Genomic DNA, 144,179 nt, shown 5'->3' on the forward strand with positions numbered 1-144,179 from the left:
AAGACTTAAAATCGATTTTGGATTGTAACTTGTTATGTTGTATCGTATTTGAGGAGTGTTTTTCTCCTCATAAATTGCTAAATAATTAATGTTATGTTTTAGTTAGTTTTGAATGTATTAGTAATTTTTTGACATACTTGATAGTGTATAAATTTGTATTGTTTAATCATGTTATGTCCAAATACACCAAAAGAGTGGCTTTGTGCGGAAGGTAAATGATATGTCCTTAATTTCTAGTCATTTTGTTGTGATATGAATTAAATATTTGTGTGCTTTGATCTACTGTCTTTCTTGGAGGCTACTTGGTTTTTCTAGTTAAGAATTTGGGTAGTTGCTTGTGTAAGGGAATTGCAAAGATTCTCTTATTAATGCTTGTTTTTTTATTATTATTTACTTTATGATGAATAATTGTTGAATTATGCAAATCCTATAGTCGGATATTGTTGAATTCCTTGGTAGAAGGAAAGAGAAATTGTAGAAAGAACATTATTATTCGAATTTACAAAGCAATAGTAAATGTTATTAACATTATTTTTGTTTGTTTGTGGCGGGGCATTCCACCAGTCTTTATTATATTGTATTGTAGCAAAGCCAGGAATGGTGTATGTGTGGGGGTTTGAGCATTGTTGATGGGTGATGATTGATGAATTTTGGCTTTGGAACTTTGCCATCTTTATCTTATTCTGTGCTGTGTAAACATATGGCAAAATTTTATTACTTGTAAAAGTTGAAACTTTCTCATGTTTTGAGCAAGAAGATGTTGGAAGATTGAATTCAGACTAATGAGAGCAATAAGAAATTATTTCTTGAATTATTTTTGATTAAACTTTTTAGTTAGTTGCTGGCAACAATTTATTTTATTACTAAATAATAAAGTTATTTTTTGTATTTGCATTATCATGATCAGATATATTCTCTGTTCGTGTCAAATTTGCCCAATGCAGGGGAGGGAGGAGGCAGCCCCATTTTTTCACAAATCATACCCACAAGGTTGGCAACATTGATGATGTCATTCCCCAATCTAATTCCAGATAAACTTAAAACATTTGTTAAATGTATTATTTGACTTAACTCAATCTTCCAAGAGGTGGTACTGGTAAGTAATGCTGCTGCACTACAAAATCTGTCATATCCTCATTCCATATGAACAAATTAAGAGATGAACAATTTAGAGACTCCACAACTATCACCCAAAATAGACACTGATTAGGACACAAGAACTATCAATAACAATCTCTGATCATAAAACTATGGCAAATATCAAAGGTATATGACCAAGCAACCTAACCATTGTCAACCAAACAGAACAAGACACCAAAAAGGCCAAAAAATAAGTTAAATTACATTCAACTACCATAGGAGGATCCGAGTTTTCTGATTCAATGCTTTCCTCATAACCAAAAGACCAAGTCAATATATACAACCACAGGGCTGTCTAACAAAAGAACATGGAACTCGACACGTTCTCTTGCATTGGAGGCAACTGCAAAACTGGGACAGGCCCAACAGATGTGCCACCATGGCTTGACAATGTCTTAGACCCTTCGTCAAACAAACTTCATAAATTGTCCCACCTGAGTTGCTGCCAAGTGGGCGTAGCATACTGGTGCAACTGCAAACAGAAGCGAAAGAGTAGAAGAGCGTGTTAAAGAAGTTTCAAGGTTTCATATAACAAATTGCATGAAGTTGTGCACCAAAACATAGGAGCATTTTTCTTTCTAACCTACTGGATCATAATGAGACTTTAGTCTCATACTAAACTCCCTTTACAATAAATTTTTTTGTGAAAAACCAATGGCATCTCTAAGTTAGAAGGCAAAATGGATTTGAATGGGAAGACCAGCTCACCTACATAAATTGCAGTGGTGCTTCTCTGATACCTAAAACAAAATAAAAACAACATTTAGAAGTATCTACAGTGTTTACAACTCTGCCCACACAAGCAACTAAAAGGAGGCTACTCATTTATGCCCGTACATTGTGCATTTACACATGGGATTGCGAATGAACTACTTCCTGTAGATCATCTGCTGAAAAACCATCCTCATCATATAGAACATGGTAATAGGTCAGCCTTGTTGTGCCCTAATAGAAAACACATATCAAAAGAGTAATATTTTCTCACAAATTGTGTGCAGATTAAAGAGTTACTTATCGATGTTCAGAACTTGGTTGAACTGCGATTCACTTACTCCATCCCTGGAAAGATTCAGAACATATTTATGACAGCACACAAGCAAATCAAAATGGATCCAAAACTGAAAAGGGTCAAATGTAGTGGAAATACAGCAAATACAAAAATGACCACAACTTGATTCTGTAGTTTAAAGGCAAAATTGTCTTCCAATAAACCAACAGATCAATTAAACATGTCAGAACAACAACTTGAGTGTGATAGGTATATGAGTGTTCAACAGAGCAACTTCTCACAAGACTATCTTACTGAAATTTGGAGCGTATAAAACCTACACCAATAGTCTACCTCATAAAACAATCTCTTATGGGGATAAGCATTAAGTATACTCAAATGTGCCATCAATTGACCCAAACAATCTCTTATGGCAAATAATATACAAAACTGCTGGCATATCATCTCTCAGGACGTATTTTATCCATTAGTTGTATGTTGACTATTTGCATATCGATACTGGGCTTGCTACTTTCACATCAATAGCCCACCGCTCTATTTTGTTTGGGTCCACTAGTTTCTACACCATAAAACAAAGAAGGTTTCGTGAACCACAGCGCCTAAGAATGAGATATTTTAGAAAATGAAAGGGAAACCTTGCAGATAGGAGATATAAAGATCACCTTATTATTAAAATTCCACCTGCCATTGCGTGGAAAGATGTCTTCTCCATTTCCCACTTTCAACTGGAACAGTCAAAACTACAGTTAGCCTAAACATTAAAGTAGCTAATTGTAATTATACGGGGAAAAAACAGATTAAAAACAAAGATTACGATTAACGCAAAAAACATCGGATACCCTTGTAGCTGGAAGAACGCGCCCTTCAGCCTGTGTGAAGTTACTTCCAATTGAAATACCACGGGACCGTAGCATAGGCTCAGAATCATACTTGTTAATTTTTAGAGCTTGCAAAACAAAACAATTTAGCACTTACAGAAAAATGACTTGAATCAAGTGTCCACAAAAGACACATACATCACTTAATACTCTCATCCATTTTTGAGGCTTTTGTCTTGATTTCTCAACCAATGATGATCGTTGAAAAGTAGATCTAAACTTAAAGTTTTGGCCAAACCCATAGCGCGTATATACGCACTGTCACTCGCCACCGGCCACCGTGACCGGTCCTTTCCGGCGATCAGAGGCAACCACCCGACACCCCTATAGCGAGTATATACGTATATATCACTTTAAAAGACTTACCTCCTTCTCCATCGGGGCCAATGGAGACGTGTGACGGACGGGAGAGAGAGAGAGAGACGGTCGGAGCTGTTGCAATGGAGGAGACGAAGAAACTGCAATGGAAGAGATGAACGAGACGCATGGGCGGGAAAGAGAGGAACGAGAGGAAGGGAGAGAGAGAGAGAGAGACGACCGAAAAGGGAAGAAGGAAAGCGAGCGCGAGAGAGAGACAAGGGAATGAGAGGAAGGGTCGCGCGGGAGATAGCGAGAGAGAGAGAGAGAGAGAGAGAGAGAGAGAGAGAGAGAGAGAGAGAGGAAGGGTGAATTGAGGGTATGTTAGTAATTGGCTCAATGGGTAAATTTGTAATTTAACTAAGAATGGCTTTGAGGGTGGCTCTGAAGGGTGGCCGAATAGCATTACTCCATTTATGTACCCCACACCCACCCATACCCTTCCTCTGAGATCCTTCTATGTCAGTCAACATTGGCAAAACTTCTTCATCCACGTCGTGTCGTCGTGTATCTCAAAAACATGACCGTACCGGCTCAGCCCCAGTCCAATCAACCAGTTCCTCCTCACCATGTTATCACGGATTATGCTACATGTCCCGGAACTCCTACAGGGAGTTTTACAAGAAAACTTTTTAATTTTTTTTAATTTTTAATTTTTGTTTCTCGACATCAACGCCCCCTACCCCCCCTCCCCCACCCTACCCCACCCACATTTCTCCCGCTTGGAAATTTCCCCCCTCTCTCTCCCCGCGACCCCTTGCCTCCCATCTCCGCCGTTCATATCGCCGTCGTCACCCCCCTCCCCTCTCCCTCTCCCTCCCCCGTGACCCGTTGTCGATGCCCTTCCCCCCCTGTGACTCGTCACCCCGTTCTCGACCCAGCCCCGCCGTTAATGCCTCATTCTGTTGTCGTCGCTACCCCCTCGATTTTTCGGTCGTCGTTGCCTTCCCCATTTTCGCCGTTCGCCTTCACTATTCAGAAGAGAGATTCCAGTTCGACAGCCGAGATCGTTGCTGGAGGTAAATTTCATAATCTGAAAAAGAAAAAAAAAAAAAAAACCCTAAGTTTGATTTGCTTACATTTGAGCCTTCTTCCCTGCTAATCTAAGTTACTTTTACTACCTTTCTTTTGTGGGTTCTGCCTCGCCAGAGCGCGTACTTAAATCTGCGTAGTAGCGCAGTCCAAGTTACTAGTATGCTTTTGTTGAAAAGTTATGTGTTTGCTGATACATACCCAACAAAACTGTGTTTATACTCCTAAATTGTTTGATTGTTACTTTGTATTAGCTAAGTAGAGGAAATTATAAATATTTCTAAGTCTAAAGTCATATAAATTCTTGCTGGCGGAAGTCTATGCTATTGTGTATAATTTGAGGGTGGTTGTCCTGCTTTTTGTTTTGTATAGGCAAAAGCTTCTTAATTTTCCTTTTGCAATTGGTGGCAACCATATGGTACCTGATGTAACATTTAATTCTTGTGATGTATTTATTTTTTAACTTCTTATTTCTTATTGTAAGGAAAGTCTCGGTCACCCGTTTCATATTGCAAGGAAAGACTCACTCATCCGTTTCTTTGAAAACATAAAATATAGGTATGATTCTCTTGTAATTCTGATCAAATTTTGCTATTTGGGTGTGTAAATTTAGTATTTGAAAAGTTAAAATTCATGTAATGTAATTATTTTCATATTGGGGGGAAAAAGTTAATATGTTTTTTTTATGTATGTAAGTTTAGGTGCCAATTCTATTGGGTTTGACTAATTATAGCATTGTTGATAGCAAAGTCATCACTTACAATATACAGTGTCTCAATAGCCATGACAGATAAAGGTAATAATGTTGGTTATTTTACATCCCATGATCTTTCTTTTTTCATAGCCAATTAATTTCAAAGAAATGTTTATCAGATTAACACATAGATGCACTATATAAGAATTGTTTGTAAAATTATTTTATATTATCTAATCCAGGAAACTTACTTCTAATGAAGAAGATGAATGTTATGAAGTCCCTGACGAATTGCTTGTCACAGAAAATCTTGATGTACACAATGATGAAACCTTAGTACAAGATAGTCAGATTATCCCGGAAGTTGGGATGAAGTTTAATGATGTCAATGAATTATTTGAATTTTACAAAAGTTATGCTTATAGCGTAGGCTTTCCAGTTAGAAAAAGAAATTCGAAGAAAGGTGATGATGGCGCTTTGAGATATGTGACATTTGAATGTAGTCGGGGGGGGGGGTAATAGAGTTGGTAGCACAAGCACTTCCTTGAAGCCCCAACCAACAATCCATATAGGCTGTAAAGCCAAGATAACAGCTAGTACAAATTTGAATGGTGTTTGGTGTATTAATAAAGTATATCTTGAACACAATCATAAAATAAGTCCGTCCAAATCAAGGCTTTACCGATGCAATCGTGAAGTTAGTGCACATATTAAACAGAGGCTTGAAGTTAATGATTTAGCTGGGATTCCCTTACATAAAGGTTTTAACTCAGCTATTGTCGAAGCTGGTGGATACGACCAGTTGACATGCATAGAAAAGGATTGTCGAAACTACATTGAAAAAGTAAGGCGACTACGACTTGGAGAAGGAGATGCTAGAGCATTACAAGCTTACTTTTCGAAAATGTAAATCAGTTGTCCCGGTTTTTATTTTAGTATAGATTTGGATGAGGAATGTCGATTGAAGAATGTATTTTGGGCCGACAATAGGTGCAAGCAAGCGTATAAAGAGTTCGGAGATGTTGTAACATTTGATACGACGTACTTAACTAATAAGTACGAGATGCCTTTTGCCCCTTTTGTCGGTGTGAACCACCATGGACAGTTAACCTTACTTGGTTGCGGTCTATTATCGAATGAGGATACGACAACCTTTGTTTGGCTTTTTAGGACGTGGCTTGAATGTATGCATGGTCAGTCTCCTAATGGAATAATTACCGATCAGGACAGGGCCATGCAAGCAACAATTGAGATTGTTTTTCCTAATACGAAGCATAAATGGTGTTTATGGCATATACTAAAGAAGTTACCATAAAAGTTTGGGAGTCATCCGTGTAAGGGATTGATACTTTCGGCAGTACATGGTCTAGTGTATGACTCGCAACATCAAGAAGAATTTGAGCATGGTTGGACTGCGATGGTTGATCAGTTTGATTTGCATGAGAACGATTGGTTGTCTGGATTATTCAAAAACAGAAATCGTTGGGTTCCATGCTTCTTGAAAACTACTTTCTGGGCAGGGATGTCAACAACTCAATGTAGTGAGAGTATTAACACATTTTTTGATGGGTATGTTCATTCCAAAACTTCCCTCAAGCAATTTGTTGAACAATATGAGCGGGCACTTAGGTGTAAGGTTAAAAAAGAGTTTCAAGCAGATTTTAAGTCATTCTCGCAAATGGTCCCATGTGTCACTAAATATGCAATTGAAAAGCAATTTCAGGAAGTGTACACAATATCAAAATTTAGGGAATTTCAAGAGGAATTTACTGGGAAGGTTTACTGTGAAGTTGTATCTTCTGATATGGGTTGTCCAGTGCCAAGGTATGATGTACAAGAAGATGTAATGCTTGATGGGGGAGTTAGGAAAAAAATGTTCATAGTATTATTTCAAAGAGAAACTATTGAATTTGTTTGCAGCTGTCATCTATTCGAGTTCAGGGGAATAGTGTGCAGGCATGCGATATCAGTTTTGCTCCATAATGATGTCACAGTAGTTCCCGAGAGGCATATTCTCAAGAGGTGGAGGCGAGATGTAAGTAGACGACACACGAGAGTAGCAGTTAATTACGATGGTTGGATAAACACTCCAACTCAAATAAGATTTGACAAAATGTGCAATGCCTTTACTAATGTAGCGGACTTGGCAGCTGATGATGAAAACCAAGTTTGTGGGATCATGGAGTGGATTGAATCTAAAACAGCTCAACTTTCCATGTCTCAACCCATACATGGCAGTGAAAGTAATTTGCATTCCCAAGTAAATGTACAAGTGGCCCTTAATTCTCTATCAACAGAACTTGTTGGAAGTGCAAACACGTTGGATCCAATATGCTCGAGAACTAGAGGAGCTCCGAAGAAACTGCGGAAAAAAGGTCAATTGGAGAAGAGTTATAAGAAATCCAAGGTATGCAAACCAACCAAGTAAATTCTTAGTCATTATCAATATTTTAACCTAAACATTAGATTGCAACCAAATCCATTAATATGAAGTTATGAACTGTAAAAGCAAATGAAAATGCACACTTTTGTTCAATTTTTATTTATTTATTTTTTTTTATGTTTAAGTTGTAGGGGCAATCTCAAGGGTATATAAGAAGTAATATCCAAACATTTGGAGCACCTTACATACATCAGCATGTACAATATGTTCAACAGCTATCACCATCCCCTCTAAGGCCTGCTTTATTCCCCAATATTGTATTCGATACTTCAGGTATATCTACATTATTTTAAAAAAATATGTTGTTGGTTCAATATTATGGGAAGTTGTCATTAATTGTTTTTCCTTATATACAGGTAACGTGGTACAATATTTTAATCAATATTTGCAATGAGGGCCAGGAGCGTGAGATTTCAGTCACATTGAAGACTTCATAATTGTATTTTTAATTTTGGAAGATGTAAACTCTTAATTTTAGTAGTAATTTGAACTGGGATATCATTGGTATTTGTTTTTTAAAGATCTTCCCCCAAGCAATTTTTTGGCAAGTAAAATTCTGGGATGTATTTACAGGAAAAAAGAAGGAATTATGGGATGTAAGTGGTGTTGTTGGTGGTTGGATGTTATAAGCCCCTTTTGTTTGACATGAAATTTGGTTCATATTTCTGAACAACATGTCGTCTCTTCCTGGTATGAAAATTAATTGCATTCATATTGACTTCAAATTAGTGATTTAGTTAGCATGTTATGTTGGGAGGATTCTAGTAATTCAACTGCTTGATAAATGACATCTTGTTGCTGATAAGGAACAAATCTCTTACATGGTTATGGCACAAAAGTATTGAAAGTTAAGAGTTTATTGAGTTTCTACTCTACTAGTTATTTGGTGGGAAATTTCACAATAAGTGAATTGAGTTTTTGGATTGCAAGATGCTTTGTAATAACTTGGGTAGTGGTTGTGGTCTTTAGGCAACTTATTTGTTTGGAGAGTTCAAAAGCATAATACTTCTTTGGGGTGTGGTCTTTCAAGTTAATTTAGTCTCAGCTTCGGATATTAATATTTTAATATTTGATAATCTTCCTTAATACACATATTGAGATGTCAATAATAAGCTATGGGATGAGAGTGGCAATAGTAACCTGGGACGCTGCTTGTTTGAAAATTTATATCATAAGTCTTTTGATGAAAGAAAAAAAAATTTAAAATCCAATTTAAAAAAATTTAAAATCCAATTTATATCACAAGGGGTCGGGGGGGGGGGGGGGGGGGGGGGAGAGAGAAACAGAGGGGGAAGGGGGGAAATTTCTAGGCGGGAGAAATTAGGGGGGGGGGGGGGGGTGTTGACGTCGATAAACAAAAATTAAAAATAAAAAATAAATTAAAAAGTTTTCCTGTAAAACTAAAACTCCCTGTAGGAGTTCCGGGACGTGTAGCATAATCCCATTATCACTGCCAAAATTCCTATCTCCACTGGTAGCCCACTTCCGATCCCGCGAATCGTCCCTGCTCACTGAAACCCTAGCCCTAGCCGTTCTTCGATACCCATGCCAGAAATCGAGCGCAACATTGTCAATAGATTGAATCGGACTCTGTTTCTTCATCGGACTCTCTGTATTCTGACGAATCGTACAAAAAAAAGTACATAAAATGGAGGATTATAGTGGGAAAAAAGGAAGCAAGCTTACCTAGGTCCGACATTGTCGCCGGCGGCAAGAGATTCCTTCCACCTTTTTTTGAGATCTGGATCTTGTCCCAGTGACGGGTGGCGGGCGGTGGTGGCGAGTTGTGGCTGTCGGCGAGGAGGAAGAAATGTGGGCCGGTGGTGGAGGGTTGTGGCTGTCGGCGAGGAGGAAGAAAGGTGGGCCGGCGAGGTGGCGGCGGGTTGTGGCTGTCGGCGAGGAGGAAGAAACGCAGGTTAGGTTAGACTTCGAGAGAAAGCAATGGAGGCTCCGATTTCTTCAGACTCTGGGCGCTGTGCAAAATTTGGTGCTCGTCTTTCATCGCTCAATTTCAATTTATCGCGATATTTTTATTATCGAAATATCGCGATAAATTAGTTTCGGTAAGGCTGTCGGTAAAGGCGTCTGGCTAAGTAGCAAAACTCAAATTTATTCGCAAGTAAGTTCCCCTCTTCTCTCTCTCTCTCTCTCTCTCTCTAACGGTTGAAAATCCTCTCGATCTCCTCTCGATCCCAATTTGTTCAAATTGACGTAGACAATAATGAGCTTCAACTCCACTCGCTCTGCCAACTTTGGGTAACGGCAACAATAAGAAGAAGATGAAGGCTATTCAGATCGAAGCGACCCTTCGAGTAACGGCAACAATAAGAAGAAGATGAAGGCTACTCAGAAAACCCTAGGCATGGCTTGGGGTTCCAATTCTCGTTCTTCCTCCCGCTCCTCCTTTCGCAATTCGCCGTTCTCCGATTTCGGCACGTCTCTCTCTCTCTCTCTGTACTTTGATTGCTTTTGTTGATGATTTTCGCATGCTGGTATAGTCAAATTAGTCACATATCCGAGTACAGACGGAATAAGTAGGATCAAATTTAGGAAAATAAATAAATAATTGAATTAGGAAATTAATAATTTCTGTTGCAAATTTACGAATAGTTCAAAAGTGTCCCGCTGTATTTGATGGTTTTTTGGTTTTGAAAGTTGAATTCTGGTTCCAGATGCAAGCGAAGCTTCAATTCGCTGTATTCAAACCCTTCGAGTAACAGCAACAATAAGAAGAACTCAGAAAACCCTAGGCATGGCTTGGGGTCCCAAATCTCATTCTTCCTCCCGCTCCTCCTTTTGCAATTCGCCTTTCTCCGATTTCGGCAGGTCCTCTCTCTCTCTGTGTGTGTTTGTGTGTGTGTGTACTTTGATTGCTTTTGTTGATGGTTTTCGCATGCTGGTATAGCCAAATTAGGCATATATCGAGTACCGACTGGAATAACTAGAAAAAATTTAGGAAAATAAATAAATAATTGAATTAGATAATAAATAGTTTCTGTTGTAAATTTATGAGTAGTTCAAAAGTTTCCCACTGTATTTCAAAGTTTTTGGTTTCGAAAGTTGAATTCTGAAACTTACCAATGCCAAAATAGAAGAGCGTAATATGTGTACACCATGTAAAATTGTATATTTTTACTTGTGTGATATTTTTACTTGAGAGGAAGAAGATTTTACTTTGAATAGTGTGTTGTCTCAAGGATTCTGCATTCTGGTTGCAACAAGCTCTATGGTTGTGACCAATTTCACTTTGTCATCTTAGTTATTACCATGACCCTTGAACATTGATTTTATGCAAATGTTTGGACTAGCACCATCCTTACTTTATAAGTTTTTGTGGCATGTTAATTTTGTTATGCGTTCTGTTTTGTTATTTTCTTAAACCTGGCAAAATTGATGGAATGAGCATTTTGGACTGAGGTAATGCTGCACTTTTTTTCATTTTTGGTTCCCTATTTTTTACATATATGTAATTTGCCTTTTGGTTCTGTAGGATGGGATTTCAATTATGAATTCTTATTTTGTATTGTATTATGCAATTACAAAGGTTTTTCGCTAGTTGAGGTATGTAATTCACTTTTTTTCCTCGGGTTTGATTTGCACACCTTTTTTTTTTTTTGGTGAGAAGGTAATGCAAGGACCTTGTTAATCTTGTACCGTGGAGCTTAATTACATTAGAGATTGCATTTCTTCAAGACTTTAATCTCTTAGTATCACCTCTTGCATTTATTAAATTTTAATTTTTTTGTTGGTTTTTTGTTTGTATATTGAATGCTGTGTTATGGAATTTGTTTTCTCCACATATATGCATGTTTATTTTCTATCTATCTATGGTGTGATAATCATGGTTTTTGACACTCTTGCTCTTCCTCGTTCCCTACATTTCATCTTCGTCTTTCTCATCATTATCTTCCTGCTACTCCACGTAATAATTGGTCACTGCTTAACAAAGTTTGAACATAAGTCAGTCGAAACTTATGGAATAAGAAATATTATTCATCCTCTTTTTGTTTGCTTTTTGATCCTTAATTCTATTGAAAGTTGGTGACCTTTGTACGTTACTTGACCATTCTTGGTGGATTACAGTTACAAAGTTGACACTGTAAATTTTTTGGTATTCCATAACCACATAGGAATTTTTAATGTACATTTTCTGCATCTAGTTTTCAATCCAAACCTATCCCCAAGTTCACCATGAAAACCTCTACATTACCCTTGTGTTGCATGGGTACATCCCTTTGTGTTTGGGTTGTGTATAAAAACGTTTTAGATAAAATAACACAGTGTAGCTAATATTGGGCACTTACATCAACTGTGGCCCAGTTTTAGTTGACCATAGTTATCCAGAATGCTTGCTAAATTATCTGCTATCTTCAATCGACTGTGGCTTCATCTCCAGTAAACTGAAGTCTTCCAGTAGCCTATTTCCTAGTGTTTTACATGGTTCCTTCCACTTTAATTTATTAACTTTGCCAAAGTTAATAATCAATCACAAAAAATGCAATTTCACTTCTATTACAATATTCTCTATAACACCATGTAATATGGGGTATTACACTTCCAGCTCCCAAACCCACATCATTGCAACACCTTAGATTTTCCTAATACATGCTAAGTTAAGAAAAAGTTGAAAAGCTAAAATAATTATGATTACCCTGCTCCCTCCACTCACTCTCTCTCTCTTACCCATTTTATATGTCTTCTTTTACAGGTTGTATAACACTAAAAAATGATTTCTTAAATGACCAAATTGGCATCTAAATGGTCTCTTACACATCCAACACTTGGTAAAGTTTTCCACCTAAATCACCCATGCACTCTAATTGCTTTTGTCCCCCTGCTTTGATCACCCAAATCTCAATAGAAATTCATACCAGCTATCATTTTTGAACCTTTACATTCTTAGTTATTAACATGCTAAAAATTGGTATAAAGATCCATTCAAAGATTGAGCACGCGTTGAGGATTTTTTGTCTTTGAGAGGGGCCTAAGTATGGCCTAATATTCAATTTGCTAAATCCAAACCAAAATACACAAATCTTGGTATATCCAGATCTCCTTATTTCAAACTACTAGCATACTGGGAATTTGCATCGTAATTCATTAGGGTCTAAAAAATCAGCTTATTGTCAAACACTAAAACACTATCAACTAGTAGAGAATGGATCTCATAGTATGTCCACTTTCATAAGCTCAATCAGTGCCCACTCTTGATTGGGCAATAGTTGATCCTCTATATAGTCTATTTTCTACAATTTACCTTATCGTACAGTTTTACTTGGCTGTCAGCTCCTCTTAGGCTTATTCGATCCTAAATTCTACTTTCCACTAAATAGACAATCGTATTTGCATTCTGTTTTCACGATTGACCTTATAGTAAAATTCTAGTTTGATGTCAGCTCCTTTTGGCTTTAGTCATTCATAAACTCAACTTCTCACATGGCTGTTAGCCCATGTTCGTTTTACCTCATCTCTACTAGTTCATACAAACATTTCATAATATCATGCAAGGCCAACCACCAAAGTCACTAACATTTACCTTCACATGACATGACAAAACTTAGCATAGCCCAAATCCATGTCTTTGCTACGAAGCTAAAAAGGACTCTCTTACTTGAGTGTGATGCATAATTCCTAGTTATCTTACCTCTTAGATCATCTTAAATTTGAATTTCAAGTGGTTGTGAACCGAACTCTTTTAGTGCGGGATTATACATCCCAAGGGTCTAAAGTTCATTTGTCACTATTGACAATTTGGTTTTTCTCAGCACTATTGTCGATAGTTTGGGTTGTGGGCTTTGGTTCCTTTGCTTTCCCAACAAACATTCAAGAAATGGTAGGGAGGATTCAACTACTAAGTAGGTTATGCATCTAGTTCTAGCGAGTTTTCTTTCATTTGTAGACAATTTGCTCAAGTTGGTTATTGACTGCTGATTGTTTTGGTCTCATGATCGATCATTATGCTCCAACTCTTGATTTTTTCTGTTCTTTACATTTTGATTGTAAACTGTTGACCCATGTCCATCTTTCAATGGTTTAGTTGATTTTTTTGCAACTACTAAGACTTGGTATTGCTAAGGTATGACATCTAACTCCCCATTCCTTTCATTAATTTGCATCCTCAAATTTATCCTTCCAACATCTTACTAATACTAGGTACACCAAGAGAGACAACCTTTAAGCACCAAATACCAATCAAGAGGGATTCTACAATTGTTTTTCTTAGGAGCAATCAACCAACAACCATTTTGTAATTGCATGCATCATTCTTTCAAAAGAGACAATATAAGTTTTCAATATATACACATGCAACTTGACTTGGCTCATCATCAACTACACCTTATCCTAATGAAGTTTGGGTGGTGGAACAACATTCGTAATGTCAATTGAGCTCTAAAATTCACGTTGACAATTTCTTTTTATCTAGTAACATCCTTTTATTTAGTAAAATCCTTTTATTTAGTATTATAGATTCTAAAAATAGTTGCATTGCCTTCCTTGTATAAGTTATATTTAATATATTACTAGAACTAATATACTTTCATGCTCCTTAGCCAAAATGATAATAGAAAAAAATTGATTGTTTGTCCATATAAGTATTTCCTGCATCATTGCATGCCACCTAGAATACTAACAATTTGCACACATTCGTCTATTAATATGAAAAAAAGTTCTGAAAAATAGGTGTGGGTTAAGGTTGGTGAAAAAATAAATTGTTATGAAAGTGAATTTTGTGGTTTTTAAACATTTTAATTACATCAATTATTTAATATTGTTGTTGGATCATCTCTATCCGCCGTGTAATATGTGTAAACCCTGGCTTTTTGAAACTTATTATTTGTGGAGAATTTTGAATTTGAGTGTTTTGGTTTATCACTGCCAATTTCTTTTTATCTCGACGCTTCAATTTATCTAGTATTGTCCATCATCTCTCTTGGACTTGTGTAAATCATCATTTTCTGAAACACAATATCAGTGGGGGAATTCTGAACCTGAATGTGGGGTTTATCTTTTGTCAATTATTTTTTGTATAGTTTCCTCAGTTTATTTATTTAGTATTATTCATTTTAAAAATAGTTGCACTGACTTCCTCTGTAAATTATTTAAAATATTATTAGGCAACATTCCTTTCATTTTCCTTGGCCACTGTAATAATAGATATAAATTGGTAGTTGTCCATAACTAATTCATGTATCATTGCATTCCACCTGGAATGCTAATTTGCACATATTTTTCTATTAATAAGAAAAAAAGTGCTGAAAAACAGGTGTAGATTGAAGTTGGAGAAAAAATAAATTATTAAGAAAGTGAATTTTGTGGTTTATCAATAATCTAATTGCATCAATTATTTAAAGTATTATTGTTAGATCATTCTCTCACTTGTAATATGTGTAAACTGTGGCTTTTTGACACTTATTGTTTGTGGAAAATTCTGTATTCGAATGTTGTGGTTTATCATTGTCTATTTTTTTTTAGCTAATCACTTTATTTTATCTAGTATTGTTCTTGGATCATATCTCTTGGTCTTGTGTAAATCATCACTTTTTAAAAATTACTCTCTGTTTGGTAATCCTGAACCTGAAAGTTGTGGTTAAGTTATATTTAAAATATTACTAGAACTAATATCCTTTCATGCTCCTTGGCCAAAATGATAATTGAAAAAATTTGATTGTTTATGCATATAACTAATTCGACCTAGAATGCTAACTTTCACAAATTCTTTTATTCATATGAAAAAAATTGCTGAAAAACACGAGTGGATTAAAGTTTGTGAAAAAATAAATTGTTATGAAAGTGAATTTTGTGGTTTTTAATGAATTTAATTACAAGAATTATATAGTATTGTTGTGGATCATCTCTCTTTGCCCTATAATATGTGTAAAGCATGGTTTTTTAAACTTAATGTTTGTGTAGATTTCTGAATTTTGAATCTTGTGGTTTATCATTGCCTATTTCTTTATAGCTAATAACTTCAATTTATCTTGTATTTGTTTTGGATCAGCTCTGTTGGTCGTGCGTAAATCATCACTTTCTGAAATTTAATGTCTGTTGGGGAATCTTGAACTTGAATGTTGTGGTTTATCGTTGTCAATTTTTTTTATCTAGTTACATCCATTAATTTAGTATTTTTCATTCTAAAACTGGTTGCATTGCCTTCCCTGCATAAGTTATATTTAAAATTTTATTAAAATTGATTGTTGATCCATAATTAATTCCTGCATCATTTAATTCCACTTGAAAAGCTAATTTGCACACATTCTTTTGTTAATATGAAAAAAAAGTTCTGAAAAACAGACGTGGATTAAATTTGGTGAAAAAATAAATTGTTGCGAAAGTGAATTTTCGTTTTATCAACAATCTAATTACATCAATTATTTAGTATTGTTGTTGGATCATCTATGCCTACCCTATAATATGCGTAAACCGTTGTTTTTTGGTACTAGATGTTTGTGGAGAATTCTAAATTCGAATGTTTTGGTTTTTCTCTGCTTATATCTTTTTAGCTAATCACTTTAATTTACTTAATATTGTTCTCGGATCAAATCTCTTGGTCTTCTGTAAATCATCACTTTTTGAAACTTAATGTTTTAGCTTTTCAATGACAATTTCTATTTATCTAGTTACATCCTTTTATTTAGGTTTATTCATCCTAAAAATTATTGCATTGCGTTTCCTCCTTAAGTTATATTCAAAATATTACTGGAACCACATGCTCCTTGGCCGAAGTAATAATAGATAAAAATTGATTGTTGGTCCATAACACTAATTTTTGCATCATTGCATTCCACCTAGAATGCTAATTTGCACACATTATTCTCTTAGTATGAAAAGAAGTGCTGAAAAATTAGTTTGGATTAAAGTTGATGAAAAAATAAATTGTAGTAAAGTGAATTTTGTGGTTTATCAACAATCTGATTGCATCAATTATTTAGTATTGTTGTTGGATCATCTCTCTTTGCCCTGTAAAATGTGTAAACTACGACTTTTTGAAACTTATTGTCTATGGTGAATTTTGAATTTGAGTGTTCCGCTTTATTACTGCCACTTTCTTTTTAGCTCATCGTTTCAATTTATCTAGTATTGTTGTTGGATCATCTCTGTTGGTCTTGCATAAATCATCACTTTCTGAAACTTAATGTCTGTGGGAGAATTCTGAACTCGAATGTTGTGGTTTATCATTATCAATTTCTTTCTATTGAGTTACATTCGTTTATTTTGTGTTATTCATTCTAAAAATGTTTGCATTGCCATCCCTGCGTAAGTTATATGTAAAATATTATTAGAACACAATTCTTTCATTCTCTTTGACCAAAATAATATCAGATAAAAATTAATTGTTGATCCATAACTAATTCCTACATCATTGCGTTCCACTTGGAATGCTAATTTGCACACAATCTTCTATTAATATGAAAAACGTTTTGGAAAACAGGCGTGGATTAAAATTGGAGAAAAACTAAATTGTTATAAAAGTGATTTTTATGGTTTATCAACAATCTAATTATATTAATTATTTAGTGTTGTTGTTGGATCATCTCTCTCTGCCTTGCAATATTTGTAAACCATGGCTTTTTGAGACTTAATATTTGAAAAGAATTTTGAATTCAAATGTTGTCATTTATCACTGTCTATTTCTTTTTAGCTAATACACTTCATTTTATCTAGTATTGTTCTTGGATCACATCTTTTGGTCTTGTGTAAATCATCTCTTTGCTCCTTGACCAAAATGATAAACGAAAAAAATTGATTGCTGGTCCATAAAAAACTAATTCCTACATTCCACTTAGAATGCCAATTTTCACACATTCATTGATTAGTATAAAAAAAATTGCTAGATGACTGGCGTGGATTAAAGTTGGTGAAAAAAAATAAATTGTTATGAAAGGAAATTTTGTGATTTATCAACAATCTAGTTACATAAATTTTAGTATTGTTGTTGGATCACCTCTCTGCTATGTAATATGTGTAAACTGTGGCCTTTTGAGACGTAATGTTTGTGGAGAATTCTGAATTCGATTATTGTGGTTTATCATAGCCTATTTCACTTCAATATATCTAGTATTGTTCTTGGATCACATCTCTTGGTCTTGTGTAAATCATTAATTTCAGAACCTTAATATCTGCTCGGTAATCCTAAACTTGAATGTTGTGGATTATCAATGTCAATTTCTATTTATCAAGTTACATCCATTTATTTAGTATTATTCATTTTAAAAATGGTTGCATTGTCTTCTCTGCTTAAGTTATATTAAAAATGTTACCAGAACTAATATCTCCTCAGCCAAAATGATAATAGAAAAAACTTGATTGTTTGTCCATATAACTAATTACTGTATCATTGCATTCCATCTAGAATCCTAATATTCACACATTCTTCTATTAATATGAAAAAAATGCTGAAAAACAAGTGTGAATTAAAGTTGGTGAAAATATAACTTGTTATGAAAGTGAATTTTGTGGTTTTTAAACAATTTAATTACATCAATTGTTTAGTTTTGTTGTTGGATTATCTCTCTTTGCCCTGAAAAACAGGTGTGGTCCTTTTAAAATTTAATGTTTGTGGAGATTTCTGAATTTTTAATATTGTGGTTTATCACTGTCTATTTCTTTATAGTTAATAACTTCAATTTATTTAGTATTGTTCTTGGATCAGCTCTGTTGGTCTTGTGTAAATCATTACGTTATGAAACTTAATGTTTGCTGGGGAATCTTGAACATGAATGTTGTGGGTTATCATTGTCAATTTTCTTTATCTAGTTATATCCATTTATTTAGTATTATTTATTTTAAAAGTGGTTGCATTGTCTTCCCTTCACAAGTTATATTTAAAATATTATAAGAACAGTATCCTTTCATACTCCTTGACCAAAATGATAATAGATTTAAATTGATTGCTGGTCCATATGTAGTCTTGCATCATTGAATTCCACCTAGAAATCTATTTTGCACACATTATTCTATTAATATGACAAAGTTATGAAAAACAGGTCTGGATTAAAGTTGGCAAAAAAATAAATTGTTGTGAAAGTGACTTTTGTGCCCTTTACTATCGGCAAACCATGGTTTCTTGAGGCTTGATGTTTGTGGTGAATTCTAAATTCGAATGTTTTGGTTCGTCACTGATTGTTTTTTTTAGCTAATCTCTTCAATTTATCTAATATTTGTTATCAGACCAAACCTCTTCGTCTTTTGTAAATCATCACTTCAATTTATCTAATATTTGTTGGGGGAGTCCTAAACCTGATTGTTGTGGCTTTTCAATGACAATTTCTATTTATCTAATTACATCCATTTATTTAGTTTTTTTTCATCATAAAAATGGTTGCATTTCCTTCCCTAATTAAGTTATTTTTAAAATATAATTAGAACCACAATACTTTCAGGATCACTGGCCAAAGTAATAACAGAATAAAATTGATTGTTGGTCCATAGGATTAATTCTTGCATCATTGCATTCAACCTAAAATTCTTGCATTCCACCTTGAAATTGATTGTTGGTCCATAGGACTAATTCTTGCATCATTGCATTCCACCTTGAATGCTAGTTTGCAGACATTTTTCTATTAATATGAAAAAAAGTGCTGAAAAATAGGGTGTGAGTTAATGTTGGTGAAAAAATAAATTGTTATGAAAGTGAATTTTATGGCTTTTAAACAATTTAATTACATAAATTATTTAGTATTGTTGTTGGATCATCTCTCTCTGCCCTGTAACTTAGTGTTTGGGTAGATTTCTGAATTTTGAATCTTGTGGTTTATCATTGCTTGCTTATATTTCTTTATAGTTAATAACTTCAATTTATCTTATATTTGTTTTGGATCAGCTCTATTGGTCTTGTGTAAATCATCACTTTCTGAAACTTAATGTCTATTGGGGAATTTTGAACTTAAATGTTGTGGTATAACATTGTCAATTTCTTTTTATCTAATTACATCTATTTATTTAGTATTATTCATTCTAAAATTGGTTACATTGCCTTCCCTGCATAAGTTATATTTAAAATATTATTAAAGTTGATTGTTGGTCCATAACTAATTTGTACATCATTGAATTCCACTTGGAAAGCTAATTTGCACACATTCTTCTGTTAATATGAAAAAGAACTTCTGAAAAATAGGTGTGGATTAAATTTGGTGAAAAAATAAATTGTTGCGAAAATGAATTTTTGTTTTATCAACAATCTAATTACATCAATTGATTGTTGGTCCATAACACTAATTTGTGCATCATTGCATTCCACCTAGAATGCTAATTTGCACACATTATTCTCTTAGTATGAAAAGAAGTGCTGAAAAATTAGTGTGGATTAAAGTTGGTAAAACATAAATTGTAGTAAAGTGAATTTTGTGGTTTATCAACAATCTAATTCTATCAATTATTTAGTATTAGTTGGATCATCTTTCTTTGCCCTGTAATATGTGTAAACTATGACTTTTTGAAACTTATTGTCTGTGATGAATTTTTAATTTGAGTGTTCCGGTTTGTTACTGCCAATTTCTTTTTAGCTCGTTGTTTCAATTTATTTAGTATTGTTGTTGGATCATCTCTCTTGGTCTTGTGTAATTCATCACTTTCTGAAACTTAATGTCTGTGGGGGAATTTTGAACTTGAATGTTGTGGTTTAGCATTGTCAATTTCTTTCTATTGAGTTACATCCATTTATTTTGTGTTATTCATTCTAAAAATGGTTGCATTGCCATCCTTGCGTAAGTTATATGTAAAATATGGATTAGTCCTGCATCCAATTTTTCTTTTATAAAGTGTCAATCTATCTCATTGTGTGTTGTCCTGTCATGCTGAATAGGATTGTGTGCAATACTTAGAGCAGATTTGTTATCACAAGATAACCTAGTTGCTCTCTAAACTTTTATCTTCAAATCTAGGATAATTTTGAGCCATAACAACTCACGTATTCCAATATCCCTTGATTCTGATTTTGCACTTGATTTAGCCACGATACTTTGCTTCTTACTCCTTCAAGACACTAGATTCCCACCTAAGAATACACAATACCCTGTGATTGATCTTCTATCAGTGATAGATTCTGCATAATTAGCATCAGTAAAGCTTTTAACATCTAATTCCCTTCCTCTTCTAAACAATAGACCCCTATTTGGATTAGTCTTGAGATAGCGCAGTATTTTCCTTACAGCTTGCATGTGCTCCTCAGTTGGGTTATGCATGAATTGGCTCACAAGACTAACAACAAAGGTAATATCAGGTCTAGTATGAGAAAAGTATATCAATCGACCCACTAACCTTTGATATCTCCCTTTGTCAATTGGTTGACTATTAGGATTTTGCTATAGTTTTTCATTAGGTTCCACTGGGACACTAGAATCCTTGCCTCCAGTAAGCACTGTTTCAGCAACTAGATCCAAAATATATTTACGTTGAGATAGGAATATACCATCCTTAGAGTAGGCCACTTCAATGCCCAAGAAATATTCGAGGATTCCAAGATCCTTGATTTCAAACTCTTTTGCTAGATTCCCTTTTAGCAGCATTTGTTCCTCCTCATCATCTCCAGTCATGATTATGTCATCCACATATACTAGCAAGCTTGTAATTTTTCCATCCTTTGAGTGTTTCATGAAGAGTGTATGATCACCCCGGCTTTGACTGTATCTCATAGTCTTCATGGCTTTAGAGAACCTGCCAAACCAGGCCCTTGGGGACTGTTTGAGCTCATAAGAGGGCTTTCTTGAGCCTGCATACTTTTTCTTTTTCTTTTTCTTCTTCCATGAAAACTTCCTCTTCTAGGTCTCCATGCAAAAAAACGTTCTTAACATCAACTTGTTGCAATGTCCATCCAAAAAATGCTGCCAAAGAGATTAGAATTTTCACTGTTGCCATCTTTGCCACTAGAGTAAATGTTTCAAAATAGTCTATGCCATAGGATTGGGTACATCCTTTGGCTACTAATCTGGCCTTGTACCTTTCCAATGTTTCATTAGCCTTGTATTTTACATTGAATGCCCATTTGCAGCCTACTGGCAAAACCCCTCTTGGCTGTGACACAATTTCCCAAGTTTGATTTTTCTTTAAGGTTCTTATCTCTTCCATCATGGTTTGCTTCCAATTCTGATCTCTTAGGGCCTCTTCTACTGAGTTAGGAATGACAATTGAATCCAAAGATGCTAGGAATCCTTTGTGTTTTTGGGACAGCCGGTGGTAGGACAAGAAATTAGTTAAGGGATGCTGGGTACAATTTCTGACCCCCTTCTTAACAACAAGAAGATCCAAATCATCATAACTTGGGTTAGAAGGATTAGAATAGTCTGAAACAGAAAGTTGGGAGTCATTTTTTGCGATAGAAGGTTGTATAAATTCCTTACCTTGACTAGGATCAGATGGTGGTGCTTGCTGTGGATCCAGAATAGGTTGTCTTCTTTTGGAAATATAGGGAGATCCCTTGAAATGACCTGGAGGCTGTTGGCTAGATTGCAAGTTGTGAGATTCAGGAACAATCTGCTCACTACTGCTGTTTGGCTAAGATGAGAGAGGCCTGGAATTGGATGGAGGACAAGAAGAGACTTGAGAGTTAGGAAGTTGTACTTGAGGGATATCAGTCAGTTGAAAAATATCCCCAACTGCCTAGTCACCATCCAAATACTCCCCCTGGCAACCAGTTTGAGGTGAAGGAAAAAAAGGTTGGGATTCAGCAAATGTAACATCCTTGGAAATATAAAATTTCTTTGTAGTTGAATGATAGCATTTGTACCCCTTTTGGGTAGGAGAATAGCCTAGGAAAACACACTTTAGGGCCCTAGGATCACGTTTGTCTCTATTTTGCTTGGGAATATGAACAAAAGAAACACACCCAAAGACAAAGACCTTTAATGGAAGAGGAGAATTCTGACTTGAATCTGGGTAATGAGTAGATAGGAGCTGAAATGGGGTTTGATGGTTTAGGATTTTTGGGTCTTCCGTTCCGCCACTCTATTTTGTTGTAGAGTGTGGACACAAGAAGACTCATGAACTATCCCTTCTTGTTGGTAGAATTGGTGCAAATGATTATTAACATAATCCTTTGTATTATCAGTTCAAAATTTTTGAATTGAGCAATTGAATTGAGTGGAAATTAGCTTACAGAAATATGGCAAAATGGTGCTAATTGCAGCCTTATCTTTAAATAAGAAACCCCAAGTCATTCAAGTACAATCATCAATAAATGAAATAAACCGTCGGGTCCCCGAACAATTTGGTGTTTTAGAGGGTCCCCAAAGATTGGAATGAACCAAAGAGAAAGGTTTAGATGACCTCTTATTACTAGGTGGATAGGACACTCAGTGATGCTTGGAAATAACACATACATCACACTGAAATTCACTAAGATCTAGGGACTGAAACAAGGAAGCAAACATGGTTTTAGAAGAGGAAACAGAAGGTGGCCAAGCCTGTAATGCTGCAGTCAAACATGTGCAGTGGGATTAGATGTAAATTGAGAGAATCCAACAGCCTTAAAAGATCGATTTCCAGCCGAAGGATAGCCTCCATTTTTCTCCAAAAAAATATGGCCCATGCTGTTCCCTTACTGCACCAATCGTCTTCCTGGTCTTCAAGGCCTGAAATTCACACACATTAGGAGAGAAATTGGCGTGGCAGTTTAGATCAATATTAAGCCGATGGATAGACACAAGATTGGTGGATAGGTTTGGCACATGTAGGACCTTTTTAAGGGTAATATTTGGGCTGAGGATAACTATTCCTTGACCTTTAATGGAACCAATGGTAATCTGTTTAGAGGTTACAATGTGCTCATAAGTGTCAAAAACCAATGGATCAGGGATCATATAGTCAGTGGCTCCTGAATCTAGGATTCAAATGTCATTCTTATCAGTTTTAGAGGCATTAAGAGAGACCGAATGTAAACAATTACCTTGTTGGGTGAAAACATAGTTTCCATCGTTGATGGTCTTAAATAAAGCCTTAAGTTTGTTAATTTCCTCACTATCAAGTTGAGCAAGATTAGTACCTGGGGCTGATTCTGCCTTACTAGTTGTCCCTCATTCCTCGTGCTCCTTGGCTGATATGTAGGCCTGCTTTTGTGCTTCCATATTTTTAAAACCTCCCATCTTCTTTAACACAACCTCCTTGCCATGAAGTTTGAAGCAAAGATCCCGGGTAGGGTTGTTGCAGAAACTACACCAAAGCCCTTCATGATTTTTGGTCTCTGTTTTTCCCATAGTTCTGAAAGGCGCGAGGCGCAGCGAGGCGCAAAAGGTCCTGGAGCCTGAGGCGCGAGGCGCACGAGGCGAGGCGCGCCTTTGCGAAGCGAGGCGCACCTTTTAGGAAAAAAACTCAAAATCTTGTAAAATCATAAATAACTATCAAATTATCAATAATAACACATTCATATCATTCATGATTCATTAGCTTCAACTTGAAGAGCTCAAGAGCAGATGAGAAGAGGCGAGGAAGAGAGGAGAAGACCGTGGCGTGGGCAGACTCAGTAGAGGAGAATAGAAGAAAGGGTGCGGCTGGAGACTGGAGAGGAAGATCGAGCAAGCAGCGAGCTGGAGAGGAGAGGAAGAGAGGAGGCAGGCGTGGCAGAGAGGAAGAGGAGGATCGGGCTGGGGCTGGAGAGAAAGAGAGGAGGGGGTCGCAGCTGGAGAGGAGAGGAAGAAGAAGATCGGGCGAGGGCGAGCTGGAGAGAAGAGGAAGAGAGGAGGCAGGCGCGGTCGCGCGGCTAGGGCTAGAGAGGAAGAGGAAGAATGGAAGATCAGGCGAGGGCGAGCGAGCAGCGAGGGCCAGCGAGCAGCGAGTTGGGAGGAGAGGCAAGCACGGTAGATGCTATAGTCGGGAGGAGTGAGGAGCGAGCAGCGAGCTGGAGAGGAGAGGCAAGCGCGGCTGGATGCAGTCGGGAGGAGAGGCAAGCGCGATTGGGCTGCAAGATTTAAGTAGAAAACCTCAGTTTCATGAGGCACGCCTAGGCGCGCCTCACGCCCCAGCGCCTAGGCGCGCAAGGCGAGGGCCTCGCCAAAACCGCCTCGCCTTGGCCAAGGCGAGGCGCCAAACTGGCGCCTTAAGGTGCCTCGCGCCTAGGCGCGCCTTTGATAACTATGGTTTTTCCCATTCTGAATCTTGCCCCATCCTTTTTTGCAGCGACTGTGGCTAATCCTTTTGTTCCAATGTCATTAAACATGACTCCCCTTCGATTTTCTTCACTCCTTACCATAGCAAAAACTTCATTCAAGGAGGGTAGCTTCTCCCTACCAAAAATCTGAATCCTCACTTGATCAAACTCAGCATTTAATTCAGCTAGAAATTCCACAATCCCAATAATCCGGCTAAGAGTGGCAACATTAGTACTGCATACCATCTTGATCTCTTGATATTGATCTAGCTCCAATCAAAGCCGATTCTTCTTGTTAAAATACTCGGTAACAATTAGAGATGCTTGTCGAGTACCATTAATCTTTGTTTTGATATCAAAGATTACCGAAGCATCCTGTACCTTGGAATAGGTCTGCCTACTAGTGTCCCAAATAGCCTTAGAAGAATATAAAAATATATAGTTTTTACTGACCTCAGGTTGCATGGTATTCCACAGCCATGACATGATGAGTGAGTCCTCGATATCCCTTGTTGGAAAAGCTGGATCAATAGTCTTTGGAGGTGAAGCAGTGAGGTGTCCTAGCTTCCCTCGTCCTTTGAGGAAGGTTCGAACAAGCTGTTCTTATTGGAGGTAATTTTTACCATCAAATCTATAGGAAACATGCATTCCAAGCAGTTCTTCACTGCCAGATCCGGAGCCAGTGCTGGCACTTCCATTTGTACCAGTAATCAAATTTGGTTCCGACTCACCTGTGGTTAGGCAGGGATTAACCTTTGAGATCTCTGACATCCTTAGTAATGAAGGAACCTAGAGAAGACAATAAAGGCCTAGGAGAGGAAACAAAGAACAAGAGAAAAGAGTGCAATGAAGGCACGGTCAGGATCTAATAGCAGAATGAAGGTTCTAATACCATGTTGAAAACTGTAAAGAACAACAAGAACACGACTTGGATGGGGAAATTTCGGAAGAAACTTGTACTTCCATATATTTTCATTGAATACTCTATGAGGAGTTTAAATAAACAAAGGTTCCTAGAATCTAGGAATTTAAAATACAAACAAAATTATTTAAAATACAAATACAATAGCAGATTTAAGATATAACCAATCTCCTAAATTTTAGAGGTAGATAAGATCCTATCTCCTCCTAGAATTTAGGGAAGCTGGAGCTTTATCTTAATCATAAATTGGGGCATTATCATGACCATGATATCACTGTATTTCAACACAATTACATCAATTTTAGTATTGTTGTTGGATTATCTCTCTTTGCTATGTAATATGTGTAAATTGTGACCATTTGAAACGTAATGTTTGTGGAGAATTCTGAACTTGAATGTTGCAATTTATCACTACTTATTTCTTTTTAGCTAATCACTGCAATTTATCTAGCATTGTTTTTGGATCATCTCTCTTGGTCTTTTTTATTCATCACCTTTTGAAACATAATGTCGGTGGGAAAATTCTGAACCTGAATGTTATGATTTATCAATGTTAAATTTTTGTATCTAGTTACTTCTATTTATTTAGTATTATTCGTTATAAAAATGGTTGCATTGCCTTCCCTATATAAGTTATATTTAAAGTATTCCTAGAACCACAATCCTTTCATGCTCTTTGGCCAAAATAGTAATAGATAAAAAATTGATTCTTGGTCCATATAACTAATTCTTGTATTATTGTATTTCACCTACAATAATACAAGTGAATTTTGTGGTTTATTAACAATCTAATTACATCAATTATTTAGTATTGCTATCGCTGCCCTGTATTATGTGTATTCTATGGCTTTTTGAAGCTTAATATCTGTTGGGAATTCTTAATTTAAATGTTGTGGTTTAACACTGCCTATTTCCTTTTTTCTTTTTGCTAATCACTTCAAGTTATCTAGTATTATTCTTAGATCATCTCTCTCGGTCTTGTGTAAATCATCACTTTCTTAAGCTTAATGTCCTTGGCAGAATTCTGAACTTGAATGTTGTGATTTATCAGTGTCAATTTCTTTTTATCTAGTTACATCTTATTTATTTAGCATTATTCAATCTAAAAATGTTTGCATTGCCTTCCTTTCATGTTCATTTGCCAGAGTCATAGGAGATAAAAAATTGATTGTGGGTCCATATAATTATTTGCTGCATTATTGCCTTTCACTTAGATCACTAATTTGCACAAATTCTTCTATTAATATGAGAAGAAGTGCGTAAAAATTGGTGTGGATTAAAGTTGGTGAAAAAAAATTATTATGAAAGTGAATTTTGTGGTTTATTAACAATCTAATTAATTCAATTGTTTAGTATTGTTGTTGGATCATCCCTCTCAGCCCTGGAATGTGTGTAAACCATTGCCTTTTTGAAACTCAATGTCAGAGGAGAATTCTGAATTTGAAAGTTACGGTTTATCACTATCTATTTCTTATTAGCTAATCACTTGAATTTATCTAGCATTATTCATGCATCACTCTCTTGGCCTTGTGTAAATCATCACTTTTTGAAGATTTATGTCCATGGGGAATTTTGAACCTGAATGTTATGATTTATCAATGTCAATTTCCTTTTAATGTAGTTACATCCATTTATTTAGTATTATTCATTCTAAAAATGGTTGCATTGCTTTTCCTGCGTAAGTTATATTTAAAATATTAGTAGAACCACAATCATTTCATACTCCTTGGCCAAATTAATAATAGATAAAAATTGATTGTTGGTCTATGTAAGTAATTCCGCCATCATTACATTCCACCTTTAATGCTAATTTGCCCATTTTATTCTATTAATATGAAAAAAAGGTGCTGAAAAACAAGTGTGGATTAAAGTTGGTGAAAAAATAAATTGTTATAAAAATGAGTTTTTTGTTTTATTAGCAATTTAATTACATCAGTTATTTAGTATTGTTGTTGGATCATCTCTATCTGCCCTGTAATATGTGTAAACCATGACTTTTTGAAACGTAATGTTCGTGGAAATTTTTGAATTTTGAATGTTGTGATTTATCATTGCCTATTTCTTTTTTGCAAATAATACCAATTTTTCTGGTATTATTCTTGGATCAGCTTTATTGGGCTTATGTAAATCATCACTTTCTGAAATTTAATGTTCCTTGGGGAATACACTTGAACGTTGTTGTTTATTAATGTCAATTTTTTTTTTATTTAGTTACTTTCATTTATTTAGTATTATTCTTTCTAAAAATGGTTGCATTGCCTTCCCAGCGTAAGTTATATTTAAAATATTTTTAGAACACAATCCTTTCATGCTCCATGGCCAAAATAGTAAAAGATAAAAATTGATTGTTGGTCCATAACTAATTCCTGCATCATTGCATTCCACTTGGAATGTTAATTTGCACACATTTTTCTATTAATAAGAAAAAAGTGCTGAAAACAGGTGTAAATTAAAGTTAAAGAAAAAATAAATCGTTATGAAAGTGAATTTTGTGATTTATTAACAATCTAATTCCATAAATTATTTATTATTGTTGTTAGATCATATATCTCTCCCCTGTAATATGTGTAAACCTTGCCGTTTTGAGACTTAATGTTTGTGAAAAATTCTAAATTTGAATGCTATGGTTTATCATTGCATATTTCTTTTTAGCTAATCACTTCATTTTATCTAGTATTGTTCTTGAATCACATCTCTTGGCCTTGTTAAATCATCACTTTTTGAAATTTAATGTCCATTCACTAATCGTGAACCTGAATGTTATGGTTTATCAATGTCAATTTCTATTTATCTAGTTACATCCATTTCTTTAGAATTTTCATTCTAAAAATGGTTACATTGCTTTCAGTGCTTAAGTTATATTTAGAATATTACTAGAACCAATATCCTTTCATGCTCCTCGGCCAAAATGGTAATAGAAAAAATTTCATTGTTTATCCATATAACTAATTCCTGCATCATTGCATTCCCCCTAGAATGCTAATTTTCACACATTCTTCTATTAATATGAAAAAAATGCTGAAAAACAGGTGTGGATTAAAGTTGGTGAAAGAAATAAATTTTTATGAAAGTAAATTTTGTGGTTTGTTAACAATCCAATTACATCAATTTTAGTATTGTTGTTAGATCATCTATCTTTGCCGTGTAATATGTGCAAACCGTCGCCTTTTGAAACTTAATGTTTGTGGAGAATTTTGAACTTGAATTTTGTGGTTTATCACTGCCTATTTCTTTTTAATTAGTCACTTCAATTTATCTAGCCTTGTTGTTGGATCATCTCTTCTGTTCTTGTATAAATCATCACTTTCTGAAACTTAATGTCTATGGCAAAATTCTGAACCAAAATGTTGTGACTTATTAATGTCGTTTTCTTAGACAGTTACATCCATTTATTTAGTATTTCTTTGTTATAAAAATGGTTGTGTTGCCTTCTTTACATAAGTTATATTTAAAATATTACTAGAACCGCAATCCTTTCATGCTCTTTGGCCAAATTAATAATAGATAAAAATTGATTGTTGGTTTATAACTAATTCCTATATCATTGCATTCCACCTGGAATGCTATTTTGCACACATTTTTCAATTAATAAGGACGAAAGTGCAGAAAAATAGGTGTGGATTAAAGTTGAAAAAATAAATTGCTATGGTTGGAAGATATCGAGATCCACAAGTTGTCATTACAGATATGGTGGATTCTTTCCAACTGTTAAGATGTGATTATGTTTCTTAAATCATTGTTGTATATATAGTTTCCTTGTATGTTATGTAGAATATTTCTTTTTCCTTTCTTAAGACTTTTCTATAAGTGTATTCTCTTCTCTATTAATAGGGCATGTAATCTATGGATTAATATATGATTTTAGATTGAGAATTTCTCCTGCTTGGTTTCATTGATTTCCACAATGAAATAGAATTTTGTGGTTTATCAACAATCTAATTACATTAATTATTTAGTATTGTTGTTGGATCATCTCTCTTTGCCTTTTAATATGTGTAAACTGTGGCTTTTTTAGACTTAATGTTTGTGGGCAATTCTTAATTCGAACTTGTGGTTTATCATTGCCTATTTCTTTTTAGGTACTCACTTCAATTTATCTAGTATTGTTCTTGGATCACCTGTCTTGGTCTTGCGTAAATAATCACTTAAACATAATGTCCGTTCGGTAATCTTGATCCTGAATGTTGTAGTTTATTAATGTCAATTTCTATTTATCTAGTTACATCTAATTATTTAGTTTTATTCATTCTAAAAATGGTTGCATTGTCTTCCTGCTTACGTTATATTTAATATTTTACTAGAACCAATATGCTTTCATGGTCCTCGGCCAAAATGATAATAGAAAAAATTTGATTGTTTGTCCCTATAAGTAATTCCTGCATCATTGCATTCCACCTTGAATTCTAATTTTCTCAATCTTCTATTAATATTAAAAAAAAATGTTGAAAAACCGGTATGGATTAAAATTGATGAAAGAAATAAATTGTTGTGAAAGTGAATTTTGTGGTTTGTCAATAATCTAATTATATCAATTTTAGTATTGTTGTCCAATCTCCTTTGGCGTTGTGATATGTGTAAATCGTCACTTTTTGAAACTTAATGTTTTGGGGAATTCTAAACTTGAATGTTGCGGTTTATCAGTAATCTTGAACCTGAATGTTGTTTATCAATGTCAATTTCTATTTATCTAGTTATATCCAATTATTTAGTTTTATTCATTTGAAAAATGATTGCATTGACTTCCTTGTGTATGTTATATTTAATATAGTTTTAGAACGGAATCCTTTGATTCTCTTTGGCCAAAATAATAATAGATAAAAATTGATTGTTGGTCCATAATTAATTTCTGTATCATTGCATTTCACCTAAATTGCTAATTTGCACACATTTTTCTATTAATAATAAAAAAGGTGCTGAGAAATAGGTGTAGATTAAAGTCAGATAAAAAAAAAATTGTTATGAAAGTAAATTTTATAGTTTATCAACAATCTAATTGCATCAATTATTTAGTATTGTTTTTGAATCATCTTTCTCTACCTTGTAATATGTGTAAACCGTGGCTTTTTGAGACTTAATGCTTGTGGACAATTCTTAATTCAAACGTTGTGGTTTATTAAAGGCTTTTTCTTTTTAGTTAATCACTTCAATTTATCCAGTATTGTTCTTGGATGACATCCCTTGATCTTGTGTAAATCATCAATTCCAGAACCTTAAAGTCCGTTCGGTTATCGTGAACCAAAATGTTGTGAATTATCAATTTCTATTTCTATTTATCAAGTTACATGCATTAATTTAGTATTATTAATTCTAAAAATGGTTGCATTGCCTTCCTTGCTTAAATTATTTTTAAAATATTTCTAGAACCAAAATCTGCTCGGCCAAAATGATAATATAAAAAAATTGATTGTTTGTTTGTATAACTAATCCCTGTATCATTGCATTCCCTCTAGAATGCTAATTTTCACACAATTTTCTATTAATATAAAAAAATGCTGAAAAACAGATGTGGATTGAAGTTGGTGAAAATATAACTTGTTATGAAACTAAATTTTGTGGTTTTGAAAAAATTAATTTCATCAATTATTTTGCATTATTGTTGTTGGTCTTTTCTAAATTTAATGTTTGTGGAGATATCTGAATTTTTAATATTATGATTTATCACTACCTATATCTTTATAGCTAATAACTTCAATTTATCTAGTATTGTTCTTGGATCAGCTCTATTGGTCTTGTGTAAATCATCATGTTCTCAAACTTAATGTCTGTTGGGAATCTTGAACTTGAATGTTGTGTGTTATCATTGTCAATTTTTTTTTATCTAGTTATATCCATTTATTTAGTATTATTTATTCTAAAACTAGTTGCATTGTCTTTCCTACTAAGTTATATTTAAAATATTATTAGAACACTATCCTCTCATGCTCCTTGTCCAAAATAATAATAGATTAAAATTGATTATTGGTCCAGAACTAATTCCTACATCATTGAATTCCAACCAGAAAGTTAATTTGCACACATTATAAAATTAGTATGACAAAAAGTTTGTAAAAACAGGTTTGGATTATATTTGGCAAAAAAATAAATTGTTGTGAAAGTGACTTTTGTGGCCTTTACTATTGGTAAACCATGGCTTCTTGAGACTTGTTGTTTGTGGTGAATTCTAAATTCGAATGTTTTGGTTTGTCGTTGCCTATTTCTTTTTAGCTAATCACTTTAATTTATCTGGTATTGTTCTCAAATCAAATCTCTTGGTCTTTCGTAAATCATTAGTTTTTGAAACTTAATGTCCATTAAGGAGTCCTAAACTTGATTGTTCGCCTATTCAAACAATCAAAGTAATTACAATTCACTCAGCTATATCAACTGTAATCTCGTGATAGTGTTGTTGGCAGTGTTTTAAAATGCGCTAAGCGCTAGTCGGGCATCAAACTAGGGCCTAGCGCCTAGGACGCCTAGGCGGGGCCTAGGCAGACTACTTTTTTTTTTTTAAAGTTTTTGATCTAATTTCATGTTATTTTTAGATAAATCAAAGTTAAACACAAATGAAACTTATATATATATGTTTATATATATATAAAATAAACAATATATTTATATATATGTATATATATAAACAGTGCCTAGGCGTTGTTTTGTGCTTTGACCGCCTGGGCCGCCTTCGGGCCCGATGCCTAGGATGTCGACTTGCATGTATTCATATCGGCAATGGTTCGCCTAATGCCTAGGCGGTTGCTTAGGCCGCGTTTTAGAACACTAGTTGTTGGCAACTATAGTGACAATATTCTCTTGTCATGATCCTAGGGTTTGCTTAGGGTCTTAATAGGAAATTGGAAGAATTTAAGAGAATTAGAACAAAAAGTAAGGTGGGGAAATCAGAAGAAGTGAGGGAGATGTCAGAAGAATAGGGGAAGATATTTAGATAGAACAATAAAAGAGGGAGAGATTACAGATAAATCAGAGGTAGATCGAGTGAGAATTGATGAGAGAGATAGAATAAATTCTATTGATCATTCAACTATACGTCGTTCTCTACCTATTCTACCCTACTTATATGCTACAAGCCTACAACAACAAAGTACAATCACTACAACAACAAAGTATAACAACAATGCACGACCTACAACAACACATATAATACATAATTACTATTATATCCTTGGGGATCTTGGGGTCTTGACAATTCCCCTCTCTTTGTGTAAATCACTTTTTGCCTACTTTTGTTTTGGCAATGGAACATGAATTGTAGTGGCTAGTCATTGTAAGTTCTTTAGGGACAATAAATAAAAATTGATTCTTGGTGGATATAACTAATTCCTAAATCATTGCATTCCACGTAGAATGGTAATCTGCACACATTCCTCTATTAATATGAAAACAAGTGCTGGAAAACAGGTGTGGATTGAAGTTGGTGAAAAAATAAATTATTATGAATGTGAATTTTGTAGGTTATCCAATTACGTCAATTATTTAGTGTTATTGTTGGATCATCTCTTTGCCTAGTAATATCTGTAAACCATGGCTTTTTGAAACTTTATATTTGTGGAGAATTCTAAATTTGAATGTTGTGGTTTATAATTTTCGATTTTTTTTTAGTTAAGCACTTCAATTTATCCAGTATTGTTCTTGGATGACATCTCTTGGTCTTGTGTAAATCATCAATTTCAGAACCATAATATTCGTTTGGTAATCCTGAATCTTAATGTTGTGGATTATCAATGTCAATTTCTATTTGTCAAGTTATATCAATTTATTTAGTATTATTCATTCTAAAAATAGTTGCATTGCCTTCCCTGCTTAAGTTATATTTAAAATGTTACTGGAATCACAATTCTTTCATGCTTCTTGGCCAAAATAATAATAGATAAAAATTGATTATTAATCCTTAAAACTAATTCCTGCACATTACATTCCCCCCTAGAATGTTCATTTGTACACATTCTTCTATTAATATGAAAACAAACTACTGAAATACAAGTGTGGATTAAGGTTTGTGAAAAAATGAATGGTTATGATTGTGAATTTTGCGTTTTTTCAGCAATTTATTTTCTTCAATTATATGGTATTTTAGCTGTTTTTTGCGATGTCTACACGGTGCACATGGATGTAGAAAATCACTAATCAAGTTGGGGGGGTTAAACGGTTTGATTGCAAACCATAGCCTTTGTCTATTCGACATACACTTTTTCTTTTTCCTGTGCCCTCTGTGTACAGTTTTCTCAGTCAAGTAGAAGCACTGGTTACCCTTGGTCAGGTGTTGTGCCTGCTATTACCTACAGCTTTTTCCATCTAAGGTCGAGGAAAACCTGCTTTCTTACCTGTTAGAAGAAATAAAGGAGGAGCCTGTCATCCCGCTTATTGATGGTCTGTTTGGCAGCAAATATAGTGTCATAGAAACATATGATGTGGTAGAAGAAAAAGGTAATGAATTATTACGTTAATTACTGTCACCAGACAACTCAAACATGGAGGTCAGTGATTCCAGAAACCTTAAGGTTTGGTTTATATTTTCACTTAACCTTAGTGGAGAGGGTGACCATTCCCATGGTGAGTCTAACTCTAGTAGTTCACTAAAATTTTCTGTGATATATGAAATTGCAAGTGTAATTTGATTGGTAGAAGGTATACAATTTTTTTTACGCTTGCTGCATATATTGTAAGAGGCTATACCTTGAGATTGCTTACAAGTAAATGTTCCCTTTTAGTCTCTTCTAATTGATGCCTAATGTTCTTGTGTGTGTGTGCATGGAAGTGAACCTAATTTGAGCAGGAGGTCCTAAGGAATGATTTTTATGTCTCTCCAATATTTCTAAATGCAAGCCATTGTATAATGCTTCCTGTTTAATTTTACTTTCACCGTCTTGTCTCTACCAGAGGTTCAAAGTTTTTCCTCCATTTTACAAACAACTTGACCAAACTAGAAAATTGATCAGGTCACTGTTGTCTTGTCTGCAGTTACATTAAAATTTACAATGTAGATAATCATGTCCACCAATCTCATCTTTGGGTTGATACATATTCAGGGAAGCACCCATCTTCTACTACATGACAGCAAAAGAAAATTAGAAAGTGGAAAACAATAGATGTTCATTGATTAGTAAAGCTTGCTTTCTGGTTTTCTGTTACTAGTTTCACGCCAGCTGCATTTGTTTGAAACAAATTCTTGATGCATGAACTTTATTTGTTATTTGATTTGATCTTTACTTATCCAAAAAGTAAATAGAAGGAGTGGATGCATTTATTACAATATATTGTGTTAGGGAGCCCTGTAACACGTTGGGCATCTTTGGCTTTTGGTGCTGGAGTGGGTATTGGGTCAGCATACACAGTGCTCATACAAGTTTGATGGATCTCCTGCAAAGCTATCCACCCCTACAATTTCAGATACTCCAGCTTCTCTGGTAAGTTTCTTCTCTGCTTTATGACTTGCTCGAGTGATGTATGTTTTGTCACTTTCCTTTCATTTTTAGTTTTTTGTTGCTCACTCAATAGAACTTTTCCATTTCATTGCCTTACGCAAAAAATTTGGATCATATATTAGTGAATATTTTTGGGATTATCTAGATCTTCTCAGTCAATTTGTCCTAACATGTTTTCTGCTTGGGAACAATGACACAATTGATGTGTCCTATGTGTCTGTTTTCTTTTACCCCCTGAGCACTTATACCCAGAGTTTTGGCTAAATCCCTTAACATGTTGCATTAACAAGTTTTTAGATGAAGAAAAAATAAAGCAATTATTTTAAAAACTTTAAACATGATTCCTTCTCTCTGTGTGTGTATGTGTGTTTGAAACTTAATGTTTGTGGAGATTTCTGAATTTTGCATGTTGGAGTTCATCACTACCTATTTTTTTTAGCTAATAATTTTAATTTATCTGGTATTGTTCTTGGATCAGCTTTATTGCTTTTGTGGCAATCATCACTTTTTAAAACTTAATGTTCGCTGTGGAATCCTGAACCTAAATGTTGTGGTTTATCAATGCCAATTTCCTTTTATCTAGTTACATCCATTTTTTTAGTATTATTCATTCTAAAAATGGTTGCATTGTCTTCCTTGCGTAAGTTATGTTTAAAATATTATTAGAACACAATCTTTTCACACTCCTTTGTCAAAACTAATTCTTGCATCATTTCATTCCATCGGGAAAGCTAATTTGCACACATTCTTCTATTAATATGAAAAAAAGTGCCGAACAAGTGTGGTTTGAAATTTGTGAAAAAAAAAAAATTATTGTTAAAGTGAATTTTTTGGTTTATCAGCAATCTAATTACATCAATTCTTTAGTATTGTTGTTGGATCATCTCTGTCTGCCTTGTAATATATGTAAAGCTTAGCTTTTTGAGACTTAATGTTTTTAGAGAATTCTAAATTTGAATGTTGAGATTCATTAGTGCCTAATCACTTCCTAAAATTTATCTAGGATTATTATTGGATCATCTCTCTCGATCTTGTGTAAATAATTACTTTCTAAAATTTTAATGTGCATGGGGGAATTCTAAACCTTAATGTTGTGATTTATTAATGTCAATTTCTTTTTATGTAGTTTCTTTCATTATTCATTCTAAAAATAGTTGCATTGCCTTCCCCGCATAAGTTATATTTGAAATATTACTAGAACTACAATCCTTTCTTGCTCCTTTGCAAAAATAATATTAGATAAAAAATTAATTGTTAGGCCATATAACTAATTTCTGCATCATTGCATTCCACCTAGAATGCTAATTTGCCCATATTCTTCGATTAGTATGAAAAAAAGTGCTGAAAAATTGGTGTGGACTAAAGTTGGTGAAAATATTAATTATTATGAGTATTTTGTGATTTATCAACAATCTAGTTACATCAATTTTTTAGTATTGTTGTTAGATCATCTCTCTTTGTCCTGTAATATGTGTAAATCATGACTTTTTAAAACTTAATATTTGTGAGAATTTTGAATTTGAATGTTGTGTTTTATTACTGTGTATTTGTATAATCACTTCAATTAAACATTGTTCTTGGATCATCTCTTTTGGTCCCGTGTTAATAATCCATTTTTGAAATTTAATGTTCATTGTGAAATTCTGAACTTGATTGTTGTGATTTATCTTAGTTAATTTCTTTTTATCTAGTTACATCTATTTATTTAATATTATTCGTTCTAAAAATGGTTGCATTGCCTTCTTTGGGTAAGTTATATTTAAAATATTATTAGAACCACAATCCTTTCATACTTTTTCACCAAAATAATAATAGATAAAAAATTGATTGTTGGTCTATATAACTAATTCATTCATCATTACATTCCAACTAGAATGCTAATTTGCACACATTATTTTGATAAGATGAAAAAACGTTTTGAGAAATAGGTGTTGATTAAAGTTGGTGAAAAAATAAATTGTTATGAAAGTCAATTTTGTGGTTTTTCAATAATCTAATTACATCAATTATTTAGTATTGTTGTTGGATCATCTGTCTCTGTCTTGTAATATGTGTAATCCATGGCTTTTGAAACCTAATGTTGTTAGGGAATTTTGAATTTGAATGTTGCGGTTTATCTTTGCATGTTTCTTTTTAGCCACTCACTTCAATTTATCTAGTTTTGAACCTGAATGTTGGGGTTTATCAATGTCAAATTTTTTTTATCTAGTTATCTCCATATATTTAGTATTATTCATTTGAAAAATGGTTGCATCAACTTCCCTGCGTATGTTATATTTAAAATAGTTTTAGAACGCAATCCTTTCATTCTCTTTCGCCAAAATAGTAATAGATAAAAATTGATTGTTGGTCCATAACTAATTTTTGTATCATTCCATTCCGCCTAGATTGCTAATTTGCACATATTTTTCTATTAATAATAAAAAAGGTGCTGAGAAACAAGTGTAGATTAAAGTCGGATAAAATATAAATTGTTATGAAAGTATATTTTGTAGTTTATCAACAATCTAATCACATCAATTATTTAGTATTGTTATTGGATCATCTATCTCTGCCTTTTAATATGTGTAAACCGTGGCTTTTTGAGACTTAATGTTTGTGGACAATTCTAGTGCACAGTTCTTAATTCGAACGTTGTGGTTTATCATAGCCTATTTCCTTTTAGTTAATCACTTCAATATATCTAGTATTGTTTTTGGTTGACATCTCTTGGTCTTTTGTAAATCATCAATTTCAAAACTTTAATGTCCGTTCGGTTATCTTATCCAGTATTGTTTTTGGATGACATCTCTTGGTCTTTTGTAAATCATCAATTTCAAAACTTTAATGTCTGATCGGTTATCTTGAACCAGAATGTTGTGAATTATCAATGTCAATTTCTATTTATCAAGTTACATCCATTAATTTAGTATTATTAATTCTAGAAATGGTTGCGTTGCCTTCCCTGCTTAAGTTATATTTAAAATATTACTAGAACCAATATCTACTTGGCCAAAATAATAATATACAAAATTTGATTGTTTGTCCATATAACTAATTCCTGTATCATTGCATTCCAACTAGAATGCTAATTTTCACACATTTTTCTATTAATATGAAAAAAATGCTGAAAACCAGATGTGGATTAAAGTTTGTGAAAATATAATTTGTTATGAAACTAAATTTTGTGGTTTTGAAAAAAATTAATTACATCAATTATTGTTGTTGGTCTTTTTTAAATTTAATGTTTGTGGAAATTTCTGAACTTTTAATATTGTGGTTTATCACTGCCTATTTTTTTTATAGCTAATAACTTCAATTTATTTAGTATTGTTCTTTGATCAGCTCTATTGGTCTTGTTTAAATCATCATGTTCTGAAACTTAATGTCTGTTGGAGAATCCTGGACTTGAATGTTGTGGGTTATCATTGTCATTTTTTTTATCTAGTTATATCCATTTATTTAGTGTTATTCATTCTAAAACTAGTTGCATTGTCTTCCCTACATAGGTTATATTTAAAATATTATTAGAACACTATCCTTTCTTGCTCCTTGACCAAAATAATAATAGATTAAAATTGATTGTTGGTCTAGAACTAATTCCTGCATCATTGAATTCCTATCGGAAAGCTAATTTGCACACATTATTCTATTAGTATGACAAAAAGTTCTAAAAATAGGTCTGGATTAAAGTTGGAGAAAAAATAAATTGTTGTGAAAGTGACTTTTGTGCCTTTTACTATTGGTAAACCATGGCTTCTTGACACTTGATGTTTGTGGTGAATTTTGAATTCGAATGTTTTGGTTCGTCACTTCTTATTTTTTTTAGCTAATTACTTCAATTTATCTAATATTTGTTCTCAGACCAAATCTGTTCGTCTTTTGTAAATCATCACTTCTTGAAAGTTAATGTCTGTTGGGGAGTCCTAAACTTGATTGTTGTGGTTTTTCAATGACAATTTCTTTTTATGTAGTTACATCCATTTATTTAGTTTTGTTCATCATAAAAATGATTGCATTGCCTTCCCTGCTTAAATTATATTTAAAATATTACTAGAACCACAATACTTTTATGCCCCTTGGCCATAGTAATAACAGATAAAAAATGATTGTTGGTCCATAGGACTAATTCTTGCATCATTGCATTCCACCCAAAACGCTAATTTGCACGCATTATTCTATTAGTGTGAAAAAAGTGTTGAAAGATTGGTGTGGATTAAAGTTAGTGAAAAAATAAATTGTCGTAAAATGAATTTTGTGGTTTATCAACAATCTGATTCCATCAATTATTTAGTATTGTTGTTGGATCATCTCTCTCCGCCCCATAATGTGTAAACTATGGCCTTTTGAAACTTATTGTTTGTGGAGAATTTTGAATTTGAGTGAGTTTATCACTGACAATTTCTTTTTAGTCATTGCTTCAATTTATCTGGTATTATCTTTTGATCATCTCTCTTGATCCTATATAAATTATCACTTTCTGAAACTTAATTTCTGTGAGGGAATTCTGAACTTGAATGTTGTGGATAACATTGTCAATTTCTTTCTATCGAGTTACGTGCATTTATTAAGTATTATTCATACTAAAAACAGTTGCATTGCCATCCTAGTGTATATTATATTTAAAATATTATTAGATCACCATCCTTTCATTCTCCTTGGGCAATATAATAATGGATAAATATTGATTGTTGGTCCAAAACTAATTCCTACATCATTGCGTTCCACCTGAAATGCTGATTTGCACACATTCTTCTATTAATATGAAAAAAAAGCGCTGGAAAACAGGTGTTTATTAAAGTTGGAGAAAAAAATAAATTGCTATGAAAATGAATTTTGTGGTTTATCAGCAATCTAATTATATCAATTATTTAGTATTGTTGTTGGATCATCTCTCTCAGCCCTGTAATATGTGTAAACTATGGATTTTTGAGGCTTAATGTATGTTGGGAATTCTGAATTCGAATGTTGTCGTTTATCACTGTCTATTTCTTCTTAGCTAATGACTTCAATTTATCAAGTATTGTTCCTGGATCACATCTCTTGGTCTTGTGTCACTTTTTGAAACTTAATACCTGTTGTGTAATCCTGAGCGTGAATGTTGTGGTTTATGTAGTATTATTCATTCTAAAAATGGTTGCATTGCCTTTCACTGTTTTAAGTTATATTTAAAATGTAAATAGAACCCCAATCTTTTCTTTTGTCCTCAGCCAAAATGATAATAGAAAAAAATTGATTGTTGGTCTATATAAAACTAATTCCTGCACCTCGAATTCAAATTTTCACACATTCTTCTATTAGTATGAAAAAAAGTGCTGGAAAACTGGTGTGGTTAAAGTTGGTGAAAAAAATAAATTGTAATAAAATTGAATGGATTGGGGTTCTATTTACATTTTAAACCATGTAAAACCGTATATTTTGAATAGTGTAAACCATGTAAAATTGTATATTTTTACTTGTGTGATATTTTTATTTGAGAGGAAAAAGATTTTACTTTGAATAGTGTGTTGTGTCTCAAGGATTCTGCATTCTGGTTGCAACAAGCTCTATGGTTGAGAACAATTTCACTTCATCATCTTAGTTATTACCATGAGCCTTGAACAAAAATATTTGATTACAGGCTTTATGTCTTCTCATTCGTTTTTTGTTTTCTATCTTTATTTTTGAAACCAAGAGGTGAAAATTTGAAAAATATTGATTCCATTAACTTTTTACTTCCAACATTGATTTACGTAGGTATGCAAATGTTTGGGCTAGCACCATCCTTTTACTTTATAAGTTTTTGTGACATGTTAATTTTGTTATGTGCTCTGTTCTGTTGTTTTCATAAACCTGCAAAATTGATGGAACGAGCATTTTGGATTGAGGTAATGTTGCACTTTTTTTAATTTTTGGTTCCATGTTGTTTACGTGTACCTAATCTTCTTTTTGGTTCTGTAGGATGGGATTTCAATTATGACTTTTATTTTGTATTGTATTATGCAATTACGAAGGTTTTTCGCCAGCTGAGGTATGTAATTCACTTTTTTTCCACGGGTTTGACTTGCACACCTTTTTTTTTTTTTTTTTGTGAGAAGGTAATGCTGGGACCTTCTTAATCTTGTATCTTGGAGCATAATTACATTAGAGATTGCATTTCTTCAAGACCTTTATCTCTTAGTATCACCTCTTTCATTTATTAAATTTTAATCTTTTTGTTGGTTTTATGTTTGTATATTGAATGTTGTGTAATGGAATTTGTTTTCTCCACATATATGCATACTTATTTTCTATCTATCTATGGTGTGATAATCATGGTTTTTGACACTCTCGCCCTTCCTTGTTCCCCACATTTCATCTTCGTCTTTCTCATCATTATCTTCTTGCAACTCCACGTAAAAAATGGTCGTTGCTTAACAAAGTTTGAACATAAGTCAGATGAAACTTATGGAATAAGCAATATTATTCATTCTCTTTTTGTTTGCTTTTTGATCCTTAATTCTCTTGAATCTCATGGTACCTTAGGGTCACTAAGTGGTTGACCTTTGTACCTTACTTGACCATTCCTGGTAGATTATTGTTACAAAGTTGACTAAATTTGTTGGTATTCCGTAACCACATAGGAATTTATAATGTACATTTTCTGCATCTAGTTTTCAATCCAAACCCATCCCCAAGTTCACCATGAAAACCTCTACGTTACCCTTGTGCTGCATGGGTACATCCCTTCGTGTTTGGGTTGTGTATAAAAACGTTTTAGAAAAAGTAACACAACATTGCTAATATTGGGCACTTACATCAATTATGGCCCAGTTTTAGTTGACCATAGTTATCCAGAATGCTTGCTAAATTTTCTATTAACTTCAATCAACTGTGGCTTCATCTCCAATAGACCGAAGTCTTCCAGTAGCCTATTTCCTAGTGTTTTGCATGGTTCGTTCCACTTTAAGTTATTAACTTTGCCAAAGTTAATAATCAATTGCAAGAAATGCAATTTCACTTCTATTAAAATATTCTCTATAACACCATGTAATATGGGGTATTACACTTCCAGCTCCAAAACCCACATCATTGTAATACCTTAGATTTGCCTAATACATGCTAAGTTACGAAAACGTTGAAAAGCTAAAACCATTATGAGTACCCTTTCTCGCTCCACTCACTCTCTCTCCTAGCCATTTTATATTTCTTATTTTACAGGTTGTATAATATAAATAATGATTTCTTAGATGACCAAATTGGCATCTAAAGGGTCTCTTACACATCCTCAAACACTTGGTAAAGTTTTCCACCTAAATCACCCATGCACTGTGCACTCTAATTGCTTTTGTCCCTCTACTTTGAAATTCATACCAGTTATCATTTTTGAACCTTTACATTCTCAGTTATTAACATGCTAAATATTGGTATAAAGATTCATTCAAAGATTGAGCATGCCTTGAGGATTTTTGGTCCTTGAGAGGGGCCTAAGTATGATCTAATTTTCAATTTACTAAATCCAAACCAAAATACACAAATCTTGGTATATCTAGATCTCTTTATCTGAGATTGCTAACATACTGGGAATTTGCATGTAATTCATTAGGGTCTCAAAAATCAGCTTATTGTCAAACACTGAAAAAACTGTCAACTAGCCTAGAGAATGGATCTCACAATATGTCCACTATCATAAGCTCAATCAGTGCCCACTCTCGATTGGCCAATAGTTGATCCTCTATATAGTTTATTTTCCACAATTGGCCTTATTGTACAGTTTTACTTGGCTGTCAGCTCCTCTTAGGCTTATTCGATCCTAAACTCTACTTTCCACTAAATAGACAATCGTATTTGCATTCTGTTTTCACGATTGACCTTATAGCAAAATTTTAGTTTGATGTCAGCTCCTTTTGGCCTTAGTCAATCATAAACTCAACTTCTCACATGGCTGTTAACTCATGTTGGTTTTACATCATCTCTACTTGTTCATCCAGACATTTCATAATATCATGCAAGACCAACCACCAAAGTCACTAACATTTACCTTCACACGACATGACAAAACTTAGTATAACCCAAATCCATATCTCTGCTACGAAGCTAAAAAGGACTCTCTTACATGAGTCTGATGCATAATTCCTAGTTATCTTACCTCCAAGTTCATCTTAAATTTGAATTTCAAGTGGTTTTGAACCTAACTCTTTTAGCATGGGATTATACATCGCAATGGTCTAAATTTCATTTGTCACTATTGACAATTTGTTTTTCTCAACAATATTGTTCTTTCGCGAACTCTTTCCATCTAGCCTTCACCTGTCTTGCCTTGATCCACCCTTGATACCATGAGTTGGCAATATCATTGAGATACGCCGGAGCCATGGTGATCCTGTGCACCTCGGGCACATTATACAACTGAAAGAATCTGTCACATCGACGGATCCACCAACTTGGCTTGGATCCGTCAAACAAAGGAATCTCCAAATGAGGCATAGGAGTAGAGACATTAGTGTGAGAATTCAAACCTCTTACTGGTGCTTCGGTGTTCGCTTTTGACGGCTCACTCGACTTAATGAAAATGTCAGGTCGTGGCAATATTTCGTGGCCGGAATGGTTGGGATCAGTAGTCAATCGCGGTGGAAATTTAGGCGGCAACCTGAATTGTCCCGCTCTAATACCAAATGAGAAGTCTCGGATCTGAGACTTATGTAAATTTGGAATTGCAGAATTCAAATTGGAGGGAGAGGGAGAATTTGAAGAGGAGGAGGGAGAATTGAGAAGAAAAGACAGAATTTTGAAGGGAAAGATTTATGTTCTATTCATTTGCATAAATCCCATCCTCAGCGCCTCTCTTCCTTTTATAGGCAGCCTCATGGTTGTAACCTCCATGTACAAGTGGTTATAGCTGTAACCAATTAGTACAGCTGTGGCTTATTACAATACTAGGCTAATTACTATCTTACCCCTCTAACTACTAATTACATTCATGCCCTTGCCTGCCCTTTAGGGTCGTGACATTACATTAACATGCAATTTCTCAATATAGTGACTAGCCTATGGCCTAATGGAAACCTCAGTTCACTGCCTTCCCAGGAAATATCATGTTGACTTGGTGTCACGTGGCTGTAGGTGCAAGCACAAAATAACCATAATATGTATGAAATAACAGTATGAAAAACAATGCAATGCATATGACAGCATGCAGTGTGCAGCATGCAATTTAAGGGCTGGTTTGGTAACCTTTTAGGCTTGTTGCTTCAATTTGTTCAACAAGAGTATAGAATCCAACTTTAATTCTATGCTTAGCACAATGATGTTTATAAGTTCCTTATTGACCCCTAATTTGTTCAGCTTTCACACTGGTCCTTTGAACTAAAGGCAAGCTGAAACTCAATTAAGATTCTTTCTCTCTCTCTCTGTTTTTTTCTCAAGCAGCCACACCCATTCATAAGGCTATTTGGCTATATATAGAGGAAAAAAAGCAGCCAGCATAACATTGCTTTATCCTTTCGAGCTTAAATTTTCACAAGAGAAAAGAACGATATATAGCATAAAACAATTAGCAGCACTCAATTATGCATAATTACACAAAGAGCTGCTTAGCACTAAAAGCCAATGCCACAAAGAGATGAATATAATACTGATTTCTTCTTGTGCCTTACACAATCCCAAGGCTGGTGAGAGACTCTGATTAAGTTGCTTATTTTCAACTTCTTGTTGTTGGATCCTTGAATTTGTCACTAAGATATGCCTCAGCTCAAGAATTTTAGCTCAAACCAAGGTGACATCAGTGCAGCCTACACACACTGTTGACAGTTCATCAAAACAGTCCACATTTTCCTTCAAGCTGTTGGCAATTTTACTTTCCCATCTTCAGTTTCCTTGCATCATCCTATTGTCAATTCTTCTCCTAGGCAACTTAGTCTCAACCATTTTTATGGCTGTTCATCTGTTATTCACATAGTCTTGCGGACACACTGAGGGCATGGAGTGTCACACTATGACTTGCTTATTTGTGGACAATTCATGAGACATTACAATTATGAACTTTTTTGTTCAGTTCTTAAGTATATTGGTTTTGATATTGGGGATGGGTACATAGTTGAATTTTGTTTGCATTAGTGGTCTGGCTATTGGAATGCTTTTATTGATCTTTTTAAGTTTGGGAGGGCTGAAGATGTGATTGTTAGTGGGTGGTTTGAGTTATCCTTTAATGGTATTATATGGTCTCCAAGTGTTATGTGGAATTTGTGTGATCAGAAAATTTACTTGTCACAACTAGTTATTTATTTTTATTTCTATTTTTACTTATTTTGCTGAAGTAGTTAGTTATTGCTTTTATTATCTGATTATTCTTAGTAATAGAGTAGTGGGGAGGTAGTGGAGTAATTAAAGGAGCAGTTACTAGTAGTGGAGGAGTGGTAACTACTCTATGGAATTGTGGGCTGCTTATATATAACAGCCATAACCCTCATGGCCGGATGTCAATGTATGAATTATGAAGAATTTATTAAAGTCTCTCATTTTCCCCTATTGTTCTCTCTGATTCCCCTCTCCATTCTATCAGATTTCTCCCCCATTTCTCCCAATTTTTCCCTATTTTCTGTCAGTCTCCCTCATTCAGTTTGTTCTACATAATATTTTGTTTGTTTCCCCTTCAATTCTTACTATTTCTCCCTCAATTTCTAGTTTTATCTCCAAAGAAAACAACAGTTAGGGCTAGGGTCCTGATAGTCTTAGAGTTGTGCATTTTTCCATAAGTTCCCCCGTCATTGTTTGTTGTTATTTTTTTTTTCCTTTTTTTTTTTTTGGGGGGGGGGGGGGGGAGGTGTTGAGCAATGGTTATTCACCTTGTGGTGCAATGGTTCCATCTACATTAATATTTTGTCCTATTTGGGTTAGGATTGGTCCTCTAAGGTTGTCTATCTCCTCCTTTCATGATGTGGAGTGTATAGAGAAAGAAATCTTATAGCTTGTGAAAAGATTTAGGTTGAAGGGCACTGTTCTCATTTTTCTTCAATCTTGGGCAGGGGTTGAGTGTTGTTTGTTGCAATTTCCTTCTTGTTGCTGTTGAATGATTTTTCTCAGTTTATGATAAATGTCAGTGTAATTCACAGTGCTTAGGTAACTCTTTGTTGGACCTTTTACAGCCTAGCTTGATTGATACTGTTGCATCTAAAAATGATTTAGTTGTGGCCATCATATTTGAATAGTTTGTGAAATGGTTAGGCTTGCATTACTAGTTAATAGTTAGTTTTCAGTCACCATTACTCCTAGCTAACTATTGTATTAACCGTTTTCTTATTTGTTCTCATTGTGTACACGGGCTGGTCTCCAACTTTTTTCATTAAAGTGATTATTTTCCTTAGTGGAAATGGAATTTGTCTACTTGTTACTTCTGAGGAACCTTGCCACTTTGTTGACAGTTTCTATACATTTATAATTTTGAGCATGGAAGGATACGCATAGCTTGAGTTCCATTACATATCAATTTTGCATCACAAGCTTCATGGCGTGCATAATAGAGTTGTCTTGTTTTGTTTTTTATTTAAAATTCCAGCATAAATGATCTGAATTTTGGTCATATTTTCATTCTAATTTGACCGTCTTGGGCTGTTCCTATTTCTTGAATCTCTATGTTTTCCTCACTCTATCTCTCCTAGTTTCCTTCTCTTCAATGTGTCCTTGAGGAAGAGGCTTGAGTTCGACTATTTAAGAAGAGAAAGAGAGAGAGATCGGAGAGAGAATTTGGGAGGGAAAGTGAGAGAAGAGATTAGAGAGAAAATTAGTGGGAAAGAATTCAATTCTCATTTCACAATGAATTCCCATCCTCCCGCGTAATAGCCTCATGTAGGCTGTTCCTCATGGTTTACACCCACCCGAGGGTATTATGGTAAAGCTTCTAACATAATTAGTTAGCTCCCTCCAATTCTACAATTGAAAATTACAAAACAACCCATGGGGTTGTGACATTCTCCCCCTTTCTATTACATTCTTATCCCTAAGAATCCTTCACAGTAGGCCAGCCACTTGTGGGAACCTTGTCAGCAACTCGGGTAGGTACTCCCATGTAGTATGGTCTGGTTGTAATTGCGACCGTTGGACTAGAACTTGTGTTAGGGGTGTTGCTCCTTGATAGACCACCCTCTTATCTTGGATGGCCTGCAACTCTAGGGTCTCTTCGAGCTTATCTTTTGCTGTCGATAGTTGTTGGCTAATGGTGGCCCTTGGGTCAAGGGATTTCTTGAGAAGTGACACGTGAAACACCGGGTGCATGTTGATTCTTTCAGGTAACCTTAACTTGTAGGCTACTTTTCCCACTCTAGCTTCAATGACATAGGGCCCAAAGTACTTGGGACTGAGCTTTGATGCCGGTGTGGAAGTGAATGGTTGCTACGAAGACCTTCTAACCTTAAGGAACACCTTGTCCCCAATCTCAAAAGTCCTGTCACTTCTCCTCCTGTCCGTTGTTTGTTTCAACCTGTTTTGAGCACCAACTACTTCCTTCTTTAGAACAGAGAGCATATCCTTCCTTTGTTGTAAGTACTGCTCCACTATTGCTAGGCTAAAAGAAGTGCTAGCTATAGTCGATAGTAGAGGGGGTTTGTATCCAAACACAGCCTCGAAAGGACTTCTCTTGATGGCACTATGAAAACAAGAGTTGTACCACCACTGGGCTAGCAGCAACCATCGGTTCCAACTCTTGGGCCTTGTAAAACACATGCACCTTAGGTATGATTCGAGGCATTGGTTGACCTTCTTCGTTTGACCATCAGTTTGAGGGTGGTAGGCAGACAGCTGTAACCCAACTCCCAGTTTCTTGAACAATTCTTGTTAGAAATTATTGGTGAATATTTTATCCCTGTTCGATACTATTGTCTTAGAGACCTTGTGTAGCTTTACCACTGAATCCAAGAAAATCCTATCTACCTCTTGTGCTGAGAAGGGGTGCGCGAGGCTGATGAAATGCCTAAATTTTGTTAGTGTTGAAGTTTGCCTAGAGTTTTTGATGCGGTAGAAGATCAGTATGTTGAAGTCTATCGGTTGGAAGTTTTAGATCAATTAGGGCTTTTAAGTATAAGTGTAATTACTTTTATAATTTGGAGGGCCTAATTGTAATTTCCCATCGTAGTTAGTTACCTTGGGAATCTCGCATTTTCTATTTATAGGAGGGCGAGGTGGGCAATCGAGATCACTTGAAGAGAGAGCTTTTGTTTGTCTATGTTCGAGTGAGGAGTTCCGTTATTGAGAAAGAAAGAGGCAGTTTAGTTTTGTGTATTTCTTGGGAGAGTGTGTGCTTGTACTCGGGGAGATAGATGAGTGTTTAGAAGCTTGGTGTACTGATCTTTGTTATCCTAATAAAGGCTGTTTGAAGTGGGTGTTGATTGCTGGATGTAGGTTTGCCTAAAGGCATTCCGAACCAGGGTATATCTTGTCTCTTCTGGTTTTGTTTTATCTTTTCTAATTTTGTTTTCGTTGTTGGTTTTTTGTGTGGTTTACTGTTTCTGCGAGTTGCTTTGAATTCGTGAGGGAATTCTCTTTGTTTGGCTTCCGGTAATCAGTCCTAAATATCAACAGTTAGTCTGTCGACAACCACTAGGATCACGTCTTTGCCTTTGGATTTTGGTAACCCTTCCACAAGATCCATAGATATACCTTCCCATGCCTATTCTGGAACCTCTAAAGGCTGCAACATGCTTGGGTATGGCACTTGCTCGTGCTTACATCTTTGGCATGTCTCGCATGCCAACACAAATTCTACAAGGTCTTGCTTTTGTTTTGGCCAAAAGAACAATTGTCTGACCTTGTGGTAGGTAGCCCTAATCTTGGAATGACCCCCTAAAGGTGATTAATGCAGTGACCGCAATATCTTTTCTTTCAACCCTTTATCGTCTCCCACCACCAGTCTACCCTGAAATCTAATGAGGTCGTTGGACAGTGAATAACCTTTCTCGTTTGTACTGCCAATTTGGTTAAGAGTTCTTTCACCCACTTAGTATTCTCGTAACTTTGCACCACTTCTTTTATTTACTCTGGCACCACGGCTGTGATAGCGTGGCATTGGCCTTTCTTGTCTCTATCCTCCTTTCTGGATAGGGCATTCGCCAGTATATTTTCCTTCCCATTGCGGTAGAGTAATGTATAATCCAACCCCATGAGCTTGGATACCCCATTCTTTTGTAGCTGGGACTGTAATCTTTGCTGGGACAGAAATCTGAGACTCATGATCTGTTTTAATCACAAAAGGGTCACCTTCTAAATAATGCCTCCATTTGTCTATGGCCTTCAGTACTGCTAGTTGCTCCTTCTTATACACACTCCACCCCAAATGCTTAGGTCCCAACGCCTGACTTTTAATACCCCAAGAGCCGAGAAAAGAGTAATATATATCGAAGATAAGTAAGGAATGAAACAACACCAGCTGGATACCTTTTGGGCTGAATGTAGCAAAGAACTCTTGGGTTAAGCGTGCTTGAGCTGGGGAAGCTCAAGGATGGGTGACCCATTTGGAAGTTCGCATAGGCCCATCAGGTTAAGTTGTTCAGGTCCTTCCTATCGCTTGATGCGAGATGTTACATGACTGATGTAGGCAATAGGTTTTCCCTCCTGCATTAGTACAACCCCTATTCCTTTGTCACAAGCATCCATCTCTACTATGAATTGTTTGGAGATATCGGGTAGAGCCAATATTGGTTCTTTGGTCATTGCTTTTTTGAGAGTTAGGACAGTTGCTTTTGCTTGGGGATTCCAATGGAACCCATCTTTCTTCAATAGATTTGTCAAAGGCTGCTAATTACCCCATAGTGTCTTATAAATTTTTGATAATAGCCTATTAATCCCAAGAATCTCCTTAGTTTTCTTACAGATCCCAGCCTTGGCTACTCCACCATTGTTGTGACCTTGCTGGGGTCTATTTTAACCCCTTCCTCTGATATAATGTGCCCCAAATACCCCACCTCATTCCTGGCAGAAATACACTTAGATAGCTTGGCATACAATTAGTTTGATCTAAGGATTTCAAATGTGGTTTGAAGGTAGGTTAGGTGTTGTTCCAGGTTTGGGCTATAGATGAGTATATTGTCAAAAAACACTAGGATAAACTTTTGAAGATAGGGAGTAAAACCTGGTTCATGAGTGCTTGAAAGGTAGCAGGAGCATTAGTAAGACCGGAAGACATGACTACAAATTCATATAGACCTTGGTGGGTTCGAAAGGTTGCTTTGGGGATATTGATGGGTTTCATCCGGATTTGATGGTATCCGGATCGAAGGTCCAGCTTAGAGAAAATTTTGGCTCATGCCAACTCATCCAACAGGTCATCTATAAGGGGAATAGAAAATTTGTTCTTGATGGTGTGATGATTGAGTTGACGGTAGTCGCCACAAAATCTCCATGAGTCATCCTTCTTTTTAACCAATAGTAGGGGTGATGCGAAAGAGCTTTGGCTGGGTTGTATAAAGGAAGTAGCTAACATGTTGGAAATTTGTTTTTCAATCTTAGCCTTTTGGGTGGGTGAATAACGGTTTGGTTGAATGTTTACTGGTGTAGTTTGAGGTTTGAGGGGAATGGCATGGTCCAAAGGTCTTTTGGGTGGTAGAGAATTAGGCTCATTGAACAAGTCCTTATATCTTTCCAAAAGTAAGTTCAAGCTATCTATGGTAGTTACTTGGGAATAGGTTGAGTATCATTCTCCCTTCTCACGTCGTTAAGGCTTCATTTCTTCATCAGATTCTTCCCTTTCTATAGCTTGGATTGAGTATAACTGTGTGATTTGTCCCCATTTCTTCTGAAACAACTTTTTCAATTTACTTCCCTTAATCATCTTGCACTGTCCTTGTTCCAGGCTGAGTTTTAATCTCCTTTATTCCATTTCTACTGTTACCTCCAACTTGTTGAAATCAAAGGTAAGTGGACTGACAGTTCTCATCCAATCCATGCCCAGGACTATATTGCATCCTCCCAGCTTTGATATTTTGAACTCATAGCCATGCATCACCCATTTGAAGTCCACGCACTTACAATGGCTGTACATCTTTTGCCCATTGGCTACGGTCATTGATAATGGGGTGGTGTGGGTCATTTGGCATTTTAGTTCGTGGGCAGTAGCTTTGTTCAAGAAGCTATGAGTACTACCACTATCGATCAACACCATTAGCTTCTTATGTCCTACTTGCCGGACCTTCATCTTTTCCATAGGGTCACTTTTAAGAGCATGAAAGGAAATTTCTCTCCCTTCTTTCCCTTGATCGTTTGCATAATCATCCTTTGCCTCTTTATCTTTTTCTTCTTGTTCTTCTTCCCCTTGGGTTTCCTCTTCCTTTCTTTTTGCTCTTTCCATGTTAAGCATGTGCCTCCTACACTGATGGTTAGGTCCGTATTTGTCACCACATTGAAACATAATCCCAACATTCTCCTTTGTTCCATTGTTGGAACTCTATTAGTCGTGGTACTAGGACCTCTTTTTACTCCTTCCGTAGGCACAGGCATCAATGCCTTAGTGTTGCCCCTTGTTAGGTATCCAGCCACCGGCATTGGCCTCAGTGTTAATCTATTCCTCTTATATCTGGCCTCTAGAGTTAATTCTTACAACCTGACCTTATTCGTTGCTTCCTTCTCAGTGGCCGATAGGAACATTTTTACCATGGACCTTAACTCGTCTTTTAGACCACTAATGAAACTCGAGACAAAATATTGGTCTGTGAGAGTGGGTTGAGCACTCCACATCAATGCCCCCAGCTCCTTGAATTTTTCCTGATGCTCCGTGACCGTCCCTTCTTGCTTGAGTTTGTTGAATTCCTCAATGACATCGGTCATGTTCTTTTCTCTAAACCTCACACACAACTCTTCTGCAAAGTTAATCCATCTCGCCCCCATACCCTTGGATCTGGACCACCCTCGGTACCATCTATCAACCATATCGTTAAGATATGCCGTAGCTATGGTTATCCTCTGATTCTCGGGTATGTAATAATAGAATTGAAAATACCTCTCACATCTTCGGATCCACCAACGCGGTTTGGATCCTTCAAAAAGAGGTATGTCTAGCCTCGGTAGATGACCTTGGCTAGATCTAGAGGAATTCAACACTCTTACCTGATCACCTGTCTCTTCGTATTGTGGTTCTCCTGCCTCCGAAACTCCCTATGGTCTCAGCAATATGCCAGGTCCTGATGATCCCATCTTCGGCTCTTCTCGGGGAGGAAACTCCAGTGGCAACAGGAATTGAGGTAATGCAGATAGCATCTGCTGATCCATAGTCTCCCTCTGCCTGGCCAATTCCCTTAGAACTCCATCATTAGATGCTGCGATATCCTCCCGCAGCTCTTCTCGAATCGATCGTATTTCTTCTCTGCTCTGTGTAACCACCTCCTGCGTTTGAGTGAGCCCGACCTCCATCGCCTCCATTCGATTCTCCAATTGCTTCATTTTAGTACCTTCTGCCATTCCTCCCAACGCCTCCTGGATCATCAACCCGCCAATTTTGTTACACCTTCACTGGATCAGAGCCGAGGATGACCGGCTCTGATACTAATTGTCAAGCCTCGAGGAAAAGGCTTGAGTTCGACTATTTAAGAAGAGAGAGAGAGAGATCGGAGAGAGAATTTGGGAGGGAAAGTGAGAGAAGAGATTAAAGAGAGAGAATGAGAGGGAAAGAATTCCCATCCTCTGACTTAAGAGCCTTATGTAGGCTATTCCTCATGGTTTACATGCAGCCGGGGGTATTATGGTAAAGCTGCTAACAAAATTGGTTAGCTCCCTCCAATTCTACAACTGAAAATTTAAAATGCAATTGAAAATTACAAAACAACCCATGGGGTCGTGGCATTCAATTCACAAACTTAGATATATACTTTTTTGGGATCAAATACGGTATGTGTGATTTTTGACAAGGGCTTGAAGAAACCCCTTTATACTTGTGCGCGATATGTTTGTTTGCTTGTTAGTATATGGAGCATGCCATTTTTCTACACTAATTTGAGAAGTTTGAGTGGATCAGGCAATTCTATTGTTGTTTGGTAATGTATTCATGAAAAAAGCACAACTCTCAATTGCTAAATTATAAATTTTAATAAAGATGGTTGCAGTTATCTTTTGTTAAAATCTTTTACATAGCTAACTTTGTCTTCCACAACTCCTAGGCCACTACCCACAAATTCTTCCCCCCTTTTGAAAATGTATTTTTCTTATTTTTAGCTTTTCTTGAATGAATGCTGCACTGGACTAGTCACAGAAGTAGTTGTTTTGTTTTCCCTAAATTGTCTCTTACAATGAAATGTATTACAAATGCCACATAAGCACAGGTATTACGTCAACCCTTACCTATTTACCCTAGTGACAAATAAATTCATTGAACTTATCCAAGCAAATGTTGGGTTATGTATGCTATTTGCAGATGACATTTTGTTTTTGTATGAGACAAAAGAAGGCATGAATACTCAACTTGATGTAAATGAATACTTTAGTGTCTAAAGGTTTTAAATAGAGTGAAATGCAGGAAGACCTCCTAGGGATAAGAGACATAAGGCTAAAGAGAGAGCCCAAAAGGGATCTTTTGTGTATAATCCTACACAATCTCAAAAATGGACAAATTAATTTTCCTAGGAATACATACAAGACGTGTCACTACAACATGGATAGTGGTAACCCCGCTATTAATTACTTCGTTTGTAAGTTTTAGTAAAAATATATGTCAATGATGTTCTGGTAAAACTGGAAGATCAAGTCAATATCAAGAAAAGATAAGTCTAGATTTCTTGGATCAATTATCCAAAATGATAAAGAGATTAATGAGGATGTTACTTATAGAATTAAGGTGGATAGTCAAAATGCAAAATTGCTTTCGGATATGGTAGTAAGATTTTATTACAACTAAAAAAAAGAATTTACAAGATGATTATAAGATTAGCTTTCTTCTATAGCATAGAATTTTAGCTAATTAAGTACCAACATACAAAAAGGAATAAATTAGGAATTATGTTATTTGTAAAAAGATTGAAATGACACCTCCTATTATATCTAAGATCTGTGAGACTGTGACATGATTAACATGGGTTGGCCATATAAAATAAAGACTAGTCATAGCTTCTATGAGGAGTGTGATTGAGATTGAACAAGTGGTTAGTAAAAGAGGTAGAAGAAGACCAAAAAAACTTGGTGGGTGAATATTTAGTTATAGTCTTACTTTTAAGGGTCTTATAAAGGATGAGACCATAGATAGAAATTAATGAAGAGCTGGAATTTGTAGTTGACTCCATAAAGTGGGAAAAGGGCTTGTTGTTTTTATTTTGGGAGTGTGGTGGGGGTTAAGAGTATATTTGGAGATGCAAAGCATCGAAAATGAAGTCAATTGCATTTGTTGCTAACTATTAACTTTGGGCTTATCCAAGTAATAGTAGTTTTGGTTGTGATATAGAAACTTCTTAGTTTTTAAGCCATGAATAAAGTTTTGCAACACATAATTCTATTTCTATTGTAATACCCTAAGTCATTGTGAATAAATTTATTTATTAGTATATAGTTTAATTATAATGGTGTGTTATAATCATAGTTAAATGCATTGCATATAGTTTAAAATAAATAATAATAATATATCAGATATTGTTGAAATTTAATAAGGTATATAGAAAAAATATCAGAAATGGGTATATGTATACGTATGTATATATGTATGATATAAAGGTGTATATTTATATATCTGTATATATATATATATATATATAAAATCGTCGAAAATCTGGAGCAGGCGCACGACCAGAGCATGGTCGCGCCTGCAATCGGCCACTGGAGTTAAGGGGAGCTTTAAATGCTCCCAAGGACGTCGGAATGGTCTCTAGGACGCGTGGCCATCCATGATAGGGCAAGTCACATCGGATTTTGGCTATAAATAGCCGAGTTCGCGCAAGGCCTTCATCAGATTTCTTTCGCTTCATAGATTGCTCGATTCGGGTAGTGTTTGAGAGCTTTGTGAGTAGGGTTTTGATCCTCAAGGCGTGGGCAAACTTCCTGGTGATTTTGGTGGCCAACAGAGCAGAGGAAGCGGTGGAACGAAGCTTCATCGAAAAATCGCAAGTCGCTAGAGCCGAGGCTTTAAACGCAAAAATCGAGGTATTCTACTATGTTTTTCGCAAATTTAAAGCTATTTTTGGAATCAGGAGGTCGAATATAGGGGAGAGGCAAGCTTCTTTTGAAGCTTTAGGGTCGGGCAGCGTCGCCGGCGGCGAGAAGGCCGTCGGAGAAGACGATGCAGTCGGGCGCGTGGCTGCACGTGCCCGCGAGTGGGAAGAAGGCGCGTGCCTTCCACGCGCCCTCCAGAGAAATAAAAAGAAAAGAAAAAGAAAAGAAAAGAAAAAATAAAAGAAATAAAATCTTGAAAAATTTTTCATTAAATTTGGAATTTTGTTTATATCTTATTTTGTGAAAAATATTCTGGAAAATGCTAAATTTAGTATTTATTTAGGTAATTTTGCTATTATGGAAATAAGGAAAAAATAGGAATTTAATTTGAAAAATTTTAAGAAAATTCCAGAATCCTAGAAATATTATTTAAGGAATATTAGTAAAGAGAAATTGGGTAATATGAAAGTCTAGATAATTATCATGTAATTTTGAAGAAATAAGGCTTAGAAATAAAGAGAAATTGTAGAAAATATGAAAATTAGTAAAGTAATATTCTGAAAAAAATAAATTTAATGTTTTAGGAGTCCTTGAGGGCAGGAGGAGTGAGAAATAGCCGCTCGACACGGTTTTTGAGGCCAACACGCTTTTCGAGACAACTAGTACGGTTATAAATGTTTATCTTCGAGAATGCTTTTATCATATTGACATAGATTGATATGTACATCATCACGTAGACTGCATACATAACATGACTATGAAATGCATACATACATGTTGGTATCATTGATCACTCGCATTGAGGCCGTGGGGAGTACGAATTGGCACTGCTGCCGTACAAAGGGTGCACCCATACACCCTGTCTTCGAAAGAGATGGCTGCAAAAATGGTAGATAGCATGAGGGGTGCAGTTGACACCTACGAGGTAAGACATTGCATACACATATGATATAGCATTATGTATCCTTACTTAGATGGTTCATCATCTAACTAGGGTTTCGCCCTTAGAACATTCGATGTTCCAGTCGGGGTTTGCAGCGATGATGCAGAGGTTGAGGATGTGTAGTGAGGTGAGATGTCAAGAAATGAGTAAATGTGCCTTGTTATGATTGGTTCAAGAATTGTGTACGTTTCGATTTATTTTCAGAACTTATGTACCAACTTTGTAATGAATGTTATATTCAGATATTATGTAAGTAATGCCATGAGTAGGTTCGATTCAGCTTCCGCTTTGTATTTATTTCTAGTGTAAATATTTCGTCAAGCACTAGATAGGTCTTAGGGAATTTCGAGAATAATGAAAAATAAATAAATAAATAAGATCCAAATTTCCTAAGCATAGTACGCTCGAGAAGGTGGGCTGTTACATCTATTACCTTGAGGATATGTCACTTTCCAATAATTTAATCAATTCTAATATTGAACAATTGGCAATGATAAATTGTCCAGCCCCTTGATGTATCATGGGCTATATCAAATAAAGGCCTCATATTTTTCTCTCTCAAAAAGGGCCTACATATATTATAGATACTAAAGGCCTCATATTTGTATCTCCCAAAAAGAACCTGCATATATTATAGATATTATAGGGATAAATTTTTGAACGTGAATCCCAAGTTGTTATCTCGTAAAACATTAATACTTAAACGTGTGATGCCTTGGCTCCCTAAAAGAGAAGGGTCTCTTCTCTCTCCATTTTGTGGTTTGCCTACTCTTGCAGGGGGTTCTAAACTTTGTTGGTGTCTTCAACCTTGGACTTTGCCTCTCTTTTCATGGGTGTGGAACAATTAGATAATAAAGTGTTTGTGTCAGAATTGAATTTTGACGGGAAATTCTCCTTAAATTGAGGAGAATTGGGAAATTAAGGGGGAAGAATAGAGAGAAAAGAGGGGGAAATGAGAGTTAAAGAGAGAAGAAAAGGCGGGAGAGAGATTTTGTATTGATAATTCTTTGAATGGTTTTAGAGCGATATCAGTGTGCTTTATGTAGAGATCTGACTTCCATAATAGGCTCCAATGGCCACTTGATCAACAATTATAACGTAGTTTGAATTTGAAAATTAGGCCTAATTGCTCAACTAATATTCTCGGCTATTCAAACAACCAAGTAATTACGATTCATTGAGCTATTTCAACTGCAATCCGTGACAGTGTTGTTGACAACTATAGTGACAATATTCTTCTGTCATGATCCCAGGGTTTGCTTAGGGTCTTGATAGGAAATTGGAAGAATTCAAGGGAATTAGAACAAAAAGTAAGGTGGGGAAATCCTAAGAAGTGAGGGAGATATCAGAAGAATAGGGGAAGATATTTAGATAGAACAATAATAGAGGGAGAGATTAAAGAGAAATTATAGGGAGATCGAGTGAGAATTGATGAGAGAGAATAAATTCTATTGATCATTCAACTATATGGCATTCTCTATCTATTCTACCCTACTTATAAGCTACAAGAACAAAGTACAATCACTACAACAACAATGCACGACCTACAACAACACATATATTACATAATTACGATTATATCCTTGGGGATCTTGGGGTCTTGACAATTCCCCCCTCTTTGTGTATTTCACTTTTTACCTACTTTTGTTTTGGCCAAGGAGCATGAATTGTAGTGGCTAGTCATTGTAAGTTCTTTGGGGACAATATATAAACATTGATTGTTGGTCCATATAACTAATTCTTGTATCATTGCATTCCATCTAGAATGGCAATCTGCACACATTCCTCTATTAATATGAAAACAAGTGCTGAAAAACAGGTGTGGATTGAAGTTGGGGAAAAAATAAATTGTTATGAATGTGAATTTTGTGGTTTATCCAATTACGTCAATTATTTAGTATTGTTGTTGAATCATCTCTTTGCCCTGTAATATCTGTAAACCATGGCTTTTTGAAACTTCATGCTAAATTTGAATGTTGTGGTTTATAATTGTTGATTTCTTTTTAGTTAATCACTTCAATTTATCCAGTATTGTTCTTGGATGACATCTCTTGGTAACCTTAATGTTCGTTTGGTAATCCTGAATCTGAATGTTGTGGATTATCAATGTCAATTTCTATTTGTCAAGTTAAATCCATTTATTTAGTATTATTCATTCTAAAAATGGTTGCATTGCCTTCTCTGCTTAAGTTATATTTAAAATGTTACTGGAATCACAATTCTTTCATGCTTCTTGGCCAAAATAATTATAGATAAAAATTGATTATTGATCCTTAAAACTAATTCCTGCACATTATATTCCCCCTAGAATGTTCATTTGTACATATTCTTCTATTAATATGAAGAAGAAAAAAAGTTACTGAAATACAAGTGTGGTTTAAGGTTCGTGAAAAAAATAAGTGGTTAGAATGTGAATTTTGCATTTTTTCAGCAATTTAATTTCTTCAATTATATAGTATTGTAGCTGTTTTCTGCCATGTCTGTATGGTGCACACTGATGTAGAAAATCACTAATCAAGTTGGGGCTAAATGGTTTGATTACAAACTATAGCCTTTGTCTATTCGACATACACTTTTTTCTTTTTCCTGTGCCATCTGTGAACAGTTTTCTCAACCAAGAAGAAGCACTGGTTACCCTCTGTCAGGTTTTGTGCCTGCTATTACCTACAGCTTTTTTCATCTAAGGTCGGGGAAGAACATGAGGGAAAACTTGCTTTCCTACCTATTAGAAGGATAAAGGAGGAGCCTGTCATCCCACTTAATCAGGGTTTGTTTGGCAGCAAATACAGTGTCATAGAAACATATGATGTGGTAGAAGAAAAAGTTAATGAATTATTATGTTAATTACTGTCACCAGAGAACTCAAACATAGAGGTCAGTGATTCCAGAAACCTTAAGGTTTGGTTTATATTTTCACTTCACCTTAGTGGAGACATTGATGAGTCAAATTCCAATAGTTCACTAAAATTTTCTGTGACATATGAAATTGCAAGTATTATTTGATTGGTACAAGGTATACAATTTTTTTTTACACTTGATGCATATACTGTTAGAGGCTATACCTTAAGATTGCTTACAAGTAAATGTCCCCTTTTAATCTCTTCTAGTCGTTGCCTAATGTACTTGTGTGTGTGTGCACTCACAATTGTGGTGACCTTTGAATTTTTAAATTATCTCCTCCCTCACTTAAATGTGGCGTGATACTTGATGTGAATTATTGTGTAAGGTCTTATGATTTGGTCACTTTAGGAGTTTTAATTCTCATTATGTTTTATCTTTTGCATGGAAGTGAACCTAATTTGAACAGGAGGTCCTAAGGAATGATTTTTTATATCTCTCCAATATTTCTAAATGCAGGCCATTGTATAATGCTTCCTGTTTATTTTTACTTTTACTGTCTTCACTACCAGAGATACAAAGTTTTTCCTCCATTTTAACCAAACTAGAAAATTGATTAGGTCACTGTCTTGTCTGCAGTTACATTAAAATTTACAATATAGATAATCATGTCCACCAATCTCATCTTTGGGTTGATACATATTCAGGGAAGCACCCGTCTTCAACTACATGACAACTAAAGAAAATGGGAAAATGGAAAACAAAAGATGTTCATTGATTAGTAAAGCTCGCTTTCTGGTTTTCTGTTACTAGTTTCACGCCAGCTGCATTTGTTTGAAACAAATTCTCAATGCATGAACTTCATTTGTTATTTGATTTCATCTTTACTTATCCAAAAAGTAAATGGAAGGAGTGGATGCATTTATTACAATATATTGTGTTAGGGAGCCCTGTAACACGTTGGGCATCTTTGGCTTTTGGTGCTGGAATGGGTATTGGGTCAGCATACACAGAGTGCTCATAAAAGTTTGATGGATCTCCTGCAAAAATCCACCCCCATGATTTCAGATACTCCAGCTTTTTTGGTAAGTTTCTTCTTTGCTTTATGACTTGCTTAAGTGATGTATGTTTTGTCACTTTCCTTTCATTTTTATATTTTTATTGCTCACTCAATAGAACTTTTCCATTTCATAGCCTTATGAGAAAAATTGTGATCATATTTTTGGTGTTATCTACATCTTCTTAGCCTATTCGTCCTAACATGTTTTCTGCTTGGGAACAATGACACAATGGATGTGTCCTATGTGTCTGTTTCGTTTTACCCCCCCAGCACTTATACCCAGAGTTTTGGCTAAATCGCTTAACATGTTACATTAACAAGTTTTTAGATGAACAAAAAATAACGCAATTATTTTAAAATCTTTAAATGATGATTCCTTCTCTCTCTCTCTCTCTCTCTCTCTCTCTCTCTCTCTCTCTCTCTCTCTATTTATCTGTGTGTTTGAAACTTAATGTTTTTGGAGATTTTTGAATTTTGAATGTTGGAGTTCATCACTACCTATTTTTCTTATCTAATAATTTCAATTTATCTAGTATTATTTTTGGATTAGCTCTATTGGTTTTGTGGAAATCTTCACTTTTTAAAACTTAATGTTCGCCGTGGAATCTTGAGCTTGAATGTTGTGATTTATCAATGCCAATTTCCTTTTATCTAATTACCTCCATTTATTTACTATCATTCAACACAATCTTTTCACGTTCCTTAGTCAAAACTAATTCCTGCATCATTTCATTCCCTCGAGAAAGCTAATTTGCCCACATTCTTCTATATGAAAAAAAGTGTTGAAAAACAAGTGTGGTTTAATTTTTTTTGTTTTTAAAAAAAAAAATTATTATTAAAGTAAATTTTGTGGTTTATGAACAATCTAATTACATCAATTATTTAGTATTGTTGTTGGATCATTTGTCTCTTTCCTGTTGTATGTGTAATCCATGACCTTTTGAAACTTAATGTTTGTGGAGAATTTTGAATTTGGATGTTGCGGTTTATCATTGCCTGTTTCTTTATAGCTACTCACTTCAATCTATCCAATATTGTTTTTGGATCATCTCTCTTGGTCTTGTGAAAATCATCACTTTCTCAAACTTAATGTCTTGGGGGAATTTTGAACCTGAATGTTGTGGTTTATTAATGTCATTTTCATTTTATCTAGTTACATCCATTTATTTAGTATTGTTCATTTTAAAAATGATTGCATTGCCATTGACTTGTATGCTTAAGTTATTAGACAACCCTTTCATTCTCCTTGGCCAAAATAATAATAGATAAAAATTGATTGTTGGCCCAGAACAAATTCTTGCATCATTGCATTCCACCTAAAATGTTAATTTGTATACATTTTTCTTTTAATAAGAAAAAAAGTACTGAAAAAACAGCTGTAGATTAAAGTTGGAAAAAAAATAAGTTGTTATGAAAGTGAATTTTATGGTTTATCAACAATCTAATTATGTTAATTATTTAGTATTGTTGTTGGATCGTCTCCCTTTGCCCAATAATATATGTAAATCATGACTTTTTGAAATTTAATGTTTGTGGAAATTTCTGAATTTGAATGTTGTGGTTTATTCCTTCCAATTTCTTTTTAGCTAATCACTTTATCATCTCTTTTGGTCTTGTGTAAATCATTACTTTCTAAAATTTAATGGCCGTGGGGAAATTCTAAACCTGAATGTTATGGTTTATCAATAATGTCAATTTATTTTTATCTAGTTACATCCATTTATTTAAAATTATTCATTCTAAAAATGGTTGCATTGCCTTATCTGCATAAGTTATATTTAAAATATTACTAGAAGCGCAATCGTTTCTTAGTCCTTGGCCAAAATAATAATGGATAAAAATTGATTGTTGGTTCATATAACTAATTCCTGTATCATTGCATTCCACTTAGAATATTAATCTGCACAGATTTCTTTGTTAGTATGAAAAAAAAAGCGCTGAAAAATAGGTGTATTAAAGTTGGCAAAAAAATAACATGTTATGATAGTGAATTTTGTGGTTTATCAGAAATCTAAGTATTGTTATTGTATTATCTTTCTCTGCCCTGTAATTTGTGTAAACCATAGCTTTTTGAAACTTAATGATTATAGAGATTTCTGAATTTGAATGATGTGGTTTAACTTAAACAATTATATCTCAAATGTTGTGTTTCAACTTAAATTAAATGTTGTGATTCAATTTAAATGAAATTTTAAATAATTAATAGGTTGTAAATCCTATTTAAGATTTACTGCTATCTGCTCTTATGTTTTTTTTTTCTCTCTTGATTTATTGTTTATTTTGTATTTAATAATAGTTGGAATTGGAATCTCAAACGTTTTCTCTTCCTATTAAGATTCTATCAGAAGTTCATTTTTTAAAAAGTTACAGCAAGAAATATGAATCCTAAACAGTAAAAAATTAAATAATATAATTGTGAGAAATAGGAGAAATAAAATTATGTTTTTTTACTTGTAATACAACCCCACTTATAAGGGTTAGAAATTTACACCATAGGAAAGGTTATATTTCTGCTAGACTAAAAAAGATAGGTTGTACAGAAAAATAGGAAAGGTTGACTGTACAGAAAATAGGAAAGTATTCAAAAAGATAAGCTGATAATTACTCCTTAAAATTAGTCTCTAAACTAGGGATGATTTGGCCAATCAATCTTTTAGATTATGGAATGATTCTAGTCTAATATTCTTTATATTTTTGTGGGGAATCAATAGAAAGAAACACTAGATATAAATCCTAAAAACTGTAAAAAAAAAAAAAAAAAAAACAGATGAGGGCCTATGCACAAGGCTGCAAATGAGGGCCTCGTGGGTTTAGGCTTGTCTCTGCCTACCTAGCAGCATTCCTGGCACCAAAGGTGCACCTTGCGCCTAGGCACTCCTTTAATAGCACTGCATATGACTAATTCTTACATCATTGCATTCCACCTAAAATGCTAATTTGTACACATTCCTCTATTAACATGAAAAACAAAGCTGAAAAATGTGTGTGAATTGAAGTTGGTGAAAAAATAAATTGTTATGAAAGTGAATTTTGTAGTTTATCAACAATCTAATTACATCAATTATTTAGTATTGTTGTTCGATCATCTCTCTGCTTTGTAATATGTGTAAATCATGCCTTTCTGAAACTTAATGTTTGTGTAGAATTCTGAATTTAAATGTTGCGGTTTATCATTGTCTATTTCTTTTTAGTTAATCACTTCAATTTATATAGTATTGTTCTCAGATCATCTCTTCTGGTCTCGTGTAAATCATCACTTTCTCAAACTTAATGTTCGTGGAAAAATTCTGAACCTGATTGTTGTGGTTTATTAATGTCAATTTCTTTTTATCTAGTTACATCCATTTATTTAGTATTATTCATTCTAAAAATGATTGCATTGCCTTCCCTGCATAAGTTATATTTAAATTTTAATATATTACTAGAACTAATATCCTTTCATGCTCCCCAGCCAAATTGATAATAGAAAAAAATTGATTGTTTGTCCATATAAGTATTTCCTGCATCATTGCATTCCACCTAGAATACTAATAATTTGCACCCATTCATCGATTAATTTGAAAAAAAGTGCTGAAAAATAGGTATGGGTTAAGGTTGGTGAAAAAAAAAATTGTTATGAAAGTGAATTTTGTGGTTTTTAAATAATTTAATTACATCAATTATTTATTATTTTTGTTGGATCATCTCTATCAGCCCTGTAATGTGTAAACCATGGCTTTTGAAACTTCTTGTTTGTGAAGAATTTTGTATTTGAGTGTTCCAGTTTATCACTGCTAATTTCTTTTTATCTCATCACTTCAATTTATCTAGTATTGTCCATCATCTCTTTTGGACTTGTGTAAGTCATCATTTTTTGAAACAAAATATCGATGGGGGAATTTTGAACCTGAATGTTGGGGTTTATCTTTATCAATTTTTTTTTGTATAGTTTCCTCCATTTAATTATTTAGTATTATTCATTTTAAAAATAGATTCATTGACTTCCTTCGTAAATTATTTAAAATATTATTAGGCCACATTCCTTTCATTCTCCTTGGCCAATATAATAATAGTTATAAATCGATATCTGAAAAATAGGTGTAGATTAAAGTTGGAGAAAAAATAAATTGTTAAGAAAGTGAATTTTGTGATTTATGAATAATTTAATTCCATCAATTATTTAGTATTGTTATTAGATCATCTGTCTTTCCCTTATAATATGTGTAAACCGTGACTTTTTGACATTTAATGTTTGTGGAAAATTTTGAATGCGAATGTTGTGGTTTATATCACTGCTTATTTTTTTAGCTAATCAATTTATTTTATCTAGTATTGTTGTTGGATCACATCTCTTGGTCTTGTGTAAGTCGTTACTTTTTGAAACTTAATGTCCGCTCGGTAATCCTAAACCTGAATGTTATAATTTATCACTATCTATTTCTTGTTAGCTAATTGCTTCAATTTATCTATCCTTGTTGTAGGATAATCTCTCTTGTTCTTTTTTAAATCATCACTTTCTGAAACTTAATGTTCATGGCGAAATTTTAAACCTAAATGTTGTGATTTATTAATGTCAATTTTTTTATATAGTTACATCCATTTATTTAGTATTTATTTGTTATAAAAATGGTTGTATTGCCTTCTTTACATAAGTTATATTTAAAATATTACTAGAATCACAATTCTTTCATGCTTCTTGGCCAAAATAATAAAAGTTAAAAATTGATTGTTGGTTCATAACTAATTCTTGTATCATTGCATTCCACCTGGAATGCTATTTCACACATTTTTCTATAAAAAATAAATTATTATGAATTAGAATTTTATGATTTATCAACAATCTAATTAAATCAATTATTTAATATTGTTGTTGGATCATCTTTCTCTACCCTCTAATATGTATAAACCTTGCCTGTTTGAGACTTAATGTTTGTTGACAATTCTGAATTCAAACTTGTGGTTTATCACTGCCTATTTCTTTTTAGCTAATCACTTGATCTAGTATTGTTCTTAGATCACATCTTTTTGTCTTGAGTAAATCATCAATTTTTGAAACTTAATGTTTGTTCAATAATCCTAAAGCTGAATGTTGTTGTTTATCAATGTCAATTTCTATTTATCTAGTTACATCTAATTATTTAGTTTTATTCATTTTAAAAATAGTTGCATTGCCTTCCATGCTTAAGTTATATTTAATATATTACTAGAACCAATATCCTTTCATGGTGCCAAAATGACAATAGAAAAAGTTTGATTGTTTGTCCATACAAGTAATTCCTGCATCATTGCATTCCACCTTGAATTCTAGTTTTCACACATTCTTCATTTAGTATGAAAAAAATGTTGAAAAATCAGTGTGGACTAAAGTTGGTAAAAGTGAATTTGTGGTTTATCAACAATCTAATTATATCAATTTTAGTATTATTGTTGTTGGATCATCTCTCTTTGCCCTATAACATGTGTAAATCGTCGTTTTTTGAATCTTAATGTTCTAGGGAATTCTAAACTTGAATTTTGAACCTTAATATCTTTTTAGCTAATCACTTCAATTTATCCAGCATTGTTCTTCGATCATCTCTCTTGTTCTTTTGTAAATCATCACTTACTGAAATTTTATGCTTTTGGTAAAATTTTGAACCTGAATGTTGTGATTTATTAATGTGAATTTATTTTTATCTAGATACATTCATTTATGTAGTGTTATTGGTTATAAAAAATGGTTGCATTGCCTTTTCTGCATAAGTTATATTTAAAATATTACTAGAACCGCAATCCTTTCTCGCTCCTTGGCCAAAATAATAATCGATCAAAAATTGATTGTTGGTCTATATAACTAATTCCTACTTCCTTGCATTTCACCTATATTGCTAATGTGCGGACATTTTTCCATTAGTATGAAAATAAAGTGCTGAAAATTAGGTGTGGATTAAAGTTGGTGAGAAAATAAATTGTTTTGAAGGTTAATTTTGTAATTTATCAACAATCTAATTACATCAATTATTTAGTATTGTTTTTGAATCATCTATCGATTTCTTTTTGGAACTTAATGTTATGTGGGGAATTTTGAATTCGATCATTGCGGTTTATCACAACTTATTTCTTTTTTGTTAATCACTCCAATATATCCAGTATTGTTCTTGGATCACATCTCTTGGTCTTTGTGTAAATCATCAATTTCAGAACCTTAATATCCATTTGGTAATTTTGAACTTGAATGTTGTGGTTAAGTTGTATTTAAAATATTACTAAAACCAATATCAATATAACTAATTCAACTTAGAATGCTAATTTTCACACATTCTTCTATTAATATGAAAAAAAAATGCTGGAAATAGGTGTGGATTAAAGTCCATAAAAAAATAAATTGTTATGAAAGTGAATTGTGTGGTTTTTAAAGAATTTAATTACAATAATTATTTAGTATTTTTGTGAGTCATCTCTCTTTGCCCTATAATATGTGTAAAGCATGATTTTTTAAACTACTGTTTGGGTAGATTTTTGAATTTTGAATCTTGTGGTTTATTATTGTCTATTTCTTTAGAGGTAATAACTTTAATTTATCTTGTATTTGTTTCAGATCAGCTCTATTGGTCTTGTGTAAATCATCACTTTCTGAAACTTAATGTGTGTTGGGGAATCTTAAACCTGAATGTTGTGGTTTATCATTGTCAATTTATTTTTATCTAGTTTCATCCATTTATTTAGTATTATTCATTGTAAAGTTGGTTGCATTACCTTCTTTGCATAAGTTATATTTAAAATATTATTAAAATTGATTGTTGGTCCATAACTAATTCCTACATCATTGAATTCCACTTGGAAAGCTAATTTACACACATTCTTCTGTTAATATGAAAAAAAAAGTTCTAAAAAACAGGTGTGGATAAAATTTGGTGAAAAAATAAATTGTTATGGTATTGAGTTTTTGTTTTATCAATAATCTAATTACATCAATTATTTAGTATTGTTGTTATCATCTATTCTTGCCCTCTAATATGCGTAAATTGTGGTTTTTTGAGACTAGATGCTTGTGGAGAATTCTACATTCGAATGTTTTGGTTTGTCTCTACGTATTTTTTTTTAGCTAATCACTTCAATTTAATTATCTAGTATTGTTCTCTAATCAAATCTCTTTGTCTTCTATGAATCATCACTTTTTCAAACTTAAATGTCGTAGTTTTCCAATTATGATTTCTATTTATCTAGTTACATCCTTTTATTTAGGTCTATTCATCCTAAAAATTGTTGCATTACCTTACTTGCTTAAGTTATATTTAAAATATTACTAGAACAACATACTACTTGGCCAAATTAATAATAGATCATAAAAATTAATTGTTGGTCCATAACACTAATTTGTGCATCATTACATTCCACGTAGAATGCTAATTTGCACACATTATTCTCTTAATATGAAAAGAAGTGCTGAAAAATTAGTGTTGATTAAAGTTGGCAAAAAAGTAAATTGTAGTAAAGTCAATTTTGTGGTTTATCTACAATCTAATTCCATAAATTATTCGGTATTATTATTGGATTATCTCTCTTTGCCCTCTAATATGTGTAAACTATGACTTTCGAAAACTTATTGTCTATGGTGAATTTTGAATTTGAGTGTTCCGGTTTTTCACTGCCAATTTCTTTTTAGCTCATCGTTTCAATTTATCTAGTATTGTTGTTGACTCATCTCTGGGTCTTTTATAAATCTTCACTTTCAGGAACTAGTCTGTGGGGGAATTTTAAACTTGAATGTTACATCAATTTTATGAATTTTGCTATGAAAGTGAATTTTGTGCTTTATGAACAATCTAATTACATCAATTTTGAATTCAAATGTTGTGGTTTATCACTGTCTATTTCTCTTTAGCTAATTACCTCAATTTATCTAGTATTGTACTTGGATCACATCTCTTAGCCTTGTGTAAATCATCACTTTTTGAAACTTAATGTCCATTCAGTAATCCTGAACCTGAATGTTGTGGTTTATCAATACCAATTTCCCTTTATCTAGTTACATACATTTATCTAGTATTATTCTTTCTAAAAATGGCTGCATTGCCTTTCATTCTCCTTAGCCAAAATAATATAGAAAAAAAAAATTCTTTGTCCATATAAGTAATTCTGCACTAGTGTATTCCACCTAGAATGCTAATTTTCACACATTCTTCTATTAATATAAAAAAGTTTGCGGAAAAACAGGTGAGAATTAAAGTTTGTGAAATAAACAAATTGTTATGAAAGCGAGTTTTGTGGTTTATCAACAATCTAATTACATCAATTTCAGTATTGTTGTTGGATCATCTCTCTTTGTCCTATAATACGTGTAAATTATCGCTTTTCAAAACTTTATGTTTGTGGAGAATTCTTAACTTGAATGTTGCGGTTTATCACTGTCTAATTTTTTTTTTTAGCTAATCACTTCAATTTATCTAGCATTGTTTTCCGATCATCTCTATTAGTCTTGTGTAAATGGTCACTTTTTGAAACCTAAATTCCGTTGGATCATCTCTCTTGGTCTTTTGTTTTCCCTTTTCTTTAGTTTCATTTATTCTAAAAATGTATGCATTACTTTCCTTGCATATATTTAAAATATTACTGGAACACAATCCTTTCATGCTCCTTGGCCAAAATAATAGTATATAAAAATTGATTGTTGGTCCATATAACTAATTTGCACACATTCTTCTATTATTAATATGGAAAAAAAAAAAAAGTGGTGAAAAACAAGTTTGGATTAAAGTTAGTGTGGGAATCCTACTCCCGGAGATCCCGTTACCCCTTAGAATGCTAATTTTCACACATTCTTCTATTAATATGAAAAAAATGCTGAAAAACAGGTGTGGATTAAAGTTGGTGAAAGAAATAAATTTTTATTAAAGTAAATTTTGTGGTTTATTAACAATCTAATTACATCAATTTTAGTATTGTTGTTGGATCATCTATCTCTGCCTTATAATATGTGTAAACTGTTGTCTTTTGAAACTTAATGTTTGTGGAGAATTTTGAACTTGAATTTTGCAGTTTATCACAACTTATTTCTTTTCAGTTAGTCATTTCAATTTATTTGGCCTTGTTGTTGGATCATCTCTCCTGTTCTTGTGTAAATCATCACTTTTTGAAACTTATTGTCCATGGCAAAATTTTGAACCAAAATGTTGTGACTTATTAATGTCATTTTTTTAGATAGTTAGATCCATTTATTTAGTATTTATTCATTATAAAACTGGTTGCATTGCCTTCTTTTACGTAAGTTATATTTAAAATATTACTAGAACGACAATCCTTCCATGCTCTTTGGCCATATTAATAATAGAGAAAAATTGATTGTTGGTTCATAACTAAAACCTGTATCATTGCATTCCCCCTAGAATGCTATTTTGCACACATTGTGTTTCGCCTGAAATGCTGATTTGCAGACATTCTTCTATTAATATGAAAAAAAAAAGTGTTGGAAAACAGGTGTTTATTAAAGTTGGAGAAAAAGTAAATTGTTATGAAAATGAATTTTGTGGTTTATCAACAATCTAATTATATCAATTATTTAGTATTGTTGTTGGATCACATCTCTCTGCCCTGTAATATGTGTAAGCTATAGCATTTTGAGACTTAATGTTTGTAGGGAATTCTGAATTCGAATGTTGTCGTTTATCACTGTCTATTTGTTTTTAGCTAATGACTTCAATTTATCAAGTATTGTTCCTAGATTGCATCTCTTGTTCTTGTGTCATTTTTTGAAACTTAATATTTGTTGTGTAATCTTGAGCCTGAATATTGTGGTTTATGTAGTTTTATTCATTCTAAAAATGGTTGCATTGCCTTTCCTGTTTAAGTTATATTTAAAATGTAAATAGAACCCCAATCCTTTCTTTTGTCATCGACCAAAATGATAATAGAAAAAAAATGATTGTTTGTCTATATAAAACTAATTCCTGCATCATGGCATTCCACCTCGTATTCCAATTTTCACACATTCTTGTATTAGTATGAAAAAAAGTACTGGAAAACTGGTGTTGTTAAAGTTGGTGAAAAAAATAAATTATTATAAAATTGAATGGATCGGGGTATATTTTGAATAGTGTAAACCATGTAAAACTGTATATTTTTACTTGTGTGATATTTTTACTTGAGAGGAAGAAGATTTTACTTTGAATAGTGTGTTATGTTTCAAGGATTCTGCATTCTATTTGCAAGAAGCTCTATGGTTGAGACCAATTTCACTTCGTCATCTTAGTTATTATCTTGACCTTTGAACAAAAATATTTGATTATTGGCTTTATGTCTTCTTGTTCTTTTTTTTTTTTTTTTTTCTATCTCTATTTTTGAAACCAAAAGGTGAAAATTTGAAAATAGATTTCATTCACTTTTTACTTCCAGCATTGATTTACGTAGTTATGCAAATGTTTAGACTAGCACCATCCTTTTACTTTATTAGTTTTTGTGGTATGTTAATTTTGTTATGCGTTATGTTCTGTTATTTTCTTAAACTTGGCAAAATTGATGGAACCAGCATTTTGAACTGAGGTAATGCTGCACTTTTTTTCATTTTTGGTTCCCTATTTTTTACATATACGTAATTTGCTTTTTGGTTATGTAGGATGGGATTTCAATTATGACTTCTTATTTTGTACTGTATTATGCAATTACGAAGGTTTTTTTGCTAGTTGAGGTATGTAATTCACTTTTTTTCCACGGGTTTGACTTGCGCACCTTTTTTTTTTTTTGTGAGAAGGTAATGGAGGGATCTTGTTAATCTTGCACGTTGGAGCTTAATTACATTAGAGATTGCATTTCTTCAAGACCTTAATCTCTTAGTAACACCTATTTCATTTATTAAATTTTAATTTTTTTGTTGGTTTTATGTTTGTATACTGAATGTTGTATTATTGGATTTGTTTTCTCCACATATATGCATGTTTATTTTCTGTCTATCTATGGTGTGTTAATTATGGTTTTTGACACTCTCGCTCTTCCTTGTTCCCTAGATTTCATCTTTGTCTTTCTCATCATTATCTTCCTGCTACTCCACGTAAAAAATGGTCACTGCTTAACAAAGTTTGAGTATAAGTCAGTCGAAACTTATGGAATAGGCAATATTATTCATCCTTTTTTTATTTGCTTTTTGATCCTTAATTCTCTTGAATCTCATGGTACCTTAGCGTCACTAAGTAGTTGACCTTTGTACGTTACTTGACCATTCCTGGTAGATTATTGTTACAAAGTTGACGCTGTAAATTTGTTGGTATTCCATAACCACATAGGAATTTATAATGTATATTTTCTGCATCTAGTTTTCAATCCAAACTCATCCCCAAGTTCACCATGAAAACCTCTACATTACCCTTGTGTTGCATGGGTACATCCCTTAGTGTTTGGGTTGTGTATAAAAACGTTTTAGATAAAGTAACACAGTATTGTTAATATTGGGCACTTACATCAATTGTGGCCCAGTCCCAGTTTTAGTTGACCATAGTTAGCCTGCTAAATTTTCTATTATCTTTGACTATGGCTTCATCTCGGGTAGACTGAAGTCTTCCAATAGCCTATTTCCTAGTGTTTTACATGGTTCCTTCCACTTTAAGTTACTAACTTTGCCAAAGTTAATAATCAATTGCAAAAAATGCAATTTCACTTCTATTAAAATATTCTCTATAACAGGGGTATTACACTTCTAGTTCCCAAATCCCATATCATTGCAACACCTTAGATTTGCCTAATACATGCTAAATTAAGAAAAAGTTGGAAAGCTAAAACCATTATGATTACCCTGCTCGCTCCACTCACTCTCTCTCCTAACCATTTTATATTTCTTATTTTACAGGTTGTATAACACTGAAAAATGATTTCTTAAATGACCAAATTGGAATCTAAAGGGTCTCTTACACATCCCCAAACACTTGGTAAAGTTTTCCACCTAAATCACCCGTGCACTGTGCACTCTAATTGCTTGTCTCCCTTCTTTGAAATTCATACCAGTTATCTTTTTTGAACCTTTACATTCTCAGTTATTAACATGCTAAAAATTGGTATAAAGATTCATTCAAAGATTGAGCACGCCTTGAGGATTTTTGGTCCTTGAGAGGGGCCTAAGTATGGCCTAATTTTCAATTTGATAAATCCAACCCAAAATACACAAATCTTGGTATATCTAGATCTTCTTATCTTAGACTACTAACATACTGGGAATTTGCATTGTAATTCATTAGGGTCTCAAAAATCAGCTTATTGTCAAACACTAAAAAAATGTCAACTAGCCTAGAGAATGGATCTCACAGTATGTCCACTATCATAAGCTCAATCAGTGCCCACTCTCAATTGGCCAATAGTTGATCCTCTATACAGTATATTTTTCACAATTGGCCTTATTGTACAGTTTTATTTGGCTGTCAGCTCCTCTTAGACTTATTCGATCCGAAACTCTACTTTCCACTAAATAGACAATCATATTTGCATTCTGTTTTTCCTCTTGACCTTATAGTAAAATTCTAGTTTGATGTCAGCTCCTTATAGCCTTAGTCAATCATGAACTCAAGTTTTCACTTGGCTGTTAGCTCATTTTGGTTTTACCTCATCTCTACTAGTTAATACAGATGTTTCATAATATTATGCAAGGCCAACCACTAATGTCACTAACTTTTACCTTCACATGACATGACAGAACTTAGCATAGCCCAAATCCCTGTCTCTGCTACGAAGTTAAAAAGGACTCTCTTACGCGAGTGATATGATCCTAGATAGTAATCCAAACGGTAATCAAATATCAATAGCTATCAGAATTTTCAGCCAAGAATAAGAACAACCCAGGGTATTTGAGAGGTCCTTTCTGTCCAGAATTCTCTTGCCCAAAAACCAGCTGTCCTTCTCTCTCTCATTCCCCCCTATTTATACCTCTCCTCACCTCCTTTCTAGCTGAATTCCCCTACACATGCTGATTATTCTCTCAGCATGTGGATTACAATTCTACCCTTTCCACGCGCAGATGCTGGTTGTTACACCTGCATGTGATGACCCCTTATTCTAATCTTCATGCCTACTATTGCTTATGGTTTCTTAGGTAGGTCCGGTACATCGACGACCTATCATTACTCCCCTCCTGCACTTTCACCTTGTCCTCAAGGTGAAAAGTCGGAAATTGTTGCTAAATCATGTTGTAGGGCTTTCAAGTTGCCTCTAATGGTGGTAAACCCTTCCATTTTACCAAGACATCCAGCTCCTGCAAGTTAAAACCCCTTCCTGGCCGAACTCCCAGCATCGCTTCTGGTTCGACCCTCATCTCTAGGTCTGCATTCAGTTGGTGGGGAATCTCCACTCTTGCTCCCACCTCTCCTTTGGCCTCTCTTAGCTGTGACACATGAAAAACAGGGTGAAAATGGCAATGTGTTGGTAGCGCTAGTTTGTAAGCCATTGGCCCAACCCTCTGCTCAATTGCAAATGGCCCTAGAACCTAGGAGCCAACTTCTCATTAGTGTGGACAGCCAGGGTCTTCCTTCAGGAGGGCCTTATTTTCAAATAGATGAAGTCACCCACAACAAACTACACATCCCTTCTTTTCTATTCAGCCCCCTTTTCATGATCGCTTGAGCTCTTGCCAGTTAGTCCTTAAGTTCTTTCAATGCTTGATCCCACTCCATCAACTATTATTCTACTGCAGACACGAGGGTGGTTCCCTTGTCAAATCTTATCAAGGTTGGTGGTTTCCTCCCGTACATTGCTTGAAAATGAGTTACCTTTGAAGCAGCGTGGTATGAGGTGTTATACCACAATTCAGCCCATCGCACCCATACATACCATCCCATAGGCCTTGCTGATGCGAAACAACACAAGTACATCTCTAGGGTCCAATTGAGGACCTTTGTTTGCCCGTTTGTTTGTGGGTGGTAGGCCGTGCTACGATTAAGTTTAGTACCTTGGAGCCGGAACAACTCCTCTAAAAAACGGCTCATGAATACCTTGTCTCTATCCAAAACAATAGACCAGGGCATGTCGTGAAGCCTCACTATCTATTTGATGAAAATCCCAGCCACCACTCCTGCTGTGAACGGATGCTTGAGACCAATGAAATGTCCATATTTGCTAAGTCTGTCCACCACCACAAGTGTAGAATTCATATGGCCCGACCTTGGTAAACCCTCAATAAAATCCATGGCTATATCATCCCAAATCTGATCGGGAATAGGAAGAGGCTGTAGAAGTACCCCCGGCGTTAAAGATTCATACTTATTTTGCTGGCAAATGTCACAATGGCTCACATATTGGTGTATGTCACGCTTCATGCCGGCCCAATACACACTCGCTGCAATTCGTTTATACGTTTTCAAGAACCTTGAATGACCTCTTACACTTCCGTCGTGACCCTCATGGAGTAATAGTGGAATTAGGGAAGAACCCTTAGGCAGGAACAACCGCCCTTTGTAAAGGAGCTGGTCACCCACCAGCTGGAAATCTGAACGGGAAGAAGGATCTTGCTGTAACTCGCTTATAATTCCTTGTAAGTAGGCGTCTTTCTGCACCTCTCGGGCCAGCTGGACTAGTTGAACTACCTTTGGAACCGTTAAGGCTGATAGGGATGTCGGGTGACTGATTCTCGAGAAACTATCCGTTGCCTTATTTTCTAACCCTGGGTGGTAGTGTATCTCGAACTGAAAACCCATCAACTTCATCATCCACCTTTGATATTCCAGGCTCACCATTCGTTGCTCCAATAAAAACTTCAAGCTTTTCTGATCTGTCCTTACAATGAACTTTCTTTCCAAGAGGTAATGCCTCCACTTTCGAACTGCAAACACCATGGCCATCAGCTCCCTTTTGTAAACAGATTTCTCCGATGGCTTAAGAGCATGGATGAAGTATGCAATTGGCCTGTAATTCTGCATCAACATCGCCCCCAACCCTTGCCCTGAAGCATCAGATTCAATGATAAATGGTTGATCGAAATTTGGTAGTGCTAGAACCGGAAGAGACACCATCGCTGTCTTGAGCTGCTGGAAGGCTCGCTCAGCTTCCCCATCCTAGAAAAAATTATTCTTCCTTGGTCTCTCTATGAGAGGCGACGCCATCTTGCCATAATCTCTTACAAACCTCCTATAGTATCCTGTGAGACTGAGGAATCCCCTCAATTCCTTCAAAGATGTGGGTGTGGGCCAATCCATCATGGCTTGCACCTTGCATCGATTAGCTGACACGTCTTGTTGGGAAATGATGTGGCCAAGATACTCAACTTCTAACTGCCCGAATGAACATTTTTTCTTGTTTGCAAACAACTTGATTTTCAGCCAGCACCTTCAGAACACAGCGCAAGTGCTGCACATGCTGTTCAAAATCTTAGTTGTAAATTAATATATCATCAAAAAATACTAATACAAATTGTCTCAAATATTCCTTGAATACGTCATTCATTAAGGATTGGAAGGTGGTCGGTCGGTGCATTCGTCAATTTGCAAGGCATGACAAGGAATTCATAGTTGCCCTCGTGTGTTCGAAATGGAATTTTAGGCTCATCCCCGACCTTGACTCGAATCTAATTATAACCAGATTTGAGATCCATTTTTGAAAAAACCTTAGCCCCATGTAATTGATCTAGCAGCTTGTCAATGATTGGGATTGGAAACTTGTCGGGGACTTTTACTTTGTTCAGGGCCTGGTAATCTATACAAATCCTCTAGCCCTCGTCCTCCTTTTTAACGAGCAGCACTAGGCTGGAATAGGGGTTGACACTTGGCTTTATAATTCCAAATGCCAACATCTCACGTACCATCTTCTCAATCTCGTTTTTTTGAAGATAAGGGTAGCGGTAAGGCCGAACACTAACCAGAGGAGTGTTAGGTAGATGGTTTATGGCATGGTCCTTGTTTCTAGTGGGTGGCTGTCCTTCCAGGTTGGAAAAAACCCCTTTGAACTCAGCCAATAATTCCTCTAAACTCCGGTGCAGTCCTACTTGCAATTCGTTGAACTTGGCAATCACCTTTCCTATTTCCAGCAGTACTCCCTCCCCATTTTCTTTAAACGCCCTCATCATAGCCCTTAAGGAGACTAAAGTCTTACTTAAACTGGGGTCACCCTACAAAGTCACGGCTATTCCACCCACTTGGAACTTCATGGTCAGATTCCTCCAATCCACACTCATTTTCCCCACCGATGTTAGCCACTTCATGCCAAGAATGACATTGGAACTCCCTAACTCAATTGGAAGGAAATCTTCCACTATTTGTAGGTTATCAAGGATCAGTTTCAGCCCCTTGCAAATTCTCGCTCTTTGTACAACCATCCCGATTCCCATTATCACCCCATATCCAGCCGTTTCTGTCATTGGCAAACTCAAACGTTGCACCAACTCGAACGTTATAAAGTTGTGGGTTGCTCCTCCATCCACAAGAACCACTACCGGTTGCCCTTCTATGTGTCCCCTTAGCTTTATCGTTTGTGGTGTAGTCAATCCCACAATCGAGTTCATTGATAGCTCGATCACTTCCCCCCCACCATTTCCAACGGTGTGAAATCGGGGTCCTAGTTGGGTCACAAACTTTTGGGAGGAACCCAAACTCTTCGCTGGTACAGGGGACATCCGATTAGTGACCGTTGGAGCTATAGAGTACCCGCTCTTGGGTGGTCCGGTTGTCCTATGATAGTTCTGAAGGGTTGCATTCTCGTCCTCAATATTTTGAGCCACCACCATGATCCGATCGAGCCCCCGTGGTTGCAGCACCCTGACCTTTGCTCTTATCTCCACTTTGAGGCCGTTTAGGAATTGGCCTTCCAAAAACGCCTCTGGAACATCAGCCGCGGCCAAAGTCTCAAACAACGACCTATACTCCTTAATGGTCCCCACTTGTCGGAGAGCCAAGAAATGCTCCTCCAACGACCCCTCCTGAGTGGAGCGAAACCTGGCCAGAATTCCTTGCTTCAAGCCTTCCCAACTCTAAATTCCTCTTTGCCTTATCTCCCATTGAAACCAAGACAGAGCCGTGGCTTTGAAACACAGTGCGGCGGACTCTATCTTCTCCTTGTTCGTTAGGTGATTGACCACAAAATACCTCTCGACTCGGAAAATCCACTCATTTGGATTCTCTCCTTCGAAATGGGCATCTCCAATCTCTTTCCTCGTATGTCCGACCGATACCCAACCCCCGACTCCTCCTTCCAAGTTGCGACCTCCCACACTCCCAGGGGTTACTTTGGAATCCATGGTAAATTTCGAAGGTCCTTCTCGCTCCTTGGACTTGCTCTTCCTCTCCCGTTCTTGCTTGTCCCACTTCGTTCACATGAAAGCAAAATGTTCGAGCATTCCTGCCACATTTTGTTCCATCGCTTGGATATCGCCTCTAATGGCTTCGACTCCCCTTTGCATGCCCTCCATCTTCGACTCCAATTCACCCACTCTCTCTGTTAAGTTCACCATGAGGATCGGCATGGCTCTGATTCCAAATTGATATGATCCCATAAAGTAATCCAAACGGTAATCAAATATCAATAGCTATCAGAATTTTCAGCAAAAAATAAGAACAACCCAGGGCATTCAAGAGGCCCTCTCTCTCTCTCTCTCCAGAATTCTCTTGCCCAAAAACCAGTTGTCCTTCTCTCTCTCCTTTCCCGTTATTTATACCTCTCCTCGCCTCTTTTCTAACTGAATTCCCTTGCATATGCTGATTATTCCCTCAGCATGTGGATTACAATTCTACCCCTCCCACGCGGACATGCTGGTTGTTACACTTGCATGTGCTGACCCCTTATTCTAATCTTCATGCTTGCTGCTACTTGTAGCATCTTAGGTAGGTCCGGTACACCATCGGCCTATTAGTGTGATGCATAATTCCTAGTTATCTTACCTCCTAGATCATCTTAAGTTTGAATTTCAAGTGGTTGTGAACCTAACTCTTTTAGCACGGGATTGTACATCCCAAGGGTCTGAAGTTCATTTGTCACTATTGACAATTTGGTTTTCTGACCACTATTGTCGATAGTTTGGGTTGAGAGCCTCGGTTCCTTTGCTTTCCCAACAAACATTCAAGAAATGGTAGGGAGGATTCAACTAGGTTATGCATCTAGTTCTAGCGAGTTTTCTTTAATTTGCAGACAATTTGCTCAAGTGGGTTATTGACTGCTCATTGGTTTGGTCTCTTGATCGATCATTATGCCCCAACTCTTGATTTTTTTTATTCTTTACATTTTGATTTTAAACTGTTGAGCCATTCCCATCTTTCAACAGTTTAATTGATTTTTTGCAACTACTAAGACTTGGTATTGCTTACGTATGACATCTAACTCTCTATTCCTTTCATTAATTTGCATCCTCAAATTTATCCTTCCAACTTACTAATACTAGGTACACCAAAGAGATACAACCTTTAAGCACTAATCAAGAAAGATTCTACAATTGTTTTTCTTAGGAGCAATTAACCAACAACCATTTTGTAATTGCATGCGTCATTCTTTCAAAAGAGACAATATAAGTTTTCCATATATACACTGTTAGAACTCAATTTTGACAAGGGAATTCTCTCGCAATTCAGTGAGGAATTGCACAAGAATTGATGAACCAAGAGAGAAGAGAGGATAGGAAGACAGAGAGAAAATTAAGAGAAAGAGAGAATAAGAGACTGAGAGGGAAATGTGAATTCAATCATATTCAAGCCTGCCTGCTATGGTTCCGAATGCTGGCTTATATACCCATCCTCTGTGGGTTGGCGCCAAGATTTGAATTACAAGTTGCCTAACTGCCTTTTCTTCTACAACCTTCAACCTATAATTGCCCATCCTCTTTTATTACAAGAATACCCCTTGTCACATGACATACACATGCATCTTGACTTGGCTCATCATCAACTACACCTTATCCTAATGAAGTTTGGGTGTTGGAACAACATTTTACGTCAATTGAGTTCTAAAATTCACATTGACAATATAAATTCATGCAAAAGAGAAAAATGTGGTAAATGCTGCTCTCTTAGAAAGGGAATGATGAGATAAAGTTTAAACACCATCCTCATATGGAGAAAATTTTCATGAGATGGCAGGGAATGAAGATAATTGATATGATTCTTCCATCACATAGTTCACACTGTGAAACCAACCTATATACCATGGAAACACGACAAATGACTCAACATAGCTAAAGGTTTCTAACATACATATCTTGTTATTTTATATGCCAAAATGACTGCAAAACCAAGGGAATACAATAGCATGACCATTAGTACAAAATGATACAACAACATTGATCCAAAATAAAATACAGCACAATAAGCCTTTGGGCCTTCAAATGCAATCACGCATCCAAGACTGCAAATTAGTGTCTTGTACATGTCTTCTAGTCTTCTAAACCAACTCCATCCATAATAGATTTCATTATTATTTTTACTTATTTTGCCTTGTTGGTTAATTAGTAGTGGCATTTATGTAATTAAGGATAGTTTAGTTAGAAAGTAGGGTGTTTGCATTCCTTGTATTTAAGCTGCTGTTCTTAGAGTTTGCAATAATATTCAAGGTATTATTTTTTCTCTCCCTATTGCAATATGGTATCAGAGTAGAATCAGAAAATATCACACTTATAGAAATCTCTTTAGAAACAAAATTGAATATCCAAGATATCACAGTATTATTGTTTCTGATCCAAGCATTGAGAAGAGGATCATCACTTGATGGCCGAGAAATCGAACCATTAACAAACCCTAGTTTATTCTTTACTGAGAGGGCAATCAACATTGCGCGGCTCCACGAGGCATAGTTGTCTCCTGTCAGCGGTTGATTAACGAGTAGCAACCTAGGGTTATTTGAATGATGCAGAAAGTAAGGGCTTGAGCCATCGTCAATGGAATCTATGAAGCCAACTCAATTTGTGTGGCAAACACCACGACTTATGAAACTTAGTAAGAGAACTCACGCAAATATACGTGCAACATGCTCATTTGCTAATGATGGAAATTACAGGATAAGTGTCGGATCTAAGACTTATGTAAATTTGGTATTACAGAATTCAAATTGGAGGGAAAGAGGGAGAATTTGAAGAGGAGGGAGAATTGAGAAGAAAAGAGGAGAATTTTGGAAGGAAGGATTTATGTTCTATTCATTTGCACAAATCCCATCCTCGACGCCTCTCTTTCTTTTATAGGCAGCCTCATAGTTGTAATCGCCATGTACAAGTAGTTATAGCTATAACCGATTAGTACAACTATGGCTAATTACAATACTAGGCTAATTACAGCCTTACCCCTCTAACTACTAATTACATTTATGCCCTTGCCCCCCGCCCTTTAGGGTCGTGACATTTCCCCTCCCCTTGAAATCTTTCTTGTCCCCAAGAAAGGATAGTAGTTGGGCTGCTCGAGGGTATTGCTTCCGCAAGTTTGGTAGGTACTCCCAAGTTGCCTTATCTTGGTGCAAGTGGTTCCATTGGACCAACACTTTAGTTAGGGGAATAGTATCCTTGTAGGTGATTCTCCTATCCACAATAGCTTGGGGCTCCACTAGTACCTCTATGTCTTCGTCTGCTGGGGGAAGATGGGGGCTGGTTGTTGCTCTGTCAAGCATGGCTGTGCGTTCCACATAAGAGATCTCAATTCTTCGAACTTGTCCAAGTAGTCAGTCATCGTGTCCGTTTGTGTCAAGATCTTGAACTCCTCAATCACATCTGACATGTTCTTCTCTCCAAACCTTATGCACTATTCTTCCGCAAACTCATCCCATCTAGCCTAGCCTCCACCTCTCTTGCCTCGATCCACCCTTGATACCATGAATCAGCAGTATCACTGAGATATGTCGTAGCCATGGTGATCCTCTGCACCTCGGGCACATTATATAACTGAAAGAATCTCTCACATCTGACGGATCAACCAACTCGGCTTGGATTCGTCAAACAAAGGAATCTCCAAATGAGGCATAGGAGTGGAGATATTAGTGTGAGAATTCAAACCTCTTACCGATGCCCCAGTGTCCACCTCTAACAGCTCACTCGGCTCAATCAACTCCTTAGGTTGTGGGTGTATTCCGTGGCCGAAATGGTTGGGATCAGTTGTCGATCGCGGTGGAAATTCAGGCGACAACCTGAATTGTGGGAGGGTAGAGAGCATACTGAATATGTTATGAATTCTCTACCCATACTGATCAATGGTTTCCCAATGCTTCTCCAATTCCCTTTGCATCGCTTCTCTGGCAGCAACTTGATCTTCCCGGCCCTGAGCGATCGCCTCGTGACTTTGGTTCATCCCAAACTCCAGCGCCTCCATGCGCGTCTCCATTTGCTTCATACGTGTGCCTTTGCCATTAATTTTGCTCGAGTACTATCACCTTCACTCATCGAGGATGTCCCGCTCTAATACCAAATGATAAGTCTTGAATTTGAGACTTATGTAAATTTGGAATTGCAGATTTCAAATTGGAGGGAGGGAGGGAGAATTTGAAAAGGAGGAGGGAGAATTTAGAAGAAAAGAGAGAGAATTTTAGAGGGAAAGATTTATGTTCTATTCATTTGCTAAAATCCCATCCTCGGTGCCTCTCTTCCTTTTATAGGCAGCCTCATGGTTGTAACCGCCATGTACAAGTGGTTATAGCTGTAACCGATTAGCTCAGTCAAGTAGAAGCACTGGTTACCCTTGGTCAGGTTTTGTGCTTGCTATTACCTACAGCTTTTTCCATCTAAGGCCGGGAAAGAACATGAGGGAAAACCTGCTTTCTTTCCTATTAGAAGGAATAAAGGAGGAGCCTGTCATCCCGCTTAATCGGGGTCTGTTTGGCAGAAAATATAGTGTCATAGAAACATATGATGTGGTAGAAGAAAAAAGTAATGAATTATTATGTTAATTACTGTCACCAGACAACTCAAACATGGAGGTCAGTGATTCCAGAAACCTTAAGGTTTGGTTTATATTTTCACTTAATCTTAGTGGAGGCGGTCATGAGTTAAATTCCAATAATTCACTAAAATTTTCTGTGATATATGAAATTGCAAGTATAATTTGATTGGTACAAGGTATACAATTTTTTTCACTTGCTGCATATACTGTAAGAGGCTATACTGATTGCTTACAAGTAAATGTCCCCTTTTAATCTCTTCTAGTTGATGCCTAATGTACTTGTGTGTGTGTGCACTCACAATTGTGGTGACCTTTGAATTTTTAAATTATCCCCTCCCCCACTTAAGTGTGGCGTGATACTTGATGTGAATTATTGTGTAAGGTCTTAAGATTTGGTCACTTTAGGAGTTTTAATTCTCATTATGTTTTATCTTTTTCATGGAAGTGAACCTAATTTGAACAGGAGGTCCTAAGGAATGATTTTTATATCTCTCCAGTATTTCTAAATGCAAGCCATTGTATAATGCTTCCTGTTTATTTGTACTTTTACTGTCTTGTCACTACTAGAGATTCAAAGTTTTTCCTCCATTTTAACCAAACTAGAAAATTGATTAGGTCATTGTTGTCTTGTCTGCAGTTACATTAAAATTTACAATGTAGATAATCATGTCCACTAATCTCATCTTTGGGTTGATACATATTCAGGGAAGCACCCGTCTTCTACTACATGACAGCAAAAGAAAATGAGAAAATGGAAAACAAAAGATGTTCATTGATTAGTAAAGCTCGCCTTTTGGTTTTCTATTACTAGTTTCACGCCAACTGCATTTGTCTGAAACAAATTCTTGATGCATGAACTTCATTTGTTATTTGATTTGATCTTTACTTATCCAAAAAGTAAATAGGAGTGGATGCATTTATTACAATATATTGTGCTAGGGAGCCGTGTAACACATTGGGCATCTTTGGCTTTTGGTGCTGGAGTGGGTATTGGGTCAGCTTACACAGAGTGCTCATACAAGTTTGATGGATCTCCTGCAAAGCTATCCACCCCCACAATTTCAGATACTCCAGCTTCTCTGGTAAGTTTCTTCTCTGCTTTATGACTTGCTCGAGTGATGTATGTTTTGTCACTTTCCTTTCATTTTTATTTTTTTGTTACTCACTCAATATAACTTTTCCATTTCATAGCCTTATGAGAAAAATTGTGATTATATATTAGTGAATAATTTTGGGGTTATCTACATCTTCTTAGCCAATTCATCCTAACATGTTTTCTGCTTGGGAACAACGACACAATGGATGTGTCCTATGTGTCCGTTTCCTTTTACACCCTATGCACTTATACCAGAGTTTTGGCTAAATCCCTTAACATGTTACATTAACTAGTTTTTAGATGAACAAAAAATAAAGCAATTAAAACTTTAAACGATGATTCCTTCTCTTTCTCTCTATCTGTCAGTGTGTTTGAAACTTAATGGTTGTGGAGATTTTTGAATTTTGAATGTTGGGAGTTCATCACTACCTATTTTTTTAGCTAATAATTTCAATTTATCTAGTACTATTCTTCGATCAACTCTATTGGTTTTGTGAAAATCATCACTTTTTAGAACTTAATGTTCGTTGTGGAATCCTGAAATTGAATGTTGTGGTTTATCAATGCCAATTTCCTTTTATCTAGTTACATCTATTTATTTAATATTATTCATTCTAAACTGATTTGCACACATTAGTGAAAAAAATAAACTAATTCCTGCATCATTGGAAAGCTAATTTGCACACATTCTTTTATTAATATGAATAAAATTGTTGAAAAACAAGTGTGGTTTAAAATTTGAGAAAAAAATACATTATTGTTCAAATAAATTGTGGTTTATCAATAATTTAATTACATTAATTATTTAGTATTGTTGTTGGATCATCTGTCTGTAATATATGTCAACTTTAGTTTTTTGAGACTTAATGTTTCTAGAGAAGTTTAAATTTGAATGTTGAGATTCATTATTGCCTAATCACTTTCTAAAATTTATCAAGGATTATTATTGGATCATCTCTCATGATCTTGTGTAAATAATCACCTTCTAAATTTTTAACGTGCATAGGGAAATTATAAACCTAAATGTTGTGATTTATTAATGTTAATTTCTTTTTATGTGGTTACTTCTATTATTCATTCTAAAAATGATTGCATTGCCTTTCTTGCATAAGTTATATTTGAAACATTACTAGAACTACAATCCTGTCTTACTCCTTTGCAAAAATAATATTAGATAAAAAAAATTATTTATTGATCCATATAACTAATTTATGCATTCCACCTAAAATGCTAATTTGCACATATTCTTTGATTAGTATAAAAAAAAGTGCTGAAAAATTAGTGTGGAATAAAGTTGGTGAAAATATAAACTATGAGTGTATTTTGTGATTTATCAACAATCTAGTTACATTAATTTTTTAGTATTGTTGTTAGATCATCTCTCTATGCCTTGTAATGTGTAAACCATGACTTTTTGAAACTTAATATTTGTGATAAATTTGAATTTGAATATTGTGATTTATTACTGTCTATTTGTTTTTTTTTTAGCTAATCACTTTAATTATCTAACATTGTTATTGGATTATCTCTTTTGGTCTTGTGTAAATAATCCATTTTTGGAATTTAATGTTCGTTGGGAAATTCTGAACCTGATTGTTGTGATTTATTATAGTTAATTTCCTTTTATCTAGTTAAATCTATTTATTTAATATTATTTGTTCTGATAATGGTTGCATTGCTTTCTTTGAGTAAGTTATATTTAAAATATTATTAGAACCATAATTTTTTCATACTTTTTTTCTAAAATAATAATAGATAAAAAATTGATTGTTGGTTTATATAACTAATTTATTCATCATTACATTCCAACTAGAATGCTAATTTGCACACATTCTTGTGATAAAATGAAAAAACGTTTTTAGAAATAGGTGTTGATTAAAGTTGGTGACAAAGGTGCGTTCTTTTTACTTTTTAATTTTTAGTTTTGAGTTTAAATTTATTTTCAGTTTTCTGTTTTGGTAGTTTTTTTTAGAAAATTGAAAATGTGTTCTTTTTATCATTTTGAAAAATTATTTTTCAAAACAAAAAATTAAAAAATGCGTTCTTTTTTAAAATTTGAAAATAATTTTTTTAATGATATTTTATTCAATAAATTTGATTATTAAGGAAATTATAAATATTTAATGTTAATATATTATTAAAAAAATATATACATTTTAAAGTTAATGAATTTTATAATATTTTTTTATTACAATAATAAAATATAAATAAATAAATATATTTTGAGTTTTGAGTTTATTTTGGATGAAAATACTCAAAACAATTTTTTGTTGTTTTGAGTTTTTTTTACAATTTTCTTTTCAAAAATGTATTTTTAAAAACAATAAAAAAACATGTTTTCGTTATTTTAAAAAATTAAAACCTAAAAATAACTTAAAAACAGTAAAAAGAACGCCACATAAATTGTTATGAAAGTGAATTTTATAATTTATCAATAATTTAATTACATCAATTATTTAGTATTATTGTTAGATCATATGTCTCTTTCTTGTAATATGTGTAATCCATGGTCTTGGGGAATTTTGAATTTGAATGTTTCGGTTTATTATTGTCTTTTTTTTTTTAGCTACTCTTTTTAATTTATCTAATATTGTTTTTGGATCATCTCTATTGCTCTTGTGGAAATCATCACTTTCTCAAATATAATATTTGGGGGGATTTTGAACTTGAATGTTGTGGTTTATTATTGTTATTTTCATTTTATCTAATTACATCCATTTATTTAGTATTATCCATTCTAAAAATGGTTGCATTGCCATTGACTTCTATGCTTAAGTTATAAACAATCATTTCATTCTCCTTAGTCAAAATAATAATAGATAAAAATTGATTATTGATCCAAACTAATTCTTGGATCATTGCATTCCACCTAGAATGTTAATTTGCACACATTTTTCTTTTAATAAGAAAAAAAGTACTACAAAAATAGCTATAAATTAACGTTTGAAAAAAAAATAAATTGTTATGAAAATGAATTTTGTGGTTTATCAACAATCTAATTATGTCAATTATTTAAAATAGTTGTTGAATCATCTCCCTTTGTGCAATATTATATGTAAACCATGACTTTTTAAAATTTAATGTTTGTGGAGATTTTTGAATTTGAATGTTACAGTTTATCCTTTCCAATTTCTTTTTAGCTAATCAATTTAATTTATCTAGTATTGTTCTTGTATCATCTCTTTCGGTCTTGTGTAAATCACCACTTTCTAAAATTTAATGATAGTGGGGGAATTTTAAACCTAAATGTTATGGTTTATCAATGTTAATTTATTTTTATCTAGGTACATTCATTTATTTAGCATTATTCATTCTAAAAATGGTTGCATTACCTTATCTACGTAATTTATATTTAAAATATTACTTGAAATGCGACCGTTTCTTAGTGCTTGGTCAAAATAGTAACAGATAAAAATTGATTATTGGTTTATATAACTATTAATTAATTCTTGCATCATTGCATTCGATTTAGAATATTAATTTGCACACATTTGTTTGTTAGTATGAAAAAAATAAAAGTGCTGAAAAATAAGTGTATTAAAGTTGGTGAAAAAATAACATATTATGAAAGTGAATTTTGTGATTTATCATAAATCTAAGTATTGTTATTATATTATCTTTCTTTGCTTTATAATATGTGTAAATCATGGTTTTTTGAAACCTAATGATTATAGAGCATTTTGAATTTGAATGATGTGGTTTAACTTAAACAATTATATCTCAAATGTTGTGAATTTGAATTTTGAATTTAAATGTTGTGATTCAATTTAAATTAAATTTTAAACAATTTATAGATTGTAAATCCTATTTAAGATTTACTGTTATGTGCTCTTATGTTATTTTTTTTCTTCTTAATTTATTATTTATTTTGTATTTAGTTATAATTGGAATTGGAATCTCAGAAGTTTTTTTTTTCTATTAAGATTCTATTAGATGTTCATTTTTAAAAAAGTTATAGCAAGAATTATGAATCTTAAATAGTAAAAAATTAAATAATAATATAATTATGAGAAATAGGAGAAATAAAATTATGTATTTTTACTTGAAATACAGCCGAGTTATGAGGGTTAGAAATTTACACCCTAGGAAAGGTTACATTTGTGCTAAACTAAGAAATATAGGTTGTATAGAAAAATAGGAAAGCTTGATTATACAGAAAATAAGAAAGTATTCATAAAGATAAGCTGATAATTACTCCTTAAAATTAGTCTCTAAATTTGGGATGATTTGGCGAATCAATCTCTTAGATTATGAAATGATTTCAGTTAAATATTCCTTATAATTTTTTAGGGAATCAATAGTAATAAATGATAAATAAAAATCTTAAAAATGGTAAAAAAAAATTAAAAAAAGACAAGTGTTTCTATGCACAAGGATGCACATGAGCGCCTGATGGGTTTAGGCGTGCCTAGCTGGTCTGGACCTAAAACCAATATAATTCCTGGCACCGAAGGTGCACCTTGTGTCTAGGCAGTCTTTAATAACATTGTATATAACTAATTCATGCATCATTATATTTCATCTAAAATGCTAATTTGTACACATTCTCGACAGCAAAAAAAAAAAATACTAAAAATAAGGCGTGGATTAAAGTTGGTGAAAAAATAAATTATTATGAAAGTGAATTTTGTAGTTTATCAACAATCTAATTACATCAATTATTTAGTATTATTGTTCGATCATTTCTCTGTCTTGTAATATGTGTACATCATGCCTTTTTGAAACTTAAAAAAAATTATTATGCCTAAAAAATATATATTTAATAAAATAAAAATAGAATTAAAAAAATAAATTCTTTTTGCATATTTGCATTTTTAAATAACTTAAAAGGATAGATTAACGAATTTCACATTTCTTTAAGTATCAAAGGTTCAACACTTAAAAGATAAAAATATTAAATTTTGAATTAAGTTTCCTACTTTGAATAAAATTTTACACTAAAAATATTTGATCATCAATGATTTAAAAAAAAGATTTTTATTTCTTTTGAAATTGAGTTATCCATATCAAATTTTAAATGTCAAATTCTTATACATTAAAAAGGGTTGATTTTTTTATTTAAAAAATTTCAAAAATTAAGTATTAAAACTTACATGATATTTCAAACAATTTTAAAAACTTACACTGTTGATATTTAGAATGTGTAAATATTAAAATTTAAAAAAATTGAAAAATAGTCTGAATATACCTACACGCTCGTATGTGCATTGCAATTGAGACATTTTTATCAGAATTGTATTAGTTCATAATTACACTGATGGTGGACCAATTGCAACCTTAGTGTTATTAGCTCGAAACCAACAAAATGATATAACAGATTCAATTCCAATATCTCGAACAATTAGAATCCTGCACCCACCAATTTGGAATTCAACAAACAAATTCTTCCCCAATGACTAAGAGAGACAATTATGCACACAAATTGACACCACAAAAACACATATTTGGAAGCCATTTAATCAACTAAACTCAAAATGGGAAATTCACATATTAAAGCCCTAAGGACTGAACTTAAATTATCAAGAACATATCTTTATGAGAACCCATCTATCAATAGCCAAACTTAACCAAAATAGACAAATCAAGAAGTTGGAGATTATACCCTCCGATTGTTGGGATTCTCATAGTTTCCAAACTAATTATTAGCCACCAATTGATTAATTCGTATCAAGGCTAATGCATTTTTTTGATTCGTCAAAAAGAACTTCAATCAGCTCAAGTTTAGCCAATCAATTACAAAGTCTAGATCATTAAATCCCTGATTCCATAAGCCAGCTCTCTGTTAAGCACAATTTTGCAAACCCCCCAAGTTCAGTTAAACCATAAAGTATAGCGATGCATAAAAAAGTAAAACTTTTCCTTAATAAGAGAAAATTAAAAAAACAAATTCATTCTTGAAAAAAGCCTAACCTAACTCAAATTACCACTCAGGGCTCCAAAAGAATGATGTAAAGAAACATCCAAATCCCAACATTCAATCGCTTTTCCTCCAATTCTTGTTTCGACCAAGCCTTTACTCACATTTTCTCGACAAACAAACATACAAACATACTCGCACAATTAACGCACAGATCAAGGGAAACCCAACAACATAATCATCAAAACCCATAATTAATGCACAGATCAAAGAAATTCCCAAGCAAGAAAAATCCACAATTCATTCTCGATTATATTGGAGGAATTTGTCGTTATGTATATAATAATCTATATATAGGCTGATGGGCAGCACGTGAAGATTAAGAAAAAGTGCACAGTGTGCGTCTTCTTCCTCTTCCAATTTCAGAAGTGCGCTATGCGTAGATAGGGCCCTCTCTCACTTGGGTTAATTTGATGCGCGCTGTGCGTGTGACGCATAGTGGTGCGTTCTTCTTCTCAAATTTACACCCCTCGATCTCCCTCTTGTCTTCTTCCTTCCTTCTATTGTTCTGTCCATCGATCCACCAAGGAGCTTGCGGCGAACTGTGGAGGGGGCAATGACGGCGGGGGGGTTGGGCTGAGAGAGGCTGCAGCGAATGGGGGAGGAAGGGGCGACGACGACCGGTGGGGGAGAGAGAGAGAGAGAAAATGGGTTAATAAAAACACATACACATATACACACAAACATATATATATATATAGATATATATATGCACAAACACAGATATATATTTTATACAAAAAAATAGAGGAAAAGGGTGGCCATGTTTAAACCTCGCGAGTCGAGGATGCTAGCGGATCGGGGTGACGACGGGGGTAGGGGGGCAACCGTGTGGTTTGTGGCCGGTGGTGGGGGCGACGGGTATGCAAGCGGCGGAGGGAGGGACGACGGTGGGCGGTTACTGCAGGCTACGAAAGTGCGAGCAGCGATGGCGAGGTGATGACGATGGCGGTGGCACGAACGAGTGAGAGAGAGAGAGAAGTTTGGGCGGCTATGGGGAAGAGAGAGAGAGCGCAAGTAGATAGAGGGTAGACATAGCGGGAAATTGAAATGTGAATTGATCTAAGCCGTTTATTTATACTGAAATTCATCTTAGCCATAGGATCAAAAGACATTTTCAAAAATAGTGTTGCTTTATTATATAAATTTATTTTTATTTAGTTGCATTCATTTATTTAGTTTGGTCATTCTGAAAATGATTGCATTGCCTTTCTTGCATAAATTAGAACTAATATATTATTAGAGCTAATATCCTTTCACGTTTCTCAGCTAAAATAATAATAGAAAAAAATTAATTGATTGTCTATATAAGTAATTCCTGCATCATTGCATTACACCTAGAATACTAATAATTTGCACACATTCATCTATTAATTTGAAAAAAATTGCTAAAAAATAGGTGCTAGAGGTTGGTGAATTTTGTAGTTTTTAAACAATTTAATTACATCAATTATTTATTATTGTTGTCGGATAATCTCTGTCCGCCCTATAATGTGTAAACCATAGCTTTTTGAAACTTATTGTTTGTGGAGAATTTTGAATTTGAGTGTTTTAGTTTATCACTGTCAATTTCTTTTTATCTCAACGCCTCAATTTATCTAGTATTGTCCATCATCTCTCTTGGATTTGTGTAAATCATCATTTTTTGAAACAAAATATGGGTAGGGGAATTTCGAACTTGAATGTTGGGGTTTATTTTTGTCAATTTTTTTTTTTTTTGTGTAGTTTCCTCCATTTAATTATTTAGTATTATTCATTTTAAAAATAGTTACACTGACTTCCTTCATAAATTTTTTAAAATATTATTAGGCCACAATTCTTTCCTTCTCCTTGGCCAATATAATAATAGATATAAATTTATAGTTGTAAAATAGGTGTAGATTAAAGATAGAGAAGAAATAAATTGTTAAGAAAGTAAATTTTGTGATTTATCAATAATTTAATTCCATCAATTATTTAGTATTGTTGTTAGATTATCCGTCTCTCCCTTGTAATATGTGTAAACCGTGGCTTTTTCACACTTAATGTTTGTGGAAAATTTTGAATTTGAATGTTGTGGTATCAAAGCTATTTCGTTTTAGCTAATCAATTTATTTTATCTAGTATTGTTCTTGGATCACATCTCTTAGTCTTGTGTAAGTCATTACTTTTTGAAATTTAATGTCCGTTCTATAATCCTAAACCTAAATGTTATAATTTATCACTACCTAGTTCTTTTTAGCTAATCGTTTCAATTTATCTAGCCTTGTTGTAGGATAATCTCTCTTGTATTTTTGTAAATCATCACTTTCTGAAACTTAATGTCTATGGCGAAATTTTGAATCTAAATGTTGTGTTTTATTAATATCAATTTTTCTATATAGTTACATCCATTTATTTAGTATTTATTCATTGTAAAAATGGTTGCATTGAATTCTCTACATAAATTATATTTAAAATATTACTAGAATCGCAATCCTTTCATTCTCCTTGGCGAAAATAATAATAAATAAAAATTGCTTATTGTTCCACAATTAATTCTTGTATCATTACATTCCACTTGGAATAAATTAATAAGAAAGAAAGGGCAGAAAACAGATGTGGATCAAAGTTGAAGAAAAAATAAATTATTATGAATTAGAATTTTATAGTTTATCAACAATCTAATTAAATCAATTATTTAATATTATTGTTGGCTCATCTCCCTCTGCCTTCTAATATCTGTAAATCTTGCCTTTTTGAGACTTAATGTTTGTTGACAATTATAAATTCGAGTTTGTGGTTTATCATTACTTATTTCTTTTTAGCTAATCACTTGATCTAATATTGTTCTTAGATCACATTTTTTTGTCTTGTGTAAATCATTACTTTTTGAAACTTAATGTCTGTTCGATAATCCTGAAGCTGAATGTTGTGGTTTATCAATGTCAATTTCTATTTATCTAATTACATCTAATTATTTAGTTTTATTCATTCTAAAAATGTTTGCATTGCCTTTCCTATTAAGTTATTTTTAATATATTATTAGAACCAATATCCTTTCATGGTTATCGGCCAAAATGATAATAGAAAAAATTTAATTGTTTGTCCATACAAGTAATTCTTGCAGCATTGCATTCCGCCTTGAATTCTAATTTTCACACATTCTTCATTTAGTATGAAAAAAATGCTGAAAAATCAGTGTGGATTAAAGTTGGCGAAACAAATAAATTATCGTGAAAGTGAATTTTTTTATTTATCAACAATCTAATTATATCAATTTTAATATTGTTGTTGGATTATCTCTCTTTGCCCTGTACCATGTGTAAATCGTCGGTTTTTGAAGCTTAATGTTCTAGGGAATTCTAAAGTTGAATTTTGAACCTTAATATCTTTTTAGTTAATCATTTCAATTTATCTAGCATTGTTTTTTGATCATCTCTCTTGTTCTTTTGTAAATCATCACTTACTAAAATTTAATGTTTTTGGTAAAATTTTGAACCTCAATATTGTGATTTATTATTGTTAATTTATTTTATTTAGATATATCCATTTATTTAGTATTATATGTTATAAAAAATTATTGCACTGCCTTCTTTGCATAAGTTATATTTAAAATGTTACTAGAACCGCAATCCTTTCATGCTCCTTGACCAAAATAATAATAAATAAAAAATTGATTGTTGGTCTATATAACTAATTCCTACTTGCATTTCACCTATATTGCTAATGCGGACTTTTTTCCATTAGTATGAAAAAAAGTGCTGAGAAAATAAATTGTTTTAAAAGTTAATTTTGTAGTTTATCAACAATTTAATTACATCAATTATTTAGTATTGTTGTTGAATCATTTGTCGATGCTTTTTTGAAACTTAATTTTGTGAAGAGTTCTGAATTCAATCGTTGCGGTTTATCATAACCTATTTCTTTTTAGTTAATCACCCCAATATATCCAGTATTGTTCTTGGATCAAATCTCTTGATCTTGTGTAAATCATCAATTTTAGAATGCTAGAATGTTAAACTTGAATGCTAATTCAACCTAGAATGTTAATTTTCACACATTTTTCTATTAATATGAAAAAAAAATGTTGAAAAACAAGTCTGGATTAAAGTTCATAAAATAATAAATTATTATGAATGAAAGTAAATTATGTGATTTTTAAATAATTTAATTACAATAATTATTTAGTATTTTTGTAGATCATCTCTTTAGAGTTAATAACTTCAATTTATCTTGTATATGTTTCTGATCAGGTCTATTGGTCTTGTATAAATCATCACTTTCTAAAACTTAATATCTGTTAGGGGATCTTAAACCTAAATGTTGTGGTTTATCATTGTCAATTTATTTTTATCTAGTTACATTCATTTATTTAGTATTATTCATTTTAAAGTTGGTTGCATTACTTTCCTTGCATAAGTTATATTTAAAATATTATTTGTCACGACTCGAATTCTAATAAGTTATGATCGGCATTAATCCCTAGGCCTAGCAGCCTCATCGTGGATTAGTAAGTCTCTTTTCTAACTCGATTTGCTAAAAACATTAATACTAGTGATAAAATATAGAAATATGGAGTAAAACACCTTTTTAATTTTTCACAAAAATATTTCAATATCTCATATACAACAGTTACACAAAAATATGAATATCCATTATCATGCTGTCAAAAATACATATATAGTCTCATATTGTAGGCCCTTGGCATAATTATGTACCACAAAAATAAAAGACAAAAGAACAGACTCAACAGTACGTGTATGTCTCCACAGAGCATCCTATATCACATCATGAATCAAAAGATGGTCTGACATCATACCAGAAGATTTGTTGGACCAATATTCAATAGGAGAATTTCCTGAAAATATTTTAATTAAATGGGGTGAGTCTTGTCGACTGACGAGTATAAGGTATGTCATGCTCATTAGGAGAGTATGCAATAAAAAATGTTCGGATGAACATCATGGATACAATAATATTGCAATAATATGGACAACGAAAATATGTATCATAAGTTTAAATAATGTAAGGTTCAAAGGAAAACCTAGTGTAGGAAAAATAGGTGTCTAGAGACAATCCCCATAAGTTGCTCAGCTAACTAACTAAGTCTTCTATACCTTTTTATATGATGTATGCACACAAGTACATATACTGACATATACATCCTTATCACACTATAATACCATCATAGCCCACGTGATAGTAGTGCTGAAACATACTATCCGTGTCTCTCATGGCCTTGACATGCCAAGTTTCACAGTACCATGATCTTTTTTGTTGTGAGTCACCAGGAAATCTACTTGATAGTTCTCTAATAGTAATGCAAATGATACCCTACTTAATGCACAAATCAAATCCATTTATCATTTCATGCGGTGCTTAAAATACATCATATCATTCAATATTTCACATTCTCAAGACAAGAAATTAGTTAGGATATCTTTCTACTTATGTCTCTCCAAGTAAGATGAAAATATTTCATGCAATTTAGGAACATTTAAAATTATTTTTCTGTGATTTGCATATAAAAATCATATACAAGTTATGCATGGAACAATATATATACGTGCATAAAATAATGTAAATATAACATATTCTGTTTATTCGCCTAGGAAATGATGATTCAAGATCGAGTCTGGGGAGAAAATCAAGCAAAATTCTGGGAATCCAAGCCTACAACAAATAAAATAGGGTGGTCACATTTGGGTAATAAAAGTAGTGATGCAGTAAAATTATCGAAAGTCTTAACCATTAACTAACACCCTGAATCGGTTATTTTTATACCTTGGCCCGCACAATATTCAAATTTGGCGTCATGGAATTTGTCAAGCTTAGTCATCGATTATGTCATCATGCCTCGCCTTGCATGCTACGCGTAAGTGTATAGTGGAACTAGACACCCACTTATAGGCTGCAATAAATTAATATATATATATATTTCTATATTCACCCATAAACTAATTTACTTTTAATATAGATAATATTTTTAAAGGTTCTCTTTTTCGAAGTACATATCTATTTATATTTATAACTAAATTGAAAAAATTTTAAAAACATGATAATTAATTAATTAATAATTTAATAAATGGCTTAAAAGAATGGTTTGCAATATACTAGCCTCGGAATAAAATGAATCAATCAGAAATTAGGATTCAGGATACACCCATGTCATCATCATAGGCTAGCCTAGAACGCATTCGGGGTCAGTCTTGCTCGGTTTTGAGTCATCTAATAGGGTTTCGTCCTTAGGACTCCGATCAACAAAGTGACTCGCCAATCACATCGTCAATTCCAAGAGACTTAGGAGAACTCAAATTAGATCGACGTCGATATCCTGAGTAGGACCAACCTAACCAAATCATCCTAGGTTCACGGACAAGCGGCCAGCCCAAGGGTTGGCACAACTGGGTCAAGGCATGCCCAACACATTGCGCCATCCTATAACCCAATCAGGCCCCGCCATCCCAGGCCAAAATCTAACCCGACCTGCCCAACCCCAAAAGCTCTCTTTTCCTTTATCTTTTTATTTATATTTTTTTCTTTCCTTTTTTCTCTTTCTTTTCTTTTCTTTTTATTTTCTTCTTTTTTTTTTTCTTTTTTCTTTCTTCCCGACAAACCGTCATCGCTTGTGATAGCCGCCGGCCGGCGAAACATGGCCAACTAGCATATCGAGTCGAAACCCTCACCACAAACATTGACATATCTCAAAATGAGAACTATCAGACGGCTAGATCTTTACAGATCTAAATTAATTTTCGGCCAACCCAAGGACGGATTCTGGCCATCGCCGACCACTAGCCATTTTTTCGACGATCGGAGGTTACCACGAGGTGTAGAGCACCTAGGCGACCAACATATCTGAAAATAACAAAGATCGGACGGCTAGATTTTCATAGATCTAGGGTTTAGTTTTAGGCAAAAAACAAAGCTCACTGCCTGTCACCGCTGGCCAACGTGGCTGGCGATTTACGACGATCGAAGACCGCCATTCAACTCCCTCAAGAAATCCGACCAACATATCCCAAAACCAACGAAATCCAACGGTCAGATCTTCATAGATTTGACCTTAAACAATCGGCCAAAACCCACATCGTGCCCCAATACACACCATCAAAATAGTAAGAAAAACCATCAAGATAAAACCAAAACGCTTACCTTCTTTTAGATCGGGGGCGCTTTAACGATGAAAATGAGATTGGATGGGCGATTGAACGGTTGGATCGCAAGAACTAGCAAGATCTGAGAGAGAAAATTCGAGAGAGAAAGAGAGAGAAAGAGATGATTTTGGGGGGAGCTGCCCTCCCCTTTTTTATATTTTGCTTTTCTTGTTTGTTTTTTTTATATATCATTTTTTTTCAGAATTAAATTATTAATACTATTAGTATTTATTATTATTATTTTCCAGATCTTTACATTATCCCCTCCTTATAAAAATTCATCCTTGAATTTCAGGGGAACAAATAGGGATATTTCTCTTTCATAGCATCTTCCATCTCCCAAGTGGCCTTATCCTCACTATGGTTGCTCCATTGGACTTTAACGGAAGCTATTTCCTTAGATCTAAACTTTTTGACCTGCCTATTTAAAATCTTAACATGTTACTCTTCATATTGCAAGCTTGGTTGGATCATAGTGGGTGCTGCCGGGGGCAAAACGTGAGAGGGATCTCCAATAACCTTGCGTAACATCGACACATGAAATACGGGGTGCATTCCAACCATCGACGGTGGTAGTGCCAACTCGTAGGCCACCCTTCCAATCCGCCTAAGGACTCGAAAGGTCCAACATACCGAGGACTGAGTTTGCCTTTCCTCCCAAATCTCACTACCCCTTTCATAGGCGATACTCTAAGGTACACTAAATCATCAACTGCGAACTTTAAGGGTCAACGTCTACGATCTGCATACGACTTCTGATGACTCTGAGCTGTCAAAAGCCTATCACGAACTATCTGGACGATCTCCATGCTTTGGCCAACCAGATCTGGGCTAAAGCATGGAGATCTGGTTGGCCAAAGCATATTGAATTATGTCTCGCAGGGGACCTCTGCAATCTTGTAACCATATCCATGGTGATATGCTCCCATTTCCATTCTGGAATTGGGATGCTCTCCAACAAACCTCCTGGCCTCTTATGCTCGGCCTTCACTTGCTGATAGACTTGGCAACTTAGACACGTACGAGCAACATCTTCCTTAAGGTGCGACCACTAGAACAATTGCTTTAGGTCTTGATACATCTTAGTAGTCCCTGTGTGAATGGCAAATCGAGAGTGATGAGCCTTCCTAAGGATCTTACTCCTCAACTCGTCCACCTCGGGGACACAAAGCCGAGTCCTGAATCTCAACACTCCAGAAGGGTCAACAGAAAAGTCCAACGCCTTACCTTCTCTGACATCCTTAATGATCTTGGCTAGACTAGAGTCCTTAACTTGAGCCGCCTTAATCTCCTTCATCAAGGTAGACCTAAGCTTGATATGCGCCAAAAATCCTTGAGAATCAGATATCTCTAAACGTTCATCACTTCGTTCTAAACTATGTAACTGCTCCACTAACGGTTTTTTCAAACTGAAAATATGAGCAAGGTTGCCTATAGACTTCCTACTCAAGGCATCTGCTACTACGTAAGCCTTTCCTGGTGGTACAAAATATGGACATTATAGTCCTTAAGAAGTTCCATCCACCTACGCTGTCTCAAATTCAGGTCCCTCTAGACAAAAATGTACTTGAGGCTCTTATGATCCATGAACATCTTGTAGGTCTCGCCGTACAAGTAATGTTGAGGTCAAGAGTAGGATAGTTCTGCTCATGTTTCTTCAACTGCCTAGAAGCATACGCAATAACTCTCCCACGCTGCATCAACACACATCCTAATTCAACTCTTGACGCATCACAGTACATGGCATAACTCGCACTCCCTGACGGTAGGGTCAACACTGGCGCTGTAGTCAAACGCCACTTCAACTCATTGAAGCTTTGCTTGCATGCATCTAACCACTCAAACCTTACATTCTTTTGGGGGAGACGCGTCGTCGGTGCTACAATCTTAGAAAAATCCTTCACAAAGTGACGGTAGTTGTAACACCCAGTGTAACCGGTGTTAAGAGAATAAGAAAGGAAGTAAGTAAACTTCCAAAAATACCCTTGAGAAGGTGATGGATCCTTGAGATTGAGAATGCCCGTGAGAAGGGTATTTTGGTAATTTGGATAGAGAAATCCAATAAAGGGTATTTTGATAAATTAAAAATAATTCCTATGAAGAATTAGGTGTGTAAGTGAATAAAAATCCCAATTTGATATTTATGTGGAGATATATGAGATTAATAAATTCACAAAGAGTAATTGGGAATTTTGGAATTTAATTCCATAAAGGAAATTTAATTTTGAAATAGGGAAAATGGTGGATATTAAATTATTTGAGGAGAATAATTATATTTTCCCTAAGTTGTGAATTAATGTGGTAATGCCACTTGGAGAGATGAGATTAAACTTGTAAGCCAAGGTTAGTGTCTTGTTGTGACACTTGGCATTTTGTGGTTCAAGTATAATTGGGTGAATTAAATAAATGAAAAAGTTATGATAATTGGTCTTGTAAGCATTTAATGAGAGGCATAATTATATGGATTAAAGTAAATCCAAAAGAAAATGGTAAATGGTCACCATTAATGCCTTGGAAAATATGAGATTTAAATAAATCTAATGAAAAATGGGAAAATGGTCACCCATTAATGCTTGGAAAATTGTGGGATTTATTTAAATGAGAAAGAAAGTATTATGTCTTTCAAGTGGTCTCTCATGTGATGGTTATGAAAATAGTCTCATTTAAGTAAATGAGAAATAAATGAAAAATGCAAGTGATCTAAGGGCTTAGATGCATTCTTGAGAAGTAGAATGAATCCAAAGGTGAGGATTCAAAGAGAAGAAATGGCATGGATTGCCAAATATTAAGAGATGAGTGGTTGAGATTAAATCTTTCAAAAGCACTTGGATTGTGCTTTAATTTGAAGGTTGAGATCTTCTCTTATAAAGTGAATAAAATCCAATGGATGAGAGTAATCAAGACCAAAGCACATGGATTGTGCTTTCTTGTGTGGTTGAGATTTTCTTTCAAAAAGCAAATGGAAATCAAGGGCTAAGATCAAGTCTTGAAATTGAGATTTCAAGACAAGAGTAGTATTTAAAGGGAAAGTAAGCCCTTGTCTCAAGTTTTTCCATTTCAAAGAGAGAAAGAAAATGAGAGGAAGGAAGAGTTGTCTTCCAAGAAGAAGAAAGGGAGAAAATGAAAGAATGGAGAAGAAAGGAAGATCAAATCAAGGTAAGTTCCATTCTTCTCTTCTCTACTTAGTGATCTTATATGCAAGGAAAGTGAGTTTTTGTTTTAATGCCATCCTAGATGGGAGAAGAGAATGGGGAAGCTCTCTTGAGAAGAAGATTTAAAGCTTCAAAGAGAAGATTGTTAAGGTAAGGGATGGCCCCAAGTGGTGGAGGCCTTGCATTGCATTGTAAGTAGGTTGCATAAATCTTTATGTATCTTTTTGCATGCTTTACTTGTTCATGAGACCTATGGCCATGGGGGTGGGAAAGAAGTGGTAGGTTGATGCCTCAAACCATGTTGGGTTGTGAGGATGAAATGACCTAACCATACTTGCATGCATTTGTTATTACATAGACTTGTTATGCTTTTATTTACCTTGCATATGCACCCTTACTGAGCTTTGTGGCTCATGAGGTTTTATCCTCCCCTTGTAGGTTGTTCTTATGTTAAAGAAGAAAAGGGAAAGTGCAAGCTTGTGGTTGGAAGCTTTGGTGTATTTTTTTTTATTTTGATGTAAGTTGTGGCTTGAGAAGCCTAGGTTTGTGGTGTTTAATTTGTGGCTTAATGGCTTAGGGAAGCCTATTATCGGTAAGTGCTTCATGTGATGTATGTTAAGGGTTTGCAAGGGCTTGTGAAGGCCTAGAACCATGATTGTAATTTATTTGGAATAAATTGTGAGGTTGGGGAAAATAATTTTTGTTGTAAAAATAGGCTTGGAAATTGGAAATGTGGAAATTTTCAATGCATTTTTTTTGGAGTGGAATTTTTGGAAAATTTGGGGTTTTATAGCCCAAAGAAAAGAAAAAAAAAAAAAGAAGAGAAAATGAGGGAAGAGCAGCTGGAGGCTGCTGGAAAACAGCAGCCTGCAGCCTGCGCGCAGGCAAGCGCTTAGCCGCGCGCGCGGGGGCGTGCGCGCGGGCAGGCGCGCTCGCGGCCGGCGGTGCCAGCGCGCGGGCGCGGCCAGCGCCTAGCGGGGCCTCGGGCGTGCCAGCGGGCCCCGCCGGCCAATTTTTTTTTAAAAACTTGGAATTTGGGGAAATTAAGGGGCATTTCTAAATCGATTTTGGGCCCCGGAAGAATTTTCAAAGTAAATGGATTTTTCGGGCATTTTGGAGAAAAGGCCGAAAATTTAAAAAAATTGAAATGATGAGTTATTCCTCCAAAAATTGGTGATCCATCAATGGATTGGTTTAAATGGTGATTTTGGAGCCCGGTAAAATTCTCCGATGGAAAAGAATTAAAAAAAAAATATGGCGATTGGGCGCCTGAAGGAGATTTTCTTTATAGCCAATGCGGTGTGGCTAAAGCCCAATTCTGCTAGCGAATCCTGGGATTCCGCAAAGGGAAGGTCAAGCCTAGTTCCCACCTAGGGCGTTTCGTCTTGAAACATGGCCCACCCTTCGCCAAAGGCCGGGCAGGCGGTCACTTCGGGTGATTGTTCACGAGTAACACCCGTAAGTGGGAGCGGGGCGTTACAGTAGTATCCTGCTAGGCCTAGGAAACTACGTATCTCAGTGACTGTAGTGGGTCTAGGCCACTAAGCCACAGCCTCTATCTTCTTTTGGTCCACCTGGATCCCTTGACTAGACACAACATGCCCCAAAAAGGTAACACTCTCTAGCTAAAACTCACAATTTGAAAACTTAGCATATAGCTCATACTCACGAAGGGCTTACAAAATCGTCCTAAGATAGTGCTCATGCTCAACATCATTTCTCGAGTACACTAATATGTCGTCTATGAACACGATGACGAATCGATCCAATAAGGGTCAAAATACCTTGTTTATCAAGTCCATGAATGTTGCTGGGGCATTCGTCAACCCGAAAGACATCACCAAAAGCTCATAATGTCCATATCGAGTGCGAAAGGCAGTCTTGGGAATGTCTTGATTCCTAATCCTCAATTGATGGTATCTTGATCTCAAGTCAATCTTAGAAAATCGCCTCGTGCCTTGCAACTGATCAAATAGATTATCAATGCATGGCAACGAATATTGGTTACGAATAGTAACTTTGTTTAATTGTCGATAATCAATGCAAAGTCTCAAACTCCCATTTTTCTTCCTCACAAATAGTACCGGCACATCCCATGGTGACATGTTAGGCCTAATAAAGCCCTTATATAAGAGTTCTTGTAATTTATCCTTTAGCTCATTCAATTCCGTTAGGGCCATCCTATACGGGGGTATCAAAATAGGTCAAGCCTTCGGTATTAGGTCGATACAAAACTCAATCTCTCGATCGAGTGGTAATCCCGAAAGCTCCTCGAGAAAAACATATAGGAACTCACACACCACCAGGACTGCACTAACCCCCCCAGCTGATCGCTCACACTCCCTCACAACTGTCAAGAACCCCTCATAGCCTCTGCCCAACATACGATGTGCCTTTATAGCTGATATCAACATGCTAGCCCCTCCAGTCCTATCTCCTTAGATATAAAACAATTCCTCACCCGGAAGATCAAAGTAAACGCATTTTTTACGACTGTCTAGGCTAGCGTGGCACGAAACTAACCAATCCATACCTAATATGGCATCAAACTCCATAGGACTGAGTAAGATGAGATTTGCTAGCGTATCCCTACCCACGAGAGAAACAACACAAGCCCAATACTCTCGCTCTACCTGTAGGGCATCACCCACAAGAGTCCCCACTAACATGGGCTCGACTAGAGGAGTGGCACCTACTCCCAAACAGGGAGCAAACTGCTGCGATACAAACGAATACGTGTCTTCGGGATCGAATAACACGTGTGCACTGTGACCACAAATATGGACCATACCTATCACCACATGATTAGATGCCTAGGCATCTTGAGTCGTCATATGGTAAACTCTCGGCTGACTTTGTGGGCCATGTCCCCCTTAACACTGGGGAGCACTACTCTAAGCTCTAGGTGCCGGCTGAAGCCTGCCGTCCTCGAGGGCCTCGCCCTAGTTGTGGGCAATCCCTTTGTATGTGACCTGGCTGTTCACACCTAAAGCATGCAACTGGAGCTTTCGCATACTTGCACACCATTGGGGCCTCTCTTCTTGTCTCTGTTGCCACTACTACTGCTGTGGCTGCTACTGTCTCTAGGGAGGGGGCGCAAGCAATGATGGAAATGGTGGCGCTACTGTCAACGGCTGCGAACTCGTCGAGCCCTTCCCCTTCTTCCTAGAGGAGAATGAAATACCACTATCGCCTCTAGCCCTCTTCAAATCTCTAGTTACCCTCTCCTCTGCTGTACGTGTCTCAAGGGCTAAGGCATTATCAACTGCCTCCTTATAAGTCCCAAAATGGGAGGCGTGCAAACTTCTGAACCATGGCTCAATCAGTCGAGACACAAAGCGGGTAATCCTGTCCTGCTCTATAGGAACCAAAGCAGGTGCATATTGTGAAAGCTTAGTGAACAACGCATCATAGCGCTCGACGCTCATATCCGGGGTCTACCTTAGGGCCTCAAACTGCTGGGCCCTCTGAAATCTCATAGTGCTAGAGACATACTTAGCCAAAAAGAGTCTCTTGAACTCAGTCCATCCTAACGGGGCATCACCCCGCCGTCTCCTCAACACATCATTCCAAGCGCTTGCCTAACCATGAAAGAGGTGAGCTCCACCATCTGGTAACCATGAATGCGAGAACCTCTCTTCAATTTATCTAACTGATCCAAGATTTCTTCAGCCTTGTCCCTCGTACCTCTAAACTGGGGCGGTTTCAGACCCGTGAACTTCTCAAACTCATAATCTACTCCAACGGCCTCAGGGTCCACTAGAGGCTATCCCCTAGCATCGCCCGTATCACCAGTGCAGAGGGCAACACCTGTAGTGCCACCGCTAACGGTGCCTCTGGTGCCACTAGCCACAACACCGTTGCTAGTGCTGCCACTAGTGCCACCTCCAGTGCCGTCCTCAGTTCCATCTCCAATGCTGCCACCGACCATAGCCCACACTCCCTGGTGCCTCTAGCTCTCTTTGAGAATTAACTATGTTCGTCAATAACACCGTGATATTTGCCAAAGAGTCAATAATCAGCTAGTCTCTGTCCCGCATTTGAGTACTACCGTCGAAGTCAACTCTGAACCACGGCCATGGCCTCTACCTCGGCCTCGGCCACATCGTCTGCCACGACCTCATCCACGACCTCTGATGACAGTGTTACCGTTTGAAGGTGAGGGTTGAGGAGCCTGATCACCTCCTAAGGAATTGGTCTGCCTGGATGCTGTCCGAGAGCGATGAGGCATCGTCCTTATCATCGTAGTGTTAGGTCAATAAGAGTAACAATAGAATTTGAGAGCAAAACACCAAAAGATACTATACTCTAACATCCTTAGCAAAAGCTAGATCAATAATGTGCCATGGCTCACATCACGATTTAAAACCCAGCTGAGAATGGCTCTGTGGGACTCAATGAGACAAGACCTTAGACAAAGCTAGAGAATCTAATAGAACTGAAAGATACAAGTCTAGCTCAAGAGTAACCTAGGCTTTGATACCAATCTGTCATGACCCGAATTCTAGTAAGTCATGACCGGCACTAATCCCTAAGCCTAGCGGCCCCACCGTGGATTAGTAAGCCTCTTTTCTAGCTTGATTTGTTAAAAGCATTAATAGTACTGACAAAATATAGAAACATGGAGTAAAACACCTTTTTAATTTTTCACAAAAATATTTCAATATCTCATATACAGCAGCTACACAAAAATATGAATATCTATCATCCTGTTGTCAAAAATACATATACAGTCCCATATCTTAGGCCTTTGGCACAATTATGTACCACAAAAATAAAAGACAAAAGAACAGACTCAACAGTACGTGTATGTCTTCACAGAGCATCCTATATCACATCAGGAATCAAAAGGGGGTCTAACATCATACCAGAAGATTTGTTGAACCAATATTCAAAAAAAAAATCCCCTGAAAATATTTTAATAAAAAGGGACGAGTCTTGTGAATTCGCGAGTATAAGGTATGTTATGCCCACTAGGAGAGTATGCAATAAAAATGCTAGGATGAACATCATGGCATGGATACAACAATATTACAATAATATGGACAACAAGAATATGTATCGTAAGTTTAAATAATGTGGGGTTCAAAGGAAAACTGTAACACCTCCTCGACTCAAGTATCACAGAAAGGTATACACCTAATCGCCCAAGAGGTGTTAGGAAACCCTAAATAGCGAAAATCATGGATCGAACCTGCCAGAAAGTTTGAAAGGGTTCCCCATACAAGCATAACATATACAAGCCTTTCATTTTGATAGAGTTTAAATCTAACATAAAAAAAGAAAAAGAAGTGTAATCTTTGAACTATTACAACACTTTTGAATAAGATTACATAAAATAACAGAAAAGTATTAAGCGTCCATAGTTTCTTTCCCGTTTGCCTCGCTCGCCTCCTTAGCTCCTGACATACCAAACGTACTTGGAACGTGGAACGTTCTAGGGGCATCAACCCAAGTTAAATCACATAAATCTAAGTGAGGTGGTTTTAAGAAACAAATTAGTCTTCTTCGAGATATTGTTGATGGTATCAAAGTTGTCTCTTTCTTCTTGAAAATGTTTTACTATTGATCTATGGCTAAAACTCAAGTTTCCAAAACTTCATGAAATCATAAATCGAACTTTCATGACTTGTTTTAGTATGTCAAAATGTTATCCTTCACGTAGAATTGGATTCGTCATAAACAAATTAGTCTACTTCAAGATATCGTTGATTGTATCAAATTTGTGTCTTTCTTCTTGGAAGTGTTCTACTTGGATTTATGGCTAAAACTAAAGATTCTAACATTTCTTGAAATCAGAAATTGAATTGTCACGACTTTTTTAGTATGTCAAAATGTCGTCTTTCTCCTGGAAGTGGATTCGTCATAAACAAATTAGTTTACTTCGAGATATCATTGATCGTATCAAAGTTCTCTCTTTCTTTTTTAAAGTGTTCTCCCATGGATCTATGGCCAAAACTGAAGTTTCCAAAACTTCTCGAAATCAGAAATCGAACATTCTAGAGTTGATTTTGTATGTCAAAATGTCGTCATTCACCTAGATTTGGAATCGTTAGAAACAAATTAGTCTTCTTCAAGATATCGTTAATTGTATCAAAGTTGTCTCTTTTTTCTTGAAAGTGTTTTACTATGGATCTATGTCCAAAACTAAAGTTTCCAAAATTTTTCGAAATAAAAAATCGAACTTTCATGAGTTGATTTAGTATGTCAAAATGTCGTCTTTCACCTAGATTTGGAATCGTTAGAAACAAATTAGTCTTCTTCGATATATCGTTTGATGAGATCAATGGAGCTGTAAAAGATGTGAAAGATCCTCTAAGCCTACAAGGAGGTCCAATCACCCGAGCAAAGGCAAAGAAAATGAGAGAGACACTTAATGGGCTAATTGAAGACATTTGAGCCAAACAAGCCTTTACTGATGGATCTACCAATTGGAAGACAACAAGTGGAACTCAAGCCTATGTCCATTTAATCAGCATGCTAACCAATTAGAAGATGACACGTGGTGGCCATTAGAAGATGACACGTGGCATCAAAGCTTATGTCCATGTGTAGCTGGCTAACAAAATAGTTGTTTAATTTGTTAAATTGTATTATGGAGAGAGAGGGCACCAGCTATTAAGGTAGTGGGTAGTTATTGGGTTAATGGGTAGTTATTTCAGAATGGTAGTTATTTCATATTTGTTTTTCTATTTAAAGAGAATTGTAAACACTTCAAAGGGTTGGTTAATTTGATGTTTCTTGAAAGGAGAACTTTCCCACTTGGCTTTTCCAAGAACTCTAAGACTTATCAAGATTGTTCCAATCTTGTGGCTTCCAATTTCTTTTCTCTTATTTTGGAGTGTGGCATCTATATCATTCTTTTCCTTATTTTGTTTTGTTTGCTTGGATCTGGTTTAGCTTTCTTGGGATGATGTTCATCTTGTTCGTGGGCTTTTAAATGCAACCAAAGGGAACTTCGTATGCTCGCATCAGTTTTGGTATCAGAGCTCGATTCTAAATCAAGTTCGGAATCACATTTAAAAAAAAAAATATTTCAAGTTGTTTGAATATGTTAATTTCCATATTCTGATTAGGTTGCATTCTTGCATCCTTTGTTCTTGTTGTTTTCTTCTACCATATACAAATTTCACTTTTTTGTGTTCTTTTCTGCCCTTTTATTTTTGTTCTCGATTGTTCCTATTTTTCATCCTTTGACTTTGTCCTTGCTGTACTTCTTTTTCTTATTCCTTGATTTGTGACTATACTAAAGTTCTTCCACTAGTATTGCATCCCTACTTGGTTACTTTTGATGCCTTGTGATTTGTTCATCTTGATTTTGTGAACTCTAATCACCTTCATTGTTCCCGTTTGTGTGAATCAACTAAACCCACACACCTATACATGAAGAGGTGCTGGATTTCAAGAATCAAAACCATATTCAAATAGTGGAATTTTCGTGCTTATAAAAAAAAAAAAAAAGAGTTTCAGTCAAGCACGTGAAAAAAAAAAAAAAAAAAAAAAAAAACATACACAACAAATCAGTGGGTACATAGCATTTCAACACATGACCAAAGTTTACTTTCCCCCTAATTCATACAAGGCTTTGGAGACTTTGACAAATTTGGTTGTTTTCTTCCGATTTTCCAAGTTCATCCATTGTGATTAAATTCCGTGTTCAAAATTTACTCAATTTTGTGTTCCTTGTTTCAATCTAACCCGGTTTGTCCTATTTGCAAATTGGGTTGCCCATAGATTTAACTTTCCTGATTATAGTTATTGAGTTTTTTCAAGAGCTAATTGAGAAAGTTGAGTGGTAAAAGGCAAGAGTGTGAGCTTATTAAAAGAAAAAGCCAATAAAGAGTGCTATACATGAGGGTTGAGTGATTCAAACAAATTGAGAGAAAACACGTGAGGGAGTGCTTGTGAGGTTATATTTAAATTTTTATACAGGTTACTAACATGGACCCAAAAGACAAAGGAGTTAGAGAAGAAGGGAGTAGTGACAATTCATTTGTGATCCAAGCAATGCAACAACACTTTGAACGCCTCAATGTTATGTTTGGAGAATTGACTGACCGAATAGAAAGAATAGAAAAGCGAGAAGTTAGCCCAACCGATGGAGAAGATGACCTAAACTTTGATGATCAATCTACTTTGCCTAGATTTGGCCTCAGATTTGGAAGAAGAAATGTGAGAAGGCCGAGAACTCAAGACTGAGATGGAGATGAAGAGTTTGAATTTGAGGATCAAGCCACAAACAGATTGGCTAATGAACGGGCTAACAGATTTGGTGGGAGGAATCCGAGACGGAGAGACACCTATGATCGTGACTTGGGGAGTATTAAAATGAATATTCCTTCATTTCAAGGAAAGAATGATCCGGAAGCCTATTTGGAGTGGGAAATGAGAGTGGAACTTGTGTTTGACTGTCATAACTACTCTGAAGACAAAAAGGTAAAACTTGTTGCTGTTGAATTTATTGATTATGCTGTAATTTGGTGGGATCAAGTTGTTTTGAATAGAAGGAGAAACCGTGAATGGCCCGTGGACACTTGGGAACAAATGAAGTCAATCATGAGAAAGAGGTTTATTCCAAGTCATTACTATCGAGACTTGTACCAGCAGCTATAAGGCCTCACTCAAGGTGCCCGAAGTGTGGAGGATTACCATAAGGAAATGGAGGTTTCCATGATTCTAGCCAATGTGGAGGAAGATAGGGAGGCAACCATGGCTAGGTTTTTACAAGGGCTAAACAGAGACATTGCCAATGTGGTGGAGCTACAACATTATGTTGAGCTAGAGGATATGGTACACATGGCTATGAAAGTTGAGTGACAACTTAAAAGAAAAGGTGTTGTACGGGTGGGACAGATTTTGGGTTCATCCTCAACTTGGAAACAAAATTGGAGCGAAAGGGAGGAAAAGGCAGATCTTAAAACCAAATTCGAGCCTAAGCCTTACAAGGGTAAGGAAATGGGTCCTAGCAAGGAGAAAGGTACTTTTGAACCTCAATCTAATAGAAATTGGGATATAAAATGTTTTTAGTGTTTAGGCAAGGGACATATTGCATCTCAATGTCCAAACAAGAGGATAATGGTTTTAAGAAGCAATGGAGAGGTTGAAACTGAAAGTGAGACAAAGGCTGAATCTTTACCACTAATGGAAAAGAGTGATGGAGAAGAGCATCCCATGAATGTAGTCGTTTTGGTGACAATGAGAGCTTTAAACTTGCAGGCAAGAGAAGAGAATGAGGTGCAACGTGACAACATTTTTCACACAAGGTGCCACATCAAAGAAAGAGTGTGTAGAATGATTATTGATGGAGGAAGTTGCACCAATGTAGCTAGCACGGAATTGGTGGAGAAGCTGAATTTGCCAACTCAAACACATCCCCCGCCATACAAGCTACAATGGCTGAATGATTGTGGTGAGATCAAGATAAATAAACAAGTGCTAGTTTCTTTGTGATGTTGTGCCAATGCAAGCTGGTCATATCCTCTTAGGGAGGCCATGGCAGTTTGATAGGCGGGTCAAGCATGATAGATACACTAACAAATACTCTTTTGTAATGAATGTGAAGTCTGTTACCCTTGTACCCTTGACACCCCAACAAATATATGAAGATCAGATGAGGGTTAAAAAGAGAATGAAAAGAAAAAAGGGAGTGAGAATGAGGGAAATAAAAAAGAGGAAGAGTAAAAGAGTAGGGAGGAAGAGAGTGAATCTGAGGGGATTCAAAAGGAGAGAAATTCAAAGAGAAGAAAGAAGGTTGAAAAAAAGAATAATGAGAGTAAAAAGGAAAGAAATTCAGAGTGAAAAGGAAAAAATAGAAAGGAAAAAAAGAAGTTTTTATGCAAAAGAGGGAGATGTGAGGAGTGCTTTTTATGCTAGGCAGCCTATGTTTGTACCATTGTACAAAGAGGCTTGCTTAAATACTAATGAATTTGACCTTTTTTGGCTTAGTGTTGTTAAATCTCTTTTGCAGGAGTTTGATGATGTCTTTCCCAATGATATTCCAAGTGGTTTGCCACCTTTGAGGGGAATAGAGCATCAAATAGATTTCATCCCGAGAGCATCAATTCCTATCCGACCAGCTTATAGGAGCAATCCCGAGGAAACGAAGGAGCTCCAAAGGCAAGTTAAGGAACTTTTAGCGAAGGGATATGTTGAGTGTAGATTTTGATGATTGATGATTGGCATGTGTGAATGTGAATTTATATTTTATGTACTAACAAATCATGAAGCCTTCATAAGGCTTACAAAGCTATTCTTTAGTGATTTCATGACACAGGTTATATATGGAAACTTCTTATACTTATATAGAGATTTCATTATATATGGAAACAAGTTTTTAGAGAGCTTTCTAGAAATTTGAGTATTTGAGCTATGAATGGAAAGTTCTTCTTAGAATGGAAAGTCTAGAAGATATATTGAATCCTTGTTCATATATGGGAAGTTCAAAAGATATATATGGAAGTTTTTGAGGAGATTGGAGTAGTCCACTATATCGAGTTGCCATATATGTAACTTGGCAACATAGCATTGCTAATGTGTCATTTTGATGACATGGCAGCCACGTGGAGCACACTCATCAAGGTTACATCTTCTCGTTGGTCTAAATATGGTAAGAGAATCATGGAGTAAATTTAAAGGTTCTTAGAAGCTTCTTTACTTAGTTAAATATGGAAGAATTTTTGAATTGCATTCAAATGGAGAAGTTAAAGATTCAGCCCTATTATTCAACATTAATGGAGGAAATTAAGGTTTGAAAGTTAAACCTTGATTGATATTACTTTCCTTTATTGTTGATTCTATCTCATTAAAAGGATCCTCTACTCAAATCATGGAATCAATTATCCTACTCATTATGACTAATTGATATCCTCATTATAGCTAATTGATATCTTCATTATGGGAGAATATTCTAAGGATATCTTGCATATATTCAGCTACACAAATTGATTCTCTTCTTGTTGTCAACATTTTTAGTATGGAAACTTGATCAATTAAGGGCCTTTGAAGTTATAATTGATATCTTCATTATTGAACAAATTTGCTTCATTATTTGAGAATATTTGGAAGGATTTTACACCATTTGGAGGTTTAAATTCAAATTTCAAATTAGCTATGCTTGTTATGGAAGCTAAGGGGCCAATTGCACAATCAAAGGAGTTTGAAGATCAACTAGAAGTCAGAATTGATCATTTGTTATTTAATTTCGATTTTGCAAGAATTATGAAGGGTTTGGATGATATTTTTTAATCCTTGAAATCAGCCATGCATTATTGAAATTGATTTGCTCATTCAAGGCTGATTGGAGATCTACAAAATTCAAAGGTCTTGAAAATCAATCAAGTTAGCTGATTATGGAAGGTAAATCAAGAATTCAAAATGAAAGGATGAGATTGGCTTGAAGGCTTGTCACATGGAGGGCTAAGATTGATCAAGGAAAGCCTACTCTAGCGATAAAAGGGTCCCTTGAAGGCTTTGGAACAACTTTTGGAAGCCCTATTATTTTCTACATCATTGGCAAAGATTTTCATTCTCTCTAAGTCTTTCTTTTCCTCTATCTTCTTGAGAGAAAACTAAGAGAGTTCTCTACACTTTATTGTATTATTTTTGAGAGAACCTTATTTCTCAATCTCTACTATTCTTGTATCTTGTAAAGAGCGTACAAAATCCAAACCAGTGAGTGTGAGACTCTAGAAATAGTTTGGTGGTGGTGAAGCCAAGTGAAGGCTTCGGTGGTTGTATCAAAAGTTTCATATAGTGGATTTGGTTGAAAATCCTAAGGAAGAAAATCCTTAGGTAGTGGATGTAAGCCATAAGGGCCGAACCACTATACATCGCTGTGTTCTTCTTCTCTTCACTCTTTATTTATTCTTGCTTGATTATACTTGTTTGTTTTTGGTATTATATTCTGTTTTGCTTTAACTGATCATTCTTTATTTAAAGTCTTGTTATTGTGTGCATTCAAATCACATGTTTTCACCAAGTTGTAATTTGAAGAGTATATTGGATCTAAGCACATACTAGCACAGCTGGCGGATATCATATTATCCATCTAGTATTTAAGTGCTCCCGTACTCTCAACTACAATTTTGGTTTTATTAAATTTGTTTTCTCATATATATACGTGCATAAGTTTTGCATTAGAATTTTTAAAAGGTGTCAATTCACCCCCCCTCTTGACTAGGTTAGAACTCAACAGGATATGTAAGAGAGAGCACGAGTCCATGTGCGGTTCCGGTCTTACTTGTGCCTAAAAAAGATGGGACATGGAGGATGTGCGTGGATTGTCGAGCCATCAACCAAATCACTGTAAAGTATCGCCATCCCATTCCTAGATTAGATGACATGTTAGATGAATTGCATGGTTCATGTATCTTTTCTAAAATTGATTTAAAAAGTGGATATCACTAGATTAGAATGAGGGAAGGAGATGAATGGAAAATCTCTTTTTAAACAAAATATGGTTTATATAAGTGGTTGGTGATGCCCTTTGGGTTAACTAATGCCCCTAGTACATTAATGAGGTTGATGAACCATATTTTGTGTCATTTTATATGCAGGTTTGTAGTTGTTTACTTTGATGACATCCTAATCTATAGCAAGACCTTAGATAAGCATCCTAATTTGAAGAATTGGGACAAACCTCATGTGGAATTTGCATATAACCGTAGTGTCCATTCTGCCATTAACCATTCTTCATTTGAGGTAGTTTATGGTTTTAATCCACTAACTCCATTGGATTTATTACCTTTACCACTTGTTGAGTGTGTCAATTTAGATGAAAAGCGAAAAACAGAAATGGTGAAACACATGCACGAGGAAGTTCGGTTGCAAATTCAAAGACGAACTGAGCAATATGTTACTCAAGCCAACAAAGGTCGAAAGAAACTAGTTTTTGAACCAAGTGATTGGGTTTGGGTACATATGTGCAAGGAGAGATTCCTAGCTCAAAGGCATTCAAAGTTGCATCCTAAGGGTGATGGACCATTTCAAGTGATTACAAGGATCAATGACAATGCCTACAAGTTGGACCTACCTGGTGAGTATAATATAAGTGCCACTTTTAATTTTTTTTGATTTAACTCTTTTTGATGTAGGTGATGATCGTGGATGAATCCTCTTGAGGAGAGAGGGACTGATGAGATCAATGGAACTGTAAAAGATGTGAAAGATCCTCTAAGCCTACAAGGAGGTCCAATCACTCGAGCAAAGGTAAAAAAAATGAGAGAGACACTTAATGGGCTAATTGAAGACATTTGAGCCAAACAATCCTTTACTGATGGATCTACCAATTGGAAGACAACAAGTGGAACTCAAGCTATATCCATTTAATCAGCATGCTAACCAATTAGAAGATGACACGTGGTAGCCATTAGAAGATGACACATGGCATCAAAGCTTATGTCCATGTGTAGCTGGCTAACAAAATAGTTGTTTAATTTGTTAAATTGTATTATGGTGAGAGAGGGCACCAGCCATTAAGGTAGTGGGGTGAGTGTGTGGCTGGTAGTTATTAAGCATTTGGGTAGTGGGTAGTTATTAAACATTTGGGTAGTGGGTAGTTATTGGGTTAATGGGTAGTTATTTTAGGTTGGTAGTTATTTCATATTTGTTTTTCTATTTAAAGGGCATTGTAAAGATTTCAAAGGGTTGGTTAATTTCATGTTTTTGAAAGGAGAATTTTCCCACTTGGCTTTTCCAAGAACTCTAAGACTTATCAAGATTGTTCCAATCTTGTGGCGTCCAATTTCCAAGACTTATCACTCCCAATTTCTTTTCTCTTATTCTGGAGTGTGGCATCTATATCATTCTTTTCCTTATTTTGTTCTGTTTGCTTGAATCTGGTTTAGCTTTCTTGGGATGATGCTCATCTTGTTCGTGGGCTTTTAAATGCAACCAAAGGGAACTTCGTATGCTCGCATCAGTTTTGGTATCAGAGCTCGGTTCTTAATCAGGTTCAGAATCACATTAAAAAAAAAAAAATCAAGTTGTTGGAATCTGTTAATTTCCAAATTCTGATTATTGCATTCTTGCTATTTCCTTTGTTCTTGTTGTTTTCTTCTACCAGATACAAATTTCATTTTTGTGTTCTTCTTTTTCCCCCTTTGATTTTTTGTTTTCGTTGGTTCCTGTTTCCTTTTCGTCCTTTGAATTTGTCCTTGTTGTACTTCTTTTTCTCGTTCCTTGATTTGTGACTATACTTAAGTTCTTCCACTAGTATTGCTTCCTTACTTGGTTACTTTTGATGCCTTGTGATCTGTTCATCTTGATTTTGTGAACTCTAATCACCTTCATGCCGTTTGTGTGAATCAACTAAACCCACACACCTATACATAAAGAGGTGCTGGATTTCAAGAATCAAAACCATATTCAAATAGTGGAATTTTGGTGCTTATAAAAAAAATAAAAAGTTTTAGTCAAGCACTAAAAAAAAAATAAACAGAAAAAGAAGAAAAAAAAAAAAAAACATTCACAACAAATCAGTGGGTACTTAGCATTAAACACATAGACAAAGTTTACTTTCCCCCTAATTCATACAAGGCTTTGGAGACGTTGACAATCTGGTTGTTTTCTTTCGATTTTCCAAGTTCATCCATTGTGATTAAATTCCGTGTTCAAAATTTACTCAATTATGTGTTCAGTTTCAATCTAACCCGGTTTATACTCTTTGCAAATTGGGTTGCCCATAGATTTAACTTTCTTGATTATAGTTGTTGAGTTATTTCAAGAGCTAATTGAGAAAGTTAAGTGGTACAAGGCAAGAGTGTGAGCTTAATAAAAGAAAGAACCAATAAAGAGTGCTATACACGAGGGTTGAGTGATTCAAACAAATTGACAGAAAACACGAGTTACTAACATGGACCCAAAAGACAAAGGAGTTAGAGAAGAGGGGAGTAGTGACAATTCATTTGTGATCCAAGCAATGCAACAACACTTTGAATGCCTCAATGTTATGTTTGGAGAATTGACTGACCGGATAGAAAGAATAGAAAAGCGAGAAGTTGGCTCAACCGATGGAGAAGATGACCTAGACTTTGATGATCAATTTAGTTTGCCTAGATTCGGCCACAGATTTGGAAGAAGAAATGTGAGGAGGCTGAGAACTCTAGACCGAGATGGAGATTAAGAGTTTGAATTTGAGGATCAAGCCACAAACAGATTGGGTAATGAACGAGCTAATAGATTTGGTGGGAGGAATCCGAGAAGAAGGGACACTTATGATCGTCGAAAGCCATTATGTCAATTTTGAGATATCGTTGATTGAACAAAGTTGTCTCTTTCTTCTTTCAAATTTTCTACTATAGACCCATGGCTAAAACCCAACATTTCAAAACATTATAAAATCCCAAATTAGACTTTCTTTAGTGTATTTAGTGTATCAAAATGTTATCTTTAACATAGATTTCGAATCGTCAAAAGCCATTATGTCAATTTTGAAATATCGTTGAATGAACAAAGTTGTCACTTTCTTCTTTCAAGTGTTCTACTATGGACCCATGGCTAAAACCCAACTTTTCAAGACTTTCCAAAATCACAAATTAGACTTTCTTTAGTGTATTTAGTGTATCAAAATGTTATCTTTAACATAGATTCGGTATCGGCAAAAGTCATTATGTCATTTTTTAGATATTTTTGATTGAACAAAGTTGTCTCTATCTTGTTTCAAGTGTTCTCCTATGGACTCATGGCTAAAATCCAACATTTCAAAACTGCCTAAAATCCCAAATTAAACTTTCCTTAGTGTATTTAGTGTATCAAAATGTTATGTTTAACATAGATTTGGAATCGTAGAAAGAAATTAGTCAATTTTGAGATATCGTTGATTGAACAAAGTTGTTTTTTTTTTTTTTTGTTCGAATGTTCTACGATAGACCCAAGGCTAAAACCCAACATTTCAAAACTTTCCAAAATCCAAAATTATACTTTCTTTAGTGTATTTAGAGGATCAAAATGTTATCTTTAACATAGATTTGGAATCGTCAAAATCCATTATGTCAATTTTGAGATATCGTTCATTGAACAAAGTTGTCTCTTTTCTATTTCAAGTGTTTTACTATGGACCCATGGTTAAAACCCAACTTTTCAAGACTTTCCAAAATCCACAATTAGACTTTCTTTAGTGTATTTAGTGTATCAAAATGTTATCTTAAACATAGATTCGGAATCATCAAAAGCCATTATGTCAATTTTGAGATATCCTTGATTGAAAAATGTTGTCTCTTTCTTCTTCCAAATGTTCTACTATGGACCCATGGCTAAAACCCAACATTTCAAAACTTTCAAAAATCCCGAATTAGACTTTCCTTAGTGTATTTTGTGGATCAAAATGTTATCTTTAACATAGATTCAGAATCGTCAAAAGCCATTATGTTAATTTTGTGATATCGTTGATAGAACAAAGATGTCTCTTTCCTCTTTCAAGTGTTCTACTATGGACCCATGGCTAAACCCAACTTTTCAAGACATTCCAAAATCCATAATTAGACTTTCTTTAGTGTATTTAGTTTATCAAAATGTTATCTTTAACATAGATTCGGAATCGTCAAAAGTCATTATGTCAGTTTTGTGATATCGTTCATTGAACAATGTTGTCTCTTTCTTCTTTCAAATGTTCTACTATGGACCCATGGCTAAAACCCAACATTTCAAAACTTTCAAAAATCCCGAATTAGACTTTCCTTAGTGTATTTTGTGGATCAAAATGTTATCTTTAACATAGATTCAGAATCGTCAAAAGCCATTATGTTAATTTTGTGATATCGTTGTGGTGCGAACCCAAAAGGATTTGATCCTATGAACCCACAACCAATGCAAGATATACGCACCCCAAGAACGCTAAACACAGATTTGGATGATCCACACGAAACCCTTGGACACGAAAGAACAAGGACCCCGAATGTTGAAGACGCCACAAGGTTGATCAAGCCTTGATAAGTCGGTTAGTTCATAAAAGAACCCAAGAGAAGAGCACCTCTCAAATTTGGAATTCCAGAAAAGTAAATCACTCATTCATTGATTGATTTTCAATTGTTGGGAGAGTACAATTTATAGAGAAAGTAAACACTTAGGAAAATACAAAAGACCATAATTACTAGCCTAGGAAATATTCAAATCTGATTTCCCACAAAATATTAAATCTCTAACTTAATTAGCCTAGAAACTCAAAGTATTAAAGATGCTTGGAAATATGAAAAGTCAGATTGGGTTTTCAAGATTAAATTTTCGTGCACCCATGTGGCTAAGATTTAAAACAACATGTGCAGCCCAAAATAATAAAGTACAAGCCCCAATGAGTCAGCCCAAGTGTCCATTATGGCCCAAGCTCTTCATTTAATAGTATTCTGGCTCAAAAGACTCTCAACAGCTCCCTCTTCAGCCCATATAATGTTGATGACGTCTTGCTTGCTTTTTAGGTCAGAATCTTGATAATTTTGATTGGCCCACATATCTAGAACCAGCCCATTCAAAGCTTCTTTAAGTCTTTTACCTCTTGCCCTTGTAATTGGCCCTACTGGAACATGCAATGGGTCACTTGAATGATTTGAGTCAGCTTGTTCTTCGTGATGATTCTCATCATTCCCTCTCTCCTCAAAAGGATTCGTCCTCGAATCTTCACCTGCATCAAATGGAGATAGATCAGAAACATTAAAGGTAGCACTGATATTATACTCACCAGGTAAATCTATCTTGTAGGCATTGTCATTGATCCTCTCAAGAACTTGGAATGGACCATCTCCTCTAGGAGCCAATTTAGACTTCCATTGAGCTGGAAACCTTTCTTTGCGCATATGCACCCACACCCAATCTCCAGGTTCAAAAATAACACGCCTTCTTCCTTTGTTGGCCTTGGATGCATATTGCTCATTTTTCTTCTCAATTTGCTGCTTGACACGTTCATGCATTTGCCTCACCATTTCAGCTTTCTTTTTTTCCATCAAGACTTGCTTTCTCATTAACAGGCAATGGTAACAAATCCAAAGGAGTTAGTGGATTGAAACCATACACTATTTCAAAAGGAGAATATTCTGTAGACGAATGAACATTCCTATTATATGCAAATTCAATGAATGGCAAGCAATCTTCCCAATTTTTCAAATTCTTTTGAATAACGGTTCTGAGCAATTGAGTTAAAGTTCTATTAACAACTTCAGTTTGCCCATCAGTTTGTGGATGATAAGCAGTAGAAAACAACAATTTAGTACCTATCTTTCCCCACAAAACTTTCCAAAAGTAACTAAGAAACTTTGTATCCCTATCCGACACAATGCTTTTGGGAACTCCGTGAAGTCTCACAATTTCTTTATAGAACAAATCAGCAACATGAGTGGCATCATCAGTTTTATGGTATGGAATGAAATGTGCCATCTTAGAAAACCTATCAACAACCACGAAAATGGAATCCATTCCCCTCCTTGACCTAGGTAGCCCCAAAACAAAGTCCATAGAAATGTCTACCCAAGGTTCATTTGGTACAGGCAAAGGTTTATACAAACCATGTGGTAAGACTTTGGATTTTGCCTTCCTACATGTTATGCATTTATCACAAATCCTTTTTACGTCTCGTTTCATTTTTGGCCAAAAGAAATGTTCATGCAACACATCTAAGGTCTTTTTTTCACCAAAATGTCCCATTAGACCTCCCCCATGAGCTTCCCTAACAAGCAATTCTCGTATAGAACATTGAGGCACACAAAGCTTATTTTCTTTAAACAAGCATCCCTCAACTCTATAAAACTTACCAATTGCATTTTTCTCACAAGCAAGAAACACATTAGCAAAATCAACATCATTTGCATACAACTCTTTGATATGTTCAAATCCAAGCAATCTTGCATCTAGAGAAGTAAGAAGAACATACCTTCTAGACAATGCATCTGCAACAACATTCTCCTTTCCTTGCTTGTATTTGATGACATAGGGAAATGGTTCAATGAATTCCAGCCATCGTGCATGTCTCTTGTTCAACTTTCCTTGACCCTTTATGTGCTTCAAAGATTGGTGATCAGTGTGAACGACAAATTGCTTAGGCCAAAGGTAGTGTTGCCAAGTCTCTAATGCTCTCTTAAGTGCATAGAGTTCCTTGTCATATGTGGGATAATTCAAAGCAGCGCCACTTAACTTCTCGCTAAAATAAGCAATAGGTCTTCCTTCCTGCATCAAAACAGCTCCTATACCAATTCCTGAGGGATCACATTCAATCTCAAAAGTTTTGTGAAAGTCAAGTAATGCCAACACAGGTGCAGAACACAACTTTTCTTTAAGAACATGAAATGCATGATCTTGTGCCTTTTCCCATTTAAATCCAACAGATTTCTTAATGACCTCAGTGAGTGGTGCAGCAATTGTGCTAAAATCCTTTACAAAGCGTCTATAAAAACTAGCTAAGCCATGAAAGCTTCTCACCTCAGTGATGTTTGTAGGTGTTGGCCAGTCTTTTATAGCCCTTACCTTTTCTTCATCAACTTCTACCCCTTGTGTACTTACAACAAAACTAAGGAAAACAATCTTTTCCATGCAAAAACAACACTTTTTCGAGTTAGCATACAATTTTTCCTTTCTCAACACATTAAGGACACAATGCAAATGACTCATATGCTTTTCAAGATTTTTGCTATATATCAAGATATCATCAAAATAAACCACAACAAATTTTCCAATGAATGCACGCAATACATGATTCATTAGTCTCATGAAAGTGCTTGGTGCATTTGTGAGTCCAAATGGCATGACTAACCACTCATAAAGCCCATGTTTTGTTTTGAATGCAGTTTTCCACTCATCCCCTTCCCTCATCCTAATTTGATGGTATCCAGATTTCAAGTCAATTTTAGAGAAAATACTAGATCCTTGCAATTCATCTAGCATATCATCTAGTCTAGGAATGGGATGGCGATACTTTACCGTGATGTTATTCACAGCCCTACAATCAATGCACATTCTCCATGATCCATCTTTCTTAGGAACAAGAAGAACTGGAACAGCACAAGGACTCAAACTTTCTCTTACATACCCCTTTTCCATGAGCTCCTGAACTTGCCTTTGAAGTTCTTTGGTTTCTTCAGGATTGCTTCTATAAGCTGGACGGTTGGGAATTGTTGCTCCAGGAATGAAGTCAATTTGATGTTCAATTCCTCTAATGGGTGGTAAGCCAGGAGGAATATCTTCAGGGAATACATCTTCAAATTCCTGTAACAAAGATTCAACAACACTAGGAAGAGGTAAGTTAAGAGTGTTAGTGTTCAAACAAGTCTCTTTGTAGACAAGCACAAGCAAATGCTGTCTAGCAAGCAAGGCACTCCTCACTTCGCTCTTTTTTGCATAAAAACTCACTTTTCTCTCCTCTTTTTCTTTTTTCTTTGGAATTCCTTTTTTTGAGCTCTCAATTTTTCTCTCATTTCCACTTTCTTTTCTTTTTGAATTCTCTCCCTCATTTTTCAATTCATTCTTTTTTTTTACTCTCTCTTTTTGCATCTTGACTTGATCTTCATAAACTTGCTTAGGAGTCAATGGTACAAGTGTAACGGGTCTGTTGTGTTGAGTTCTAACTTAGTCAAGAGGGGGGGTGAATTGACACCTTTTAAAAACTTTAATGCAAAACTTATGCACGTATATATATGAGAAAACAAATTTAATATAAACCAAAATTGTAGTTGAGAGTACGGGAGCACTTAAATACTAGATGGATAATATGATATCCGCCAGCTGTGCTAGTATGTGCTTAGATCCAATATACTCTTCAAATTACAACTTGGTGAAAAACATGTGATTTGAATGCACACAATAACAAGACTTTAAATAAAACAAATGGAATATTAAATGAGTACAAAGAATGATCAATTAAAGCAAATCAAAATATAATAGCCAACAAGAATGTAGGCCTTAGGATTTGGCCACACAAAAACAAAAACAAATAAGTATAATCAAGCAAGAATAAGTAAAGAGTGAAGAGAAGAAGGACACAGCGATTTATAGTGGTTCGGCCCTTATGGCTTACATCCACTACCTAAGGATTCTCTTCCTTAGGATTTTCAATCAAATCCACTATATGAAAATTTTCTTACAACCACCAAAGCCTTCACTTGGCTTCACCACCACCAAACTATTTCTGGAGTCTCACACTCACTAGTTTGGATTTTGTACGCTCTTTACAAGATAGTAGAGATTGAAAAATAGGGTTCTCTCAAAAATAATACAATGAAGTGTAGAGAACTCTCTTAGTTTTCTCTCAAGAAGATAGAGGAAAAGAAAGACTTGGAGAGAATGAGAATCTTGGCTAATGATGTAGAAAATGATAGGGCTTCCAAAAGTTATTCCAAAGCCTTCAAGAGACCTTTTTATATAGTGCTAGAGAAGGCTTTCCTTGATCAATCTCAGCCCTCCATGTGTCAAGTCTTCAAGCCAATCTCAGCCCTTCATTTGAATTCTTGATTTTCCTTCTATAATCAGCTAACTTGATTGATCATCAAGATCTTTGACTTTTGTTGATCTCCAATCAGCCTTGAATGAGCAAATCAATTCCAATAATGCATGGTTGACTTTAAGGATTAAAATATCAACAAAATCCTTCATAATTCTTGCAAAATCGACCATAAATAAGAACTAATCAATTCTGACTTCTAGTTGAATCTTCAATCACCTTTGATTGTGCAATTGGCCCCTTAGCTTCCATAACAAGTATAGCTAATTTGAAATTTGAATTTAAACCTCCAAATGGTGGAAAATCCATCCAAATATTCTCAAATAATGAAGCAAATTTGTCCAACAATGAAGATATCAATCAAAACTTCAAAAGCCCTTAATTGATCAAGTTTCCATACTAAAAATGTTGACAACAAGAAGAGAATCAATTTGTGTAGCTGAATATATGCAAGATATCCTTAGAATATTCTCCCATAATGAAGATATCAATTAGTCATAATGAGTAGGATAATTGATTCCATGATTTGAGTAGAGGATCCTTTTAATGAGATAGAATCAACAATAAAGGAAAGTAATATCAATCAAGGTTTAACTTTCAAACCTTAATTTCCTCTATTAATGATGAACAATAATGCTGAATCTTTAGCTTCTCCATTTGAATGCAATTCAAAAATTCTTCCATATTTAACTAAGAAAAGAAGCTTCTAAGAACCTTTAAATTTACTCCATGAATCTCTTACCATATTTAGACCAACGAGAAGATGTAACCTTGATGAGTGTGCTCCATGTGGCTGCCATGTCATCAAAATGCCACATTAACAATGCCATGTCGCCAAGTTACATATATGGCAACTCCATATAGTGGACTACTCCAATCTCCTCAAAAACTTCCATATATATCTTTTGAACTTCCCATATATGAACAAGGATTCAATATATCTTCTAGACTTTCCATTCTAAGAAGAACTTTCCATTCATAGCTCAAATACTCAAATTTCTAGAAAGCTCTCTAAAAACTTGTTTCCATATATAATGAAATCTCTATATAAGTATAAGAAGTTTCTATATATAACCTGTGTCATGAAATCACTAAAGAATAGCTTTGTAAGCCTTATGAAGGCTTCATGCTTTGTTAGAACATAAAATATAAATTCACATTCACACATGCCAATTATCAATCATCAAAATCTACACTCAACAATCTCCCCCTTTTTGATGATTGCAAAAACGTGAAAGAAGCTATACTTAAATGATTTAACAAAAATATGATTTTCCCTTAATCTTGCTCTTGCTCCCCCTTAATTTAGGCTCCCCCTTAACTTGCTCTCTCCCCCTTAATTTAGTCTCCCTCTTATCCTTTTAAAAACACCATTTAGCTACATATTTTCTCTCCCCCTTTTTTGTAATCTATCAAAAAAATACATGAGAAAGAAAAAAAAATACAATTAGGGAATAGGAATCATACCAAGTGAGTTTCGAAGAAAAAGAAAATTTTCATTTGAAAGAGGCTTAGTAAAAATATCAGCAAGTTGATTCTTGGTATCCACATATTTAATCACAATATCACCTCGTAACACATGCTCTCTAATAAAATGATGTCTAACTTCTATGTGTTTAGCTTTGCTATGATACACCGGATTCTTAGATAAGTGGATAGCACTTGTGTTATCACAATAAATGGAAATATTCTTGAACTCTAAACCAAAATCCTCTAATTGTTGTTTAATCCAAAGCAATTGTGAAGTGCAACTACTTATGGCCATATACTCAGCTTCAGTAGTGGAGAGTGCTACACTTGATTGTTTCTTAGAAAACCATGAAATGAGCTTATTTCCTAGAAATTGACAAGTGCCCGTAGTACTTTTTCTATCCAATCTACAACCAGCATAATCCGAGTCACTATAAGCATACAAATCAAATAAAGAACTCTTATCATACCAAAGACCAAGAGTAGAGGTATCTTTTAAGTATCTAAAAATCCGTTTTACCGCAATTAAGTGTGATTGTCTAGGATTAGATTGAAATCTAGCACACAAACACACAGCATGCATAATATCGGGTCTAGATGCAGTAAGATATAACAGTGAGCCAATCATAGATCTATATAGCTTTTGGTCTACTTCATTACCATTTATGTCACTATCAAGCTTTGTATTTGCAGCCATGGGGGTAATACAAGGTTTAGCTAAATCCATGCCAAATCTAAATAGCAAATCTTTAGTATATTTAGCTTGACTAATGTGAATGCCATTCTCACTTTGTTTTATTTGCAAACCTAAAAAGAACATTAGTTCACCCATCATGCTCATTTGGAATTCACCACTCATACAATCAGCAAAATCTTTACACAAAGAATCATTAGTTGATCCAAAAATAATATCATCCACATACACTTGTACAATAAGCAAATCATTATTTTTATGCTTCACAAACAAAGTACTATCAATTTTCCCACGATTAAAATCATTTTGAAGCAAGAACTTTGATAAACGATCATACCACGCTCTAGGAGCTTGTTTTAAGCCATAAAGAGATTTAAAAAGCTTGTAAACATGATTTGGGAACTTTTGATTTTCAAAACCAGGGGGTTGCTTCACATAAACATCTTCTTGAATAAAGCCATTTAAAAATGCACTCTTAACATCCATTTGAAACAATTTAAAACCTTTAAAGCATGCAAATGCCATTAACAACCTAATAGCTTCTATTCTAGCTACCGGTGCAAACGACTCATCATAATCTACTCCTTCTTCTTGACTATATCCTTGTGCCACTAATCTAGCCTTATTCCTAACCACTTTTCCATTTTCATCCATTTTGTTTTTGAAAACCCATTTTGTACCAATAATAGAATGATTTTCAGGTTTAGGAACTAAACTCCACACTTCGTTTCTTTCAAACTCATTTAACTCTTCTTGCATTGCTATTACCCAATCGGGTGCTTTTAGAGCATCATTAATACACTTAGGCTCAATTTCACAAATCAAAGCAAGAGAACTAAAAGGATGCACACCATGAGATGATCTAGTTCTAACTCCATGAGAAATGTCACCTATTATTAATTCTTTAGGATGTCGGTGCTTATTTTTAATTTGATACCAATTTTGATCATGCAAAGGACCTATCAATTCATTATTTTCTTGCGATTCTAAGTGAGTCTCATTTTCCAATTTATCTGCTTCTATATATGAATCCATGTTATTAGGTGTAGATTCCTTTAAACTAGACTCTATTTGTGGTTCAAAAACTACATCTTCATCTTCTTCAATATTAGATCCCTTAGCTAGTGATTCATCAAATTTTACATGAATGGACTCTTCTATTATTTTTGTCCTAGAGTTATAAACTCTATATGCTCTACTAGTAGAAGAAAAACCAACCAAAGAACCTACATCAGATTTAGCATCAAACTTATCCAAATTATATTTAGTGTTCAAAATGTAACATTTACACCCAAATGGTCTAAGATAATCTACTTTAGGTGTCTTACCATGCCAAAGTTCATATGGTGTCTTATTTAGCCCTTTTCTAATAGACAACCTATTTAACACATAACTTGCATGATTAATTGCTTCAGCCCAAAATGACTTAGGTAAACCACTTTCAATTAATATAGTTCTACCAATTTCTTGTAATGACCTATTTTTTCTTTCAACTACTCCATTTTGTTGTGGAGACCTAGGTGCAGAAAAATTATGAGAAATACCATATTTATCACATAACTCACCAAAACCAAAGTTATCAAACTCACCACCATGATCACTCCTAATCTTAATTACACATGCATTTCGTTGATTTTGTAGTTTTCGAATTTGACTATCAAAAACATGTAATGCCTCACTTTTATGAGAAATAAACAAGCACCAAGTAAAACGAGAAAAGTCATCCACAATCACAAATGCATATGATTTACCACCTAAACTTTTAACCCTACTAGGACCAAACAAATCTAAATGAAGTAATTCTAATGGCCTAGTTGTGGTAACATCTTGTTTTGATTTAAATGACTCTCTAACTTGTTTTCCTCTAATGCATGCATCACACATATGTAGGTCATTCAAATTCAATTTAGGCACTCCTCTAATCAGATTTTTCTTTATTAGTTTAGAAAGAGTAGATGTGCTAATATGACCTAATCTTCTATGCCATAGATCCATAGAGTTATCATTCACCATAAGACAAGTAGCATCATTAACACATAAAGAATTCAGATTTAGCACATAAATGTTTCCTTCTCTAATGCCTTTTAAAACAATCTTATTTAAAGAATCTTTAATCAAGCACTCATTACCTTCAAATGCAACCATGTAGCCTTTGTCAATTAATTGACTTATGCTAAGCAAGTTGTAGGATAAGCCACTCACAAATAAGACATCTTCAAACATGAGTTTAGAAGGATTACCCACATTTCCAATACCTACAATTTTCCCTTTTGAGCCATCACCAAAAGTAACATTACCTCCATGCTTTTTAGCTTTAAGAGACGAAAATAAGGTGGCATCTCCAGTCATGTGCCTTGAACATCCGCTGTCCAAGAACCATTGGCTTGAAGTACCTTTGGCCTTCAAGCACACCTATTAAGCAAATCAAGGAACCTTAGGTACCCAAACTTTGGGTCCTTGGGGGTTAGAGAACATGAAATCATAGCCATATGTATCAAATATATGTTCCTTAGCTTTTTGATCATTTAAACCCTTAGGAATCCAAAAACTCCTAGTTTTAACAACTTTATTATTTCTAGTTCTAGCTAGTTTTGCATATTTAGCTCTAGGGAGATATTTTGCTCCTTTAATGATTCTAGCATGATGCACACACCTAGAATGAGTAAGATGAGTGGAAGAACCAGTTTTTTTGGATTTTCTCTTTTAGTTTACTAGGGTCAAAACCAAGACCAGCTTTTTCAAAATATGGTTTTTGAGATGCAAGCAAAGAATCCAATTTACTGGAACTCAAAGAGAATTTTAAAAATGATTTTTCCAAGTGCTCATTCTTTTCTTTTAAACATGTTATTTCATTTAGTAACTCAGAATGATCACATACAATGCATTCATGCTCCCTAAGACTATCAATAGTGTCATGCAATTCATTTATAGTATCTTTTAATGCACACACTTCATTTGGTTTATTTTCTTCCATTTTCCTAATTTTAGAGTTTAACTCATCTATTTCTTCCATGTACTCTTCCTCTTTCTTTTCTAATCTACCATTTTCTCTCTTAAGCTCCTTGATTTCTCTAATAGCCGATTTATGTTTTTTAAACAGAAAATCAAACTCTTCTAATAACGCATCCATTTCGGAAGTGTTTACCTCCTCATCTGTGGAAGATGAGTTCTTTTCTCCTTTGGCCATCAAACAAAAGTTGGCCTTTTCTTCTTCTTCATCGCTCGAAGATGATTCAGATTCACTAGAATCATCCCAAGTTGCTTTGAATGCTTTTCTATCTTTCTTCTCTTCCTTTCTCCTTCCTTTGGATCTACCCTTCTTTGATTTGGGACATTCGGACTTGTAGTGTCCAATCTTACCACACTTGTAGCAAGTAACCTCCACTTTCTTTTCATTTGAGGCTTCTACAGGCTTAGTCTTGCTGAAACTCCTTTTATTCTTTTTCATAAAGTTTCGAAGCCTCCTAGCCAACATGGCAATCTCCTCTTCTGAATCCTCCTCTCCATTGGATTCCTGTGCAACAGGTAAAGCAATTGATTTAGATTTTAAAGAATCTTCTTTGTTTTTATACCTGTTTTTGAGAGTAAGCTCATGTGTCATTAGTGAACCCATTAGTTCATCTAGTGACAACTTCTTAGTATCCTTGGCCTCTTGAATGGCTGTCACCTTTGGATCCCATGCCTCCGGTAAAGATCTTAGAACCTTTTGTACCTTTTCAAAATCTGAAAATGATTTACCAAGAGACTCAAGAGAGTTAAGAATATCAGTCAAGCGAGTATACATTTCAGAGATAGATTCATTAGGTTTCATAGAAAACAATTCAAAATCATGTATGTACATGTTTATTTTTGTTTCTCTAACTTGACTAGTACCTTCATATTTTAACTCTAACTTCTTCCAAATTTCATAAGCAGATTTACAACACTGTACATAATTAAATTCGGATCTACTTAAAGCACAATGAAATGCACTCTTAGCCTTAGCATTTAAAGCAATTAATCTCTTATCTTCATCCGTGTACTTATCTCTACTCTTTTCTACTATCTCTTCTACTTCTCCTCTCTTTACCTTTTCCTTAGGGACATATGGACCATCTCTAACTATTTCCCACAAATCAAGACTATATGCAGTTAAAAAATCTTCCATCATTGTTTTCCAATATGCATAATCGGTGCCATCAAAGAATGGTGCCCTAGATAAAGAACGACCCTCATTTTCATAAAAACGTGAACTCGATGCCATGGATACACCTAGTGATGATTAATCACTCTCTTAGGAACCTCACTCTGATACCACTTGTTGAGTTCTAACTTAGTCAAGAGGGGGGGTGAATTGACACCTTTTAAAAACTTTAATGCAAAACTTATGCACGTATATATATGAGAAAACAAATTTAATATAAACCAAAATTGTAGTTGAGAGTACGGGAGCACTTAAATACTAGATGGATAATATGATATCCGCCAGCTGTGCTAGTATGTGCTTAGATCCAATATACTCTTCAAATTACAACTTGGTGAAAAACATGTGATTTGAATGCACACAATAACAAGACTTTAAATAAAACAAATGGAATATTAAATGAGTACAAAGAATGATCAATTAAAGCAAATCAAAATATAATAGCCAACAAGAATGTAGGCCTTAGGATTTGGCCACACAAAAACAAAAACAAATAAGTATAATCAAGCAAGAATAAGTAAAGAGTGAAGAGAAGAAGGACACAGCGATTTATAGTGGTTCGGCCCTTATGGCTTACATCCACTACCTAAGGATTCTCTTCCTTAGGATTTTCAATCAAATCCACTATATGAAAATTTTCTTACAACCACCAAAGCCTTCACTTGGCTTCACCACCACCAAACTATTTCTGGAGTCTCACACTCACTAGTTTGGATTTTGTACGCTCTTTACAAGATAGTAGAGATTGAAAAATAGGGTTCTCTCAAAAATAATACAATGAAGTGTAGAGAACTCTCTTAGTTTTCTCTCAAGAAGATAGAGGAAAAGAAAGACTTGGAGAGAATGAGAATCTTGGCTAATGATGTAGAAAATGATAGGGCTTCCAAAAGTTATTCCAAAGCCTTCAAGAGACCTTTTTATATAGTGCTAGAGAAGGCTTTCCTTGATCAATCTCAGCCCTCCATGTGTCAAGTCTTCAAGCCAATCTCAGCCCTTCATTTGAATTCTTGATTTTCCTTCTATAATCAGCTAACTTGATTGATCATCAAGATCTTTGACTTTTGTTGATCTCCAATCAGCCTTGAATGAGCAAATCAATTCCAATAATGCATGGTTGACTTTAAGGATTAAAATATCAACAAAATCCTTCATAATTCTTGCAAAATCGACCATAAATAAGAACTAATCAATTCTGACTTCTAGTTGAATCTTCAATCACCTTTGATTGTGCAATTGGCCCCTTAGCTTCCATAACAAGTATAGCTAATTTGAAATTTGAATTTAAACCTCCAAATGGTGGAAAATCCATCCAAATATTCTCAAATAATGAAGCAAATTTGTCCAACAATGAAGATATCAATCAAAACTTCAAAAGCCCTTAATTGATCAAGTTTCCATACTAAAAATGTTGACAACAAGAAGAGAATCAATTTGTGTAGCTGAATATATGCAAGATATCCTTAGAATATTCTCCCATAATGAAGATATCAATTAGTCATAATGAGTAGGATAATTGATTCCATGATTTGAGTAGAGGATCCTTTTAATGAGATAGAATCAACAATAAAGGAAAGTAATATCAATCAAGGTTTAACTTTCAAACCTTAATTTCCTCTATTAATGATGAACAATAATGCTGAATCTTTAGCTTCTCCATTTGAATGCAATTCAAAAATTCTTCCATATTTAACTAAGAAAAGAAGCTTCTAAGAACCTTTAAATTTACTCCATGATTCTCTTACCATATTTAGACCAACGAGAAGATGTAACCTTGATGAGTGTGCTCCATGTGGCTGCCATGTCATCAAAATGCCACATTAACAATGCCATGTCGCCAAGTTACATATATGGCAACTCCATATAGTGGACTACTCCAATCTCCTCAAAAACTTCCATATATATCTTTTGAACTTCCCATATATGAACAAGGATTCAATATATCTTCTAGACTTTCCATTCTAAGAAGAACTTTCCATTCATAGCTCAAATACTCAAATTTCTAGAAAGCTCTCTAAAAAACTTGTTTCCATATATAATGAAATCTCTATATAAGTATAAGAAGTTTCTATATATAACCTGTGTCATGAAATCACTAAAGAATAGCTTTGTAAGCCTTATGAAGGCTTCATGCTTTGTTAGAACATAAAATATAAATTCACATTCACACATGCCAATTATCAATCATCAAAATCTACACTCAACATGTTGTTCATCATAAATGAGTATCTATTTGTATACCCATCCTTAGTAGCCCTTCTATCAAATTCCCATGGTCTGCCCAAAAGTATATGACTGGCATGCATTGGAACTACATCACATAACACCTCATCACTATACTTGCCAATTGAGAATGAAACAAGGACTTGCTGCGTAACTTTTACCTCTCCACATTCATTCAACCACTGTAACTTGTACGGTCTGGAGTGTTTAATGATGGACAAGTTCAATTTCTCAACCAATGTAGTACTTGCAACATTCGTGCAACTCCCCCCATCAATGATCAAGCTGCATACCTTATTGTGTATGAGGCAGCGAGTATGAAAAATGTTCTCCCTTTGTTGCTCCATGTCATCTTCCTTAACTTGAGAATTCAAAGCTCTTCTAACCACAAGTGCTTCTCCTTCTACTGCATATTCAACCCCATCATCACTAGCATCTTCAAGTGAAGGCATGGATTCATCACTTTCACCATCAGTTACCACTTCATTATTTTTCACAATCATGACTCTCTTGTTGGGGCATTGAGAGGCTATATGACCTGTACCCAAACACTTGAAGCATTTAATATCCCTGTTTCTAGAAGTTTGGGAATCAGTTTTACCTTTGCCTTTAGTTGAAGCTTCATCCTTGCCTTTGGAAACCCCCTTGGAATCAGTCTTGTCTTCTTTCTTCCAGTTTTGTTTCACAAAGGAACTACTAGGACCAGAATTGAATTTTGAGGCTCCCTTGCGCTTGAGTTGCCTTTCTACTTTTATTGCCACATGCAACATGTCTTCCAACTCCACATAATGCTGCAACTCCACTATATTAGCTATCTCTCTATTTAATCCATTCAAGAAACGAGCCATTGTAGCCTCCCTATCTTCTGTCACATTAGCCCTTATCATAGCCACCTCCATTTCTTTATAATACTCCTCCACACTCTTAGAGCCTTGCATAAGGGTCTGCAATTTTTGATAGAGGTCTCTAAAGTAATGGTTAGGAATAAATCGCCTCCTCATGAGAGTCTTCATTTCTCCCCAAGTTGCTACAGGCCTCTCACCATTTCTTCTTCTACTCAAAACCAATTGATCCCACCAAATGATTGCATAATCAGTGAACTCTATTACTGCCAATTTCACCTTTTTTGCTTCAGAATAATTATGGCACTTAAAAATCATCTCTATCTTCTTTTCCCACTCCAAATAAGCTTCAGGGTCATTTCTACCTTGGAAAGAAGGTATCTTCATTTTAATGTTACCAAGGTTCCCATCTTCCCTATTCCTTTGTCTTGTAGCATTTCTCCCATGACCTCGCTCATGCCTTACTCTTCTATGTCTATTTCTTCCCATCTCAATTTCAGACTCATAATCTTCCTCATTCTCACTTCTTGCTTCATTTCCAGATTCAAACTCTTCATACCCATGCCCAAGAGGTCGTCTAAAATTAGGATTTCTATTAGGTTCCCCCCTTTGCAAGTTTGCAATCATTGCATCTTGTCTATCCATCCTATCCCTTATTTCCCCAAAAACCATATTGAAGCGCTCAAACTGTTTTTGCATAGCATTGACAACAAAATCCATGTTTGGTGTACCCCCAACGCTTGATGATTCCTCCTTGTTAGACATTTGCAAAGCTGTAAAAAAAATCCTCACAACAATAGATGTCACTCTTCCCTCGTGTTTCACTCTTGATAGACTTTTTCTCAATGATGATCTTTCACACTCTTGCCTTTTTCCCACTCTTAGTCTTCTCTATTGGCTCTTTAGAGAACTGGTCAACTCAATCAAAGGCAATTCCAACACTTGTATAGTGAATTCAACACTTGGAGACAATGAGAAATGTGATAGTAGATCAAGAAAAAAATAGAAATGCAACAATGAGAAAGGTGGAAGTGGATCAGCAACTTTTAAGAACAATTTGACACTTGGAAAAGATGAGGAATGCAATAATGAATCAGGAGCTTTTAAGATCAACAATTTGTAGAATAGAAATTTGGATATCAAACACAAATCAGCACAACACTTTTTTTTTTTTTTTTTTTTTTGTTTCTTTCTCTTTTCTTTTCTTTTCTTTTTCTTTTTTTTTTTTTAAATTGACCAAAAGATAGGACACTAATCAAGTTGGGACAATTTTGGTGAGTGTTGAAAACACGTTTGGTAGAAACGTTTATAACTTTCTCTACAAAGCTCCGATTGATGTGTTTTCAAAACGACCAGAAAGATGAGATTCTGAACTATGAAAATGACATATTACACGTCCAAAAACTAACGTGTTGAAACAAAGGCACAAAGAAAGTGACGTCCAGATTCAAAGAGAAGATGAACAGACACAAAGAGAGTTACTTCCAGAATTAAAAGAACATGAACAAACACAAGGAACAAGGGAACACGAAAATGAAGCTAAAAGACACAAAGATATAACCTGAGTTTAGGTCGAAGCTCTGATACCAAGATGGTGCGAACCCAAAAGGATTTGATCCTATGAACCCACAACCAATGCAAGATATACGCACCCAAAGAACGCTAAACACAGATTTGGATGATCCACACGAAACCCTTGGACACGAAAGAACAAGGACCCCAAATGTTGAAGACGCCACAAGGTTGATCAAGCCTTGATAAGTCGGTTAGTTCATAAAAGAACCCAAGAGAAGAGCACCTCTCAAATCTGGAATTCCAGAAATGTAAATCACTCATTCATTGATTGATTTTCAATTGTTGGGAGAGTACAATTTATAGAGAAAGTAAACACTTAGGAAAATACAAAAGACCAGAATTACTAGCCTAGGAAATATTCAAATCTGATTTCCCACAAAATATTAAATCTCTAACTTAATTATCCTAGAAACTCAAAGTATTAAAGATGCTTGGAAATATGAAAAGTCAGATTGGGTTTTCAAGATTAAATTTTCGTGCACCCATGTGGCTAAGATTTAAAACAACATGTGCAGCCCAAAATAATAAAGTACAAGCCCCAATGAGTCAGCCCAAGTGTCCATTATGGCCCAAGCTCTTCATTTAATAGTATTCTGGCTCAAAAGACTCTCAACAGCTCCCTCTTCAGCCCATATAATGTTGATGACGTCTTGCTTGCTTTTTAGGTCAGAATCTTGATAATTTTGATTGGCCCACATATCTAGAACCAGCCCATTCAAAGCTTCCTTAAGTCTTTTACCTCTTGCCCTTGTAATTGGCCCTACTGGAACATGCAATGGGTCACTTGAATGATTTGAGTCAGCTTGTTCTTCGTGATGATTCTCATCACGTTGATTCAACAAAGTTGTCTCTTTCCTCTTTCAAGTGTTCTACTATGGACCCATGGCTAAACCCAACTTTTCAAGACATTCCAAAATCCATAATTAGACTTTCTTTAGTGTATTTAGTGTATCAAAATGTTATCTTTAACATAGATTCGGAATCGTCAAAATCCACTACGTCAATTTTGAGATATCGTTGATTCAACAAAGTTGTCTCTTTCCTATTTCAAGTGTTCTACTATGGACCCATGGCCAAAACCCAACTTTTCAAGACATTCAAAAATCCATAATTAGACTTTCTTTAGTGTATTTAGTGGATCAAAATGTTATCTTAAACATGGATTCGGAATCATTAAAAGCCATTATGTCAATTTTGAAATATCGTTGAATGAACAAAGTTGTCTCTTTCCTCTTTCAAGTGTTCTACTATGGACCCATGGCTAAAACCCAACATTTCAAAACTTTATAAAATCCCAAATTAGACTTTCTTTAGTGTATTTAGTGTATCAAAATGTTATCTTTAACATAGATTCGGAATCGTCAAAATCCACTATGTCAATTTTGAGATATCGTTGATTCAACAAAGTTGTCTCATTCCTATTTCAAGTGTTCTACTATGGACCCATGGCCAAAACCCAACTTTTCAAGACTTTCAAAAATCCATAATTAGACTTTCTTTAGTGTATTTAGTGGATCAAAATGTTATCTTTAACATAGATTCGGAATCGTCAAAAGCCATTATGTCAATTTTGAGATATCGTTGATTGAACAAAGTTGTCTCTTTCCTATTTCAAGTGTTCTTCTATGGACCCATGGCTAAAACCCAACTTTTCAAGAATTTCCAAAATCCATTATTAAACTTTCGTTATTGTATTTAGTGTATCAAAATGTTATCTTAAACATCGATTCGGAATCGTCAAAAGCCATTATGTCAATTTTGAGATATCATTGATTGAACAAAGTTGTCTCTTTCTTCTTTCAAATGTTCTACTACGGACCCATGGCTAAAACCCAACTTTTCAAGACTTTCCAAAATCACAAATTAGTCATTCTTTAGTGTATTTAGTGTATCAAAATGTTATCTTTAACATAGATTCGGTATCGTCAAAAGCCATTATGTCATTTTTGAGATATTCTTGATTGAACAAAGTTGTCTCTATCTTGTTTCAAGTGTTCTCCTATGGACTCATGGCTAAAATCCAACATTTCAAAATTGCTCAAAATCCCAAATTAAACTTTCTTTAGTGTATTTAGTGTATCAAAATGTTATCTTAAACATTGATTCGGAATCCTCAAAAGCCATTATGTCAATTTTGAGATATCATTGACTGAACAATGTTGTCTCTTTCTTCTTTCAAATGTTCTACTATGGACCCAACTTTTCAAGACTTTCAAAAATCACAAATTAGTCTTACTTTAGTGTATTTAGTGTATCAAAATGTTATCATAAACATAGATTCGGAATCGTTAAAAGCCATTATGTCAATTTTGAGATATCGTTGATTGAACAAAGTTGTCTCTTTCCTATATCAAGTGTTCTACTATGGACCCATGGCTAAAACCCAACTTTTCAAGACTTTCCAAAATCACAAATTAGTCTTTCTTTAGTGTATTTAGTGTATCAAAATGTTATCTTTAACATAGATTCGGAATCGTCAATAGCCATTATGTCAATTTTGAAATATCGTTGAATGAACAAAGTTGTCTCTTTCTTTTTTCAAGTGTTCTACTATGGACCCATGGCTAAAACCCAACTTTTCAAGACTTTCCAAAATCACAAATTAGTCTTTCTTTAGTGTATTTAGTGTATCAAAATGTTATCTTTAACATAGATTCGGTATCGTCAAAAGCCATTATGTCATTTCTGAGATAATCTTGATTGAACAAAGTTGTCTCTTTCCTCTTTCAAGTGTTCTACTACCCATGGCTAAAACCCAACTTTTCAAGACTTTCCAAAATCCATAATTAGACTTTCTTTAGTGTATTTAGTGTATCAAAATGTTATCTTTAACATAGATTCGGAATCGTCAAAAGCCATAATGTCAATTTTGAAATATCGTTGAATGAACAAAGTTGTCTCTTCCATCTTTCAAATGTTCTACTATGGACCCTTGGCTAAAACCCAACTTTTCAAGACTTTCCAAAATCCATAATTAGACTTTCTTTAGTGTATTTAGTGGATCAAAATGTTATCTTTAACATAGATTCGGAATCGTCAAAAGCCATTATGTCAATTTTGAGATATCGTTGATTGAACAAAGTTGTCTCTTTCCTCTTTCAAGTGTTCTACTATGGACCCATGGCTAAAACCCAACTTTTCAAGAATTTCCAAAATCCATTATTAAACTTTCTTTAGTGTATTTAGTGTATCAAAATGTTATCTTAAACATCGATTCGGAATCGTCAAAAGCCATAATGTCAATTTTGAGATATCATTGATTGAACAAAGTTGTCTCTTTCTTCTTTCAAATGTTCTACTATGGACCCATGGCTAAAACCCAACTTTTCAAGACTTTCCAAAATCCATAATTAAACTTACTTTAGTGTATCTAGTGTATCAAAATGTTATCTTAAACATGGATTCGGAATCGTCAAAAGCCATTATGTCAATTTTCAGATATCGTTGATTGAACAAAGGTGTCTCTTTCTTCTTTAAATGTTCTACTATGGACCCATGGCTAAAACCCAACATTTCAAAACTTTATAAAATCCCAAATTAGACTTTCTTTAGTGTATTTAGTGTATCAAAATGTTATCCTTAACATAGATTCGGAATCGTCAAAATCCACTATGTCAATTTTGAGATATCGTTGATTGAACAAAGTTGTCTCTTTCCACTTTCAAGTGTTCTACTATGGACCCATGGCCAAAACCCAACTTTTCAAGACTTTCAAAAGTGCATAATTAGACTTTCTTTAGTGTATTTAGTGGATCAAAATGTTATCTTTAACATAGATTCGGAATCGTCAAAAGCCATTATGTCAATTTTGAGATATCGTTGATTGAACAAAGTTGTCTCTTTCCTATTTCAAGAGTTCTACTATGGACCCATGGATAAAACCCAACTTTTGAAGACTTTCCAAAATCACAAATTAGTCTTTCTTTAGCGTATTTAGTGTATCAAAATGTTATCATAAACATAGATTCGGAATCGTTAAAAGCCATTATGTCAATTTTGAGATATCGTTGATTGAACAAAGTTGTCTCTTTCCTATTTCAAGTGTTCTACTATGGACCAATGGCTAAAACCCAACTTTTCAAGACTTTCCAAAATCCATAATTAAACTTTCTTTAGTGTATTTAGTGGATCAAAATGTTATCTTTAACATGGATCCGGAATCGTCAAAAGCCATTATGTCAATTTTGAGATATCGTTGATTGAACAAAGTTGTCTCTTTCCTCTTTCAAGTGTTCTACTATGGACCCATGGCTAAAACCCAACTTTTCAAGACTTTCCAAAATCACAAATTAGTCTTTCTTTAGTGTATTTAGTGTATCAAAATGTTATCTTTAACATAGATTCGGTATCGTCAAAAGCCATTATGTCATTTCTGAGATATTCTTGATTGAACAAAGTTGTCTCTATCTTGTTTCAAGTGTTCTCCTATGGACTCATGGCTAAAATCCAACAGTTCAAAATTGCGCAAAATCCCAAATTAAACTTTCTTTAGTGTATTTAGTGTATCAAAATGTTATGTTTAACATAGATTTGGAATCATTGAAAGTAAATTAGTCAATTTTGAGATATCGTTGATTGAACAAACTTGTCTTTTGTTGGTTCGAATGTTCTACGATAGACCCAAGGCTAAAACCCTACATTTCAAAACTTTCCAAAATCCCAAATTATACTTTCTTTTGTGTATTTAGAGGATCAAAATGTTATCTTTAACATAGATTCGGAATCGTCAAAATCCATTATGTCAATTTTGAGATATCGTTGATTGAACAAAGTTGACTCTTTCCTCTTTGAAGTGTTCTACTATGGACCCATGCCTAAAATCCAACTTTTCAAGACTTTCCAAAATCCATAATTAGACTTTCTTTAGTGTATTTAGTGTATCAAAATGTTATCTTAAACATGGATTCGGAATCATTAAAAGCCATTATGTCAATTTTGAAATATCGTTGAATGAACAAAGTTGTCTCTTTCCTCTTTCAAGTGTTCTACTATGGACCCATGGCTAAAACACAACATTTCAAAACTTTATAAAATCCCAAATTAGACTTTCTTTAGTGTATTTAGTGTATCAAAATGTTATCTTTAACATAGATTCGGAATCGTCAAAATCCACTATGTCAATTTTGAGATATCGTTGATTCAACAAAGTTGTCTCTTTCCTATTTCAAGTGTTCTACTATGGACCCATGGCCAAAACCCAACTTTTCAAAACATTCAAAAATCCATAATTAGACTTTCTTTAGTGTATTTAGTGGATCAAAATGTTATCTTTGACATAGATTCGGAATCGTCAAAAGCCATTATGTCAATTTTGAGATATCGTTGATTGAACAAAGTTGTCTCTTTCCTATTTCAAGTGTTCTTCTATGGACCCATGGCTAAAACCCAACTTTTAAAGAATTTCCAAAATCCATTATTAAACTTTCTTTAGTGTATTTAGTGTATCAAAATGTTATCTTAAACATCGATTCGGAATCGTCAAAAGCCATTACGTCAATTTTGAGATATCATTGATTAAACAAAGTTGTCTCTTTCTTCTTTCAAATGTTCTACTACGGACCCATGGCTAAAACCCAACTTTTCAAGACTTTCCAAAATCACAAATTAGTCTTTCTTTAGTGTATTTAGTGTATCAAAATGTTATCTTTAACATAGATTCGGTATCGTCAAAAGCCATTATGTCATTTCTGAGATATTCTTGATTGAACAAAGTTGTCTCTATCTTGTTTCAAGTGTTCTCCTATGGACTCATGGCTAAAATCCAACATTTCAAAATTGCGCAAAATCCCAAATTAAACTTTCTTTAGTGTATTTAGTCTATCAAAATGTTATGTTTAACATAGATTTGGAATCATTGAAAGTAAATTAGTCAATTTTGAGATATCGTTGATTGAACAAACTTGTCTTTTGTTGGTTCGAATGTTCTACAATAGACCCAAGGCTAAAACCCTACATTTCAAAACTTTCCAAAATCCCAAATTATACTTTCTTTTGTGTATTTAGAGGATCAAAATGTTATCTTTAACATAGATTCGGAATCGTCAAAATCCATTATGTCAATTTTGAGATATCGTTGATTGAACAAAGTTGACTCTTTCCTCTTTGAAGTGTTCTACTATGGACCTATGCCTAAAACCCAACTTTTCAAGACTTTCCAAAATCCATAATTAGACTTTCTTTAGTGTATTTAGTGTATCAAAATGTTATCTTAAACATGGATTCGGAATCATTAAAAGCCATTATGTCAATTTTGAAATATCGTTGAATGAACAAAGTTGTCTCTTTCCTCTTTCAAGTGTTCTACTATGGACCCATGGCTAAAACCCAACATTTCAAAACTTTATAAAATCCCAAATTAGACTTTCTTTAGTGTATTTAGTGTATCAAAATGTTATCTTTAACATAGATTCGGAATCGTCAAAATCCACTATGTCAATTTTGAGATATCGTTGATTCAACAAAGTTGTCTCATTCCTATTTCAAGTGTTCTACTATGGACCCATGGCCAAAACCCAACTTTTCAAGACATTCAAAAATCCATAATTAGACTTTCTTTAGTGTATTTAGTGGATCAAAATGTTATCTTTGACATAGATTCGGAATCGTCAAAAGCCATTATGTCAATTTTGAGATATCGTTGATTGAACAAAGTTGTCTCTTTCCTATTTCAAGTGTTCTTCTATGGACCCATGGCTAAAACCCAACTTTTCAAGAATTTCCAAAATCCATTATTAAACTTTCTTTAGTGTATTTAGTGTATCAAAATGTTATCTTAAACATCGATTCGGAATCGTCAAAAGCCATTACGTCAATTTTGAGATATCATTGATTAAACAAAGTTGTCTCTTTCTTCTTTCAAATGTTCTACTACGGACCCATGGCTAAAACCCAACTTTTCAAGACTTTCCAAAATCACAAATTAGTCATTCTTTAGTGTATTTAGTGTATCAAAATGTTATCTTTAACATAGATTCGGTATCGTCAAAAGCCATTATGTCATTTTTGAGATATTCTTGATTGAACAAAGTTGTCTCTATCTTGTTTCAAGTGTTCTCCTATGGACTCATGGCTAAAATCCAACATTTCAAAATTGCTCAAAATCCCAAATTAGACTTTTTTTAGTGTATTTAGTGTATCAAAATGTTATCCTTAACATAGATTCGGAATCGTCAAAAGCCATAATGTCAATTTTGAAATACCGTTGAACGAACAAAGTTGTCTCTTTCTTCTTTCAAATGTTCTACTATGGACCCATGGCTAAAACTCAACTTTTCAAGGCTTTCCAAAATCCATAATTAAACTTTCTTTAGTGTATTTAGTGTATCAAAATGTTATCTTAAACATGGATTCGGAATCGTCAAAAGCCATTATGTCAATTTTCAGATATCGTTGATTGAACAAAGTTGTCTCTTTCTTCTTTCAAACGTTCTACTATGGACCCATGGCTAAAACCCAACATTTCAAAACTTTATAAAATCCCAAATTAGACTTTCTTGACGGTATTTAGTGTATCAAAATGTTATCTTTAACATAGATTCGGAATCGCCAATAGCCATTATATCAATTTTAAAACATCGTTGAATGAAGAAAGTTGTCTCTTTCTTTTTTCAAGTGTTCTACTACGGACCCATGGCTAAAACCCAACTTTTCAAGACTTTCCAAAATCACAAATTAGTCTTTCTTTAGTGTATTTAGTGTATCAAAATGTTATCTTTAACATAGATTCGGTATCGTCAAAAGCCATTATGTCATTTCTGATATATTCTTGATTGAACAAAGTTGTCTCTATCTTCTTTCAAGTGTTCTCCTATGGACTCATGGCTAAAATCCAACATTTTAAAATTGCGCAAAATCCCAAATTAAACTTTCTTTAGTGTATTTAGTGTATCAAAATGTTATGTTTAACATAGATTTGGAATCGTTGAAAGTAAATTTGTCAATTTTGAGATATCGTTGATTGAACAAACTTGTCTTTTGTTGGTTCGAATGTTCTACGATAGACCCAAGGCTAAAACCCTACATTTCAAAACATTCCAAAATCCCAAATTATACTTTCTTTAGTGTATTTAGAGGATCAAAATGTTATCTTTAACATAGATTCGGAATCGTCAAAATCCATTAAGTCAATTTTGAGATATCGTTGATTGAACAAAGTTGACTCTTTCCTCTTTGAAGTGTTCTACTATGGACCCATGCCTAAAACCCAACTTTTCAAGACTTTCCAAAATCCATAATTAGACTTTCTTTAGTGTATTTAGTGTGTCAAAATGTTATCTTAAACATGGATTCGGAATCATTAAAAGCCATTATGTCAATTTTGAAATATCGTTGAATGAACAAAGTTGTCTCTTTCCTCTTTCAAGTGTCCTACTATGGACCCATGGCTAAAACAAACCTTTTCAAGACTTTCCAAAATCCATAATTAGATTTCTTTAGTGTATTTAGTGTATCAAAATGTTATCTTTAACATAGATTCGGAATCGTCAAATTCCACTATGTCAATTTTGAGATATCGTTGATTCAACAAAGTTGTCTCTTTCCTATTTCGAGTGTTCTACTATGGACCCATGGCTAAAACCCAACTTTTCAGGACTTTCAAAAATCCATAATTAGACTTTCTTTAGTGTATTTAGTGGATCAAAATGTTATCTTTAATATAGATTCGGAATCCTCAAAAGCCATTATATCAATTTTGAGATATCGTTGATTGAACAAAGTTGTCTCTTTCCTCTTTCAAGTGTTCTACTATGGACCCATGGCTAAAACCCAACTTTTCAAGAATTTCCAAAATCCATTATTAAACTTTCTCTAGTGTATTTAATGTATCAAAATGTTATCTTAAACATCGATTCGGAATCGTCAAAAGCCATTATGTCAATTTTGAGATATCATTGATTGAACAAAGTTGTCTCTTTCTTCTTTCAAAAGTTCTACTATGGACCCATGGCTAAAACCCAACATTTCAAAACTTTATAAAATCCCAAATTAGACTTTCTTTAGTGTATTTAGTGTATCAAAATGTTATCCTTAACATAGATTAGGAATCGTCAAAAGCCATTATGTCAATTTTAAAATATCGTTGAATGAACAAAGTTGTCTCTTTCTTCTTTCAAATGTTCTACTTTGGACCCATGGCTAAAACCCAACTTTTCAAGACTTTCCAAAATCCATAATTAAACTTTCTTTAGTGTATTTAGTGTATCAAAATGTTATCTTTAACATAGATTCAAAATCGTCAAAATCCACTATGTCAATTTTGAGATATCGTTGATTCAACAAAGTTGTCTCTTCCCTATTTCAAGTGTTCTACTATGGACCCATGGCTAAAACCCAACTTTTCAAGACTTTCCAAAATCCATAATTAGACTTTCTTTAGTGTATTTAGTGTATCAAAATGTTATCTTAAACATCGATTCGGAATCATCAAAAGACATTATGTCGATTTTGAGATATCATTGATTGAACAAAGTTGTCTCTTTCTTCTTTCAAATGTTCTACTATGGACCCATGGCTAAAACCCAACTTTTCAAGACTTTCCAAAATCACAAATTAGTCTTTCTTTGGTGTATTTAGTGTATCAAAATGTTATCTTAAACATGGATTCGGAATCGTAAAAGGCCATTATGTCAATTTTCAGATATCGTTGATTGAACAAAGTTGTCTCTTTCTTCTTTCAAATGTTCTACTATGGACCCATGGCTAAAACCCAACATTTCAAAACTTTATAAAATCCCAAAATAGACTTTCTTTACTGTATTTAGTGTATCAAAATGTTATCTTTAACATAGATTCGGAATTGTCAATAGCCATTATGTCAATTTTGAAATATCGTTGAATGAACAAAGTTGTCTCCTTCTTTTTTCAAGTGTTCTACTATGGACCCATGGCTAAAACCAACTTTTCAAGACTTTTGAAAATCACAAATTAGTCTTTCTTTAGTGTATTTAGTGTATCAAAATGTCATCTTTAACATAGATTCTGTATCGTCAAAAAGCCATTATGTCATTTCTGAGATATTCTTGATTGAACAGAGTTGTCTCTTTCCTCTTTCAAGTATTCTACTATGGACCCATGGCTAAAACACAACTGTTCAAGACTTTCAAAAATCCATAATTAGACTTTCTTTAGTGTATTTAGTGTATCAAAATGTTATCTTAAACATAGATCCGGAATCATAAAAAGCCATTATGTCAATTTTGACATATCGTTGATTGAACAAAGTTGTATCTTTCTTCTTTCAAATGTTCTACTATGGACCCATGGCTAAAACCCAACATTTCAAAACTTTATAAAATCCCAAATTAGACTTTCTTTAGTGTATTTAGTGTATCAAAATGTTATCCTTAACATAGATTCGGAATCGTCAATAGCCATAATGTCAATTTTGAAATATCGTTGAATGAACAAAGTTGTCTCTTTCTTCTTTCAAATGTTCTACTATGGACAAATGGCTAAAACCCAACATTTCAAAACTTTATAAAATCCCAAATTAGTCATTCTTTAGTGTATTTAGTGTATCAAAATGTTATCTTTAACATAGATTTGGAATCGTCAAAAGCCATAATGTCAATTTTGAAATATCGTTGAATGAACAAAGTTGTCTCTTTCTTCTTTCAAATGTTCTACTATGGACCCTTGGCTAAAACCCAACTTTTCAAGACTTTCCAAAATCCATAATTAGACTTTATTTAGTGTATTTAGTGGATCAAAATGCTATCTTTAACACAGATTTGGAATCGTCAAAAGCCATTATGCCAATTTTGAGATATCGTTGATTGAACAAAGTTGTCTCTTTCCTCTTTCAAGTGTTCTACTATGGACCCATGGCTAAAACCCAACTTTTCAAGACTTTCCAAAATCCATTATTAAACTTTCATTAGTGTATTTAGTGTATCAAAATGTTATCTTAAACATCGATTCGGAATCGTCAAAAGCCATAATGTCAATTTTGAGATATCATTGATTGAACAAAGTTGTCTCTTTCTTCTTTCAAATGTTTTACTATGGACCCATGGCTAAAACCCAACATTTCAAAACTTTATAAAATCCCAAATTAGACTTTCTTTAGTGTATTTAGTGTATCAAGATGTTATCTTTAACATAGATTCGGAATCGTCAAAATCCACTATGTCAATTTTGAGATATCGTTGATTCAACAAAGTTGTCTCTTTCCTATTTCAAGTGTTCTACTATGGACCCATGGCCAAAACCCAACTTTTCAAGACTTTCAAAAATCCATAATTAGACTTTCTTTAGTATATTTAGTGGATCAAAATGTTATCTTTAAGATAAATTCGGAATCGTCAAAAGCCATTATGTCAATTTTGAGATATCGTTGATTGAACAAAGTTGTCTCTTTCCTCTTTCAAGTGTTCTACTATGGACCCATGGCTAAAACCCAACTTTTCAAGAATTTCCAAAATCCATTATTATACTTTCTTTATTGTATTTAGTGTATCAAAATGTTATCTTAAACATCGATTCGGAATCATCAAAAGCCATTATGTCGATTTTGAGATATCATTGATTGAACAAAGTTGTCTCTTTCTTCTTTCAAATGTTCTACTATGGACCCATGGCTAAAACCCAACTTTTCAAGACTTTCCAAAATCACAAATTAGTCTTTCTTTAGTGTATTTAGTGTATCAAAATGTTATCTTTAACATAGATTCAGTATCGTCAAAAGCCATTATGTCATTTTTGAGATATTCTTGATTGAACAAAGTTGTCTCTATCTTGTTTCAAGTGTTCTCCTATGGACTCATATCTAAAATCCAACATTTCAAAATTGCGCAAAATCCCAAATTAAACTTTCTTTAGTGTATTTAGTGTATCAAAATGTTATCTTAAACATCGATTTGGAATCGTCAAAAGCCATTATGTCAATTTTGAGATATCATTGATTGAACAAAGTTGTCTCTTTCTTCTTTCAAATGTTCTACTATGGACCTATGGCTAAAACCCAACTTTTCAAGACTTTCTAAAATCACAAATTAGTCTTTCTTTAGTGTATTTAGTGTATCAAAATGTTATCATAAACATAGATTCGGAATCGTTAAAAGCAATTATGTCAATTTTGAGATATCGTTGATTGAACAAAGTTGTCTCTTTCCTATTTCAAGTGTTCTACTATGGACCAATGGCTAAAACCTAACTTTTCAAGACTTTCCAAAATCCATAATTAAACTTTCTTTAGTGTATTTAGTGGATCAAAATGTTATCTTTAACATAGATTCGGAATCGTCAAAAGCCATTATGTCGATTTTGAGATATCGTTGATTGGACAAAGTTGTCTCTTTCCTCTTTCAAGTGTTCTACTATGGACCCATTGCTAAAACCCAACATTTCAAGACTTTCCAAAATCCATAATTAGACTTTCTTTAGTGTATTTAATGCATTAAAATGTTATATTTAACACAGATTTGGTTTCGTAGAAAGCAAATTACTCAATTTTGAGATATCGTTGATTGAACAAAGTTGTCTTTTCCTTGGTTCGAATGTTCTACGATAGACCCAAAGCTAAAACCAAACATTTCAAAACTATCCAAAATCCCAAATTATACTTTCTTTTAGTGTATTTAGTGTATCAAAATGTTATCTTAAACATAGATTCGTTATCGTGAAAAGCCATTATGTCAATATTGAGATATCGTTGATTGAACAAAGTTGTCTCTTTCCTATTTCAAGTGTTCTACTATGGACCCATGGCTAAAACCCAACTTTTCAAGACTTTCCAAAATCCATAATTAGACTTTCTTTAGTGTATTTAGCGTCTCAAAATGTTATCTTTAACATAGATTCGGAATCGTCAAAAGCCATTATGTCAATTTTGAGATATCGTTGATTGAACAAAGTTGTTTCTTTCCTCTTTCAAGTGTTCTACTATG

The 144,179-nt window shown here is 34.7% G+C and overlaps 3 protein-coding genes, 1 long non-coding RNA gene and 1 pseudogene across 4 annotated transcripts; 3 read left to right on the forward strand and 2 right to left on the reverse strand.

The window, feature by feature from the left end:
- The first annotated feature begins 6,788 nt into the window (after window positions 1-6,788).
- On the forward strand, window positions 6,789-7,990 carry LOC127809295 (protein FAR1-RELATED SEQUENCE 2-like). The gene is made up of 3 exons (XM_052348059.1): window positions 6,789-6,934; window positions 7,031-7,517; window positions 7,910-7,990. The coding sequence occupies exons 1-3, from the start codon at window positions 6,789-6,791 to the stop codon at window positions 7,988-7,990; spliced, it is 714 nt and encodes a 237-aa protein (XP_052204019.1).
- Window positions 7,991-9,535: 1,545 nt separating this feature from the next.
- LOC127809772 (uncharacterized) lies at window positions 9,536-35,056 on the forward strand. Its single transcript, XM_052348836.1, has 4 exons — window positions 9,536-9,672; window positions 9,769-9,985; window positions 10,226-10,379; window positions 34,810-35,056. Exons 2-4 carry the CDS (start codon window positions 9,889-9,891, stop codon window positions 34,952-34,954), a joined length of 396 nt encoding a protein of 131 aa, XP_052204796.1. The 5' UTR covers window positions 9,536-9,672; window positions 9,769-9,888; the 3' UTR covers window positions 34,955-35,056.
- Window positions 35,057-38,388: 3,332 nt separating this feature from the next.
- On the forward strand, window positions 38,389-84,723 carry LOC127809773 (uncharacterized). The gene is made up of 3 exons (XR_008025243.1): window positions 38,389-40,957; window positions 59,740-59,880; window positions 82,553-84,723. It is a non-coding gene; the product is annotated as an uncharacterized LOC127809773 (long non-coding RNA).
- An 11,749-nt stretch (window positions 84,724-96,472) lies between these two features.
- LOC127809296 (uncharacterized) lies at window positions 96,473-97,486 on the reverse strand. Its single transcript, XM_052348060.1, has 3 exons — window positions 97,312-97,486; window positions 96,824-97,220; window positions 96,473-96,590 (listed from the first exon to the last, which is right to left on the reverse strand). The coding sequence occupies exons 1-3, from the start codon at window positions 97,484-97,486 to the stop codon at window positions 96,473-96,475; spliced, it is 690 nt and encodes a 229-aa protein (XP_052204020.1).
- An 18,219-nt stretch (window positions 97,487-115,705) lies between these two features.
- On the reverse strand, window positions 115,706-130,482 carry LOC127809297 (uncharacterized; annotated as a pseudogene).
- Between the last annotated feature and the right edge of the window lie 13,697 nt (window positions 130,483-144,179).

The sequence above is a fragment of the Diospyros lotus genome, chromosome 9 (genome assembly GCF_014633365.1).
Source record: "Diospyros lotus cultivar Yz01 chromosome 9, ASM1463336v1, whole genome shotgun sequence".
Classification (NCBI taxonomy): Eukaryota; Viridiplantae; Streptophyta; class Magnoliopsida; order Ericales; family Ebenaceae; genus Diospyros; species Diospyros lotus.

Coding starts and splice junctions, on each gene's coding strand:
- LOC127809772 (XM_052348836.1), top strand. CDS start 9,889: ATGAAGGCTACTCAGAAAACCCTAGGCATGGCTTGGGGTTCCAATTCT. Junction 9,986..10,225: donor TTCGCCGTTCTCCGATTTCG/GCACGTCTCTCT, acceptor TTCTGGTTCCAG/ATGCAAGCGAAGCTTCAATT. Junction 10,380..34,809: donor CCTTTCTCCGATTTCGGCAG/GTCCTCTCTCTC, acceptor ATATTGTGTTAG/GGAGCCCTGTAACACGTTGG.
- LOC127809295 (XM_052348059.1), top strand. CDS start 6,789: ATGGTCCCATGTGTCACTAAATATGCAATTGAAAAGCAATTTCAGGAA. Junction 6,935..7,030: donor ATGGGTTGTCCAGTGCCAAG/GTATGATGTACA, acceptor ATTTGTTTGCAG/CTGTCATCTATTCGAGTTCA. Junction 7,518..7,909: donor AGAGTTATAAGAAATCCAAG/GTATGCAAACCA, acceptor CCTTATATACAG/GTAACGTGGTACAATATTTT.
- LOC127809296 (XM_052348060.1), bottom strand. CDS start 97,486: ATGTACTGTGATGCGTCAAGAGTTGAATTAGGATGTGTGTTGATGCAG. Junction 97,221..97,311: donor ATGGATCATAAGAGCCTCAA/GTACATTTTTGT, acceptor TTGTACCACCAG/GAAAGGCTTACGTAGTAGCA. Junction 96,591..96,823: donor CACACAGGGACTACTAAGAT/GTATCAAGACCT, acceptor TTGGCCAACCAG/ATCTCCATGCTTTAGCCCAG.